Source organism: Lagenorhynchus albirostris, chromosome 10 (genome assembly GCF_949774975.1).
Source record: "Lagenorhynchus albirostris chromosome 10, mLagAlb1.1, whole genome shotgun sequence".
NCBI lineage: Eukaryota > Metazoa > Chordata > Mammalia > Artiodactyla > Delphinidae > Lagenorhynchus > Lagenorhynchus albirostris.
Window position 1 is genome coordinate 101219420 of NC_083104.1, and position 141532 is coordinate 101360951.

Here is a 141532-nt window from a genome sequence, read left to right on the forward strand (position 1 = left end):
GCGCGTCTGCCGGGCACTTTGGTTCGTGATGGTGTTTGTCTCGGTGTCCACTGGGCTGCTCTTTCAACCTAACTTCGGAGTGAGGAAGACAGAAGGGAGCCCAGTTAATCAGATGTGCTGGGGTATGTCGGCCCCAGTGTTGTTTAAGGAAGCTCCCAAGCCCTGGGAAAGTGAGGGCGTTGCTCACCGTCTGTTCCAGTGTCCTTGCGTATTACCCAGCAGGTCCCAGCGGGGCTGGGAGCAAAGGAAGACAAGGCAGCTGTTGGAAAGAAAGAAGGAGGTCTGTGCGTCCTGACACGGAAGGATGCTGAGCTTGAAAAGTAGCTTGCAGGAGAACGCATGGACTGCGATTCCTCATTTGTTTGTTGTTTGCACCCCACTTCGCGCATGAGGGTCCTGGCCTGGCCGCTGGCTGTGGTGGCCTGAGGCCCGCGTGCAGGGCTGAGGGGCACCGAGCCAGGCAGCAGCGCGACCTCTGACGGACTTGTCTCTGGCAGCTTGCCGGGGCTCTCGTTGTCGCCGTCCCGGGGAAGTGCCGCTTTCACTCTGACATGACGCTCGGGCCCTGGGCTCTGCCCGCTTCCAAGAAGGGCTTGGTGACCGAGTTGCTGGTGCTGACCTGCCACTGAGTGGCTTTCGCCTGCAGAGCTTCCCCACCCACGCCGGGGGACTGCAGGCCACTGGCCAGCAGACTCTCTGGTGTGCCCTCGTGGCCAGCGAGTGTGAGTGTGGAGGGGGACGGCCAGCACCCGTCTCCTGCTTCACCTCGAGCAGTGCCCGGCAGCTGCAGAGAGCAGGTGCGGAGGGGGACGGAGGACACAGCCCCGGCCCTCGCTGACAGTGTGGCGTTTAGAGCGACACTGTGGGCTGCGGGGACGCTTCCTCCCCCACCTGGTCTCACAGCCTCTGCTCCACCTTCTGGAAGGGCTGGGCCCAAAGTGCACCTGGCGGGGAAATATCAACCCTGGGTTCTGTTTGGTTTTGGGGGTCGTATTCACTCACTGGGGGAAAAAATCTTACCGTAATTTTAGAATAATAATGATGAAGCCCTTAGATCAGCAGTCCTGCTCGCTCAGGGGAGCGAGTCAGCAGCAAGAGAGACGTGACTGCACCGTCACCCCGTGTCCCTCCTGAGAAACTCAAGAGTGGCCCAGGCCGTGTGTGTCCTGGAAAGCTGGCCCTGCGGTTCGGGGCCTCGTCCTTGTTGGGCCCGCTGCCTCACGTGCGTGTCTGTTCCTGCAGAGGGGACCCCTGCCAGCCGCCCTGCCTTCAGGCTCCTTTGCGGCCACAGTCCTCTGAGACCCGTTAAAATGGTCTGATTTCCTTTACTCTCGTGGCCTGGAAAACGAAAGAAGCCATCACATTATAGCTTGCTTTTTTCTTGTAACTGAACATCAGCCGTGCAGAAAAGCAACAGAATGGCCCAGAAATCTGACAACAGTTGATAAGAGGGCAACCATGTAATTCATCATCCAGACTGGGCCCCTTGAGGCGAAAGAGACCCCGTTAGCCATCAGGCTGGGACCCTGTGTGTGAACCGGACGTGTGGCCACGCCAGTGAGAGTGCACACACCGGCACCTGGGTTCTCTCTTGTCCCAACAAGCAAGGGCGAAACACAGTAGCTATTAAACGGAACATGGGATTTAGGGAAGAGATACGAATTTGTTCATCACTCTGCCAGGAGCATCACAGAGGAAATAAGAGGTCAGCTGCTCGCCACCGCCCTCCACAATAGGCATAGCCAGTATCTGAACTTCAAGGCCCACAGAGCAGAGTGGAAGGGGGTTGGGGGGAGCACAGAAACTCTTCCCTGGGTTCTTTGAACGGACCTCCTTTCTAGTTGTCGGCTGAATTTTCACACATCTAGTTTGAGTGCTTCAGGTGTTCTCCCATTGCACAAGACCATAGCAAAATTACAAGTAGCAAAGTTATGTTACTATATGTGAGCATTTTTAGAGGAAGACCATGCAACCTATATTCTTAAGTTTTGGTTTCATAATATCTCTTGTTGCTAAACAGAAAAGACTGGGAAAAATTACATATAAGTTTCAGTAATCTCTTTCATTTTGCTCTTTAAAAATTATTAGGAAGCATGAAGTATGATAAAAATGGTTTATTTGAAAAATGTTTGTTAGGGCAAGTGACTTGACTAAGGCTGTGACAGTGACTCTCCGCACTGGGATCTCACTGGAGAGAATTACTGTGTGAATTGCAGGCAGCGTGGAAAGCTGTCTGACGTTGTTATGAAACAGAGGGGGGTATAGGGGCCACAGACGGACGACCTGCTCACCTTCACGGCACGGGCAGGCAGACGGCAGAACCTGCAGGCTGACAAAGATTCATTATCTTGGTGGCTTAAAGGTTGCGGGGGGAGGCTTCCAGAGCCCTGATCAAGTGTAGCTACCCTAGGAAGGTGTAATACCATTAAAACACGCCTCACAATCTGGGTGTGTCAGGAGGCACTCAAAGGCACAGGACAGATACAGTGCATCTTCGTGAAGAGCCTGAGCTACTGGACAACGTTGGAAACATTTTTATATTAAAATGAGCATAAACACAGCGTAGAGCAGAATACACCAGTTACGTGAAAATCACCAGGAGACTTTCCAAGGAATGCTTCAGTTGCTGCAGCCGCTTCAGTAAGCCCCAAACCCCCATGAGTACGATTTTGTGAACAAAATGCTACTTCTGGATGACAGGGTCTGTTTTCTAACTCTCTCCTGTTCTGTTCATTTCTCTCTTTTAACTGAATCCCCAAAATGCTTTAATGTCTTCCTTTTCAAAATGTTCTTTTTTATTCTTGACTTCATATTCAGTCAAATAAACATTTCATTTTCTCAAGTAATTCAAAAAAAAAATCCTGTTGGGATTTTTATTATCATTGTGTTAAATGTAATTTGGCAAAAGATTGACATTTTTGTATGACTCAGTCTCTCCATGAACATAGTGTGTCATTTTATTCAAACTTATTTTGTATTTCTAAGGTGTGTAGTAAACCACACACATTTCTTATTAAGGTTGTATCCAGGCGTGTTGGGTTTTATATTTCTAAGGTGTGCAGTCTTCTCTCTAAAAGCCACACACATTTCCTATTAAGGTTGTATCCAGGCGTGTTGGGTTTTTTTGTGGGATGGTTGCTGCTGCCTTTTCTCATTATATTTTCAGTGTGATCCACTGCGAAATGAAAGGGCATGTCCATTTGAGCAATTACAGGCCTTCCAAGTACAGAAATTAAACACCAAAGGTGGAGTTTGCCTATAAAAGCCTTTAAATCGATGGTGATAGTGTTATATTGTCCTCGTAAGTTTGTCGTGAGAGCAAAAGAATCAAATACTTTTTTTTTTTTTTGGCTGTATCGGGTCTTCGTTGCTGCACACGGGCTTTCTCTAGTTGCGGCAAGCGGGGGCTACTCTTCTTTGCGGTGCGCGGGCTTCTCACTGCGGTGGCTTCTATTGTTGCGGAGCACAGGCTCCAGGCGCGCGGGCTTCACTAGTTGTGGCACACGGGCCCTAGAGCACAGGCTCAGTAATCATGGCTTAGTTGCTCCGTGGCGTGTGGGATCTTCCCAGACCAGGGCTCGAACCCGTGTCCCCTGCATTGGCAGGCGGACTCTTAACCACTGGACCACCAGGGAAGCCCCCCGCATGCTGTTCTTATTTAATCCTCCCAACAGCATGAAGGCATCTGATAGATTTGGGCCTAGGAAGTGTCTGGGGCAGTCGATACCTTTTCTTCAAGTCCACTTGTGTGATTCTCACAACAGCCCCGTGACATAGGCAGTGAGCATCAGACGCCCGGGCAGCTCCCCACTGCCCACACTGAGCCCCGCCGCTCCGAGTCTAAGCCAGGTTGAGATGTGTTGCACGGGAGACGCTCCTGGCTGCAGAGGAGAAAGCAGTGAGGACCTGAGACCCTGGACTACGTTTCATTCCCTGGATCGTGCTCCTCCCTCCCCGGCAGGTTATTGGTCTGATGAGTCCCAGAGCTCATACGTGTTTCAGGGCCATCCAGTCATCCCATCTACTTGCGGTTGAGTCATCTGTCTGTTTTTCTAATGAAGTCTAATGCCATCTCCCAAAGTTTATAGAGCAGAAGTGTGATTGGCTCTAATGACCCATTTGTGCGTGGTGGTAGTCTGGCGTGGGGTGGGAGTCAGCTCGTGGTCCTGGAGGGGCTGTAGATTGCAGCTGTGATCGCACTTGCTCGCCTCCTGACCACTTCCCCTCACCCGCTGCTGGAGCGACTTGCTCCGTCATTAGCACTGCAGGCTGCCCCCCCCCAATGTGAGCTGACACAGTTTACAGCCCAAATAAGTGACAGAACTGCTACACCAACGTTTATTGCCTCATCTCGACAGCCCTTGTGGAGATGACTTTAATACTTACTCCCTGTGTGAACTGAGTCTTTCCCTTACCCCTCCTGTTACTGCTCTGGGTTAATCCCTGTAGCCCTGGATTACAGCTTTAAACCCCTGCTGAGCCACGTTTAAATCGTGTGGTTTTGTTAATGGTGAGTGGGCATTCTCGTTACAGTAAACGGCCCGCCGCTATTTTTATTGACGTGCCTGTATCAATTCTGTATTTCCACTAGTAGCTCTTCCACCAAAGCACGTCATAATCACCTACTGACCAGATTTTAGAGCGAGTGGACACGTAGAGCCTTATAACCAGGGGTACCAGACCCCGGTGTCGTTAGTTACCACGTCCTTACTGAGCAGGCCGGCGGGCCTGGCGCTGCCCTGGACTCTGCTGGGAAGGCAGCCGAGCCAAGCGGAGCGCGAGCCCCTGCTTCCTCCCACTCCGCCAGTCTCCATGCCGAGGAGCCGACACAGGCACACAAGTCGTGATGGGACAAGGCCGCGTGAGTGCCCCCCGGGTGGCGCAGACATTGCAATAAGTGTTCCCAGGAGAGAGAGAGAGCCCCTTCTGCAGAGGGGACCCAGGGGAGCTTCAGCGGTCGACTCAAAGGGTGGGTGGGCTTCTGCGCGGTGGGTGTGGGTCCACATGAGCCTGAGGGACAGAGAGATTGGGACCAAGGTCTCCTGGCGCCAGTGAGAAGCTCACGATCACGAGAGGGTGCCGGCCACGCGAGGAGTGTGCATAGCAGACCAGGGGGCCTGCACAGATAGAAACATGTTCATCTTCGTGCTCTCTTAAAACCATTAAGATCTGTTTTCATTCAGTTTTTTCCCCCAAAGGCCATAAAAGTGTTGTTTCTGAGTGGAATTTTTAAAATCTAATTCATACTTCAGTCAAAGTGGACTCTACATTTGAAGGTTTGTTTTGACCTAAACGTTTCCTAAAACTTGAGCTCTTTGGATCGCCCCAACGCAGCTTTCTCTGGAGCTTTTCGTGGAGCTGACTGGGACCAGGTCACCTCATACGGCTGTGTTTCTTGCGAGTGCACCTACCCGCCAAAGGTTCCACCCTTTAGATTGCCGACCATGAGAAACAAATGCTGCGTTGACTGTGCCGGTGGGGCCTCTGTTAGGGGGGCCGCACAGGAGAGCCATCGAGACAGCGGCCGTGGGCGCTCATGGTGTCCACAGTGAGTTGGGTGGGAAGACACGTGTTTGTTCTGGGACGCGATCAACACACTGCCGAACCTTCAAACAGTCCACCAAAGGGAGTGTCAGTTGTCGAGCAGATGCACACTTTTGGGAAGTTGTTTTGCAAGATCCATCAGGAACCATAAAAATATTCGTACCTGTTTGCCCACTAATTCCACTTCTAGAAACCTTTTATAAGAAAAGAAAATCGGAGATGCTGTGAAAGGTTTATACATGAGAATGGTAATCCCAGGACTAAGCAGGAACTCTGCAAGTGCTCATCACATGAGAATGATCACATAAATTACCGTTTATCTTTACAATGCACTTTATCAGTTACTGAAGATACCCTTTCAAAGACTATTTAATGACATAAGGATATAAAGTTTTGAAAAGCAAGTTATGATTACAAATTTAAATATTCTGTTTATATATACACACATACAGTTTAAATGTATAAGTGAATTCAAAGACCAGACAGAAAAAATGCTAAAATATTAATAGCCACATACTCTAAAGCAAATATTGCGGGACAAAAGAAGACCTTTATAAGTCCCAGTGTGGTTTTCTTTAAACTTCAGAAATTCACAGACTGTCTGTTAATGGTGCCTTCCCAGGTGACAGGGACATTGTTTCCACTTATCCTAGGGCACAGCACACCTTCTTGTCTGCAGTGACCTTTTTATCAATAGTCATATAGTCTACACTTAAAATTCACAATATACATTCACATCAGTTACGGTTTGGTTTAGTTGTATATAACAAGAAACCCAAATAACAGTAGCTTTAAAAATGTGGCAGTTTATTTTTCTCTCATGTAAAAGAAAAGTTGGCATTAAGCCGGTAAGTTGGCTGGTGTGATGGCTCCATGGCCATCAAGAACCCAGGCACCTCCCTCCTGCCTCTCATCTTCCGTGTGTGGCCCCATATCCCACTTACCTCATAGTGCTAGACGGCTGCTGATGTTCCAGCCATCAGGTTACAGTTGCCTCCCTCCTTGTCTGTCTCCCTCCTGGACTCTGAGCTTCCTGAGGGCAGGGATGGGTCTCCAGCCTCACCCAAGCACAGTCCCAGTACGGGAGGTGCCTGCCATTCATCTGTGGCCCAGCCGGGGCTGGGCTGCCCTTCACACCTCCTCCAGGGCTTGCCAGGGCTTTCATTCAACAAATGCCCATACATCATCTCTGCTGCAGAGCCCTCTGCTCTCCGCTTCCTTTTCTCATTCCTTTGTCAGTGGTCACAGGACTGCAGGACCCAGGGCCACAGCATGCCTGGGTGACCTGCCCTGCCTTTGAGGGGCTCCCAGGCAGACCTGAATGAGCACATGACCTCACACAGGCCCTGGGCACAGACCACCCAGGTGGTCCAGGCAGGCTGCAAGGTGGGGACAGCAGGCTTCACAGCCTCCCTCACGGCTGCTGCCGGCTGTAAGACACATTAGGAGGCAGAGAGCCGGCCCCTCAGGAGGTGACAGGAAGCCCGTTACACCTTCCACCGCTGCAGCACAGGCATCCTCGCCTCTGTGTCCACAGTGACGTCCCCTGGCAGGTTCCCCAGCTGCCCCCAGGGCTCTTGTACCACATAGGTGCCAACTGTGTTGAGGGTCCAAAGGCTGTTGGATCAGCAAAGGACGTGAAGATCAGCTGGGAGCAGCCCTGTAGCCCTCATCCCACAGGTGAGGATGCTGAGACCAGAGGGAGGAGGTGGACAGCGTGACAGGTGAGTGGCAGAGCAGGGGTACAGCTGTGCTTCCTCTGCCCCAGCGTGGACAGAGCTCACTAGTGCCTTACGGTGAAAGTCCATCCTTGCGGAAGAAACAGTCCTAAAGGCCAGAAATCCCGTTGGGTGAGGAGCTGCTGTGCACAGGTCTGGCTGGGTCTCACCTGGCTCAGGACAGCCCGCGGTCGGGACCATCCCATGGGCGAGCAGGAACAAGTGGGAATCTCCCACTGTTCCCACAGTGCGGGAAGTGGGGTGGGACAGTGCCGGGAATTAGCAGAAGCGAAGCTGGTGACTGCACTCCGCCCCACAGTGCCGTTTCCAGAACGACGTCCTGTGACGGTGCACATCTGCACCTAAATGTAGAAACGCACTTCTGAGTTTCACGGCTAACGGAGCCCATGGTTCTTGATCTGTGTCTTCTCTTTGCCTCCAGGTACACATTGGCCAAATGTATTCGACTGACAAGCTCATCATTGAGAATCAAGAGAAGCCCAGGACCTAGGGAGCCGGGACCAGCCACCAGCAGCAGCCGTGGACCACTTTCAGCATCCATCCTGCTTGGCAAGGGCACTCCCAGCAGACCACAAGTGGCCTCCCACATCAGCTTTAAACAGCTTCTCACTCTGCCTGATGAACTGAGCAAGGTTCCCGTTCTCCTGCAGCCTTAGCGACAAGGGGCGGCTGTCTCTCCTCGGTTCAAGCGTTAGAGTGAAGAGCTGGAGCTCCTCAGGAGAATGCCGTGTATTACTGCGTCTCCTCCAGCCCAGCCCTCCTGGTAGCTCCTCAGCACTTGTATACAGCATTCCCAGAGTTTGTTTCTTGGTCCTTGACAATAAAAAGAAGGTCCCTAGGCCTCTGTACCGGACACGCCCATCACGATTAATGCCCTTCTGTTTCCTGCTGGTTGGCCGGTCAGTGGGGAGACCAACAGGGAGGGTCCAGCCTGAGCTGATTCCCCCCTTTGCAAAGGCAAGTCCAAGCACAAGTAGAGATTTGGGGGCAGCGTGGAGTAGGGCAGAGCTGAAACGGTAAAGGGTGCGCCCTGCAATTCAGACCTGGGCCCAGTGCAACAGCAGAGGTGGTCTGTGTGTGGATGCACACCTGGGGACAGGTACGTACAACCTGCTGTCAGACTGTGGTCTCGGGATTGGCGACGTCAGCCCCACCGGGGAGCTTGCTGGAAGCGCAGAATCTCAAGCCCCACCCCCAAACCTTTTGAATCAGAATCTTCAGTCTGACACACCCCAGGAGACTCCAGTGTACACCGAGGTTTGAGACATGCATCCCAAAGCTCACTTACTGAGTCAGAATCACCTGGAGAGACAGAGAGTTTTTTTGTTTTGTTTTGTTTTGCGGTACGCGGGCCTCTCACTGTTGTGGCCTCTCCCGTTGCGGAGCACAGGCTCCGGACGCGCAGGTTCAGCAGCCATGGCTCACGGGCCCAGCCGCTCCGCGGCATGTGGGATATTCCCGGACCGGGGCACGAACCCGTGTCCCCTGCATCGGCAGGCGGACTCTCAACCACTGCGCCACCACGGAAGCCCCAGAGAGTTTTTAAAAAGGAATTTCTCAGTGCTTCATACTCTGACTCGATAAGTGAGAGGTGAGGCACAATGATTTATAAATACATTTTAAAGCTCTCCTGGTCTTTCTAATGTTGAGCCAGTTCGGGAAACTGCCCTTTGAGGATGTTACAGGTGAAAACAGTAGTATGCATTTATCCTTGGAAACACATCAGTTAAAAACAGGGAAATAAGGTAGTAAATAACTTACTTGACTTCTGGGAATTTTGTGAGGGACCTGGACACTGGGAGATTTCTTGGCTTACCTCCATAAACAGTACTGAGTGAATTCATTACTCACGTGTTTGGGTTTGGAACGGGCTCATATAAATCGTTACAGGTCCTAAAATAGCTTTGACTATCACTGACCTGCCACTGAACTGCTCCCTGCGTCTTAATTCTCACAGTCATGTGAGCCAAGCGCGAGTGGCCTGGGTCCATGTCCTCCCTCCCGTGTTAAAGACTGTGAGTGCCCACCTTATCTATGGATCGTAGATATTGTTGTGATGGTGCCTTCCAAATAGGTTAAACGTGTAGTCATTCTGTTTGGCAATATAACGTGTGATTTCAGGATGCTTTGACCCGTGGTTAAAGTCTTGTGTGCCTGTGAGACCAACCCTTGGTTGGTCCCAGATCTATTACCCCTATAAACCCAGATCCTTGCACATCGTAGGGCCGAGGTGTGAGAATGAAGGGAGACAGTGAAGGGAATGGGAGTGTGCGCCCCCCTCAGCTGGCTGTCGCGGGGCAGCATCTCAGCCGGGGGTGTGGCTCTGGGGCGCGTCCCCTTCTGCACCAGGCAGGCGTGTGGTCACTCAGAAACAACTACATCCGACCACTGGGCCAGCCAGCGGAAGCCCCTCTGATTTACACCTAATTAAAGCAGCTGCTACTTGGAAACCTAAGTCCAGAGTTGAACCCCTCCCCAGAAATTCTGCTGGAATTGCCAGCAGGATAGCAGCTCCACGGGAGATTCCCCCCAGGTTTTACTCACAGAGAAAGTGGAGCAAGCAAACGGAACTCTGTCCTGCAGGCCTTCAACAGCGGGTGGCTCTTATGTTAATTAAAGCGCACGGATGGGTCTGAACATGCCCCAAGCCTTAATAAACAGAGCTAACTTTTGCAGCTCAGATAAAATTAACTATGCATTCGGAATTTGGAAAGGCATGAAGGAGAATTCTGTGACAAAAGCCACAAACGGGGGCTTCCCCGGTGGCGCAGCGGTTGAGAGTCCGCCTGCCGATGCAGGGGACACGGGTTCGTGCCCCGGGCCGGGAAGATCCCACATGCCGCAGAGCGGCTGGGCCCGTGAGCCATGGCCGCTGAGCCTGCGTGTCCGGAGCCTGTGCTCCGCAACGGGAGAGGCCACAACAGTGAGAGGCCCGCGTACCGCAAAAAGAAAAAAAAAAAAGCCACAAACGGATCCCTCAACTTGGCGGTGCAGGTACAGCAGGCAGCACCTTGCACTGGGTGTCCCCCGGTTCAGAGGACCCAAGGGGATGTCCCTGTGGGGAGGGCCGCTTGTGTAAAGCACTCCATTTGCTCGACGAGGCCCCACCTGAGGCCTTGGGGTGAGGACGCTCCCTCCGTCCCGGCCGCCTCCAGCCTCCGGAATGTGAGGCTGTCCTAGAGGCGGGATCCCAGCTGAGGATGCTTTCCAGCGTCAGCGCTGAGAAAATAAGAAATACCACAGTGTAAGCCAACTTGTCCTGAGACAGGAACCAAGCGTGCTGGTTTCTAGACCTTCAGAGGTAACACGTGCTTGGTCTGGCTGTAACGCTTCGATGCTGGGAGACCAAGCACGTGGCTTTCGTTCTCCAGGTGGAGCTGGCGGAGCTCGCTTTACCTCTGCCTGCTGCCACCAAGCAGCTGTCACCTCCGTCCCTCCATCCCCAGCCTCACCCAACATCTCAAGTCCCTGGGCACAGCAAACGTGCCACCCAACATCCAGGAGCAAAGGCGACAGGCTGGAAGGAGCCACAAAGATGACAAACCTCGGACCAGCAGACACTGGAGCTCAGCGAGCTCAACCCCCGAGCCCACAGGTATGAAAACTGAGACCCTGAGCAGCGTCTCCAGTCGGTCATGCGCAGGCCCAGCCCCCTCCCACCCCCCGTCGCTCATCTCATCTGTTCAGTGTTGGCTGGGAGCCAGGAGCCGGGGACATACCAGCGACCAAGCCCCGGCCCTGCCTTCAGAGCCCGCAGCCTCGCAAGAGGGTTACGTGAGAAAACGGTGGGTCTGCCGAGTGCAACAGATGGGGAAACAGGTGCTGCAGGAGGGGACAGTGAGGGTCAGGGGAGGCCTCCCCAGGAAGGGGGCTTTCAGATGAAATGAGAGGCGGGTGGGCTGGGCAGAGGGCAGGGAGAGGAGCTCTCCAGGCAGGAGCGGCAGCACATGCGAAGCCCTGAATCAGGAAAAACAGTGCAACCCAAGGAACTAAAGGAAGCCCAGGATGGCTGGTGGCGAGGCTGGGTTGGGAGGCGGGGACCCGAGGACTGCAAGAAGCTAGTGGGGTTTTTAAGCAGGATCTTGTCTGTATTTTTAAAAGGTCACATTGCTATAGCGGGAATAGGATGCAGGGCAACCAGCTTTTGGTGGGAGAAATGGGGGGTCAGACTGAACACTTGTAATCCAGGCAAGAGATGGTGGTGACTTCACCGAGGCTGGTGATGTTGGAAACAGTCAGCATCACCCTGAGAAGAACTTGCCTCGGCCAGGGCTCTCCTCCCGGCGGGCAGGAGACACGTGGGGCAGAGACGCCCTGCAGAGCCCCCCAGGCCAGTCTAGCTTAGGTGAGCTGGCTTTAGCCACCCCTTAGCTCTGTGGTCAATAATCAACTACTGTCTAAGGCACTGAGCTTTGGGGTGGTTTGTTATGAAGCAGTGACAAACTAATACAGAGAACTAGTAGAAAACCTTAATTTATTACTTACTCAGGGCCACAGAGCAAACTTTGAAGAGTAGGCAGGCAACCTCAGCCCAAACTGTGGGTCTCCTGTGCAGGGCCGTTTCCACGAGTATCTTCAGGGCACAGGCGTCACGTGTCTTACAGACAGAAGGGCTTGCTAACTACTGGACCCCACTGGGGGGCACATTAGGAACAAAACAGGACGAAAAAAAGAAAGAAAAGAAAATAGAGTCAACAGGACTACCGACTGGGTGGGTGTGAGGTGTACGGGGCGTAAGGGGCACCTGGAGCGCCAGGTTTGGGGCCACGGTGGCTGAGCAGACGTAGGCCACCACCTGAGACAGAACAGGAGGGGACACTGTCTGCGCTTTCTCCCCCTGCTAGGTCCAATCAACTTCAAGTTCAAACAGAAAGTCTAGCGCCTACAAATGTGTCTTTTACCTCCAAATGTTGAAAATATCATTTCTGTAGATTCGTTTTATTTTTTTTTAAAAATCCACTGGAATAAAGCAGCTTGAAAGACCCTTATAGAGAGACTTCCCCTTAGCTCTCTGAAGAACAGATATTCTCCTTCTGTAGGTTAAAGCCTATAGATGTATATCATCATTGGGAACAGGACGAGTAGGGGAAATTTTTCCATATTTAGCAAAAGGTGACACGAGATTAAAAAAACAAAGGGCTGAGGAAAGTTGGTCGACATATTCTGAGAATGTACTTCCAAGAATGAAACTAAAAGGCACAGTAAAACCTCAGCAGGTACATACAGAAAGTGCGCAAGTACATTTTAGAACAGAAGGGGCTGCTTTCTTATGAGGCACTTCCTGCAAACTGTTGCCCACTTTCTAGATGAAAGGATTGCTCAGGTATTGAGGCCGGGCTACACTTGTAGCAACAGCTGAAGAAATGACAAGCACTCAGAAGGCAGAAGGAGAAAGCGTTTCCTACACTGAGGATCATGTCCTCTGAGCCTGGGACGGTGTCTTCTGAACCCACCACGGTATGGACACAAAGTGCCTTGATAAATATGGTCAGAACCCAGATGACCAAATCTTGATTGCAGACAACCACGGGGACGGTTTGGAGAACATTTTAAAAGTTCTGCCTTTTAAATTGTGCAGTGGCCTCATGACGGTGGTCATCGCGTGACTCAGAAGCCACGGGAAGCAGCCACGCCATCTGGGTCATGGGCACGGACACAGCTAGTGAGGTCGGCAGACAAAGGCGGAACGCTGTGCCGATGCTCATTCTTACAAACAAAGGGAACAGCCCACAAGGACTCGTGCTCCGTGCGTCCCAGGAGCTTGTCTCATGTTTGCTTTGTTACAAGAAAGCTGGAACTTGGTGGAGAAAGCGTGCTTTTCCTCTGAGCATTTGCCCAGGATCTCTATGGACAAAGGTTCACCTCACCCCGAGAACAAATAGGATTTTCCCTTTCCAGTCTGTCTGCAGCCCTTATTAGTCCTTCAGGGACCCTTTCACGAAAACGGCTTCTTGTGCTGAAATCTGTTTGGGGGGTAAGATAGATGCTCTTGCTTTTGCTCAAGGGCAAAGCTTTAAGTCCAAAGACCCTCAAGAGAGAACCCAGAGGAGAACTCTGAGATGAATCTGTCTGTGTCTCTACCTGGAGGGACCACTGCACCGTAAGAGCGACAGCAAAGAAAGTCGGTGCCTTATTGTCTCGAAATTAGACCATGAGCAAGCGTTGACACCAGTGGAGCTGGAATTGAGCTTGTTCTCAGACTCCACATCCCTGTGCTGACCCAAGGGCCGTGTCAGTCATTGGACATGCTGGATGCCCCTTCCAGAGGAGCTGGACTTCCAGGGGTCTAGTCTCGGCAGGAAAACAAATGACTTGCATCCTTTTCCTACTAAAGTGATGAGCTTTCAAAGGAAGTTCAGTGGTACAAAATAGAAACGCTTCCCTCTCATCAGCCAGAAAGTTACGGAGGGTATCACCTAAATGTCAACTAAACATTGTTAAAATATTTCAGTAGAACTTCCCATCAGTTACTGAGTGAATTCATGTGGCTTCATCTGTCTGGAATACAGAGACAGTTCAATAACAGTATAACTGGTTCTTAGTTCTTAAAGGAGTATTTCATTTAGGTGCATATGTGTGGTATACGAGGCACATATAGGCTATATGATGAAGGACTCCAGTATTAACGCTAAGAGTCTTACCAAGATTTGCCAGATAGACTCTTCCACTCACACTTCAAACAGGTAACATATTTAGGATTATTAATTTGCCAAATTTTAACATGTATTTTCACTTTAAAAACACAGCCTTGAGGGCTTCCCTGGTGGCGCAGTGGTTGAGAGTCCGCCTGCCGATGCAGGGGACGCGGGTTCGTGCCCCGGTCCGGGAAGATCCCACGTGCTGCGGAGCGGCTGGGCCCGTGAGCCATGGCCGCTGAGCCTGCGCGTCCGGAGCCTGTGCTCCGCAACGGGAGAGGCCACAACAGTGAGAGGCCCGCGTGCCGCAAAAAAAAAAAAAAAAAAACCCCACAGCCTTACACTTCCTCATGGGACTCTACAAACAAGCTGATTCAAAGAGGTGAAACAATATATCCGTAACTCAGACTGCAAAAATAAATAATTCTTTAAAAAAAAAATTTGGAAGACAGGAATATGGTGTGATGGGAGGAATGCAGGTGGTGGGAGGAAAAAAAAAAAAGCCACTGGGCGGGACAGCCCGAGACCTGGGGATGCTGTTGCGTTCGTGTTCGAGGGGGTCAGCACTGGCCAGACCCCTAATGACCTTTCTAGCTCTAAAAGCTTGCAATTAATCAAAACGAAAGAAACCATCCTCGAGACCATCTGAAAGCTAGGGGTTTGGTTTGGTTTGGTTTTTGTTTTTCCTTTGGCCACACCGCCGGACTTGCGGGATCTTAGTTCCCTGACCAGGGATCGAACCCGGGCCCCGGCAGTGAACGCGCTGAGTCCCCACCACTGGACCGCCAGGGAAGTCCCTGAGTGCTAGTTTTTGGCACAATTCAGCAAGAAATCTTCAGGATCCATCCCCAGCTTCATGTGGAACTTTGGTGCTGCCTGGGGTTGGCCAGGACATTCAGCCCAGCCCATGGTCCATAAGAATATGAATTTGGGATTAACTGGACAGTGAAGCCAGCTGGCCCTCTGCAAAGGCACAGGGAACTCATGGATGGGCTGGGGGGCCGGGGGGAGGGGAGCCCTTGGCCCCTCGGAATCCTCACCAGCCACCAGGCCCGTGTCTGACCCAACAAGTGTGTTTCCAGCTTCTTCTGAACTAAAAACTTTTTCTCCCTGGCTTCTGCTGGCTTCTGCGATTCCTAAAGCAGAATTTGGACCCAGCTGAAAAAGAAAGGGACATCTGGCTCCTGCTCACCCAGCAACAACTGTTCCCTCACATGTCTTCCCAACAGGCACAGGCTTAAAAAGAAAGCTCTGAATGCACTCAAGGCAGAGCAAGCAGTTTGGGGTGGAGGCACATGTGGGCCAGGGGTCCCTGCCCCCGAGAATCTGACTTCATTGTTGGGGGGCCCAACACGTGGAGAACAACCAGAAAACGACCGAGTGCTGGCCAGGCCGCAAGAGCAAGAGAGCAGCATATGGGCCAGACAGAACTCACAGAGATCCTGGGGCTGGAATAAGCCTCGGGGGAGAGTGGAGAGTCGGTGCCAGTGGGTGGAGAGTGGGCAGTTAGCGGGCAGGGGGACTTCCCTGGCGGTCCAGTGGTTAGGGCTCTGTGCTTTCACTGCAGGGCCCAGGTTCAATCACTGGCCAGGGAACCGAGATCCCACAAGCCGCATGGCGTGGCCAAAAAAAGGAAAGAAAAAGGGAGGCAGCACGCCAGTGAGTGTTCACTGGGACGGGGCAAATCCTGGTTCCTCATGGGCTTCCTATGGAGAAAGTAGGGACAGGGCCTCAAGGTCGCCCGAGCTACAGACACCCCAGAAAGTCGTCCCTTCCTTCATCCTCCAGCTCTGCCTCTTCCTCATGGCATCTCTAAACTTCTGTTTCCTCATCTATGAAATGGAGCTGGTCACATCCTGGACGTACAGGGTTGCTGTCAGGATTGTAAACACATAAGGCACGTAAAGTTCTCCTCCTGTGTTTGCTACCGAGTAAGCCAGCAGTAACTGGTAGCCGCTTTATCGTTCATTTAGAAACTGTGTCAGACGCCCTAGGGGATGTAGAGATGGACCAGATGTGGAGCCTTCCCTTAATTACAGTACATTTAGCACCGTAGTGAAGATGTGTGTAAATGGCTAAGGGGATAAGTTACCTGGGAGAGTCAGAGATCAGGTAGTGCTGGAAGCGGGGAGGGGGTGAGATACAAAAGGAGAAATTGCTTCCTTCTGAGCCACAGGTTCTGGGCTGAGCAGTCTGAGCCTTACTCAGTGGGAGAGGGAGCATTTAAGCAGGGAATGGTGTCTGCAGCAGATTCACTGGACGGCAATGCAGAGAACGCCCGTGAGTGAAGAGCTGGCCAGGAAACTGATGCCATAACGTAGATCTGAGGGGGCTGCAGCCTGGCTGAGGACAGTGGTGGTGTGGACGGGATACAGGGGAAAGAGTGAATCCAAGTGACAGGCTTGAGGAGAGACTGGAGACACAGAAGAAAGAAGGGAGTGAAGGAACTCCACTGCTTCAATCCTGAGGCGCCGGCAGGGTGGCTGCCCCTCACTGAGATGCTGAGATTCAGGGCAGCGTTGCAGCCCCTTAAGGCAAACGCACGTCCACACGCACACACTGCACGGCTGTACGTCGACATTTCACATCATCGTGTGTGTGTTTTATTTGCAGTGGGGACACGGGTATCCGCTGTCTAACGAGAGCCCTGCCTGCCCCCTCACAGCAGGAATCGGGGGCTCCCGGCAACCATTCTGCATCGTGATCCTTCCCCGACTTCCAGCCACAGCTCATGGAACAGGGATGGACCCCTGACCCACAGTGGACCAAATTTTTTCCCTTAGAAACTCAGCACTGGGAGTGAGAGTTCTGTTTCTACCTGAGCTGTGTGCTGGGACTCAAGTGACAGACTCGGGAGGGACAGAGCAGACTTCGATCTCTCCTGGAGACAGAGGCAAGGAGAAATCCAGTCTGCAGGGAGAGAAGACGGCAGCACACAGAGCAGAGACAGTGAGGCAGAGACCCTCCAGGTTCCAGGAGCGTCGCATGGGCCTCCAGGCCCGGAGAGGCCCAGCTAGCTGCCTTTTGGTTGGTTGGTTGGTTGGTTGGTTTATTTTTTGCTGCGTTAGGTCTTCGTTGCTGTGCACGGGCTTTCTCTAGTTGCAGCGAGCGGGGGCTACTCTTCGTTGTGGTGCGCGGGCTTCTCATTGCGGTGGCTTCTCTTGTTGCGGAGCACAGGCTCTAGGCACGCGGGCTCAGTAGTCATGGTTCGCGGGCTCAGTAGTTGTGGCGCGCGGGCCTAGTTGCTCCGCGGCCTTCCTTCCAGGAAGATTCCTTCCGGATCTTCCCGGACCAGGGCTCGAACCTGTGTCCCCTGCATTAGCAGGTGGATTCTCAACCACCAGGGAAGCCCCCCAGCCGCCTTTAGATGCCACAGGAGAGCCCGGGATCCAGCACACCAATGCCCCACTTGCTCAAGATGGCTTGACGTTTCTGTAACTTGCAGTTGGGAACACTGACTAATGCTGTGTTTTATTGAAATATGGGGCCTGCAAGAAGTTAGTTCACATTTTTTAGTAGGTAATTTCCCCAGTAAAAAGGGAACTTGGTCCCAGTGTCAGTCCCCCAGAAGAAGCAGGGAACAGGAACTCTGATGACAGGACCGAGGTAGGAGGCAGAGGGAGGTTGCCCTCTTGTCCAGATACGAAGTCTAGCTGTGTAGGGCCGCACCACTGAGAGGCCCAAGGAGGAAAGGAGGAGCAAGGGCACCCTCCTCCCTCTGCTGTGGCCGAGCTGCGGAGACGCAGTCTCTTCTGTGTCTGTGTCAGTTGCAGCAACAGTGGGTCTGGGTCAGACAGTCTCCTGGGTTCAAATCCAAACTCAGCCCCTCTTTCTATTTTCTTTATTGAATTTTTGTTTTATATTGGAGTATAGTTAATGTACAGTGTTGTGTTAGTTTCAGGTGTGCAGCAAAGTGATTCAGTTATGCATATATATATATCAATTCTTTTCCAGATTCTTTTCCCATATAGGTTATTACAGAGTATTGAGTAGAGTTCCCTGTAGTACACAGTAGGTCCTTGTTGATTATCTATTTTATATACAGTAGTGTGTACATGTCAATCCCAAACTCCTAATTTATCCCTCCCCCCCGCCCCCCGCCTTTCCCCTTTGGTAACCTTTGGTTTGTTTTCTGTGAGTCTGTTTCTATTTTGTAAATAAGTTCATTTGTATCATTTTTTTAGAGTCCACATGTAAGTGACGTCATACATTTGTCTTTCTCTGACTTAGTACGGTCATCTCTAGGTCCATCCATGTTGCTGCAAACGGCACCATTTCATTCTTTTTTATGGCTGAGGAATAGTCCGTCGTCTGGATGTAGAAGCCCAGCCTCTTACTCGCTGGGCACATTATCCACCCCTCCGAGCGCAGCTTCTCCAGCTGTAACATAGGAGTGATGCCCATCTCCTAGAGTTGTGTTGGAGTCTCTGAGGTTCCCTGTAAGTGGCACCCAGCCTCCCAACCCAAGTCTGGCACCATCTAAGAAACAAGGAAAACAAGGTCAGTAGAGACAGAATGTCGTCTTTCTTACTGGTGTGGGCCACAGGGAACAATACTGCCGAGTGTGAGAGTCAGCATGGGTTAAATAAATCCATTTTCCCAAGGAGACCCTCCCAGCAGGAGAGTACACACGCCCTGGCTGTGGCCTCCCACCCTCAGACGGATGGGTGACGGATGAGCTCACACACGCAACCAGGATCCGTCGAGCAGGTCACTGTGGGCAGCAGTGAGGGGCGGGCGGGAGGAATCCCTCAGCGTCCATCCCTGACTGATGGCTGTTAGGACTGGGTGAAATCTTCCCAGCCAACAGCACCACATCCTGGGGGGATCTAACCAAATCTCAATCAGCCATTCCCCCGCAGCAAGAGGGAGACGTAACTGCGGAGCTAGGACACGGCGGGTTTGCCCACTACTGCACTAACGGGCTCTGGGTGTGTGGACCTGGGTCTCCCTCCTCTGTGCCGTCCACGCCGTCTCAGACGCTGCGTGAAGATCTCCAGGTGCCGGTCAGGGCTGTAGCACATGTTTCCTGCTTTTGACTGTTACAGACAACACTGCTGTAAACCTCCTGCATGTGTCTCTTGTGCCCACGTGTACACGCTGATGCCCGAGTGTGGAGTTTCTGATCAGGGGGTTATGTGTATGGTCAGCTTCAGTAGACGCCGCCAAACAGGTTTTCACCGTGACAGTCTCACTCCCTGGATGTCTGGACATATTTGCTCGTGAAACGGGTTTGATGTAAAGGGTGGATGGACAGACCAGGCTGTAGGCTGAGAAGAAGCTCCCTGCGGTAGAAGGCAGCAGCCTTTGTCCAAAGACCACCCACACCCTCCACCACGAGGAAGACCCACCTGAGGGAAGCAGGCAGGGCCACGTGGCCTCCCAGCCCCCCCAACAGAGGTTCTCACAGCACCCACCCCGGGGATGCTGAGTGCCAGTTATGGGGGGAAATGGCATTTCCTTAACGTGTGTGGAGCTAGCTCGCTGGGGCTCGGAGAGGAAAGGAAGGTGGAAGTGTGAGCATAGCTGCAGCTTGGGAGTTGTCCACACAAAGCCCCAACCATCCCGGATGTGAGCTTCATGGCGGCCATGCCCCGCATGTCTTAATCCCCACATACCCCAGGGCCCCGGCTGTGCCTGCCACGTGGGCAGTGCCCCGTCGACACTTGCAGAGACGGTGAATGGATTCTGACAAGCTGACTCAGGGCATGCTGGCCACTGCCGGGGGCACAAAAAGAATTAGACACAGTTCCCACACACACACCCCCCGTGGAATTCATAGCCTCTTTATAAGAACAGAATGTTGAAAACTGTTTGGAGGACAGGGTGACGGGAGAATCAGCCCCCACAGAGACTGAAAAGGAGCAGCTTGAGGGGAAGGGGGCGAGGCAGGAGTGGGCGGCCACAGAACCAAAACAGGCCCCAGAGAATTGGGTGTTCAACGTCAGACAGCAGGCGACGAACGGGGGCCCCAGACGCAGCTGCTTACCACAGGGCAGGTGATCTCTGGAGACGCTGTCGCAAGGAAGTGCAAAGATGGAAGTCAGATGAACATACGTACATTGTGCGCATACATGTGTAATATACATGTAATACACATCCCGTCCTGCGAGCAGCAGAAACAAATGGCCGCCTGCCCAGGTACCAAGAACAGTCTGTCAGGTTCGCACAGTGGGAGCCCCTACAATTTGTTCCCCAAGTTAGAAGATTCATTCACTCTTCCTCTGTTCAGATGAAGTCAGACGGTTTTCATCCTCAGAACGGAGCCAGTAGAAACCAGCCGGCAGAGGCCAGAGAGAAAGAGGAAGATGCTGAGAACAAGGTGTGTGCTTGGCAGTCCACAAATAACTTCCCTTCACGTTCACAGCTATGTGGTAAGGCAAGAATTACTGCCCCCATTTGGCAGACGTGAAAACTCCTGCTTCCTAGGGAAGGGACGTATCTGAGAGCACACGGCCAGCCGGGGCCGAGCTGTGTCCGCTGCCAGCCTGGCTCACCTGGAGCAGGTGCATCTGTCCCACGTCAGGCCACCTCCCCGGTGGCTAAGCGCGCTTCCCCACTAGCACAGCGCCTCACGACGCTGTACACGCTTCGCAATGGCAGGTTTTCTTTTTTAAAAAAAAGTTTAATTGGACGTTGTTGTTGTTAACTTTTTATTTGAAATGGTTTGAAGCTCACAGGAATTTGCAGAAAAAGCAGAGAATTCCCCTATATACTTCACATAGCTTTCCACAGTGATAGTGTCTTCTGTAACCTTAGTACATTATCAAAACCAGGAAATCAAAGCTGGGACAATGTTATCAGCTCAGGGTTCTCCAGCCTCAGCACTGAGATTTCAGGACCCCTTTGCTGGGGGCCGTCCTGTGCCTTGTAGGGTGCTGGCAGCATCGCCAGCCTCTGCCCACTAGGTGCCGGTGGCCACCTCGACCCCCCGCCCCCATCCCAGTGTGACCACCAGATACGTCCGCAGACTCAATGACAGCTTTCAAAGTCCCAAATTGCTTTACATTCTTTATTCAAATCAGGACTTTGGGTTCAGCATTTTTTTAGGTGCAACACATACAGAAATATCACCATACAGCAGAGCAGCAAACAAAATTTCCCAAAAAATCCTTAGAATTGAAAAGACATTTTCAAACCACAAAAATATAATCATCCTTTTAAAAACCAAGGAGAAACACAAGGGCTGTGTTTGGACTACAGTAGTTCTCAGTTTAAATAAACAGTATCAAAAATCACAGAAATCTGTTACTCACCCCAGACATTCCACAGGGCACATTTCTCAGGCAGATCTCAAAAGAGGGTAATGAGGTTATTTTCTCTCACATTGTTAGAAGGAACTGTACAAAATTCCACATAATCGCATTAAAATATCCTGTCTGGAAGAGTGCCCACTCTTGCCACTGCTGCACGGCTGATAAAGGACCACTTGGGCCCCCGGTTCCGGCTCGCGAGGGCAGGCTCTGTGCCCCCAACAGCCATGGTCATCTTGGACCCTGAGATCCGCCCCTACCCGACACAGGGCTGGGAGCCTCTGTCGAGTCAGAGCTGTCACAGGCAGTCCGCTGAGAGAGCTCGGGGATCCCAGACACACCTGGGTGAGCTACATTGCACTTTCAGACCCTGGAGGAGTGACGTGGGTGTTTGGTGATATTGCAATGGCCGTGGACCTCAACCACGCCGGGCTCTGGGCTCACCCGCAGAAGTCAGACCATCGCTCACAAAGGGAGGGCCTTCACAGGAGCTGGAACTTGCTGCCAGACGATGCCCAGCCTCTGCTGTCACATGCAGGTAACACGTCACAGGTGTCTGCCAGGGCCCCTCATGCCTGTACCCACAGAGGATGGTGCCGTGCCGATGGCTTCAGAAACCCTTGGCTCTAACAAATTCATCTGGTGAGGTCTCCTGAACCACCTGGATGTGGCAGAGTCGAAAGCAAAGGCCCAAGATGCTATGCCTTGGCCTTCACGGCAGCCCAGGTCAGGGCCTCGGGGCAGGGGAGGCTGCCGCGGGCAGGCCCAGGCCCAAAGCAGCGCTTCCTCCCCTGCACCTTCTCCTGGCTCCCTTCTGGTGGGCCGTGCAGGGCAGGGCCGCCCCCAGCTTCAGAACTCAACACCTTACAGCCGTTTTGAAGGTGTTTCCTTGGCCAGAAAATCTACTCTTTCAGGGCAGTCACACCAATAGAGAAATTCATTTTAATGACTATCTGGTCAACAGCAAAGTCCAAAATCACTCAGGATCTGGTAACAAAAGCAACCTCTAGTTCAGATTTGGGGGTCAGGGGGCGGGGAGGTTGGGAGCTAAGCAGGGGACTCACAGATTTTTCTAAATGTGGACTATTTTTTTTCTAAAAGAACATATTGTGTATTTCATTGTTAAGGACTTGCCTGCAATTTAGTATCCATTTATATCTGTACTTATGCACACTATCGATTTTTAGATATCCCAGGGACCTTCAAACCGAATTCGATTTATATTTCCAATCCTAATACAACAAACAGACTCACTAATTCCAGGGTCGGCGCTTCACTGTGACATGGGCAACACACAGGCTTAGGGGTTTTCTGGCCGAAAAATATAATTTTATAAACAACATGCCTTAAGTCTGTGCGTAAAAACACAACTTCTTAACCAGACTGAAAAGGACATACAAATGGAATCCTCTAGGCCATTTAAAGTGGTTCTGAATATAAACACACATTTCCTCTTATATAATGTAAAAATTAGGCAAAGCCTAACTCCCTCCGAGAAAGAGTAACCTCTTCCGCCTACTTAGGGTATACAAGGTCCTGCTTCAGCTGCCCCAGAACCTCCGAGAAAGAGTAACCTCTTCCGCCTACTTGGGGTATACAAGGTCCTGCTTCAGCTGCCCCAGAACAGCCTCCTGATAACGGGTTCTTCACCCAAAGCTGTCCAGAGAGGCGCTGGACCCACAAACACTAGAGAGCCCTGCCAGGGGCCCCTATAAAGACCATGAGTTTCCCATAACCATAAACTTTTTGTCTTTTGGAGTGGATGCTTCCTTGACATAACACATGTAGCTATTTGTAGAAAGACCTTCTGTGGGATGTGCTCATGAATTTTTCGACTTGGAGATTAAATGTTCCAAGCTTAGTTCACAAAACCCACCTGCTTTCAATCTTTATTCAGTTCAGATTTTCAGAATGAGTTTCCCGTTCTGGGATACTTCAGGGTGCTGTCGGTTCTCCTGGGGCAGTGACTCGAGCCAACGAGTTTCAGAGAACCTGAGCTGTGCCAACAATATGAACGGGATGAGTAGTTACACTGCTCTAATGTTTTTACGTGTCTGTAAGTGTCTCTAAAATGCCTTTGCTTTACCAGAGGTGTTTGTGTATCTGAAGATTTTCCGGGTTGAAGTGGCTCTGAACTCATGACCTAAATAGACTTCTGCTTTCCTATTAGATCCACGGGGCGCATCTCACTAGCGCGTCTTAAAAGCAAGCCCTTGATCTTCGCCATCTCAAAAACTCTCCATTCAGCCCAAATGTCACTCACTTCTTTCCTTGCCAAAATGTGTCTGCTCACAGAGGGCAAAGCCAAAGAACTAAACTCTACAAGATGCAAATACAACGTGTCCCAAAAAGATTTAAAGGAGTTTAGGTCCTAATGAACCGAAAGTTACAGTGTTAGCTCTCTAGCAACCAGCTCTTGGAGGGTTAACGGACCATTTTGGGCTGCATCCTGACAGCCTCCCCGATCAGAGGGAGTCCAGAGGGGAGCAAGGAAACAGCAGGTCACCTAGTGGAAAGTGTCCATCACTAGTCCCGAGGAGAAGCCAGGGTCAGCCTCTTCCGGGGGTTTCCAGGCACTGGCCCGCTTATCGACAATAAGGCCAGGATGGCCCTGTAGGAGGACAGGTGGGGTCACGGGGCTGGGCCCAGGTTGTCAGTTTCTGCCCTGCTCCCAGCCCCTTGCCGCTGTGACCATACAAAACACAACCCCCATCCTGAAGACCGTCCAGGCCTGGCATCACGGGGACTGACCGGGCAAAGCTGGACAGCAAACAGCTCACCGTTTGCCAGGGCTGCCTGTTAAGTTACCACATGCCACGGTGCCCTCTTTTAACCTATAAACCCGTGTCCATTGCATGAGCTGAAAAGGCACGTCTGTCAGTCCCATGATGTCACACGAAGGCAAAGCCTGACATTTCCTCCTGAAGGCTGTTCCTTGCACTCCTGACACAGTACACATGACACAGACCACAATTCCCCAAGTGCTCCAAGCCACATGCTCCTAAGAAACAAGAAAATGAGTCGGGGAATGAGAAAACTTAGCACACTAAAATGTGCAAAACCCGTTGGACCAGAAAGCAGAAATATGGACAGCTCGTAAAATGATATAGCAAGAGTCCAACACAAACCTCCAAAAACGAAATGAGCAGGTTCTCCGTGGCTCAAAACCCACAGCATCACCGGGAAGCCTCCCCGACTCAGGGCAGAAGGAGGGCCCGGGAGGTGAGGGCGCGGCCAGGTGGAAAATGCACTGCGCACCCGTCAGAAGGTTCCCGTCCCTACGGCCCAGGCTCTGGATGACAAATGCCCACTCTCTGGTGCCTCAGGAGAGCTGCCTGAGCTGTGGCCCTGCTGCCTGGACAGAGACACTTGGTGGCCCCAGAGCTCGACCAGCTCCCAGGCTCCACTGCCCACACCCTGGAGCGGGGTCCCGTCCTCCCCAGTTAGGTCTTGGAAGCGACTGGTCACCTTGCTTCATAAACCTGGGGCTTATCAGGGGACATTTGTTCCGTACAGAAGGCCACATTTCCAGCCACTGCTTCTGACACGTGTTTGGTTTTTTTGTTTGTTTTTTTATTTGTCCACACCACGCAGCTTGCAGGATCTTAGTTCCCACACCAGGGATTGAACCCGCGCCCTCAGCAGTGAAAGTGCAGAGTCCTAACCACTGGACCGCAGGGGATTCTCTTCTGACACTGTTTAGATTGGGACACATACTTCATTCAACATCCCCTGACCCAGTGATCCATGGACCCCCTTGCTTATAGAGAAGAAACTGGAGTCTGTCTGGTGGAGGTCAGGACCATTAGCTGAGCTAAGCAGAACTTAGTTTTTGATCACTAGAGCCGGGTGAGATGTTGAAGCCATTACATTTTCAAGTAGGATGACTCTCACTTATCAAGTTGATAAATAATACCACAAAAAAGCCAAGCTGCATTGTGGGAATTTTGCTTTGGAGATAAGTGTGTGTGTGTTCATTCCATTCAGGAAATACAGTCGTAAATACTTCCTCAGTATTGCCTCTTCCTTTGAAACTTTTCAAAAACAAACAAAAAGACCTAATTTAACGTCCCTACATTTCTTCACAAAGTGAAGTCTACAATAAAAAGTTGGTACTTCATAAAATGAAACTGACACTTAGGAGACTGCCGATTCTAGGACTTTGAAAGGCTATAACCACATGCAGAAAGACTGGGCTGTTGGAAATATTTTACAAATTTCTGAACCTTAGAAGAGCTTTGCTCCAAGATTTATGGGAGAGCAAAACTAGATTTCCTTTCCTAACAGCCACGTTTGAAGTTCTTACATTATTAAATAAGTACTCTTAAAATTGTTTGAATTCCAAAATATACTTTTGAAAATCAGTAATGGTTTTTATAAGAATAAAATTTTTGCTGTAAATACCTCTTAAAAATCCATTTCTTATGTATTTTATTCTAGATTTAATGGGTTACCATTTTAAAAGATACCAGACAAGAGGCTCTCTATTTAGATCATTATACTGTGTTCCTAATTTAATTTTAAATAATCTAAAACAATTCAAAAGAGTGCATTACTACCATATAAACTAGCATTTCAAACTGTGTTATAGGCCATATACACTATCAGTACTTTTCAACTAAAATGTATTCCTAAGTACATAAGAAAAATACAAAATGTATTTAGGTGTTTTTATTATGCAACAATGTGCTTTTAAAAAGGAAGTGGTATACCAGACCCCATACCAGACATAGAATGAAAAGGCTTGATTGCGTTTGTATTTAGTAGCAGAAAAATTATGTAATTCTAATAAATGCTTATTGATTTTTATAAGCACATGTGAATTAGGTATTGTTTCATCCACGTGACCATTGTTTAGTCTGCTTTACTCCAAGAGTAAATTGTAATTCATTAACTTGATGGCTTTCCACTAAGAAATTAGTACTTAAATTTTTTTCCCATGATCAGTTACCCCTGGCAAACACTGCTGTAGTCAAAAAGGATGTCTACAAACCGGAGTTCAATCTAAATATTCCTATAGCTTGAGACACATCCCATTTTGAAGCATCGACATACCTGGCAGTTTTCTGTAGCCTGATGTGAATTCGGATGGTGCTATATTTTAGCTACCTTGACTTCTGTTATTTCTTAGAAGTAAGAAGCAGGTAGATGCCCCTCCCCAGTACAGTAATAACTGTACATTTGGTGTCTTAGTGTTTACTGTAACCAACCAAGATTCCTGAGAGTAATGTAACCAGTTTTACCTTTACTCAGAGGAGGTTTACTTCAAGTGACAAATTTTACTAAAAGTTTAACTGATTTATTAAGTATGACTCTCAACATATAGTTTTAAAAAAATACTACTTCTCTAGAGCAGGGGTTGGCAGACTTTCTATGAAGAGCCAGATAGTAAATATTTTAGACTTTGCCATATGGTCTCTGTTGCATCTGCTCAACTCTACTCTTGTAGCAGGAAAGCAATCATGGATAGTATGTGAACGAATGTGCATGGCTGTGTTCCTATAAAACTTTATTTATGGACACTGAAATTTGAATTTCATACAATTCTCATGTGTCACAAAAATAGTATTCTTCTTTTGAATTTTTCCAAATCTTTAAAAAATGTAAAAAACATTCTTAGCTCTCAGGCCCTACAAGCACAGGATTAAGGCTGAATGTGGCCCATGGGCTGATTGTACTAGCCACGTGCTCGAACGTATGAGAACAAAAGACAGACAAGTTACCAAGGCAGGACCAAGGTATGAAGAAATCCAGTCCTCAGGAGGCTCACCAGCCCTGATCTTGGCATTCACAGCCATCAGCAGTGAATGAAGGAGGCCAGCCAGGCTGGTGCCCACCGGATTCGGAGCAGGATTTTCTTGCTGGGCATGCTTCATCATTCAAGCCGCTGCTCCCTGCTGTGGCTCCAGGAGGGACAGAAAGCCACCCTTCCATCCCTCATCTCCCCGGCTTGGAGTCCAGCCACCGAGAGTCCGGCGTCTCTGACTGCTAATGGCCCAAGAGTCTAGCAGCTGCGATGTGCTTTGCCTACACATCGCGGCTGGAGGCCAAAGACCGGCTCTGACGGCTCACCGCCAAGGCCTGCCGCCGGCATTTCAACTCACCAAGCATCTTATTTTGCCCGGGGAAAGAACGACTTCTACAAAACACTTTTAAGAACACTCTAGCCCATTATGGGAAATCTGGGCCTTTCCACATCAGACAGGAGGGATGAAAGAAGGGAAATTTGAAAATATTGTTGTTTGACCACTTTAAAGTGTAGCATCATCCGCTGAAGAAGACGGCCCGACTGCCAAGGTCTCCCAAACTTCCGGGAGCTGAAATATCAAGTAACAGACGTGCACGTGACCTTTACTTTTCAAAAGGACATTTGTACGCAAGCGCACGAGTCAGCAAACATTTCCCAGATCCCAGGTAAGAGAAAAGGACTGCCCGGCCAAGGCCCCACCTGGTTTTCTCGAGAAACAGGCCGCGGGCTCCCGCGGGCCCGCAGTTCACGCCGTCCCTCGGCGCGAGGCGGCGGGATGCTTCGACCGCTCCCTGAGACCCGAGGGGACGTCCACAGTTAAAGACAAATCCCAAGGGTTTGCAGCCTCGCTCAGGAGTCAGGAGTCTTTTTCGTGGAGAAAGCCACTGCTCGGAATCTTGAGGATTTCTTCCCATTCGACGCGCGGCGAGAACTCCAGAGGCCAAAGCGACGGGAAAGAGGCCGGGAAGGTAGGGCGCTTCGCCGGGTAGGGCTCCGTGCTTGCAGGCGGGTTCTGTCTGGGGCGCGAGCTTGCGGGGAGCGGCTTCTTCTCTCCAGAAAGATGACGCTCCGCAAAGCGTCGCGGCTGCCTGGGCTCCGCGCGCCGTCGGCCCCTTCCCGCGTCCCTGCGAGCGCTGCGGTGCCGAGGACTGCGGGCTCAGCGCGCGTCGGCAGGGCGCACGTAGCGCAGCGTGTAGTTGGCCCCCGAGTTGTTGTCCCAGTACTCGCCCTGGGCGCAGCGGTAGCAGACGGCGAAGTGGACGGCGACGTCCGGAGCGTCCGCGTCCTCCCCCTCCTTGAGCTGCAGGCCCGGGGGCAGGCACAGCGCGAAGTGGAAGCGCTCGGCGCTCGGCTCCTCCTCGGCCTCCCCCGGCCCCCAGGACGGCGCCTCTGGCGGCGGAGGCTTCCCTGGCTCGGGCCGCAGCTCAGCCGGCACGTCCAGGAAGGAGCGCCACTCGGTGAAGGTGTAGCGCACGGCCACGACGCGTGGCCCCGGGCAGCCCAGCACCCGGCCGGAGCCGGTCACCTCCGCGCCCCAGGGTGCCGAGCACTGCACGCGCTCCAGGCACACGCGCTGTCGCCGCAGGCGCTCGTCTGCGGCGCTCGGCCCGGGGAGCTCGAAGAGAGGCTGCAGTCGGGGAGGCTGTTCGCGGAGGGGCGCGGCCGCCGCCGCCGCCGCCGCCGCGGCCAGCAGGCCCGGGAGCTGCTCCAGGTTCTCGGCGCGCGCCGGGAGGCTGCGCAGGCGAGAGAGCACGGCGGGCGGCACCTGCGGCTCCTCGGCCACGCTGAAGTGCTTCACGCTGGCTAGGCTCAGCCCCAGCGCGTCCGCGAACTGCACCCGCTTCTGGCACTTGGCGCAGCAGCCCGGGCTGTGCGGCGCGTCCTCGACCCTCTCGCCGCCCTCCGCGCCCGGCCCCGGGGCAGGCGGCCGCTGCCGCTGCAGGAACTTGGCCGCCTGCAGGATCGGGTCGGCGGGCAGAGGGAAGGAGCGCGCGCCGCAGCGGCGGCGGCGACGGCTTTCCAGCAGCTCCTCCTGCTCCCAGGGGGCAGTCTCTTCCTGCGGGGACGGGCCCTCGGCGTCGGAGCTCGGGACCGCCGACGTGCCGCCGCCGTCCCCGCCACCCTCGGTGCAGAGGACTCCCGGGGCGGGCGGCTCCTCGGCAGGCGGGGGGTCTTCAAAAGGCGCAGGTCCCGGCGCCTCCAAACTTAGCAGCTGCGGCCCCGGGGGTTCCATGACGCCGTCTGACCCCGGGACTTGTTCTCTGGAGACTTGATGCCTGGGGTGGTGGAAAGAGCGCGCAGCGCCCGCCCCGGCCCGAGCGGAGAAGGCAGTCCCAGTCGGCAGGCTCCGGGTTTCAGCCGGGGTGCTCAGGCCGGAGCGGGAGGAGGATGCGGGCCGGACCGGGGCCGGACGCTGCCGCTCGGTGATGCGCCTGCCCGCGGCGCGGGAGGGCCCGGCGCCCGGAGGCGCGGCCGCTGGGCCCGGGCGGGCGGGGTCCGAGGGCTCCGCGGAGAGGGGGGACGGCGCGTAAGTCGGGGCTCCCTTTCACCCCCTCCTGCCCAGCGGGCCCGCGCCCGCCCTGCCTCCGGAGCTCCGGGGTGAACTCGCGCTCAGCTTCCGTCGTCCTCCAGTCCGCAAAGTTGGCCCCGCGGGTCCCGACGGGCCTGCCCTCTGGAGGGTCGCAGAGGGTCTCCTCCCGGCGGTCGCATCGGCCCAGGAGGTCCCCGGGGCAGACGCACAACTGCGGAAAATCGCCTGCGGGGACGGTCTCTTCCTTCCTCCCCAAGTTCTGGGCTCTCGGAAGCGGGCCCGGCCCGGCCCGGCGCGGGGGTCACTCCGACCAGTTGTGGGGCGGAGGCGGTGCGGGGACGCGCGGGGCCGGGGCCGGGGGGGAGGGGGGCCGCCGCCAGCCGAGAGCTACCGGAGGCCATTCGCGCGGGGCCCGGGGGCACGTCCCCGCTCCTCCCCTCGTCCCGCCCGCCGCGCTCCGAGCTCGTGCCCGAGCAGAGGGGCCCGCCGCTCGCCGCCGGCCTTCCAGGGACGCGAACCCGGGGGCGGGGGAGGAGACTGCCCGAAGTGTTTTCTCGCTGTTGGTTTTGCTTTGCTTCGTTTCTAGGGCTGACTCCACCTGCCGCTAAGTAGGGGCTTCTCAAACTCTGGCGCGCGTCAGCGTCATCTGGCGGGGGTGTGCGAGCTCACGGCTGGGCCCTACCCTAGGGCTTCGGAGTCAGTAGGCCCGGGATGGGCCCCAAAGTATTTCTAGCAAGAACGCCCCCTTGCTGGGATCTTTAGGGCCCGCCCGTGCCCGGCGTGGAATGCCGTGACGGCATCTCAACTTGGGGACTTACAAGAGGCCCCAGATACACCTGGCTTGTCTGCCTGTTGGAACAACATCAAGATTTGGGGAAGAAGATGGCAACTCCCTGGCGGTCCAGTGGTTAGGACTCCGCGCTCTCCCTGCGGAGGTAAGCCGGGAGGTGTGGGGGGAAAAAAAAGATTTGGGAAAGAAGATCACTGTTTTTACATTAACGTAAACATTGATGTATTATGGAGTGAAGTACAAAATTTGCCAACTATCTTAAGGATGAAATAGGACTTCACAGAGACTGTGAGGTTGTGGTGAGCCTCTTGGGCTCCAACCTCATTGCGGCTGGAGCTGCTCCAGGGCGGGGACAGGAGGGAGCCGAACTTACTTAAGGAGGCCCCCCCTCTCAGGGCCCTCGGGCCGTGGTCGCAGCCCTGTCCCACTCTTGTTTGGTGGGAACGTCGGAGGTCCCACCCTCGGGGCCCTCTCCATATATCTATCGGAGGAGACCAAGGTTAACCAGAAAGCCACACGGGTACAGAGAGAGTCAGCCCCTGCAGCAGATGCTAAGAAGGTGGGATCCGACCTGGTCAGGGAGGCCAGGGAGCCTCTGTGAGGGAGAAGACTGGGGGCAGCAGCAAGGCTGCAGGGGGCACCTTTCAGCCCTACAGAGGCCCTGGGGGAAGGGGAGGGGAATGCGCAAGCGTGGCTGCAGGCGGCACCTCCTTCCAAGATCCTTAAGGCAGCCTCTATTGTAGCCGGCCTGGGGCTGGTACCCACCTTGCTCGCAGGTGTCCCACCCCTCCCCCACGCGGCCGGCCCCCTCCTCCAGAAGAGCTCCTGTCTCATCCGACCCTAGGAGGCGTTCAGGAATGAGCAAGTGACCCAGCCAGTAAGACGGGGGGAGGGCGGGACGTCCAAGGGGAAGCTTCCATCCTTTTGCCAAGAGGGGGCGCTATAGCGCCCACGACAGTCGAGGCCACCTTGCCAACCGTCAGAGTGTTGCGATTCCTGAGCGTGGGAAACACAGGGTCCTTGAGGCGCTCGGGTTTCTCAGTGTGAGCGCTGCTGGCATTGTGAGCAGGACAGTTCTTTGTTGTGACCGCCCGCTGCAAACAGTCTGAGCCCAAACGTCCATGAGCCCTACCCTCAGAACGCCACCAGCAGCCCCAGGAATCGCGACAACGGAGAAATCCGTACCCCTGTTTGCAAACACGCCAGCTTGGGGGGTGGCACGGCCCCTCCGTCACTGAGAACCAAGGAGCTGGGTCTTTGGACCTCCCACCACGTGAGGTTTTAAAAATAAATAAATAAATACAAGCTTCTGGTTCAGTCAGCGTGACTGGGCTTTCTGCTGCTTGCAGACCAGTGTCCGAACAGGAAGGCATCATTATCAGAATCTTGAAAGAAAGAGTAAATGGAGCCTCACAGAGGTCAAGGGATGTGCTCTCAACTCATAGGGGCTAGAGCGGGATCTGGCTCCAGGTGTCACGCCAGAGCTTGGCCGTTTCCTCGCTGTCTGCTTGCCCTCCAGCCACGTGGAACTTTCTTTGAACTTTCCTGTTCTGAGTTTTCTCCTTCCCACCAACTTCCCCCAAAAGAACAAAACTGGTTGCTTTGTTTGGTTGGGGGGAAGAAGAATGAACGAGCAAAAAAACAAAGGATATTTATGTGGACAAAAACTGATATATACAGAACACATCTCTGTGTATGCCTGGCGTTATCTCTGGAAAGATCTTGTCGACAGAGGAATGGCTCTGGGGAGCCGTACCAAGGGACTGGGGGTGAGAGGTGGGAGGGAAACTCGCTTTTCATGGAATTCTTTGTCTCGTGCAGATGTCTTGTGCGCAGCCCCGATGGAGGAATCGTAGCCTGCTGTGACACCACTGTGCACATCTGCTACGTATGCTCCAGACCCCTCACCCGACAGCATGTGGCTCCATCTGCTTTCACATCCTCCTGTCTAGTCCCCTTCAGATGACATTTTCTGCACAGCTCCCCTAGGAACCCCCTGGGCTGATGTGAGCCGAGGCAGCAGGGCCCCAGGCCTGCCTGAGACAGGGCAATTCTACCTGGTTTACACACTGGGCTTCGCCAAGCTTTGGTTTGAGCAAAGCATTCCACGGCAGAACCACAATGTCACCATCACCATCCTCACCATCATATTAAAACCAGCACTCTAGAGGACGCTCTTCCCTTGAAAGCACTGGTGCTCTCCTCGTTACCTGGAGTGTCCTGCCCCCCACCTCCACTTACTGAACTTGCCTGGTCTTTAAGGCAATTTCCAAATGTTTGCCTCCTTTGGGACGCTTTTCGGGAGCAGCCCAGTTAGTAATGATGACTTCCGCTCAGAGGCAGATTTATGATGAAACTACAGAAGCTTGAGTATTCTCGGGCCCCTTCTGATGTGTTCACATAGTCACGCAATGAAATAAAATACATATTTTATGGCAAGATAAGAAAAGTTTAAACATGCATTTTTTTCTCTGCTCATGTGGGCCTCCTCGCTACCCCTTAGAGTGTATTTCGCCCCTGCGGTAACCAGACCTCCTTAGGAGATACCATGCCTCTTAATCTTACAAATCCACTACTTGCTTTGTATATGCAGATCAGGATTGTATAAACTGTAAATAATACATCATTTGACGTATAACCGTTTGTCTCAAAAACTTATAGGACTGTGCTTTGACAGTCCTCAGAGCTTTCTGAAAGACTGTCTCCCCAATTAAAATCGTCAGCTTGGCTTGAATAAAATTTTCCATTTCTTTATTAGATCAACTAACCGTTTTTTTCCTCAACATAGTTTTTTTTCATCGACAATACCATCTTAACAAACAACCATATATATGTAGAGAAGAGACAAGGAAAGGGGGTTTATAGTTTTAGGAGTGGCAAACCCAGGAAGATAAATATATGAGAGAAACTCATGGAGGATAAGGGTTGTCTAGTAAGGTTTGTTGTGTAGATTCGTCTGGTGCTGTCTCTGGGCTGATAAGAGCCTGGAATCAATGAGTCTATGAGTTCTCTTCCTCCTGGTATGAGGGAGGGAGACAGCTTCGCAAATGGAGATTACGTCCAGCTTTTAGCCAGATTCAGGGAGGGCAGAGAGGGGTTTTTTTCTTGATTTTCTCAACGTTATGTCTTGATTTTCTTCAGCTCAAAATAATCCTTATGCCAAAGCGGTGGCCTGTTCTGATGCCCTCCAGTGTTCGGTGTGATGCCTTGTCCTTTAGCATGGGCAGGGCCTAGAGATGCCTTCCTACTCAACAGTGATGGGGTGTCGCTTCTGTGATTAGGTCTCTTGGTGGCACTGAAGAAGCCAGCTGCCGTGTTGTGAGTTGCTCTGGGAAGGCTCGTGGGGAAAGGAACATTTTTTGATGGTTATCATGTGAAATAGAATTGATCAGAGCCCTGGGGACTTCCCTGGCGGTCCAGTGGTTGAGACTTTGACTTCCAATGCAGGGGGTTCAATCCCTGGTCGGGGAGCTAAGATTCCAGACGCCTCGCAGCCATAAAACTAAAACATAGAACAGAAGCAATAGGGGCTTCCCTGGTGGCGCACTGGTTGGGAGTCCGCCTGCCGATGCAGGGGACGCGGGTTCGTGCCCCGGTCCGGGAAGATCCCACATGCCGCGGAGCGGCTGGGCCCGTGAGCCATGGCCGCTGAGCCTGCGCGTCCGGAGCCTGTGCTCCGCAACGGGAGAGGCCACAGCAGTGAGAGGCCCACATACCGCAAAAAAAAAAAAAAAAAAAGCAAAACAGAAGTAATATTGTAACAAATTCAATAAAAACTTTAAAAATGGTCCACATCAAAAAAAAAATCTAAAAAAAATTAAAAAGTTGATCAGAGTCCTGTGTTCGGGGGCACAAACCTATAATACAACTTTTACAGCTGATATATGAAGGAAACTTGAAAGGGATTTTCCAAAATATTCCTACAAAAATATAGGGGGAAAACATGATAGAAGCACTTTAGGCAGTTAAAAAATTATGTTTTCTGGATTTTGTGATGTTTGTGGTATAGGTTAGGTTTTTAATAATTTATACTTCGTTGTTACTTATTTCCTCGTTCTAAATATTCATACTTACCTAATTTTTACTTGTGATTTTGTAATCTTTTTCTTAAAGAAGCTTCCCTTCTCCCCTGTCCACAATTATATGTTCCAGCCTCCATATAAGCGGGATCTGCCCTTTTTTTTTTTTCCTAGTTCTGTTTTTATTTAAAATTTCAGGGACTTCCCTGGCGGTCCAGTGGTTAGAACTCCACACTCTCACTGCCGAGGGCCCGGGGTTCAATCCCTGGGCAGGGAACTAAGATTCCACAAGACACACGGCACAGCCAAGAAAACAAAAATACGATTTAGATGTTTTGTTTCTCGTGGATTTTTTTGCACTAATTTGGATTTTTTAAATATTGAATTAAAATATTATTTATCTTGATTGCTGAGGTTTTGGTGCCCCTTAAATTTTGTGCCCAAAGCAGGTGCCCATCTTGCCTCACCTGAGTCCTGGCCCTGTTTCTTGGAGGTAGGTGAAGCAAAAGCTGAGATACGTTTTCTTCCTCAGCAGCCCATCCTGACTCCTTGGGTTAAGGTTTTAGTTTTGTGTTGGCCACACTGCGTGGCTTGCAGGATCTCAGTTCCCCGAGGAGGGATTGAACCTGGGCCACAGCAGTGATAGCACTGAATCCTAACCATTACCCCACCAGGGAACTCCCAGCTTAAGGTTTAATTTAATGTGGTCCTGAAAAACAAATTTTTTTAAGTATATAGAGCATATGCCTGTACATGCACAGAGTATATTTGAAAAGTTATTTTAATTAATTAATTTATTTATTTTTGGCTGTTGTGTCTTCGTTGCTGCGCGCAGGCTTTCTCAAGTTGCAGCGAGCAGGGGCTACTCTTCGTTGCTCTGCGCGGGCTTCTCATTGCGGTGGCTTCTCTTGTTGCAGAGCACAGGCTCTAGGCGCAGGGGCTTCAGCAGTTGTGGCTTGCGGGCTCTAGAGTGCAGGCTCAGTAATTGTGGCGCACGGGCTCTAGAGCACAGGCTCAGTAGTTGCAGCGCACGGGCTTAGTTGCTGTACGGCATGTGGGATCTTCCCGGACCAGGGCTCGAACCCGTGTCCCCTGCATTGGTAGGTGGATTCTCAACCACTGTGCCACCAGGGAAGCCCTGAAAAGTTATTTTAAAAACAGTAACACAGCGTGCTTTGTGGGAGGGCAAAGGAAATGACAGGGAGGGAGCTTGCTTTGGAGACTTGCCTTAGAACGTGTATTTTTTAATTTTTAAGGGAAAAATTTCTTAAGATAAATTTTTTTTTTCTTATTACAAAAGCAGTACGTATTCACTATGGGGAAATTAGGCAATACAGATAAAGTGGGAAACAGAAAGCATCACCATTCATAATCCCATCACTCAACAAGAATCCTGTTAGTTAATATCTTTTCCTATCTGCCCCGTTCGCTTCTGCAAACCCATAGCATCATTGCCTGCTTCGCTGGGATGCTTCTTACCGCTTACTGCTTTGGCTGGTTCTGACTTGTTTCCAGATTTTATCTCCAATTAGCACATCTTTGCTTGCAGAACAGGGACTGTGTCTAACTGGTCTTTGTTACTTTCCAGAGTGTAGAATGGGAGGCTTGGTCAGACCTAAAGACCCAAGAGACAGAATAGCTGAGTTCAAACCTCAGCACCATCATTTCTGCAAGTTATGTGACCTCTCTGAGCTGCAGTCTCCTCATCTGTAAAATGGGACCAGGTGACTGCCCGTGCAGAGGAAAGAGGAAAAACCCTCGCAGAATGCTTTGCACAGAGCCCGCCGTGCTGATGCACAGTAATTGTTTTCCGTTATTACCTGCTAGCACAACGTCTTCATTCATTAATTCACCATGTATTTATTGCATGCCTGCTCTGTGCCACACACTTCTCGGTGCCGGGGACACAACAGTCAACAAAATGCGAGGCTCTGCCTCCCGTGAGCTCACATTTTATAAATTTATTTATTTTTGGCTGCGTTGGGTCATTGTTGGTGCACGCGGGCTTTTCTCTAGTTGCTGCGAGCTGGAACTACTCTTTGTTGCGGTGCGCGGGCTTCTCATTGGGGTGGCTTCTCTTGTTGTGGAGCATGGTCTCTAGGTGCGCGGGCTTCAGTAGTTGTGGCGCGTGGGCTTGGTAGTTGTGGCTCGTGGGCTCTAGAGCACAGGCTCAGTAGTTGTGGCGCGTGGACTTAGTTGCTCCGTGGCATGTGGGATCTCCCCGGACCAGGGCTCGAACCCATGTCCCCTGCATTGGCAGGCGAATTCTTAACCACTGCACCACCGGGCAAGTCCCATCACATTTTAATGTTGGGATCGGAAACAAATAACACACAAGTACGTGAGATATACATCATCCCTGATAATGATACCTGCTATGCAATATAAATCTTTGCATGTAGTAGTTACTCATTAGACATGTTGGTTGAGTTGATTTCTTTTCCCTACCTACCCTCCCGTCCCACATCTTCTCTCGGTCCCGAGATCCCGTTTCCAATGTGGTTACGTAACATGAGGCCTAAACTCTCGAGACGGACAGTTGCAGACATGGCCCTGGGCGCATGCCTGGAAGGGGCTGCAGCACCCAAGAGCGAAGCCCAGAGGTCACACGACATCCGTACCTGTGACATCGGAGACGCCAGCAGGTGTCTTGACGTGCATTTTCCTCTGGGTGATCACACTGTTGTACTCCTAAGTTTGCACTCCTCGGCGATCAATGGTCGCTGTTCTGTGAAGTCAGGACAGTAAACAGCGGACTGCGCACCGTGCAGGGTGAGAGGTCAGGAGGCGCTGGCTGCACAGTGTGTATGACCCTGTGCGCCTGTCTCCAGGGGTGTCGCCTGGCCTCGTGTTTCTGCTGCAGGAACCGCCACGTGTTTACCTTTCCTCTGCTCCCTCCTGACCCTGGCGTCCAGGAGCCCAGCTTGGACCTCCCACTGTGTCAGGGCCAACAGACAACACCACTGTAGGGCAAACACCTGCTTGTCAATAGCAGAAGACGGAAGGCCCAGGGTCAAAATGTATGAGCCCAAGCCCAAAGCAGATGGGAGTGTGGAGACCTGGGATCCTTTTCAAAGGGAAATCTAAAACCTAGGGTGTATCCTTACACTGTGACAATGTCGGGTTCTTGGATTAAATGTGTGAAAGTTAGATTATTCCTGCCATATGCCCATGACCAAGCATTAACATATTAGTTCACATAAATGTTAAACCTTCATACTATATATTAATATTTAATAATTATGATTCCATTATTATGATGGTTGAAATTCCTCAGCCATCATAATGGACCTTGGGGAATTGGAACAATAATAAAGGAGAGGTAACTGCACTGGAGCCTAAGGTACAGGGGTGAGTCCCCCAAACCACTGAACGAAGACAAGTAGGTGTGTCATCCAGAGTGAGGGAACTTGGAGCTCGACAGCTAGAGCCCCTGGGTCTCCCCCATGGACCTCTTTGGTCCCAAGGTTGGGACAGAGGATGGACAGGGGAGGTGGGGGGGAGACTGGGGAGGCCTTGAGCCCCCGCTTTAGGTTCACGCAGTGCCAGGCTCTCAGTTGCTGCCGGGCTGGGCGGCAGGGTCACTGCGCATCCGGAGCAGGGCGTGTGATGTCAAAATACTTTCGTAGCAATATTAAGACATTACTTGCCTTTTGCACTTTGCAGACATCCGCACTGCGCAAAAGCAGTGCTGGGTAAAACCGTGCCAGCCTCCTTTAAGCGTATCCTAGATAAACCAGTGAAAATTATAAATTTTATTAAATCCCAACACTAGTACCTGACTTTCAATATTCTACGTGACGAAATGGGAAATACGCACAGAGCACTGCTACTACTGACATGTGATGACTGCCCAGAGGAAGAGCACTGGGAAACTGTTGTGAGTTGAACCAGCTGCTTTTTTTCGTGAAACACCATTTTTTCTTAAAAGAATGACGGATAAACCACGGACATTCACATTTGGGCACATAGAAGACATTTTCTCAGAAATCACTGAAGCGAGTCTCTGACTTCAAGGAAAACAACAGAAAGAATGTGTTGCCAATTCTGAAATCTGAACTTTGAAGGAAAAATTGTAATTTGAAATACTTGCATCTACCACGGGATTGACAGCTTCCCAGCACTTGCAGGCTTCTCTGATGAGATCAGCAGTGAAACAAATGTGATTTTTTAAAATTTATTTATTTATTCATTTTTGGCTGTATTGGGTTTTCGTTGCTGCACGCGGGCTTTCTCTAGCTGCGGCGAGCGGGGGCTACTCTTCATTGCGGTGCGCGGGCTTCTCATAGCAGCAGCTTCTCTTGTGGAGCATGGGCTCTAGGCACGCGGGCTTCAGTAGTTGTGGCATGTGGGCTCAGTAGTTGTGGCTCATAGGCTCTAGGGCTCAGGCTCAGTTGTTGTGGCACACGGGCTTAATTGCTCCACGGTGTGTGGGATCTTCCTGGACCAGGGCTCGAACCCGTGTCCCCTGCATTGGCAGACAGATGCTTAATCACTGCGCCACCAGGGAAGCCCACAAATGTGATTTTTGATAGTGGCTGATGAAAGATGGTGATGTTTGGAAGATCTGCATTTCTCAGTAAATCAGTATTTTCCAAACAGCCAATGTATGATGTTACAGAATGGCGTGTGGGCCACTGTATATAAAATAGATGAACAACAAGGATCTACTGTAGAGCACAGGGAACTATATTCAATATCTTGTAATAACCTATACTGGAAAATAATCTGAAAAAGGAGATATATATATATCTGAGTCACCTTGCTGTAACCTTGAAACTAACACAGCATTGTAAATTAACTATACTTCAATTTTTAAAATGGTGGGAAAAAAATTTTTAATTATCGTTATAGGGCATCTCTGTGCTGGAGATCAACGAGAGGAATAAACTTAAGGTCTTCCCAGGGCTTTTCTGAGCCTGCACCCTTCCTAAGGTATGTGCTGGGATTTTCTAGATTTCTCTGTATATGTGGTTTCTTTTGAACGTTTTAGTCCTTTAATGTCTGACTCCCAAAGGGGAAAAAAACCAGAACGTAAAAACAAGCACCAGTTCTTTAAATTCTCTAGAAGTCGTTTCAGCTGGAGGCTGCAGGGTTTGTAGCAAAAACAGTGAAGGCTGCAGCAACGCTGCCCATCTCTGTGTCTGCACCTCTGTGATCAGAGCAGCAATCAGTGACCATAGCACAGATCCCTGTTATTGGAGCACAGGGTCCTTCTTGCCTACCCCAGCTCCTGCAAGCTGCATGCAACCTGTTCTCAGAAATTGTGCTCAGCTGCTTGCCGGGTTGGGGGTGGGGGCTGGAGGATACGGAGTGCTACTGTGATAAGAGCTGAAATTGACCAAACTTAACAACTAGGAGAAGTGGTCAGAGTGTGGTTTTCAACCACCAGTTTTTTCCTTTTTAATTTTATAACTATTTTTTTGTTTAAGAATTTTATATTGAGGTAGCAATGGTTTATAACATTATATAGATGTGTCGAAATTTTTTTGTTTAAAAAAATTGTGATAAAATAAGACACATTAAATTTACCATCCTAACCTTTTTAAAGCGTGCACTTCAGTGGCGTTAAGTACATTCACATTGTTGTGCAACCATCACCACTAGAACTCTTTTCTTCTTCCCAAACTGAAACTCTTCACTCATTAAACAATAATTCCTCATTCCCCCTGCAACCGAGCCGCTAACAACCACCATTCTCCTTTCTGCATCTATGAATTTGATGACTCTATGTACTTCCTGTGAGTGGACTCATACTATGACTGGCTTATTTCACTCAGCATAATATCTTCAAGGTTCATCCCTGCTGTAGCTCATGTCAGAATTTCCTTCCTTGGGCTTCCCTGGTGGCACAGTGGTTAAGAATCCGCCTGCTAATGCAGCGGACACGGGTTGAAACCCTGGTCTGGGAAGATCCCACATGCCGTACAGCAACTAAGCCCGTGTGCCACAACTACTGAACCTGCGCTCTAGGGCCCGCGAGCCACAACTACGGAGCCTGCGTGCTGCAACAACTGAAGCCCGCGCGCCTAGAGCCCGTGTTCTGCATGCAAGAGAAGCCACTGCAATGAGGAGCCCGCGCACAGCAACAAAGAGCAGCCCCCGCTCGCCGCAGCTAGAGAAAAGCCTGCACGCAGCAATGAAGACCCAACGCAGCCAAAAATAAAATAATTTAAAAGAAGAAAAGAATTTCCTTCCTTTTAAAGGCTGAATAATATTCCATCGTGTGTTTATGCCAGAGTTTGTATATCCATTCATCCACTGAAGGACACTAGGGCTGCTTCCACCTTTTGGCTACTGTGAATAACGCTGCTGTGAACATGGGTGTGCAGATCTCTCTCTGAGATCCTGCTTTTGATCCAAGCTACAGAATTCTGAGGTGCTTCATCACATAGCAGTAGACAACCAGCACGTTGAGCTGTGATTAGACCTCACCAGCTGAAATGGTGGGAGGATGATGGTTGCTGAAGCAGAGAAGCGCATTGTCTGTGTCAGAGCATGGGGTCCAGCTTTAGAGACTGGTCGCTGACTGGGTGCCACCAGGTCCTCCACTTAGGCGGTGGAAGCTCTCACTTCCCTGGCTGTTCGATAGAGAGGATGAAGCAGGTTACCGAACAGCAGCAGTTTATAAAAGGATTCATGACTGTCGTCAATAAGGAGGAGAGACTACTCTGTCTGTATTCAGGCTGGACCGGCTGCTAACATGTCCCCTCCACCAGGACGATACTAGAGCCAAGTGTGGAAAATCAGAGGTGATTTGGTCAGGCCAGTGCTGGAGAGTTGAGAACCAAGAATTAAATCAACCTTGGCTTTCTCTCTTCTTTTTGTGTGTGTGTGGGGGGGCGGGGCAAGGGGCTGCGCTGCACGGCTTGCGGGATCTCAGTTCCCAGACCAAGGGTTGAACTTGGGCCACGGCGGTGAAAGCCTGGAATCCTAACCGCTAGGCCACCCGGGAACTCCTTCAACCTTGGATTTCATCACAGGCCTGATGGGATGGACTGTCACTGTCAAAGTTCACCAAGGCTGACAAAGGAAAGGAAGGAACCACGGCCACCTTCCTGGAGCAAGTCCAGTGGAGGTCAGCTCCAGGCACCAGGGTGCACCTGGGGATCCTGCTCTGAGGAGGCGAGCCTCACCCTCTTGACGTTGGTGGTGGGGAATGAGAGGTTCCCCAGCTGTTTTTAAAAATAGTGTATTAGGGCTTCCCTGGTGGCGCAGTGGTTGAGAGTCCGCCTGCCGATGCAGGGGACGCGGGTTCGTGTTCCGGTCCGGGAGGATCCCACATGCCGCGGAGCGGCAGGGCCCGTGAGCCATGGCCGCTGAGCGTGTGCGTCCGGAGCCTGTGCTCCGCAACGGGAGAGGCCACAACAGTGAGAGGCCCGCGTACCGCAAAAATAAAAATAATTTTAAAAATTTTTTAAAATAGTGTATTAATAGAAAATTTGGGTTATACTAAGGCCAACAGATCAGGAGACAATGGCTATTGAAAACATGTTTTATAATCACAGCTCCCGAGAGGAGGGGGCGTGCCATGCCATGGGGGGGGTGGGGCACACGGGGAAGCACCAGGGTTGGTCAGGAGGCAAGCCTCTATTGTGGTTTCCATGACAACAAGCCAGGGACACTTCCCGCCTCCTCAGACCTTCAGGGTTTGGAGCTGCCCCCATGTTGGCTCTGTTTGTAGCCACCTGGGTTGTTTCGTGGCCAAAGGCCCCTGTGAAAGAGATAACAAAATGAGTGAACTTTCCTTCCTCTTGCTGGACACAGTGACCCAGAGGAGGGAGGAATTAACTCCTTAAACCAGCGTCATTGCTCCTGGTTTGCAAAGAGAAATGCTGGGAATCCCCAGGAGTGTCTTCAGCAGGCTGGTTGGGGAGGAGTGTATCCTGATCCACGGGAGGGGGAAGGACGGAGGGGGGCTGAAGGCTGAGGCAGCACCTCTGGGAAGCACGGTAGGACACTTTCCTTCCCAGCAGAGGCCCACAAAGATGAGGCAAGGGAAAAGCACAGTCGTCTGTGTTCACCTCTGGACCTTTCCTCCGGCTCCTGCCACCTCCCACCTCCTGGTTAGATCAGTTCCTGGTCCCTAGGGTCAACTCTGTGCAGAATCCAGGTGCTAAGATAAGAACGTTAGAAACTTACTGAATCCAGAAAGGCTGAGTTGATGGAGTAAACAGACGGGAGAGGAGGTGGGGCGGGCGGACCCTGTGGACTGGCTATCAGGTGGTCGAGCAAAGCAGAGGTAAGGTCTCCGGGGGCTGTGATGAAGGCTGTGGGGTTGAGAGGCAAGAGGGAGATGAAGCATATAACTTCCTGGGACTTCCCGGCAGTCCAGTGGTTAGGACTCCGTGCTCCCACGGCAGGGGGCACGGGTTCCATCCCTGGTCCGGGAACTAAGATCCTGCATGCAGGCACGACCGAGAAAAAGAAGAAGAAATATAATCTTTTATAGATGTCTTCCTGGGTTTTAAGGAAAAAGAATGTTTCCTCTTTAAATTTCTCTCCAGATTTGCACGGCTTTCAGTCCTACTTTTATGTCAGGCTGTTACTTCCTGGAAGGTGACACCATGCCGGGACTGGGCCACGTTGAGGTCCCACGTTTATGTGGGTTACCTTGAGTTGAGATGTGTGTTTTCATCAGCTACATCCAGGGATGATTTTGCTGCTGTCCGATTTTTATAGAAAAGCAGAAAAAGCATCCCTGGCTTGCATGTTTTGGGAGAGAGAGAAGCCTGGGTGTGGGCCCTAAGGCCCACAGATGCTCTGATTTCATCTCCCTTCCCAAGCGCCCTATTCTGATCTCAGCCTCGGAGGTAAAGTGGGTCTGTTTTCTGAGGGAGCGTCTACGCAATGCCAAACAAACTGGAGGAAAAGTAAACAGTTAACAGACAGCGGTTTGGTCTCCGGATTGCAGACCAGTCAGAAGGGGTGGTTCGGCTCACCGTCTATGCTTTATTCCACAGTTTTCCCTCCCCTCAACGGTCTTACCCGAGTGACTGTTTCAGGTTTAAGCAGGGGAACCAGGGCTCTGCAACTTTTCTCAGCCAGAGAGATCTGGGCTTCTTTGTTTTGGAAAGCAGTAATGTCACGCCCGGTGTCACTTACTTCTGGCAAGTGGGACAGCTGATGGATGACTTCAGGACGGGGACCTGAAGCAGGAGAGCGCGAATGGGAAGAAAAACGTGCTGCCAGCGGGCTGCCGCTCTCTGGCGCCTCGGATGGTAAACCTCTGTGGCAAGAGACACCCCCGACCTCCGCCCCCTGCGGCAGTGTAAAGTCAAGAGTAGTGGCTTGCTACTTGTTATTTTTAACTCTGAGGGGACGATTAGGGCCTTGCGAGCTGTCCCCAGAGGCCCCGGTCCGAGCTGCTGACTCAGAAGACACAGACACACTCCCTCCCGGGGGCAGTAACAGGGCTCCTTAATTGGTTTGAAAAATGGCAGCTGGATCCCAACAGCTGCTGCTCTCTGGCTGCGGCGGGGGAGGGAGGAGGACGCCAGCTCCGCTGCAGCCTGCAGAGCCCCGCCTCGGCTTACCCTCACGCACCGCCTTTCCGTTCCTTCTCCGTGTTGTTCATTTCTGGCGCCCCTCCCCCAACGCTCTTTCCGAGCCTGGTCACGTGACCAGGCCTCTCTGCTCATCCTCTGCGCTGACGCTGCTGGAGGCAGCACTTCCTGCCTGTGCTGCCGGGCTGGTAAGTCCTTAGTGAGAGGTTCCTCTTCTGTCCCTCTGGCCCTAGGCAGCCCTCGTCTGCTCGTACCGCGGATGGAAAACTTGCGTCTTATTTTCTCTCGAGCATTTGTCCGTCTGTCCTTAACTGCTCCCTTTGCTGCCTCTGAGTTCCGAAGTGTGCTGACTGTCCGGCAGGGCTCCAGGCGTCCTTCTCGGGAAGCAGGGACACTGGAACACACCGGCCCCCCACGGGTGAGAGCAGGTTCCCCACTCTGGCTGGGAGGAGAGCTGAGTTTTCTTTTGCCTTGGTTTCCTCATCTGTCAATGAAGAGGGTTGGGTTCAATCAATTTGTTCTCAAATTCCTTTTTTCTTTAAGCGGTTTTATTCAAACAAAAACTAGCAGGAAACACATCCTGCAGAGCCCTGTCCACTCAGCTTCACGCCCTCTGTCCCCGGCTGACCCCTCTCCCCTGGGGCTCCGCAGAGCACAGCTCGGAGATCACCAGACGGGACTCTCCCAGCTCTAACAGGCTGGGATCTTGGGGCTGGAGTTTTCAGGCAGGACCCCAGGAGAGGAGAGGGGTCTGCAGTGGGGCAGCCTGGCCCCTCCCATCTAAGTGCTTGGGGACAAGAAAGCCCCGATGACAACTGCTCGTGCTAGTGGCCCTGCAGCCTCTAGCCTCACTTTACCTAAAATCCAGTTGGGGAAACGGATGGGCATTTGCAAGCACCCTGGCCCACCCTGGGCGGTTGAAGAGGTAGGCCACGTAGAGGTTTTTGCACTTTTTTTTCAGTACAGTGGAAAGTTGTTGAAAGGTTTTAAATACAGGCTCAGCAAGATCTGATTTACACACTTAAAAGATTTACATGCTTAAAAAACTCTAGTATTAGGTTGGAAAGTGGATTGCGAGGATAAGCCTGATAGCAGGAAAAACTGCAAACGTATTCGTTTATTCATTAGTCTTACTGAGAGATGACAGGATACCCAGGAGAAGGGAACCTCATGTCTACACAAAAGCCTGCACAGCAATGTTCAAGCAGCACTATTCATAGTAGCCCCAAAGTGGAAACAACCCTAATGGCCACCAGCTGCCCAATGGATAAACAAAATATGGGGTATCCATATGGTAAAAATTAATGAATGGAAACCTCAGTTAAATAGAGTCGGGAGACCATCCGGGGGAGGTCTCACCCCTGCGTGGACAGCAGAGCCCAAGAGGGAAAGAAGAAAGATTCCCCTTCTTTCTGGCCAAGACTCAGCCAATAAGAAGCAGGGGCTCTGTTTACTAAGCCCGCCCACCATCCTCTCCCCTCTATAAAAGCGGCTCCTTCCCTCGCCTCACAGGGGTTTGCACGTGGCCGCCACGGTTGAAACCTCGAGTTGCAATTCTCTGCTGATCCCGAATAAACCCGTCCTTGCTGGGGAATAGCTGGCGGTCTTTTCACTTTAGGTCAACATTTTGGCGACCCATCCGGGAACCAGAGAAGCCCCCTGACAGCTCCTGGGCTGCTGAGCAAAGAGGTGCGGTGCCCACCTTGAGCGCGTGGTCACTGCTTTTCTCACCGACCCTGGATTTTGAAGGTACATCTTTCTCCTGGGTCCAGCTTCTTTGCGTTTGGAAGCTCTCCAGGTTCTATTCACGATGGATGTTAAAGTCTGGTCCTTTCTGGTCCAGGCCTTGTTCTGTGTGCAAGTGCTCATTCGGCACTTCCTCTTCCAACTGGCATAGGCTCGCCTTTTGGGTGGATCCGTGGAACGCGGTCTGTTCTAGGGAGCCAGGCTGAGGAGCCTTTGCCCAGGCTCCTCTGGGACCAGACCGTCCCCTTAGAACTGGCTGGTGTTAGGCCTGTGGGCTGTTTGAGCTGTTTTGGCTGTTTGAAAATTACTCTTGGGAGTTCCCTGGCGGTCTAGTGGTTAGGATTTGGCGCTCTCACTGCCGAGAGCCCGGGTTCAACCCCTGGTCGGGGAACTGAGATCCCACGAGCCACACGGCCAAAAAAAGAAAAGTCACTTACTCCTGCCAAACAAACAAAAAATCACCTCTGAGAAACGGGATCCCAGTTATTCAAATATTTTGAGGGTGCTCCTCTGCGCTACTAACAGCCTCCTGACATCTGTCTGATGTTATGTTTTAAAATCGTGGTCCTTCCTCATTCACTTTTCTAACTAAACGGACTCACCTGACCAAAGGCAATTTAGAATCTCAGCAGCCGTTATGCGGAACTTCTGAAATCCCCGAACTCTCTTTTCTTAAAACTGAATTGGACAAGCACAGTTTTCAAATTTCCAGAACTGACTGGAACACCTACTTCTGTTGGTATTTTGAGGCTTCCAGATGTTGTCAGGAGCCTAAAGTTGCCTCTCTGCAAAATAAGATGCTAAGATTAACCGAGGCCAACAGACAATTAAAGCTAAAGTGGTTCCTGAAGCGCAGGCTCTTCCTCGGCGTCTTTGCCTCAGGCGCGGCCCCCCAGCACTGTCTTCCTTCTGCCCTTCTCTGCCGCCCGCCCCTCCTCTACACCCTCAGCTCCCCCCAGACTAATTCTCTTGCCCAACTTCCCTTTTTCTCTGAAATTCTTTCCACTCCCTTTTCCTCTAAACTGGTCAGAACCTGTCCCTTTAAAATTCAGCCTTTTGAGAATTCAGAGGCTAAACCCTTAATTTCTTTTATTTTCTCGCAATAAAGCAGGATTTTTAATACTCATTTTACTGGTGAAGAAACTTAGGCACAGAGAATATTAAAGGTTTTTTTGCCCATACTCAAATAACAGGAACTCTTCGGAGTTACTGCATGAGTGTGAATGCGTGTACACTAAACCGTAATGAATTACAGAAAGAGTTACCGTGTCTGGGCATTCCCAACAAACGTTATAGGTTGAATTTTTATGGAATGCAGGTGGCGTTTCTGTAGTTGTCTCCCATCTTGAGAGATACTCAATGGGAGTCACTGCCTGGTGCAACAAGTGTTTATGTCTTTGAAACCCTCAATTTCTTATACTCCCTGGACTAAAGCTGAACTGTGAGCCACAGTCAAAGATATTCCTAAAGTAACCAAGGATCCTCACACATTTGCTGAGGGATTTCACACAGTCATTCAAACCTGTCAACCTGGACTCTCCAGCTTATCTCAACTAGTTCATATGCTTGTCAGGGAAGCCAGGCCCAGCATTCAGTTTGCCGCTAATTGGCAGAGTCCTGAAAGATCTCTAGAATTACAACTGGGAGACCTGGCCATTTACTTATATGATCAGACTCAGGCAATCACTCAGTGACTTTATCAGGCCATTCCTAGGACTTTTCCAAAGACTGTTGATTGGAACAAAATTCAGGCTTGCACACAAAAATCTGATGAATCTGTTCATGACTATTACAATCAACTTCAGATTATTTTAAAAGAAAATTCTGGTCTTCTTTAGATGTTGATTCCACCTGGGTAGCTTTTAACTCTGTTTCTTAATGGACTGAAACAGGACCTTTCCCTTCTAGTAAAAAGCACCAGGATGGAGTGGGAAACCCTCCACTGCAGATTTAGTAAATCTGGCCAACCAGCTCTCTCATGCTGGATGCGTCTCCTCAAAGAAAGGCCGCCAGAAGTCTTAATCTTCAACTGAAGCAAACAAAGGCCCCTAAACAAAACCAAAACCCTCCTAGTTTCTGCTGTTATTGCAAAGAGCCAGGACATTGGGAAAGAGATTGTTACAAATTTAAGTGCTTCAGGCGCCTTCAGCCTTCTAAGGTGCCTTTCCAACATCCTCCTGATTCTGAATGACCCAAGGAACTACAGGGGCTCTTCCCAATCTTCCCTCTTAATTGGCTTGGAGAAACAGTTCTCCAGATTGGGGTTGAATCTCTTCCAGTCCTAACTGACACTGGAGCCAGAGTGCTCAACCCCACTACTACAGAACAGCCCCTGCCTCAGAGTGCTGAAACCGTTCCAATAGTGGGGATCTGTGATGCACCTCAAAAGGTTCCTGTCTCTGAACCTATTCCCTTTTGTTTAGGCCCTTTGAGAGACAGACACGCCTTCTGCTTAGTTCCTCTGCCCCCACCCACTTATGAGCCTGAGATTCCTTAGAGAAGTATCACGGCAGAATTTCTTTCTCCAAAAGGGGGAAATAACTCTAGAACTTGACGGCAGTCATCAAAGCAGCCAACCAGGTGAATTAAATGACCCTTTGACATCTTTTATTTGCTCCACCTCTGTTGGTGCTAGAGCTGATTCTGGAAACGCTGATCGTTTGTCCCCTTTGAATCAGCTACCACCCTCCTTGTGGGCAAAATCTCAAACTGATATTGGCAAAATTCACAGCGCACCTCCCATCAAGATTCAAATAGATCCCTCAGAACTTCTTCCTGGAATTACTCAATACTTGTAAGTAAAGAAGCCCTTCAAGTCATACAGCCCATAATGGAAGACTGCAAGGCTCAGTGTCCCCTCTATTAGTCCCTGTAACTTTCCCATTTTACTGGTGAGAAAACCTAAGGGCCGAGGGTGGAGGCTAGTCGAGGCCCTCAGAACAATAAACAACGTTGTTATCCTTCGACACCCTGTGGTCCCTAACCCTCACACTTACTAACGTCCATTCCCACCGGGAGGCATTCTTCACTGTAACTGGCTTATGCAGTGCCTTCTTCAGTATCCCAGCTGAGGAAGCTAGCCAACACTTTTTTGCCTTCACTTGGGAAGAAAAACAACTCACCTGGACAGTAATCCCTCAGGATCTTACTGAGAGCCCTTCTTACTTTTTGCAAATCCTAAAGGTTGATCTGAATGATACAGAGTTCCCCAGAGGTTCTGCTTTGTTGCAGTACGTGGAATGATTTGCTTCTTCACTTTCCTCAAGCCTCCTCACAGGATGACTGCATCCACTTGCTAAAGCTTTTAGCCTTAAAGGGACATAACGTTGACAAGGAAAACTGCAGTTTCAAAACCAGATTCCATATTTGGGGCATCTGATATCAGAACAAGGGCTAAACCAAGGTCCAGATAGACTTCATCATGTCCTAAGTTTCCCAAAACTAAGTGCCAACTGTGAGGTTTTCTTGGGCTAGTTGGTTATTGCTCTAATTGGATTCCAAATTTCTCTTTTATGGCCAAACTTTTGTATGTTTTACTAAAGAATAACAAGCCTGACCTAATTTTATGGGAAGAATAGGACTACATAGGCTCTAAGGCCTTAAAGAGAGTTTGATGAACCCACCTGCCCTTGGGCATCACATTGTATATGAAAAGGAAGGGAATGCCCTTGGGGTGTTTATCCCAAAACACAGAGGCCACCATTGACCCATAGGGCATTATAGCCAGCAACTGCCCTGTAAGGGGGGGGGGATACCCTCTGTTGCCTGAGGGGCATTACTGCCACTACCCTTTTGATTCTAGAGCTCTCAAAGAAAAGGAATAGAATTCAGTGACAGGTTGGATCTCAGGCATGAGAGAGAGAGGAGTCTGGTTCTTAGGCTCCAGAAGTGTTAGCCTGCTCGGACGGGAGTGCCACTGAGCAGGGCGAGTACAGAAGATGAGAAGCAGATTGAGTGGGAGCCGTGGGGTGAGAGGGGGCGTCTGTGCAGGGAGGGCTGCCTTGAGGTGGGACTTCCACGGGGGGTGTGGCCAGTGGACAGAGGCAGCAGTCTGTCCTGAGATGTAGATGTGGGCGCTGTCACGGAAACAGCCCGGCCCGCCATGCTGTCCGGTCCTCCGTGTCCTAGGCACGCAGCTCCCTCCATCCTGAGCACCTTCCCACCTTCTCTGCTCTGATGCCACCTCCATCCTAACCACTCTTCCCCGCCCCTCCCATCCCAGGCAGGGCCCTGTGCTTACATTTACCTATGTTCTGACTACTTGGTACTGATGCTGAGTGGGTTTCAGTCTGTGTCCCCCACTGGGACAGGGTTCCTAGTACATGGCAGGCAGACAGGCATGTGGTTATTGAACTGGAGTAAAACTTTAGCGTTGGTCCATCCTCTTAACTATTTGCGATTGTTTTCCCCACCGACCCCAGTTTTTAAGCCACAAGACCAAAACCTCATGAGGCATTCCAGGTTTGGACCTACGGTGAGGTGGCACGCGGGAAAGGGCCCAGGAGTGAATTTCACTGGTCTGGTCGCCAGTGTTGGTTCTGCCCTGAGCTCACGGCTTCTCTTTAGGTAGATTATTTTATACATCCTCTAGGACCTAGTGGCTCAGCTATAAAATAAAATAACGCCCGTGACCTAGGTATTCTCTGAGACAGTGCATCTGACAGCTTGCTGTGGTGACAGAGGTTCTCCATGTCTGCGCTTCCAGTGTGACACCAATCGCCCCAAGTGCAGCCACCGAGACTGAAATGTGTGTGATTGTGTTGGAAGCTCAGCCCTGAGACCCCTTTCGGCTTGGTGATATCACTTCCTTTGTTGCTCTGTGCGTTCAGTCTAATTTTCAAGTTCTGTACGTATGAAAATAGAAAACTCAAAGATAGGCTGTCTTTTATCAGGTTTTTGTTTGTTCAGCAAAATGTCAACATGTTTATAATATTAACTAATCATAGAGAAAACTTTTTATATAATTAGTTTGAGGAGCTAAGGGACAAACAAAAGGCTGTTCCAGCTGCAGGGCATAGGGAGGTGAGTCAAGGGTCCTGGGAGGAGGGACAGTGCCTTGAACAGACCAGACTTGCCCATGACCCCAGCTCCTGCCAGGTGCCATGCAAACAGCCCCACCTGTGCCTCTGCTTCTGCCTGGGGAAGGGGAGGGGGGTCCAAGCACTGAGGAGCTGCTGCATCTGCCCACCTATTGGGAGGTGTCAGTTTGGGCACAGACTCACTGCTGTCTATGGACCTGTGGCCCCCCCAGCCCAGAAACGCTGTCGTGGGAGCGGTCCTCGCTGGGGGCCATTTGGCAATGTCTGGAGATGCTTTTGGTTGTCACCAGTTGGGGTAGGGAGTGCCACTGGCTTCTAGCGAGTAGAGGCCAGGGGTGCTGCAAACATCATACAATGCACAGGACGGCCCCACAGCAAAGAATGATCCAGATGCCCCGAGTCTCAGTAGTGCTGAGACTGAGGAGCCCTGACTCGTAGCTGTGTGGACTCTAGAAATGCAAAGCTCCGTCACGGCAACTCCTGGATTCCTGAAGCAGGGTGACTTTTGAATAAATGACGTGGCGTATCTTCAGAACAGTTTCATCATTTGGTTCTCCTTATTCTGTAGACAAAAGCCAGCAGTTGTTATAGTTTCCTACTATTTACATCACGTTCAATTTTATATGAGCTAGGCAGAGCCCAAATGACATTAAACAATGAAGTGAAAAAAGATCAGTTGCAAAATTTTTTTATTGTTTTGATCGATCCCAATAATTTTCTATGAAAGAGATTTTCTCTCTTTGTTCATTGATAATTGTGGCTTTTTCTCCCTACTGGTATATATTGATATACGCATAAATTTGTATATACTTTCACATGGGCTATAATTTGTTATTCTAACTTGCCTGTTATTTATAAATGTGGTTAGATAATATTCATCAGACAATAATCAGTATTTAATATTTTTATTCAGGAATTTCATGTGTGTTATAAACCATGAGCAAGATGAGATTCCTGCTTCACGGTGAGGGAAAGCAAAAGCCAGAATGCGGCATAAGTGGTTTCCTGAAAAGCTGCAAGAAGGATCGAGTTCCAGATATTCAGTATTTCTATCCCTTGGGTCTCTGTATACAAAACACCTTAGAATATAATTACTTTTTTGTTTAAACAGCTAAACTTTTCATTTGCTCTGTCTTAAAACTGTGTTTTATTGAGGTATAATTTACATATATTAAAATACACAGTTTGAGTGTTAAAAAACAGAATTAAACAGAATTCAATTCAATTCAACAGAATTATTCCATGATTCATGGAATGGGCATCATCCAGTCCAGCAGATAGAAAGGAGCTCTGAGGAGCTGCACAAAATGAGATTTTAAAGGCAGAAGGGAGCGGGAACAAGGAAATTATACCAGGCCAAAAGTATGGTTGCTAATTGTAAGGTTACTTTTCTTTAGGGGATGGCGGGGGTCTATCAGGCAGATGACCTAAGTGGTGCTGGCCAGGTGATTTCTGATTGGTCGAAATTCCATTTCTGGGAGAGGGGGAAACTGTGATTAAGTCTCTGTTTGGTGATGTGGGGCTTGGCATAAGTAACTCCATTTTGGATCTGTTGTCTGATTTTTAACATGAGTTATGACTTTAAATTTTTTTTTTTTTTTTTTTTGTGGTACACGGGCCTCTCACTGCTGTGGCCTCTACCGCTGCGGAGCACAGGCTCCGGACCCGCAGGCTCAGCGGCCATGGCTCATGGGCCCAGCCGCTCCGCGGCATGTGGGATCTTCCCAGACCGGGGCACGAACCCGTGTCCCCTGCATTGGCAGGCGGACTCTCGACCACTGCGCCACCAGGGAAGCCCTGACTCCAAATTTTTTTAAAACTTTTTAGAGCATGATTTGTTAAATGTACACTGTAAATAGATCTAAGAGGCACAGTTTGGTTGACTATACAGCTCCTTAGTACATGGAGAGGTCAATAGCTCTTCTCATGTCAATAACATCTCACTAATTTTGTCAAATTGGGAAAAAGTACAGTGTGACTTAACAGGAACAATTTTTTTTTTTTTGGCTGTGTTGGGTCTTTGTTGCTGCGTGCGTGCTTTCTCTAGTTGCGGCGAGCGGGGGCTACTCTTCATTGTGGTGCACGGGCCTCTCATTGCGGTGGCTTCTCTTGTTGCAGAGCACGGGCTCTAGGAGCACGGGCTTCAGTAGTTGTGGCACACGGGCTCAGTAGTTGTGGCTCATGAGCTCTAGAGTGCAGGCTCAGTAGTTGTGGCTCGCAGGCTCTAGAGCGCAGGCTCAGTAGTTGTGACGCACGGGCTTAGCTGCTCCACAGCATGTGGGATCTTCCTGGACCAGGGCTCGAACCCATGTCCCCTGCATTGGTAGGCGGATGCTTAACCACTGCGCCACCAAGGAAGCCCAACAGGAACAACTTTGAATTCAGAATATTTGTTAAAGTATTTTATTATTCCTTAGGAATTAGGGTCTCCTGCTACAAAATCACAGTGAGACCTCAAGCAACTCACTTCACTTCTCTGCATCTCGATTTCTTCATCAGGATAGATTAGGGGATTCAACTGCAGGAGCTCGCGGGTCCCTCCCGGCTCAAAAGCGCTGTGCTGCGCGGAGCCCTGACTCAGCACCCTTCCTCCCGGAGCTCTTCCCTCCTGCCTCCCGTTGCCCAGCCTCCCCTGGCTCTTCTGCTTCTGCTGCTCTTTCTCCAGCTCTGTCGGGCGCTCCTCTTAAATGTCGGCTTGGACCTGTGATGCTGGAGCTACCCAGTCTTCATGGCGGTAGCAGCTACCTACCTGCTAACCACTGCCCGCTGCCATCTCTGCTTCAGGGTCATGTCACCGGCCAACCGGGTGTGGCACACAGATGCCCACAGGCACGTCCAGCTACCGTGTCCAGCGGGAGTCCCCCCCCCACCCCAAATGCGGCCCCTTCGCCTACTTTCCTTATTTAAGTGAAAAGCACCTGCGGTCATTTCAACCTCAGAGCAGCTCCGAGCGGTGCTGTTGTCCCATCACACAGAAGCTGTACACGAGAGGTGAAAGCAGTGAAGTGCAGAGAAATTAGGGAGAGATCTAAGGCAACGCGGCAGTGAGCGGTGCATTGGACGTGCGCCCAACGTCTCTGCTCCAAGGCCAGAGCTCTCGCCCCCTGCCCTACGTGCTCTCTTCCCAGCGCAGGAGCCTGGGGGTGGCCCCCAACCCTCAATCCCTCCCTCACCCCCCATGCCCAGCCCCACGCCAGGGCCTGCGGACCAGAATGGCCCTCGGGCAGCTCCTCAGACCTCCCAGCTCATGCTGTGAACAGCTGTCCTTTCTACTGTCTAGCCAGCGCCGTGTGTTTTGTATTTTTGTGCTTTTTGTGGGTGATTTTGCTGTTTAAATGGCCCCCAGGCCTAGGGCTGAAGTCCTGTCCAGTGCCCCTAAGAGCAGGAAGGCTGTGACCTGCCTTATGGGGAAAATGGGTGTGTGAGGTGAGCTTTGTTCAGCGTGAGCGGCAGTGCTGTTGGCTGTGAGGTCAGGCTGGTGAGTCAGCAGCACAGCACACCACAGAGAGGAAGAGGGGCTTCCCGTAATGACGCTCCTCCAGAAAGCACTAAAGGCAGCACATGATGAAGTGACGGAAAAGGTGGAAAGGCGGCTAAACCTGTGGATTCTGAGGTGACAACTGATTAAAAAAATTCATGGTGAGCATCATCGTGAGGAAAGCCGAAGATGTCCACGGCCACGGGGACACGGCTGTGGGCGTCTGTGTGCCACACCCTTCGGAGCTGGGTGGCTGACTCATGTTCCCAGGTGACCTGGCAGGAACGTGACACCTGCGGATGGAAATACCCGCTGAGTGTCATCCAGGCGAAGGAGCAGGCGGTCCACGCCGCCCCAGGCTTGTTGTTTGAAGACCTGGCGCACGAGCCTAGAGAACACAAACCAGGTTTGGTTGACAAAATGTGACCAGAGGCTCCCAGGAGCCAGACTCCACACTTCCCAGGGGCAGCAGTCCAGCCTTCACCCTCCAGGAACCAGACTCCACAGTTCGCAGGAGCAGCAGTCCAGCCTTCACCTTCCAGGAACCAGACTCCACACTTCCCAGGAGCAGCAGGTCCAGCCTTCACCCTCCAGGGTTGGCAGCAAGTTCACGGAACACGACTGCGGTACTGAGAGCCGACCGTGCCTCTCACTGTTCCTGCCACGTGGGCTCCAGGCCCGCTGAACTCTTTGTGGTTGCCTGGTGCCCTCTCCTCTCCACCAGGCCACCTAGACTCACCCTGGAGGCTCAGCTCCAGTCATCCCCAGGGGCTCGCTCTGGATCCCACCCTGGAGATGCTCCTCCCCCGGGCTTGTTAACACACCACGTCCACCTCTGTCTCAGCATCATCTCAGCAGGGTGGTCATGCCCGTGTTTGACTGTCTCCCCCACCAGTGTCTAAGCTGCTGCAGGGCGAAGCCCTTTATATACCTCTGTGTGTGTGTGTGTATGTGTGTGTGTGTGTGTGTGTGAGAGAGAGAGAGAGAGAGAGAGAGAGAGAGAGAGAGAGAGAGAGATGGGCGGCCAAAACCAACAATCAAAGATATTTTTTATGGTGTACTTTTACTTTATTTTTAAAAGTAACACACGCTACCATGCCGTACTTGATTGACTCCATGCTTCTGTGCTCTGGTTCTTAGCACAGAGCCTGGCCCATAGAGAGGATCAGTACATATTCATTGAAAAGAAAAGCATAAAGGTTAACAATATCTATTCATTCTACCTAATTGAAGTTCCCGGGTCATAAATTTTTAATAAACAGATAAAATAGTTTGAAATTAACATATTAAATTAATGGCTTGTTCTCTGAAATATTTAAAATAATTTCTCTGCCCTCTCTTTTCAATTTGAGCTCTGTGTAATAAAATTTTGCTGAGCAAAATAAACTTCAGCTTAATCCAAATGGAATAAGTAGAAGTTTGGAGCAGTCAGTCTGAGTTAGCGAGTTTTTACTGTGCTCAGTATAACTCTGGAATATTGAAGCCAGGGAGGGCTCAACGTACACCTGTGTTAATTAGGCTCTTCCAGGTGAGCTAAGGAAGCTGGAAGGGGAGGAACAGAAACAGCCTCACCAGGCTGTCGGGGCCAGGAAAGAAGGAAGGCTGTCTGTGCACAGCCGGGTCTGGCCTTGGACAGCGCCTCCGGGACTCAGCGACTGGCTGTCTCCCCATGAGCGGGCATCTGCTGCTCCAGGAGCTGCTGTCGTGGGGACTTGGCTCCTGCAGCCTCTGCTTGGTCATGGGCCGTCCTGACCCGTCACTGCTGCCCCTCTGCTCCTTGCCTCCTTCATGCTCCTGCAGACTGGCAAGTGCTGAGGGTCCCTATAGGTCTCACATTCAGGTCCCCACAAAGAAGGGATGCGATTGCTTCATATAGTTTCTCTCCTTCCTGCCGGGCAGACACCTCGCCCCAGTCCACCTCCTAAGACGGAGGTCATCCTATAAGTTAGCTGCCCGTGGGCCCAGCACCTCCCCTGTGAGCCAGAGTGGTGGGAAGGCACGGCTGCTTCCTCAGAAGGCCTGTGGGCATGCGACGCTCCTCTCTGAGGCCACAGAGGCAGCGCTGACACCTGGAAGGTTAGGTGATCGTTCCAAGGAGCGTCCTTTCAAAGCCCCTGCGGTCCAGGTCTCTGGAGCACATCACCTCCCCAGTTTTGAGAAGACTTGCCTACTTGGCTTGTTTATTTTGAGCTGCTCTAAATGTTTGGGTGAAGCCTTCAGGGATTAACAGACAGATCCCATATATGCAACCTCTAACTGCACCGCCAGTGGGTCCTTTATCAGAATTACTTATGGATGAACATTAAGGACGTCTGATATCACTGAACACTGGATAAGAGGGTCTGCAACATTCTGCTTATTTTCATTTGTTTTCCTTAATCTAATAAATGAGTTGCTGCTTTAAAAATATATATGTGAGGGACTTCCCTGGTGGCACAGTGGTTAAGAATCCGCCTGCCAGTGCAGGGGACACAGGTTTGAGCCCTGGTCCAGGAAGATCCCACATGCCGCGGAGCAACTAAGCCCGTGCACCACAACTACTGAGCCCACATGCCTGCAGCCCACGCTCTGCAACAAGAGAAGCCACCGCGATGAGAAGCCCGCGCACCACAACGAAGAGTAGCCCCCGCTCGCTGCAACTAGAGACAGCCCGCGCGCAGCAATGAAGACCCAACGCAGCCAAAAATAAATTAATTAAATAAATTAATTTTAAAAACAGAGAGAGAGCTTATAAACCTCGGCCTGTGCCCAGACATTGCACTCATTGGTATCACTTTGTTTAAAGTGGGCAGATTCACACCTCTGAGCCGTCGCCGACTCTGCTTCTGTATGTGACCCAGTTTGTTTACTCTGCTTCCTCATCCCGTCTCCCCCATCCGTGGCCCCTGACGCTTCTCTGTGTAATTAGTAGATACAGCCCCTCCCCACTCCCACCCCAACTGCTCCCAGTGTAGACGGGTCGTGATCCCCACAGTGAGGGTGGGCACCCGGGCTATTGGGCCACAGGGCAGCTCCATGGGGAGAAGAGGCGTCTGACTCCCTGTCCCCCCGGAAGTGAACCAGCAGACAAAGTCTCCAGGAGGCCACTCCTGTGTCCAGCTCAACCTTGGACCCTGATGGGCTCACAGGCCGAGTGCAGTGTGTGGGCAGCTTCACGCCTGCTCTGGTAGACGGTTGTGGCGGTCTCAGGAAACACACTTATTATGAAGAAATTAAAATATTTGTCACACTTGTACGTTTGTGAGACTGGAAGCCATATTTTACTCTTATATTGCGGTAATCTACCCTCGTATTTAAAATAATGACAATGTCAACCACTATTAAAGTCTGGTAGGTGTTTCTGCAGCTCACTGAGACAGAAAACACTGGGAGACTTGAAGCCCCATCCAGTAGTTATCTCAGGTCAGCCAGGTGGAGTGAGGGTCACAGGATTTTGGTGAATCTGTGACTCTTGATAAGGAAACATCAAAACCTTTACATATGGATTTCTGGATTTCCTTGTTATAATTTTGGGCATAGAAATTACGTGACTTGGTTATGAAAATAAAGGTCACCTAAAAGATCCAGAATATATACATCTCCATTTGTTTAGATTATCATCTAAAATAAGACATTTAAAAGTACTTTTGAGGAACCTGGGCTCATTGAGAACATGTCCACAGGCCTCCGGGAGTTTGAGAATCCTGCTATCATTGTTTCAGTGAAAATAATCAAGAGCTCCATCTCTCCTTCCCAGGGTTTGGAGATTCCCGTAAAATGCCAGACTGACCCACCAACCTTGATTGGATGGTTAGCCTAACAAATCTATTGTAATGACCAGTTATAAACGTTATCTGAAAGGATTTTCTTCTTGTAGGACATGTTTAACACTTAGAAGATTATACAAAATACTGTCCCTGCTTTCTGATAGCTTGTAACCCTGCTGTCATCACCTACTAAATGTCAAAATTATAATAGTAAAAGTCAGAAACAGAGGAAAGGACCATTGTGAAAATAAAATTCAGTTAAAAATTTATACGAAATAAATGAAAATCCCAGCAATGTTTTAAAAACAGAAGTTGACAGTCTGATTCTAAAATCTCTATGAGCTGCCAAGGGCCAGAAAAAGCCAAGACATTGTTAAAGAAGAACAACTAAATAAGAGAAACTACTCCATAGATGCAAAATGCAATACAAAACTACAGCAATTAGGGCAGTAATAATGAAACAAGAATAAAAAATAGACCTGTAGAAAAGACCAGAGCCCCCAAACCAACCCACACATGTGCCTATATGATATATGACAAAGGAAGTACTGTAGATTAGTGATAAAAATACATTAAAACAAAATAAAGGTGCTGGGTCATTTGGATAGCCACATGTAAAAAGGCAAGTCTTGAAATCGATCTTATATCATCCACAAAAATTAATTCCAGAAAATGTAACTGTTTGTTGGGGGTTTTTTTGGCCACAACATGCAGCTTGTGGGATCTTAGTTCCCCAACCAGGGATCGAACCTGCGCCCCCTGCATTGGAAGTATGGCATCTTAACCACTGGACTGCCAGGGAAGTCCCTGGAAAGAATGTAGCTTTAAATTTGAATGTTAGAAAATAAACTTTCTTAAGATCAATTTTTTTTATGATCTAGAGGTAGGGAAAGAATTCTTAAACAGATCACACACACAAAAAAAACAACCCAGCAGCTATATGGGAAGAGACTGATAATTTGTTTCTTTTGTTTTGTTTTTTTAATATTTATTTATTTTGGCTGCACCGGGTCCTCGTTGCGGCATGCGGGATCTTCGTTGCAGCGTGCGGATTCTTAATTGTGGCATGCATGCAGGATCTAGTTCCCCAACCAGGGATGGAACCCGGGCCCCCTGCATTGGGAGCATGGAGTCTTACCCACTAGACCACCAGGGAAGTCCCCTAGACTGATAATTTGGATCACGCTCAAATTAAAAATTTGTTTATTAAAAGATATCATTAAGAGAGTGAAGAGGCAATCACCAAGTGGGAGTAGATAGAGGCAACACAAAACTGACAAAGGGCTCATGTCCACAATATGTAATGAACTCCTATAAATCAATAAGTAGAAGGCACAATTTAATAGAAAAATGGGTAGAAGACCTGACCATGTAATTTACAAAAGAAGCTATCCAAATGGTCTTCAACTTCCTTTAAAATCATGTAAGTCAAACTAAAATCACAGTGAGATTTTATACACACCCTCTAGAACAGCTGAGAGTAGAAAGACTGGCAGCAGCAAGTGTTAGAGAGCAGTGGGGTCTCAGTGACAGCTGGGGGAGTCTACTGTGTTTGGCACTGTGTGGTAGACCTGAAAATCAGCATATCCTAGGACCAGGTATTTCACTCCTGGTGTAACAGAACTGCAGGCCCATGTGCCTCAAAAGACATATGTAAGGATGCAGCAGCCTTTGTCATAGAAAAAAAAAAAAAAAACTTGGGAAAAAACTAAATGAGACTCCTGGTTTCCAGCCTGACCTGTCCCTCTTGTCCTCACAACAAGAAAAAAGTGGAACAAACTGAAAATCAATAGCTTTTCTTGGATTCCTCAGAGAACTGAAGTCCAGGGCAAACTGCTACCTCCAAAACTGGGGACAGGGGACTACCAGGAATCGTAGCTCAGCACAGAAGCTAGCACCAGAGCCAGTACTGGAAAAGGAAAATGTTAATTGGCAAGTTGCTGGAGGCTCAGTGCGCACAAGCTTGAAGATTAAAAATTAAGAGAGGCCAGCCTTACGTAAGGCGCCCCACACTTTTGTGAGCCCACCTCCAGGAGCCCCACTGGCTGTTCAGGCTGAGCGTTAGAGAAAAACTCTCTCCTGCTTTCCATGTTTCCACAGGGGAGGGGAGGGGTAGCCCTTTAGAAATAAGCCCAGAGCATTCTGTTCTTCTTTTTTAATTTTTATTGGCGTATAGTTGATTTACAATGTTGCATTAGTTTCTGGTCTACCGCCAAGTGTATCAGTTATACATATACATATATCCACTCTTTTTTAATTAATTTATTTATTTATTCATTTTCTTGGCCGTGCCGTGTGGCATGCGGGATCTTAGTTCCCCGACCAGGGATCGAACCTGTGCCCCCTGCAGTGGAAGCGAGGAGTTTTAACCACTGGACCACCAGGCAAGTCCCTATCCACTCTTTATTAGATTATTTTCCCATATAAATCATTACAGAATATTGAGAAGAGTTCCCTGTGCTATACAGTAGGTCCTTATTAGTTATCTTTTATTTTATTTTTAAAATTTATTTATTTATTTATTTATTTTTGGCTGCGTTGGGTCTTCATTGCTGCGCACGGGCTTTCTCTATTTGTGGCGAGCAGGGGCTACTCTTCGTTGCAGTGTGCGGGCTTCTCATTGCGGTGGCTTCTCTTGTTGCGGAGCACAGGCTCTAGGTGCGTGGGCTTCGGTAGTTATGGCATGTGGGCTTAGCAGTTGTGGCTCGCAGGCTCTAGAGTGCAGGCTTAGTAGTTGTGGCTCACGGGCTTCAGTAATTGTGGTTCGCGGGCTCTAGAGCACAGGCTCAGTAGTTGTGGCAGACAGGCTTAGTTGCTCCACAGCATGTGGGATTTTCCCATACCAGGGCTCGAACCTGTGTCCCCTGCATTGGCAGGCGGATTCTTAACTGCTGCGCTACCGGGGAAGCCCCTAGTTATCTATTTTATATACAGTGGTGTGCATGTGTCAATCCCAGTCTCCCAATTTATCCCTCCCCCACCCCCACTTCCCCCCCAGTAGCCGTAAGTTTGTTTTCTACATCTGTGACTCGTGTTTTGTAAATAAGTTCACTTGTACCTTTTTTTTTTTTAATATAAGCCATATCATAAGCCCTTCCTCAAGGAAACTTTCACAGAGCCCAACCACCTTGGGAATTACCAGAGCCTCAGAGTCCTGGGGGACAGGAAATGCCCAACTGCAGCCTCCTCTACCCTCCTGTGTCCCCCGAGTGGGGACAGGGGAGTGGAGTGGTCGGCTGAGAAGCACTCTGGCAGGTCACAGCCCTAGGCACAGGCTCACTGCATGGTGAGGTCTGATAGACACCTCACCACCACATCCAAGGGCTCCTATAGAATCACAGGAGATTACAGTAGAAAGAACTGCAAACCACATTTAAGAAAAAGACTCTAGGAAACCCCAGAGATGATGGGGAGACAAAAACAAGGACACAGGAAATTTCAGCCCCTAACACCTACAACTACAGCAAAGAGCAAACACAGCTTAACTTCTAGCCGTACAAACAGAGCTTCTCCCTAAAAGCGTATTTACTTTTACCCAGGACATCATGTCTACCTTTCAACAAAAAGTTGCAAAGTGTACTATACGGCAAAAAGCGCAGCTTGAAGAGACAGAGCAAGCATCAGAACCAGACTCAGATATGGTGGAAATTTTGGCATTACTGGACCAGGAATTAAAATAACTATGATTAATAAGCTAAGGGTTCTAATGGAGGTAGTGGACACTTGTGAGAACAGGTGGGTAATGTAAGCAGAGAGATGGAAACTCTAAGAAAGAATCAAAAGAAAATGCTAGAAATCAAGAACAATGTAACAGAAATGAAGAATGCCTTTGATGGGTTCATTATCACCTAGACATGGCAGAGGAAAGAATCAGTGAGTCTGAAGATAGATCAACAGAAAAGTCCCAAACTGAAAATCAAAGAGAAAAAAATGTCACCGAGTCCAAGCTTGCACTGCTTACCGCACGAAAGGCCAATTGATCGAGAGACGAGGTGTTGGGACCACGAATAGTGGCTTTGTTTGGAAAGCCAGCAGACGGGGAATTTCTTCTTTCTTGCAGGCATTCACAGGTGGACCTGGTCAGGATGTTTCCTGTGAGCTAAACAGTCAGGCATGGGAGGCCAGGTTCCAGGAAATGGGCCATTCTGTATACTTTAAGTTATAGGCAACATCCCTTTACTAATTAACTTGTAGCAAAAGCAATAGAACCACAAAGGATAAAGTAAAAGAAGCAGGTCTAATATGGAGTCAGATTTGTTCTTCCCTATTACAAAAAGCAGGAAAGACACAGAACAGAATATCCATGAACTGTGGGAGAATTACAAAAGGTGTAACATACACATGATGGGAATACCAGAAGGAGAAGAGAGAAAGGAACAGAGGAAATATTTGAAGTAATAAAGGCTGAGAATTTCTCCAAATTAGTGATAAACACCAAACCACAGATTCAGGAAACTAAGAGAACACTGTGCAGGTAAATACCAAAAGATCTACACTAAGACATATTCTAACCGCAGAAAAATCAAGGACAAAGAAAATCTTGAAGAAAACAGGAAATAAAGACCTTACCTCTAGTGGGACAAGGTAAAATTCCATCTGTCTCACGAATCATGCAAGCAAAATAGAAAAAACTCACCAACTTAGAATTCTGTATCCAGTGAAATTGTCCTTCAAAAGTAAAGGGGAGGGGCTTTCCTGGTGACGCAGTGGTTGAGAGTCTGCCTGCCGATGCAGGGGACACGGGTTTGTGCCCCGGTCCGGGAAGATCCCACATGCCGTGGAGCGGCTGGGCCCGTGAGCCATGGCCGCTGAGCCTGCGCGTCCGGAGCCTGTGCTCCGCAACGGGAGAGGCCACAGCAGTGAGAGGACCGCATACCACAAATAACAAAAAAAAAGTAAAGGGGAAATAGACATTCTCGGACACACAACATTGAGGGAGACACCCGCCGACTACTGGAGGACCCGGCAGACTGAGTCAGTGCTGTGCCCGTCCTACACGTGGAATCGGTCCAGGACGCACTGATGGGCTTGAGCGTGACGAACTGACGGCCACCTGTCCGCTCCTGGGCTACAGGACACCCCAGCTGGAGGGCTGCACCGTCCCCATGAAGCCCCGCCCTCAGCCGACCCACTCACAGCTGCAGTCCTTCCCTGGCCTGTGAGCTTGTGCCCTAAACCTCGGGCTCCACAGCCTCCCGGGCTCAGGGCTGTGGCCTCTGGTTGGTGACACTGTGTCTCTCGAGTGGCCAGTTCGGTCGTGGGAGAGATGAGACAAGCAGCCACGGTGGGCAGCACTTTTCAGAGTTCCTTGTGAATTAACTTGTCTGCAGTCCCCTGAGTCCTTCTCTGCACAAGCAGGGCAGGGCCCCAAGCACAAATTCTACCTGAAAACCTGAAAGAAAAATGGAGCTGTCCAGAGTGCTGGAATCGCTGAGCGTGACGGAGCCCTGTTCAGCTCAGGGGACAGTGCCCTGCAGGCCTGGGGTGCACTAGCGCCCCAGGAGTCACAGCATTAGGAGGAGCCTGATCCAGATCTAACAGGAGGGCGGTGGCTCAGGGCAGCCTCCCTGCTCCTCTCCGCTCCTTACGAGCTGGAGGGCAGACACGGAGTGATGCCTTCGGCCTGAGCTGTCTGTTTAAAAGTCACTTGTTAAAGTGGAAGAGCGCCTTTCCCCTGGCCAGTCCTTTCCTATTTTGTACAAGTTAATTTATCCAAGTCGTTAATATTTTGACTCCTGAGGGAATATTAGGAGCTGGGTACTAAATACGGATGATAAATATTTGTTAGACAAATGTATTTATTGGGCAGCTACTGTGTGCTTGGATGGTGCTAGAGCTAGAAAGCTGATAAGATACAGTGCTTGTCCTCCAGGAGCAGTAATTAGTGGGAGATTCAGTCACACGTATTTGTTACGTGCCGGCACCCAGCAAGTAATAAAGAAGCGTCTCTTTACTTTTAGTTGGTGAATGGTGCAGATGAGTGTAGAGGCTGGGCCCTGAACCCGGCCTGGGGGTTTGGGAGGTTGTGGGGAGTGGAGGGAAGGGGAGGCTTCCTAAAGGAAGTGAGGATTGAGTGCGTGGGTGGGTGGAAGTGAGCTGGCTGAGGAAGGACGGGATAGCAGGGACCTTCGGAGACCCGGCCCTGACAGAGCAGAATGTACATGTCAGGAGTGCCTTTAGCAGTGAGCTGTGTGCGTGGTGAAAACAGTATTCTGTTCATCTGGAAAGGTAGGGTGGACGAGGTAAGTTCTGGGCTGCTGGGGTCCAGCAGAGGCACACAGCAGGTCCACGTGCCTTCCTGGGTTGCCCGGAACATAGACATTAACTGAGAAGATTTCAGATGCATGAACTCAGTGCTTTCCATAGATGTTCTGTAGGACACAAGGTGCTTGGATATTAATAAGTGCTACGTGATAAATAGGTCCCAGCGTCAGACTGGTTCAGAAGATGCAAATACCCACTGTGAATCTCTAGAGAGGGTAAAGCCTTCAATTTTCCAGATGGTCTGGGGAGATTCTCACCTGAGCATCTTGAGAAGCAAGTGCTCAGAGTACACGCTGGGGATGGCCATGTCGGCACCCAAGTGGCAGGGATGCTGTGTGGCAGGTCTCGTAGTTCTGATTCTCCCTGAAGATGCACTGCTCCCCAAAATCTGCACAGCTAGAGGCAGGCTGGAGGGAGGTAGCTGCAAAGCACTAATGATGAGAAGACCCACAAATGGAGAGTGAAAGAAGGTGACCGGTTGACAACTTCAGTGTTACCCACAGCTCCTCTGTTGTGTGCTGGGTGTTGAAAGCCCTTCAGCTCTCAAAGTACCAGCTCTCCCTGATGGCTGGAAAGCATCTGCCCTTTCTTCTCGCGTTTCTTTGCATTCTTCTGACCTCTTAAGGCAGTGCAGAGACTGGCATGGCTATTAAAGTCAACAACTATTTTTATAGGTGGAACGTTGGTTGGGAGAAAGGACTTCTTGATTGGAATAGGAAACACTGACTGGCAAGTAATTGTACATCTTTTGGTCCCTCAACACTTGAGAAATTTGTGCTTTCTAAGAATGGTGGTTTTCAGAGGAAAACTAGCTAAATTTTTTAGTGAAAGCTACTTAAGGGTCATTTCTCATCCATATTATAAATGTCAGGGTTATCAGCAAGTGTAGGTCTTTTCTGGAGGATCTGACCCACGCTTGGGCTTCAAAGGGAGGAAAAGGAACAGAGTTCTTCTGATTTCATAGAGCATCTGTTCTTGGGTCACCTGTACAAAATCATCGTTGCCCCAACTACTCTTCTGACGTCAGTATTAATTTCAATGTCATGTGATTTGCAGTTTTCGTGATGCTCATGTCTTTTTAAGATCCTGTATGAAAAAAGGTTCTTACAGATCACACAGGATTGTGCATCAGTCTCCATGTGTTCTTGCTGAGTTTGTAGACGTCGCCTTTAAGGGACGTCTCTCAGGATGGGGAGGACTTGGACTTGAGCAGAAGGGAGGTAACCCTGTGAGCAAATGGAGGTGGGAGTGTGGGGTGGGTTTGGGGTGGAGTTCTTGTGTTTATTTATCGTTCCCTCTTATCACAATTGATCCCAGCCTCGGTGCCTTGAAGGAGCCAAGGTTAGGACAGTGCAGGGGTGGTGGGTGACAGCATTCAGAAAGGGAAATGTATAGAGAGCAAATTTTGTACTAACATTTGTTGTATCTACTTCATCTCCATTAGGTAGATGTCTTCTGCGTTTCGTGTATACTCCAGAATCATTCTTCATCCATATGGAAGTCTGTCGTGTAAATTGCTTAAATTTTGAAAGTTATCCTATCTCTAAAATCAAATCTGGTTGGTTGTTGCAACCTCCAGCCACCACCTTTCTTCTCCCGCCTAAGTCTTTTTCACACACTCATCCTTAGGAAGTTCTATATCATTTTCCTAAAATCATTAAGAAAATATAATTAAATACTTGCTCAGCTGCTTAAAGATGTGCATTATTGCACCAAAAAATAGAGCTACTCAAAATTTACGATGTGAAGGGAAGTAAAATCTTGCATTATTTTCGATTAACTCTTAGTGTTGAAACCTTGTGTCTCCCATGTGTGAGGTGAAAAATCTGAGAAACTCACTAGTTTTAAAAGTGTCATTTGGGAATTCCCTGGCAGTCCCGTGGTTGGGACTCAGTGCTTGCACTGCCGTGGGCCCAGGTTGGATCCCTGGTCGGGGAACTTAGATCCCACAAGCCACATGGCATGGCCAAAAAAAAAAAAAAAAATGTCATTTAAGGGGAAGGAAATGAAGGCCTGTGTTGATCTGGGCGTGTGATGATTCACACCTCTCTTTCTGGCTTGCAGTTTGAGGGCTGGGGAGTGATGTTTTTATTCTGGGCAGGTCTCTCTGAGAATAAGCACAGTATGTTAGCAAGGCAAGAAAGTCTCAGAATCCCGCTTTCTTCTCCCTTTCTCCAGATGAGCTAATGACTTATCATTCGTGCATTCCTCCTTCACATTTTCCCTCTCTTTGCAAATGCTGTCACAAAGTTCTTCTAACCCCCGCTTCGATAAAGTCAGACTGTTGGCATCCACTCCTGAGATGCCAGCTCACATCTCCCTGCCCAGGGCTCAGCCACCACAGCCAATCCCCTGAGCCCCGTGTGCTTGGCCTCTGTCCTCTCAGACCGTCCCCAGGCACAGGGGACAGATCTCAGGCGGGGTGGACCTGAGCTTTGTCCAGAGTCAGACTGCTTGGTGAGGCCACCAGAGAGTTCTGGAAGGTTCCTTGATTGAAGATTTTGTGGTGGGTTTTGTTTTTTTTAATTAATTTATTTGTTTTTATTTTTGGCTATGTTGGGTCTTCGTTTCTGTGCGCAGGCTTTCTCTAGTTGCAGCGAGCGGGGGCTATTCTTTGCGGTGCACGGGCTTCTCATTGTCGTGGCTTCTAGTATTGCAGAGCACGGGCTCTAGGTGCACGGGTTTCAGTAGTTGTGGCACACGGGCTCAGTAGTTGTGGCATGAGGGCTCAGTAGTTGTGGCTTGCGGGCCCTAGAGCGCAGGCTCAGTAGTTGTGGCACACGGGTTTAGTTACTCTGCAGCATGTGGGATCTTCCCGGACCAGGGCTCGAACCCGTGTCTCCTGCATTGGCAGGCAGATTCTTAACCACTGCGCCACCAGGGAAGCCCCTCGTGGTGGGTTTTTCAGCATGCCCTCTAGGCTGAGGTGCTACCCTTTGTGGGCATGGACTTTCTCCTTGAATATGGTCAGCACGGTGCCCAGCACGTAACACTGCTCATGAAACAGCATTTCCCTCTTTTTCCTGCAAGGGAGTTCCAGAAAAAGAACCACAAGGAAATTTCAGAAGAGAGATCACAATGTACAATTGAGGTAGATCAGGAATGTTTTGTGGTTGAGGGTGATTTGAACCAAGAATCGAAGCATAGGCACCTTCGTTCACCAGATTCTATAGTCTCCCTGGTATAGTTCAGGTACTGCTACAGGATAAGAATGTAATAGTGACGAAACAAACACAAGAGTTTGCAGTCTGGTGAGTCAGACAAATGTTCACCAAATAATTGCGTAAATAAATATAAATTTAATTGGAAAGTGACCTAAATGTCCAGTGAATATGGGGAAGTAAAGTATAACATGTTTTTATATTTTTTTCTTGAAATACAGTTGATTTACAATATTGTATTAGTTTCAGGTGTAGAGCAGAGTGATTTTTTTTGCAGATTATATTCCATTATAGGTTATTACAAGATATTGGGTATAGTTCCCTGTGCTCTACAGTAAATCCTTGTTGTTTATTTTATGCATAGTAGTGTGTAACTGTTAATCCCGTGCTCCTAATTTGCCCCTCCCTTCTCCTTCTCCCCTTTGGTAACCATAAGTTTGTTTCCTATGATATGACATGTTCTTTTGATTTAATATTATATAGCCACTGAAATTGTTTCAAAGAATTCTGAAGTGATTGCAGTAACACTGGTTATTTAAAAAGGGGTGTATAAAAGCATAGAGTGTAATCTCTATTTTACAAAAACAAATGCATGATTGCCTCTGCACGGGAAAGTTGGTTATAGCACATTTTTCTTGTTTCTAGAGGTAGGCTTGTAATGATATAAACTTCCTTCTTAGAACTGCTTTTGCTGCATCCCATACATTTTGGGTCATTGTATTTCCATTTTTATTTGTCTCCAGGTGTTTCTTGATTTCTTCAGTGACCCACTCATTGTTTAGTAGCATGTTCAGACGCCACACGTTTGTGTTTTTGCAGTTCAAACACACTCTAACCACCCTACATTTCACTCCCCAGGGGAGTCCCAGTTGGCCCCTGCCTCTCGGGGAGGCTCTCCAAGATCGGTAAGTGGGTCTGACCCAGGCTCCTTTCCGATTACTGCCTCTGCACTGAGACTTGGAGTGTGTGAGATTTTGCACATGCCCTTTAAGAGGGGAGTCTCTGTTTGCTACAGCCCTTTGGCTCTCCTGAACATAAGCCCCACTGGTTATCAAAATCAGATGTTCTGGGGGCTCATCTTCCCCAAGCAGGAACCCCAGGCTTGGACCCCTTTCTCCTTGGGGAGAACCTCTGCAGTTCTGAAAATCTTCCCATTCAATTCTGAAAATCTTCCCATTCTCCCTTGTGGGAGAACCTCTGCAATTCTGAAAACTGGGGCATGTGTCTGACTATATTGCATCTCCTCCTATCCATCTCACCATGGTTCTTTCTTTATGTCTTTAGTCGTGGGAAATCTTTTCTACTGGTCTTCAGCTCATTCTCATAGATAGTTGCTCTGTAAGTAGTTGTAATTTTGATGTGTCTGTGGGAGGAGGTGAGTTCAAGGTCTTCCTACTCAGCCACCTGGGCCACCCTCTCTGGTGGGTGTCTCAAAATCTGGGGGTTTTTTTCCCCTCCATCAAAGGGGACAGGAATTGTTGACGTACTGCTTTCTGGAGTACTTAAAGCAAATATGTTTCCAGTTTGAATATTACGGCTAATGAAATTACCAGAGCGATGCGTTCTTAATTTTGCTCCTTGATGCTAAGTGCACGTGACAGGTCTGCTGAGTGTTGCCCCTCTGCCGTCCAGCGGCAGGCGGGGACTCACGGGGACTCGCGCGACCCCAGCTGCTCTGCCTGCCCCCCTGGGAAGGGGCTGCGTTCAGCTGTGTCCTCCCTCCAAGCTTCAGGAGCCCAAGACTCACTCTGTTGCTGAAAAATAGGAACCACAAGCGTTTCTGGTGGTTTACTGTGGGGTGCAGTGATCTTCCTACAGCTTAAGGAACAGGTTCTAAAAAACAAGTATCAGGTAGAACAATTTTGCACACATTTTCAGGTTAACCATGAAAAAAAAAAAGTCCACTTGTTGAAGAAAATGCCACGATTTATGCTTTGTGATAAAAATTGTTTAATGATTATTAATTGTCAAGCACCATGACCAAATATTTCCGATATACGCAATGTATGTGATGGACAAATTAGTAACGGAACAATCAGTACTCTAATACAAAAATATCAAGAAGGGGCAGTTTTAAAAAAGAAATTTAAAACTCTAATTAAAATATGAAAAGATTTTAAACATCACTAATAAGAAATAAATATAAAAGCATACATATTAAAGGATCAGATTGGCAGAGATCAAAAACCACAATACTCAGCATCAGGAAGGAACTGGAAATGTGACTTCTTGCTATCAGTGGGAATACCCATAGATACATTTCTGTAAGGCTGCTTTCCAAAATATTATGACAACTTAGAAGATGCACATGCTTTTTTGACATGACGGTTACCTTCGTCCAGGATTGCTAAGTACGGCACTATTTATTTCACATGACCATGAGTGGGGAGCTTACTGGGCCTGGTCCCTCTGAGCTGTAACTCACTGGATTCAGGGCTTACACTTAGCCCCAGGGGAAGCCCAAGTTGCTGTGCTGGTGACCGAAAGGACATTTATTCTGGACAGAACGATCACAGATTTTAGAGCATGGGCCCTGACATGTTGTCAGAAGGAACACTTTTCACTTCCTTCCATCATCAGATCACTGACATCTGCGCAGGGCCGTCCTGGCAACTCTGCAGATGAAGGCTCACCCACGTGGCTCCCTCTCCAGGGCTCAAAGGGCTGCTTTGAAATCTTCCTGCAGACCCTTACCTAGGGCAAATCCCGTTTCTCCACCCTGTCTGGACTAGAGATCGGCTGGGCCTGAGGCTGTGAGGAAACAGCAGGTTCCTCCTTTTCTCACTTCTTTACCACCTTTGTTAAAGCTTTGAGTTCCAGGGACAGGAGCCTTGTCACCCCACTCCGTTTTGGAACCTGGGCCACATGGACACCCCGAGTGTGTCCCGCCCCACCAAGAACGCTGTTTGCTCTGCTGATGTGAATGTCTCTATACACAAGTGCCCTCAGATGCTCAGAGTAGCGAGTGTGGTTATTGTGGTGTGGACTGTGTTGTCACGAGGCAGAATTTGGGCCTGGAGACCTACTTACATACACTTGGCACTGATTTACATACCAGCCCCTGACAAGTCCCTCCAAATACTTGTCTACGAATTCAGCTATATGGTGCAGCCAGCCACTGTTGTAGCCAGATCTGCTATTACGGGCTTCACACACATGAAGTACTGAGTAGATCTGTCAAAACGTAATCGTGATAATAATAGATTAGGGCTTCCCTGGTGGCGCTGTGGTTAAGAATCCGCCTCAGGGGACACGGGTTCGAGCCCTGGTCCGGGAAGACCCCACATGGCGCGGAGCAACTAAACCCGTGCGCCACAGCTACTGAGCCTGCGCTCTAGAGCCCGCGAGCCACAACTACCGAGCCCGAGTGCCACAACTACTGAAGCCCACGTGCCTAGAGCCTGTGCTCTGCAACAAGAGAAGCCACCACAATGAGAAGCCCGCAGACCACAATGAAGACCCAACACAGCCAAAAATAAATAAATAACTTTAAATAAAATAATAAATCAGCTCAGGCAGCTCACAAATACGGCTGCCAGTAGCTGCTCCTTAGCCCTGGTTCCTTGTGCTGGAGCGACATCTCAGTCAACATTCTCTAGGGAAACTGCCTTTCTAACCCACCGCAGAAAAACAAAGAAGGAAAAGAAACTACCATTTCTTTACTGCCTTTCATCTGGTAGGCACTGTCCTAGTGCTGCAGTTATTTCCCATTTCTTTCTATTACTTAATGTGAAATCTGCATAGTTTGTGTAGTTGGTTGGAGAAGAGAACACACAGGAAAGATCACGGGGATTGTGAAGCCTGCCTGTAGGGCTTGCAGTGCACAGTCTGCACCACTGCAGTGCAGCTCTTCACTGACCTGAAACCACAGATACTACTGAACCCTATATATACGTTATGATTTTTTTCCTATACTACACAACTATGATAAAGTTTAATGTATAAGTTAGGCATGGTAAGAGATTAACAGCAATAACCAATAATAAAATAGAACAATTATAACAGTATACTGTAAAAATGTTATGTGGATGTGGTCTCTCTCTCAATATATATTATCGTACTGTACTCACCCTTCTTCTTGTGTCTGGGTGACGAGATGAAGTGAGGTGAATGGCGTAGGCATTGTGACATAGCATTACGCTACTACTGACCTTCTGACCATATGTCAGAAGGAGGATCGTCTGCTTCCAGTGATCCTGGATTCTCAGCCGTGACGATGTGGGTGGTTGGGTGCCGGGAGCAGACGATGTCCATGGCGGGGGAACCCAGGCGGAACAGAGCCAGACAGGAGAGATTTCATCACGTTACCCAGAATGGTGCCCAGTTTAAAACATGAATTTTTTATTCCTGGAATTTTTCACCTAATATTTTTGGACCGTGGTTGGCCATGGGTAACTGAAACTGCTGAAAGCGAAACCACAGCTAAGCGGGGGGCGGGGGGGGAACTACTGTACCATTTTCCAATAAAAAGAGTCAGGGTTTCTTGGAGAAAAGGCTAATTCTGGCACTGAGGTGGAAGATACAAGATGAGCCTGGAGCATCTTAATAATGCCAGAAACTAAGAAACTGCTTTTTTTAAAAAAGTATGGAAATGTCAAAAAAAAGCTGACCTGGAAGAGCTCCCAATGGCTCAAACTGGAACAATGTGAGCCAGCATTGGATTATTATCCAGAGGGTGCAGTCGTCACCGGATACGCCAACAATAATGACCATAGGCGAGATTTGGTCCTGAATGCAAACATTCCGAGGGAAACTTAAAGGAGACACAGTATATTGGCCTCAGATATTTCCTCCAAATATTTATTAGTAACTTTTTATCTTATTTTCTTTAAAAGACCTATGAGTGTTCAAAGCAAAAATTATAACATTGTATCGTGGGGTTTATAACGTGCAGATGTGAGATGTATGTCAACAGTAGCACAAAGGATACAGAGAGGTTTTTATAATGTCCACGTCTGAAAATAGTACACTCTTAGTTCTAAGTGGATTGTAATATGTGAAAGATGCATATTGTAACCCCTGGAACGACCACTAAAACAATGCAAAGAGGTGTCGCTTAAATGCTAGTAAAGGAATTAAATGGAATACAAAAAGTGTTTGTACAAGCATGCTCATAGACCCTTGGGCCAGAGTAGCCCAAACCAGCAAGTAACCCAAATATCCATACATAGAAAAATGTATCAACAAACTGTGATATGTTTACACAGGAGAATACAACTCAGAACTTAAAGGAGCAAACTACAGGGGCACACACTGCGGATGAATCTATAAACACACTGCTGAGTGAGACAAGCTGGCCGTGACGCATTATTGTAGGATGACAGGCAAAATGAACCCGTGGTGATTGTAGGATGACAGGCAAAATGAACCCGTGGTGAAAAAAAATCACAAGAGCGTTTGCTTGTGCGGGGAGAAAAAAATTGCCTGGGAAGGAACTTGAGGGAATTTTCTGGAGGTGATGAAAATATTCTGTTCTTGAAAGGGGTGACGTATACATTGGGTGCATTTATTTCTCACAGTTAATGTCTGTGCCTTTCAATGTATGGACCTCTTACCTCATGAAAAAGAAAAACAATTGAAAAAAAAGTGAAGGGTGGGTAGTAGCTTGAGGTATTGATGAAAGAGAAATAGCAGATAATTAGGAGTCACTGAAGCTGGGTGACAGGTCTCTTATAGCATTTTGCTATTCTGTAAATGCTTAAAATTTTCTGTAACAAACTGCTTTTATCAAAAACGGAAATTGGTCTACGGTGTTAGCCGGTGAGGTGTTGGTTTCTTCGTGGAGGAGGGAGGGAGAAGTGATGGCGGGGTGTGTCGGGGAGGCCGGAGCGAAGCTGATGTTGCTTTTGGCCACACAAGCGTGTCCACTCTGTAATGACCCATCGAGGTGCCCGTGAATGCTTCCTGCATACGTCTCTGTATGCATGTTACATGCCAATAAAATTTAAATGCTGCATATTTACACAAAAATCCTAACTCAGTGTCTCAGAATAACAGCAGGGTTTTGTCTTGTTTTGAAGCGGCACACGTTCACTGATGGTCTCATCAGACGGATTTTAATATTCCAAAGTATTCACGTCCTAACCCTCAGGTGACCCCTTAGAGTCTTCCAGTTTTTGCCTCCATTTGGTAGGTGGCGTGATTTTTATTTTTTATGATGCGATACTTTTTCCAGAGCAGCTCATCAGGACCACGACTCTTAGCACAGCACCCCGTGCACAGTGGGCACTCAGAACCTGCAGAACTGGGTTGAATCAGGAATAAAACTAGTAGAAGGGATGCCGAGGGTGGTAAGTAGGCTGTGCAGGTGAGGCTGGAAGACCACGACCCAGCAGCGAACGCTTTTACTTGATGAACCATTTGGAACAAGTTCACCCAAAGATGTGGGTTTAAAGCGATGGTCTTCAGCCTTGACCAGGCCCCGTAATCACCTGGAGAGCCATAAAAAATACCGATGCCCGGGCCTCACTCTAGGGATTCTGATTTAATTGGTCTGTTGCACTCGGGTTTAAGGAATTTTAAAAGCCCCCCAGGTGATGGTCCTGTGCAGCCAGGGGTGAGAACCACTGACTCGGGGCTGTCGAGGCATTAGCTGCAAGTGATTTCCGTGTGTGCTCCGGGGTCTCCGAAAACAGCTTTGCCCTGTTAAAAGCAAAGGACTACTTCTTACTCAGCAGCAGGAGGAAATGTCTTCTTAGCAGATCTATTTCTGTGTCACTTGCTGTCAGAGTCAGAGGTGGTTTTAGACACGGTAGTTTGATTTAGTCTGTGTTGAAAATCATAAGTAGCCTACAAGTACCAAAAAAAGATGAGAAGAATTTGCCAACACGTGGAGTGCATTATGTATTTTTCAAATTTCTCCTGTGATTAGTAATGAAAACGGTATTGCTGGGGCCTGATTTCCTCAACTCAGCCCTTGGCCATTTCCCCAAGTTATTCCAAGTCTTTCCAAGACACTTCACCACTCTCTCAAGGGGATTATTCCCAAAGGTGAGGAGTACTAGACACTGAAATCTCTGCACAGTCTGTTCCTACTGCAGAAGTGTCCACCTCCAGAACCTCGAATCACTAGGAAGGCTGCATCAGCAGTGGGTCCAGTGGCAGTGGGTGGGCTCTGAAGACAGGTGGACTTGATTCCCAGTCTCAGCCCAGCCACTCAGTAGCTGTGAGGCTTTGGACAAGTTACTGGGCTTGGAACAGCTATAGAAACCTCGTTTTCAAGAAAAGGCATCCTTACACCGAGTGCACAAACGGCAGTGATTCTTCGTCCCTCCCTGTATCCAAGCCCTTTGAAATGTGACTTTACAGCTGCTCCCACTGAGAGGTAGAATCTGTCCCTCCAAACCTTGCATCAGGGCTGGCCAGTAGAATGCAGTGGGCATGCCAGTGGGCCAGCTTGGGACCTCGGCCTAAAAGGTCTTAGATGCTTCTGCTTTTTCTTTCAGAACCCTGCCGTCTCCATGACAACAAGCCCATGTTAGCCTGCTGGAGGATGAGATACTTCAGGGAGTAGAACCAAGGTGCCCAGTCAACAGCCAGCTCCTCACCAGAAGCAGAGCCCCCTAATCAACCTGCAGCTGACCACACATGCATGAAGGAGCCCAGCTGAGACCAGAAGAATTGTCTCGCTGAGCCCAGCCTGAGCTAGGTGAGTATTGGGGCGGCTTGTTATGCAGCAGTAGCTAACTAATACATACGCCCACTGCAGACAGGATGCCAGGATTCAATGATATGTTCGTCACAACTGACTTGGCAAACAGTAGGCACCCAACAGGCACTGGTTTCCCTTTTCCCTTGTTTAATGTTGGATCTCTTGAGTTATACAGAAATTGTTGTCATCAGGTATGCTTGTGATTGGTTCTTAAATGCACTCAGTGCCCCATCTGACAGGAGGAAAGAGGCAACCAGAGTCTGACCACTAGGGTCCAAGGCCAGATTGCAAAATAAGAAGTTTGTCTTTAATCTGTTCCCTCCAAATCTAAACTCTGGAGGTCAAGGTTGTGGACAGATTTGAAGACATTGGGCTCCACCCTCTGGGGGCCCCAACTCCTTCCTTTGCTGTCTGATCTCTGGAAAGGGGGAATGGGCCCACACCAAGCAGCAGCTGGGACGCAGTGGTTGAGCTTTGGAAGCTTTCTGCTTGCACCCCTCTGCTCCCTCCCTGGACTTGACACCGTCTCTCCCCACCCTGGGTCTGAGGAGAGATGTTGGTAGTGCTTTCAGCTCTAGAAACCAGAAAAGCTGACACTATGGTATGAACAAGCAAGGGCAGATGAGGCCGCAGAGGTTGGCAGGAGCCAGGTTAACTAAACTTTTATTCAACTGCAACGAGAAGCCAGTGACAGGGTTTAAGTGGGGGCAGGGTTTGCATATATCATGTTGTTGACATTTTCCAGAGATCAGTCTGGATGCTGAGTGGAGGATGGACTGTAGGAGGACGAGATGGCTGGGAGGCTGTGACTGGCAGTGGACCAGAAAGAGAGGAAGGTTACCGGCAGTGGTTGTAGGGTGGAGACAGTGGGGAGGGGCTGCAGAGCCATTTCAGTGAAGCATTGTGGAGAAAAGCTGGAATGAAACGGGTTCAGTAGAGAATGTGAGGAGAAGCAGCCCTAATGGAGCAGAGAAACAGCGGCAACGCAGAGCGACCTGTGGTCAAAGGAGGTCTGCTTGTTTAATGCACAACACGAAGGCATGTTTGTCCGCTGACAGAAACCACCCAGTGGGGAGGGAGGGGGGGAGGAATGTGATCGGCAAGGGACATTACACACGCAGAACTCTGGGGAGGGAGGCAGAAAGGACTCCTCAGCCCCAAACTGACTTGAAGTTGCAGCTTTCATCTTTGAAATAAATAGGATTTTGGCCTTCTATTTCATAACACAGGACACCCCGCAGATCATATCCTCGTCACTCTTCCCTGTAAGAACACCTCTGAGTTCTCAACACCCAAAATGCACAGCAGCTACTTATCTCGCCATACATTTTCCAGCTGAAGTTCATACGTATAGAATTTACACCAAGCCTTCAAAACTTAATACAGTATTTTGGGATTCCCTGGTGGCGCAGTGGTTGAGAGTCTGCCTGCTGATGCAGGGGACACGGGTTTGTGCCCCGGTCCGGGAAGATCCCACATGCCGCGGAGCGGCTGGGCCCGTGAGCCATGGCCGCTGAACCTGCGCGTCCGGAGCCTGTGCTCCGCAACGGGAGAGGCCACAACAGTGAGAGGCCCGCGTACCGCAAAAAAAAAAAACAAAAAAAAAAACAAAAAAAGAAGCAATGCTTTAAGTATTCTACATTCTAATACAATATTTATAAGGTATATCTAGGTGCCATATTGTGATTTAGGAAATCGGTAGTTTTTCCATTAACTTACTAGGTCTTATCATTTTTCTTATTTAAAATAATGGAAACAGGTTTTCCTTAGAGTATTCACAGAGATAATATGACATCTAAGGTACAGGATACTGACATTAATGGCAGAGGACTTTCCAGTCTGTCTTAGTTTTAGATTTGTAAATACCTTCCAAATTACTTAAGTTCTGTTCTTCCAAATCTTATAGTAAAACTGATGCTCCATAAGGTTGTACTACAAATATTCTGCTGTTTTGTGTCCTCTCTGCATAGAATTGGGGCTGTGCATACTCCAGTTTGAGAAGCATGTAGTATACGGCACTTGGAGTTGATCAGAAAGCTTACATGGAAAAACGCATTATCACTATAACCTCCAATAGCAAGAAATTAAAATCGGTTCCAAAAGGATATTTTTAAAAGCATCTTGAAAGTGGTTCTGAAGGAGTCTTAAGGAGCCCTGTTAAAGGTATTATGTGTTACCTTTAGACACAAACTTCCTTAACAATTTGGGAAGGAGCAACCTGGGGCCTAGAGGAAGGATTCTGGCAAGAGAACTAATTTCAGGTAGGGTACCTTGCAGGTAACCATCACCGAGCTTCTGCTTAAGCCCCCAGAAGCCTAGGCCCGCTCCCAGCACTAACCCCGCCCCTACCCGGGACCGCCTCAACACGTGCGGCGTGCCTGCACTGCGCATGCCCGCGGGGAAGGGGCGGGGCGAGCCGAACCCTAGCAGGACCTGCGTGGGGAAGATCATGGCCATGCTGTGTCGGCTGCGAGAGGTGCCCCGGCACTTGCTGGTCTGCGAAAAGTCCAACTTCGGCCACGAGAAGTCGCGCCACCGGCACCTCGTGGAGACGCACTATCACAACTACAGGGTGAGTCCACATCCCGGGCCCGCGGACCGCACACCATCCCGCCGGCGGTGGAGGCTTGGGGAAAGCCGCGCTCTGCTCCCCCGCCCTCGGCGCGCGGAGGGGGCGGGGCCCTCGCCGGGCATGCTGGGAACTGTAGTCTCTAGCCGCTCCGGGCCTGTGGTTTGCCCCGCCTCAGGACTACAAGTCCCAAGATGCACCCGCGCGGGGCGGTGTTCCGCCTTCGGAGGGAGAAGCAGGTTGGCGTGCGCCTGACAGAGTTCGCCGCGCCTCTGGCCACTTACTCCTGCCCCGCCCCGCTGCGGGTGGGGTGCGTCCCGGGCAGGGGCGAGGCCGGGACCAGGCCCTGGCGGGTGTACCCCGCAGCCCGGGGCGGACCCGCCCCTTCCCCATCCCGGCTTACTTCCCCCGCCGCGCGCCGGAGGGTCTTTGCAGAGCCTCGTGCGGAGTCCGGGAAGCTGCTTGCCCTTCTGAACCGCTTATGGGCGCTAGTTTGATACCTGAGAAATCTCCCCCTTTGCCTGCTGCCTTCTGCGTTGTCCAGCCAGAGTGCACCATTTCGGCAGCTTTTGCAGAAATTCGCCGAGGCTTCCCTGCTCGCATGCGCAACTTCAGAGCGATTTTCGCTGTTGCTCCGTGAAAATGTCACCCTCTCGGGCGCCTTTTTCGCGAATGTGGTGGTTGAAGCATCGGTGAGGTTAATTATCAGTTTATCCAGGATCTGCTGAGAGTAGAAGAGAACATTCCTAACTCCCAGGTAGTGTATGCTGGGCGGGCTTCACCAACCCATTTAAGTGGAGAGGGCTTCAGAATAAACCTTACAATGAAAATGCTTTAAGCCTTTTCCACTTTAAATAGACCAGCCTAATCTCAACTCAGGCCTGACTGGCTAGTTTCTCAGATACAACTGGTGACCCTGGTCCTTCAGGGACAAACTGGTGTCCCAGCTTCGGGAGAGTGATTTTTCAAGGTGTGGAGCACCTGGGCGACGTTTGAAACCTGTCAGGTTGATTATCTCTGCTTTGGATGGAAAGCTCATCACAGACAGCAGTCGGGGATGTGTACCTTATCTCTCCCGTCCCATCTGTAGAATTTTTCTATCTGTAAAGTGTAAACATCCAGCAGACTTCTGCTTCCATGTAACCTCTTAATAATTGGTGTCCCTAAATTCCTTATGCCCTAAGGAACAGTTCCTTTGATTCCAGCCTGGTACTAGGATACACAGATCTAGGGATATTCAATTGTACTATATTTCCCTAAAAATTAATTAATGTAGTGATAGGAACGGGACATAAAATATATTGCTCATTTGTAAAAGATGAAACACAAGCAAGGGCTTCCCTGGTGGCACAGTGGTTAAGAATCCACCTGCCAGTGCAGGGGACACAGGTTCAAGCCCTGGTCCGGGAAGATCCCACGTGCCGCGGAGCAGCTAAGCCCGTGCGCCACAGCTACTGAGCCTGCGCTCTAGAGCCCGCGAGCCACAACTACTGAGCCCGTGTGCTACAACTACTGAAGCCTGCACGCCTAGAGCCCGTGCTCTGCAACAAGAGAAGTCACCGCATGAGAAGCCACACACGGCAACAAAGAGTAGCCCCCGCTCACCGCAACTAGAGAAAGCACGCGTGCAGCAAGGAAGACCCAACGCAGCCAAAAATAAATAAAATTAATTTAAAAAAATTATTAAAAAAAACCCCACAAGCAAGAGCTTCCCATTAAAATTGTTTTGCTCAGGCTTCCTTGGTGGCGCAGTGGTTGAGAGTCCGCCTGCCGATGCAGGGGACACGGGTTCGTGCCCCAGTCCGGGAGGATCCCACATGCCGCAGAGCGGCTGGGCCCGTGAGCCATGGCCGCTGAGCCTGCGCGTCCGAAGCCTGTGCTCCGCAGCGGGAGAGGCCACAACAGTGAGAGGCCCGCGTACCGGGGGGGGGGGGGGGGAATTGTTTTGCTCATTCACCTTTCCTGTACTGTAAGCTCGAATACAGAAATGGAAAACTTGAGTTGTCAAATTTCTCTTTTCCTGAGATTAGTAAGTTTTTTTTGTTTTGTTATTTTTTAAATTTTTATTGGAGCATAGTTGCTTTACAATATCGTGTTTGTTTCTACTGTACAGCAAAGTGAGTCAGCTATACGTATACATATAGCCCCTCTTTTTTGGATTTCCTTCCCATTTAGGTCACCACAGAGCAGAGCAGAGTTCCCTATGCTGTGCAGTAGGTTCTCATTAGTCATCTATTTTATACATAGTATCAATAGTGTATATATGTCGATCCCCATCTCCCACTCTGAGATTGGTAAGTTAATTTCAGAGTTTTTTTGAAAGCTGTGGAGGAATGGTTAGCAGCCTTCATGATGTATCATCCCTAAAAACCTGGGTGTTGATCTACATGAAAATAAGACTTGTTTAAACTTATAATGGAGTATAATCTGCAAAAATACTGAATCACTATGCTGTACACGTGAAACTAATGTCATATTGTAAGTCAGCAATGCTTCAATGAATAAGACTTGTTTATATTGCACATTACAATAGGTTTCCTTTCTGATTCCTGAATGTGGGATACTATCAAAAGAGCTGAAGGACCTGGTCATGGACTCTGGACCCTATTACTTTGTGAAGGATTTACCTCTTCATGAGTTAATCGCACACGAATTCATCAATACTTTTGTCAAGAAAGGTAAGGAAAGCCATGTAGTGTCTATGAACGCGGTGAGGTGAGGCAGTCCAGGGAGATCGCATAGCAATACCAGGGTCCTTCTCTTGTTCTGAATAGGACTGCTGGAGATCGCCTGTGTGGTCAGGTGTGTGCATCCCTCCCTCCGTCCCGCAGTAGCTCAGCCGACTCTGTGTGCCCTCATTAGGTGCTGGTTTCTGATTGCGCTGGTCCACAGGTGTTGTGTGGGAGTGTGTCGTATGAGGGTTAATGGAAAGGAAAATCTTCGACCGCTGTGTTCAGATGCGCTGCCATTGGGTGTGTGGCTGCAGAGACAGACCGCTGTTCTCCCCGCCGCCCCCATGACAGCTGTCTGGAGAGGGCGGTCTCCTGGTGCAGCCACAGCTGCTGGCCCCGGAGTCAGGTGCTGAGTGGGGTTCAGCATCTTCCGCTTAGACGTTGTGGCTCTCAGCCTCGCCTGCGCACCTCGTTCCCATCCGTGTCAGCTGGCTGGATTGGCTTGTTCCAGTTATATCCTAGGAGCCACTTGTTTGAAACTATTTCAGCGTGTCTTTAGGGATCCACCCTCACTGTATACATCACTGCACAAGGGCCACTGACATCTTGTCTTTGGTCACACGGACATGATTCCTTTCTTCGGTTCTGAAGCTTGATGCTGGGGGATTCCCTGGCGGTCCAGTGGTTAGGATTCCTCGCTTTCACTGCTGAGGACCCGGGTTCGATCCCTGCTCGGGCAGCTAGGATCCCACAAGCTGTGTGGTGTGGTCAAAAAAAAAAAAAAAGAAGTCTGAGCTATTTTGATAACAGTGTGGACCCTGGCCATGGCAGGGACTTTTACATAGCTGACCCGACTTAACCCTGGCAACAACACTATGAAATAGGCCTGCAGCGCCCATTTTACAGGTGAGAAAAATGAGGCTCAGAGAGATTGAGTCGCTTTCTTGACTTCACACAAGTTTGTGGCACATGTTGAGTCTTCATCTGGAACTCTGCCTTTCAGGTGTGTACGCTCACCCGCTTTTCCACTTTGTGCCCCTCTGCCAGCATCCCCGGAGGTGTGTGCTCCATCCTGAGTGCATTTTCTGCTCGTTGGTAGCCAGCTTGCACAGCTAGGCCCTAGGCAGGGGCGTCAACTAGCTGTGCTCGGCCTTGCGTGTCCTCCAGCTTGGCTGAGTGAGCTGGAGCAGTGACCCGGAAGGTTTGTTATCCTGTGAAAATAATCCACTAACTTCTTGCAGGTGTGATTTTTTTCTTGTCTTAATTTCTCCTCTGGGTTTTCTCTTACAGGTGCGTGCTATGCACTAACGTACAACACAAATATTGACGAGGATAATACTGTGGCCCTGCTACCAAACGGTAACCACACTCATTTTTTCTTCTTTCTTAATTATGGAGGAAACACGAACGGTAAAAAAGAAAGAGTCAAGTCATTCAGATGTGTGTAAAGTGAAAGTCCCCCCTTTCATTCCCGTCCCTCCAAACTCACTGCCATTCTCAGCAGGCATTCTTTTTTTTTTTAAAGAATCAATTTTATTTATTTATTTATTTTTGGCTGCATTGGGTCTTCGTTGCTGCGTGCCGGTTTTCTCTAGTTGCGGCGAGCGGGGGCTACTCTTCATTGCAATGCGCGGGCTTCTCATTGCTGTGGCTTCTCTTGTGGAGCACAGGCTCTAGGCATGCGGGCTTCAGTAGTTGTGGCTTGCGGGCTCAGTAGTTGTGGTGAACGGGCTCTAGAGCGCAGGCTCAGTAGGTGTGGCGCATGGGCTTTGTTGCTCTGCAGCACGTGGGGTCTTCCTGGACCAGGGCTCGAACCCGTGTCCCCTGCATTGGCAGGCAGATTCTTAACCCCTGCGCCACCAGGGAAGCCCCTCAGCAGGCACTCTTGTTAGCAGGTAGGTGTTCATTCTTCTAGACATTTTCTATGAATTTATAAACACATACAGGTTCTTTTTTTAAAATATATATATATTATGTCATAGTCCATTGTTTCTCAGTTTGCTTTTTTCCCAGGCTGTATATCCTAGACATCTTTCCCTATTAGTACATACAGTTTTTGGGGGGTTTGTGTTGTTTTTTTATTTTATTTATTTTTGGCTGTGTTGGGTCCTGGTTGCTGCGCACAGGCTTTCTCTAGTTGCGGCGAGCCGGGGGCTACTCTTTGTTGCGGTGCGCGGGCTTCTCATTGCAGTGGCTTCTCTTGTTGTGGAGCATGGACTCTAGGCACGCGGGCTTCAGTAGTTGTGGCTCGCGGGCTCTAGAGCGCAGGCTCAGTAGTTGTGGTGCACGCAGGCCCAGTTGCTCCGCAGCATGTGGGATCTTCTTGAACCAGGGCTCAAGCTGTGTCCCCTGCTTTGGCAAGCGGATTCTTAACCACTGCACCACCAGGGAAGCCTAGTACATACAGTTTTAATTTACTCTTTTTAATGTCTTGAAAATATTCCAAAGAAGAAGTATACCATAATTTGTTTACTCTTTCTTTAATAAAAACTTCGATAGTTTCTAGTTTCACTCTAATAAATGATGTCTTTGTACATATAATGTATTATAAATAAGATACATGTATGAATAAATAAGACCCTTGTGTGCACTGGTATTTAACTGCCCAATTTGTCTTGCTTTCTCTTAGTCAGCGAACACATGATATTTTTAACATCTCTTATGGGAATTATTTGATTTATAGGGAAATTAATTTTATCACTGGATAAAGACACTTATGAAGAAACTGGACTTCAAGGTCGTCCATCTCAGTATTCTGGCAGGAAGACCATGAAGTTTAGTAAGTATCACGCTCACTCCGTCACTTTCTAACAAGGTAGTAGTCTTCCTGTAACAATTTGAATTTAAATGTTTGAATTGCCTCTGTTCTCTTTGTTCAGAAGAAGTGTGGCTTTTTCTTGTCTTTAAAACTCCTTACTCCGGGGACTCTCGGGTGGGCATCAGATAGGATGAGATAGATACTGCTGTGCATCTGTTTGTCTTCAGCTGTCGGCTGCATCTTGAAAAGATCACAGACTTGGACATGTTCCATTAGATACATATGTTTTGGGTCACAAATTCAAAGTGATGAACCCACTTGTTCTTTTTTTTTAAATTGAAGTATAGTTGATTTACAGTGTGTTAATTACTGCCGTACAGCAAAATGATTCAGTTATACATATATGTACATTCTTTTCCATATTCTTTTCCATTATGGTTTATCACAGGGTATTGAATATAGTTCTTTGTGCTATACAGTAGGACCTTGTTGTTTAACCAGCCTATATATACCAGTTTGCATCTGTTCCAACTTGCTCTTAGTAAAGAATTTCCTTTAATTTTCCCAAGTTTTATGATGACTAGTAAAAATTCACCCATGAATGAAGAGATGTAGTTCTGTTGATGGTCTGGCTTGAACATCAGTAGTTATGGCTGCCACCTCCACAGCTAGGTTAGAGTTGATCTCTGCCCTTGGTCTTTGACTACGAAAAATGTGAATTTAAAACACCTGTTGTGGGACTTCCCTGGTGGTCCAGTGGTTAAGAATCTGCCTGCCAGTGCAGGGGACACAGGCTTGAGCCCTGGTCCGGGAAGATCCCACATGCCGCAGAGCAACTAAGCCCGTGTGCCATGACTACTGAGCCTGCACTCTGGAGCCCGTGAGCCACAACTACTGAGCCCATGTGCCTAGAGCCCATGCTCTGCAGCAAGAGAAGCCACCGCAGTGAGAAGCCCATGCACCACAACGAAGAGTAGCCCCCACTCACTGCAACTAGAGAAAGCCCACGTGCAGCAACAAAGACCCAACGCAGCCAAAAATAAATAAATTTTAAAAATAAATAAAAAATAAAACACCTGTTGTAATTATCTGTCAATGCCAGAAATGTCCATCAGAGGCAGAGTTTTGGTTTGGGAACCCAAAGGGAGGGCAAGAAATACAAAATAACTTTTTTTATCCGTAAAACTTCTAAAACTCCTGATGTTTTTAATCTAGCATGTTTTGCACAGTGCAAGCTGTGTGTATATGAATGAACTGTTTATTCCTCTCCATTTTTTAAGTTGTTTCCATTGATTTGATGGATTTATCCTCTAAACTGGACTCTAAGAAGTATAAAAGAATATCTTGGGCTTTCAAAGAAAAGAAACCATTGAAATTTGATTTTCTTTTGGCGTGGCATCAAACAGGTATGAAAAATAAAATGTGTAACGATGGAGTGGTTTTGAAATCTAACGGTTAATTAAAGGGGAGTAGTGAGGAGAGAATGGTGATTCACCCCAGTGGTCAGGGATGTTGTGCACGTAGATGGATACAGGTGTCCCCCGCTTTTCGAAAGTTCACTTTATGCTCCTTTACTTTTTACAAAAGCAAAAAGTGAAAATAGCGTTCAGCGTGTGTTTTGCAGTGAGCTGCTATAGAGGCAGTGTGCACCCCAGCAGCGAGAGTGGCACCCCCAGCTCCCTCCCCCAGAACTGCACTCAGCATCTTAGCCTCTAGCCGGCAGAGCTTTGAACTGTGTCTTTGAGCGTTTATTTCATGCATCTGTTAGCAAGATGTGTCTTAAGGTAATTGCTTCTTCGCTTTATGCCATTTCGACTTAATGAAAGGTTTTGTAGGAACACTACTCTGGGGTGGGGGGAAACCTGTAAACGTTGTTAAGGAAACTGCTTTGACCCCTCTGGCATCCCTGAGAGCCGTAGTCCGGGATCATCTTGGCATGCAGCCGTCTGTCTCCACCTCCTTGGGTTGTGTGTCGATCAGGAGCTCCTGAGGGTGGGGTCTCGGGCAACTAACCTTTGTCCATTTCTCCCTTTCCCTCCTCCAGCTTCCCTCCAACAGCCTTGGCTGGAGTGTTTTAAAATAACACCAGTTACACTGCTAGACACAAACTGCTTATTCGTTATTGCAGGGTAGTAATCAGGCATATCATTAAATGTCAGATTACATTTGTTGTACCTGTTAATTGATTAGAATAATACATTTAGTTCAGAGCTTCATGTTCACCAAACATTTTAATCGGCTCACAACTACCATGTACCTCGCCCCTTTTAGAAGTGTATCTTTGGCCCAAAACAAGATTAAATGAATCAAATCATCACAATTACAATGGTGTAGTTCTCTCTTGGAGAAGAGGGAAGCCCCTAGGCCCATTTTGGAAACAGGTCCATCTGCTCCTCCTGGAAAGTTCGTGGTCACTGGGTGCTACAGGGTTGCCTGGGTGAGGCCTAGGTCTGTAACACTTGGGTGCTTCTTCTGTGTGTGGTGCAGACGCAGAGGGCAGAGGGGCTGACATCTCAGTTGTAGGAAGTCTTTACTGGGGGCCTCCTGTGCAGTGGGTTCTGGAGACCACTGTGTTCCTAAGACTCCGAAGTATTTTAAGGGCTTGTCAAGGCCTGTGAAGCACCTGAGATTTCACCCGCTTAGCAAGCTCAGAAGTTAGCCAGCACGTTCTCGTGCGCTCTGGCAGGAGACACGAGACCCCTGGGTCAGAGTCAGAAAACCTAATGATTCCCAGCAGTAGCAGTGGGCAGAGCACAGCGTTTGCTCCAGTTCACCAAGTCCTGGTTCCTGCAGGGTGATGCATGGTGGGCAGGGGATGCTGGTGCAAGCAGGGGGTTGCATTACAGGAGGGGAGCCTGGAGCCTCAGGAATTCAGATCTTTTATATTGGGCGGTGAGCCTGCTGACCTTTGCCCTGGAGGGAGGCAGGAGGTGGAGGGAGACATTATTTCTAATACACTGGGCAGTAAGCAGGCCTGCCCTCTGCTCCAAGAGGGCCACTATTTCCGTCTTCCAGGGAAAATCCTTCAGGATACACTGGATGTTACTGGGGTTTAAAGACAAGCTGGACTGAGATTCTGTCTTCAGCTCCTCTTCTGTTTCCTTCTTCGAGAGTGTGCAAATATGTTGCTTTCTCTGTAGAGTTCACTAATTTTATCTAAACATAAGTAATGCTTTGATTAAGTCAAAAGCTTCTTAGTAGAGCAGATGTTGAGACTAGTATGGCTTGAATCTGAAAGCCTTATGATTTTCTAGGAAAAGTGTGACAGAAGATGAACGTTGACAGAACTTTGGCACAAGGAGGCGAAGGCAACTTAAATGATTTTAATTTGAGTAAAGCTTTGTACAACCTCCTCTGGCCTTACTTCATCCTGCCTGCTTCCTGAAACCCTCCAGTGGGAATGGGGTGGACTCAGGGATTCACTGAACTTGTTTACACTATTCAAGTGGCCTTATTTGGTGTGTTTGAAGGTGCAGAAGGATCAACGATGATGTCATACTTTTCCAATTACCGGATTCAGGAGCGGCAGCCAAAAATAGCGCTGAGCACGGTGACAGATCTGCCGTGCCCCGTGCTGCGGAGCGGCGAGCTCAGGGGCGAGCCGGAGGCGGCCTGCAGCGCCCAGGAGCTCTTCGAGTGGCTGGGCGCCGTCTTCAGTAACGCCGAGCTGTGCGTATGAGGGCTGCCGGGTCCTGGAGGGCTTGGGCTGGCTTCTCGTTTTCAGCAGGGGTTTAGTACTTTGAAAGTGATCGTGTAGTGGATATAGATGCGTTTTCTTTCCCTTTTTTGGTTACAGAAATAATGAGCCTGATAATTTCATATCAACCTACTGCTGTCCCCAGCCAAGCACAGTGGTGGCGAGAGCGAGCTTGTGTACAATCACTGGTTTCATCCTTCCAGAGAAGATACGTCTTCTGTTGGAACAGCTGTGGTGAGAAAAAAGAACAGCCTTTTTTGCCATTTATGCCTTGCTTGTCTCCGCTAATGATCCAGGTTCCAGGGTCCTCTCACAGCGTGTCCCCCTTTTCCCTTGCTTGGGCTCACGTGCAGTAACATTATCATCTCACATGATGTAATCATCCCTGGTGATATTGCCAGGTCCTTGTCCTTTGAAAAGAGCGGAGCTTTACTGTGCTTCTTGGGAACAAACTGCTCATTGTTCTTGTTCCGCTCCCCCAGACCATTTCGGTGCAGTTGAAGTTACAGTATCACTTAAGTAAACGGCAGTACTCTATGGAACACATTATGATCTGTCTTAAATACTGGATTTCTGCAAAATGCTTCACTTTGAAATGGGTGGGAAAAGGAGCTGACCACCTCTGAATCCAAATCATATCCAAAATCTGCCCTGGCTGTAACATCCGTGAATCACTGGGCACCGGTAACATGCCACGGGTTGTATACAGTAGTACTGGATTTTCATTGTGGGAGGTGTTCTGTAAATAAAATGTTAGGAAGCTCAAGTCCCGTATTGAAAATGAGCACCACGCCTTCTGAGTCTTCGCTTGAAAAATGTCTAAGATTTAAGTGTTGAGGGTTTTCCTTTTTATATCCAACATCCTCTTTCACATTTATTAGCTTCGTACTTTTATTTTCCTCAGTAAGAAGGTTGAAGTTTTAAAAATTGGATGGATTTTAAAAAAGAAATTCGATAAATTATTCTGCAGTGTTTCAGTTTACAGAGCCTCCGAAAACAGCACTGTTCAAGGGAGGGAAACGATTCTTACACACTTGGTGGGGAATTTTTTGGTCTTTAAATCTTATATGCTCTTCCACGATAAGGGTAGGAACCGCTGAAGTTTGTTGTGTGCGCTGCATGTTGGTGAACTTTTACTGAATTCACAGTATAGCATCAGGAATTTAATTTCTGTCCTCTAATTTTTATAAATGAAAGCTAAGGTCAAAGCTTCATGGGAGCATCAGAAATACCGCTTATCCTGAATAAGTAAAAAAAAAATAAATGGGACCGTTCCTAACTCTTCCTGTTTGTTAAGAAGTGTCTGTCTTTTTCAGTCGCTACTTTGACGAACCAAAGTTGGCCCCGTGGGTGACGTTGTCGGTTCAAGGCTTTGCAGACAGCCCTGTTTCCTGGAGAGAAAACGAACACGGTTTTCGAAAAGGAGGAGAACATTTATACAACTTTGTGGTTTTTAGTAATCGGGACTACTGGCTTCAGTTGGCTGTTGGGGCAAATGATGACTGTCCACCATGACAAGCACAGAGTTTAAAGTCGTGTTTGTTTATGTTTATGCTCGTTTTCCGTATTTCTCGGCAGTATAAGGACTGTGTGTTCACTCAGACTTGGGTGATGAGGACATTTCTCAGATCGGCGTCTGTTAGCATCTGCCCTGGACTCGGGCCCATCCTGTGACAGGCTTGCCGTCAGGTGGAAGCTCATAGCTGATTTCTCCCTGTCACTATGAGCCCAGGGCGTGGGCTACTGCGTCGTAACTTGGGCCACGATGGCCAGGGACTGGGGGTTATGGGACTACTGGGTAAGATGTGTGCTGTGATTGTGAGTTTCTCACATCATAATAACAAGAAATCCTTAACATCATACTTACCAGAGCCACTTCCTGCATTAGTGCTGTTCATCTATTACCTCATTTAATTCTCACATCAGTCCTGTGAGGGAACAGAGTGTACATAAGCTACTGAAGTCACCTGCTTGTGGATTCAAGACTTGATCTCAGATCAGCTGGTTCCTGAGTGTGTGCTGAGTGTGTGCTCACTCTCCTGCTTCTGGGTCAGGAGAGATATTTGGATTCTGTATATTCATAAAGAACAAGTTGAATTTTGCAGTAACCTATAAGGGAAAAGAATCTGAAAAACATATATATGTGTGTGTGTGTATATATGTAAAACCGAATCACTGGGGCTTCCCCGGTGGCACAAGTGGTTGAGAATCCACCTGCCAATGCAGAGGACACGGGTTCGATCCCTGGTCTGGGAAGATCCCACATGACACGGAGCAACTAAGCCCGTGTGCCACAACTATTGAGCCTGTGCTCTAGAGCCCGTGAGCCACAACTACTGAGCTCGTGTGCCACAACTACTGAAGCCCACACGCCTAGAGCCTGTGCTCCACAATGAGAGAAGCCACTGCAATGAGAGACCCGCGCACTGCCACAAAGAGTAGCCCCTGCTCGCCGCAACTAGAGAAAGCCTGCGCACAGCAACGAAGACCCAACACAGTCAAAAATAAATAAATAAATAAAATAAATTTAAAAAAAAACCGAATCACTGTGCTGTACACCTGAAACTGACATGACATCATAAATCAACTATACTTTAAAAAAAAAAAGTGACTTACCTGGCGGTATAGTGGTTAGAACTCGTGCTTCCACCGCAGGGGGGAGTGGGTTTGATCCCTGGTTGGGGAACTAAGATCCCACATGCCACACAGCGTGGCCAAAAAATAAAAGTAAAAAAAAAGTTGAAAGAATTATTTTTCTCCCAGCAATATGGCTGATAAGGACCAACTGAAAACTACTTAAATTTCTGGAATACCTATCAAGAACCATTTTTTAAAATGTTTCAATGAGCTGCAGAATAAGAATTCTCAAAAGCTAAATAATTTATTTGGTCACATGGAATTAAATTAGAAATCAGTAACAGAAAGCTCCTTGAAAATCCCCAACTATTTGGAAACAAAATAACTCACAAGTCAAAGAACAAATCTAAAGAGAAATTAGAAAGTAATTTGAAATGACTTTAAAAAAACTAGAATTTGTGGGTTCTTGCTAAAGCAGTACTTAGAGGGAAACTTGCAGCATTAAATGCTGCAAGGAAAGGAAGAAAGGAAAACAGGTCTCAAATCAGTGACCTCAGTTTCCACTTTAAGAAACAGTAAAAGAAGAGCAAATGAAATCCAAAGTCAGCAGAAGAAAAGGAATAATAAAGATCAAAGTGGTAACCAATGAAATAAAATAGAGAAAAATTAATCCAAAAGCTTGTTCTTTGGGAGAATCAGTAAAATTGATAAATCTCCAGCCAGATTGGTGAGGGGAAAAAAAAGAGACCAATTACCAATATAAGGAATGGGAGAGGTAACGTGACTGAAGATCCCACAGATGTTAAAATAATAGGAACACCTTTATACCAATAAATTCAAGAACGTAGGTGAAATTGATAAATTCCTTGAAAGACACAAATTACCAGAGCTCACTCAAGAAGAAACAGGTAAAACCTTCCTATAACCCCAATGGGATGGCTTCAGTCGTGAGTTTTACCGAACATTTGAAGAAATAATACCAATTCTACACAAATACTGCCACTCATTCTATGGGGTCAGCATTACCCTGGTAGCAAAATTACCGAGGCATCCTGGCTGGGCAAACACATTGCAAGGAAAGAAAACGCTACAAAACAAACATTCCTCATGAACATAGGTGCAAAAACTAAGCAAAAGTTTTAGTAAATTGAAACCTACGATATAATAAAAAGGTAATATGGCCATGGGATTTATCCTGGGATTGCAGGGTTGATTTAACATTCACATAATCATTTCAATCAATACTAGAAACGTATTTAACAAAATCCACCATCTAGTCCTGTTAAAAACTCTGGCAAACTGGGAATAAAGGGGACTTCCCCAATCCGATTAAAAGACATCTGCAAAAGCCCTACAGCTAACATCAGACTTAATTGTGAAGGGCTGAATACTTTTCCCCTAACATCAGGAAGAAATCAGGGATATCTCTGTTCATCCTTGTACTGGAGATTCTAGACTGCAGTCAGGCAAGAAACAGAACATCCAGATTGGAAAGAAAAAAATAAGATTGTCCTTTTTTCACAGATGACATGATCATCTATGTAGAAAATTCAGCGGAATCTATAAACAAGATATTAGAACTAATAAGTGAGTTTATCAAGGTTGCAGGATACAAAGCAGTGTACAAAAAATTATATTTCTATATGAACAATTAGAAAGTGAAATTAAAAATCATTTACAATAGCATAAAAATACTAGGTAGTTAGGAATAAATGACAAAAAATGTGAAAGATACACTGAAAACTGTTAAATATTGCTATGATCAATTAAAGAAGACCTAAATAACTTGGGGTATGTACTTTCTTCATGGGTCAGAAGACTCAGTATTGTTAAGATGTCATTTCAGGACTTCCCTGGTGGTGCAGGGGTTAAGAATCTGCCTGCCAATGCAGGGGACACGGGTTCGAGCCCTGGTCCAGGAAGATCCCACATGCCGCAGAGCAACTAAGCCCATGCACCGCAACTACTGAGCCTGCACTCTAGAGCCTGTGTGCCGCAGCTGCTGAGCCTGTGCCCTAGAGCCCGCGAGCCACAACTGAGCCTGTGCTCTAGAGCTCACGAGCCACAACTAATGAGGCTGTGTGCCACAACTACTGAAGCCCACGCACCTAGAGCCCATGCTCTGCAACAAGAGTAGCCATCGCGATGAGAAGCCCGCACACCACAAAGAAGAGTAGCCCTCGCTCGCCACAACTAGAGAAAGCCTGCGCGCAGGAACAAAGACCCAACACAGCCAAAAATAAAAGTAAAATAAAATAAATAAATTCATAAAAAAAGAAAAAAAGATGTCATTCCAAAATACAGATTCAATGTAGATTCAATATAGTCCCAGCAGGCTACTTTCTGTGTGTGTACATAAGTTGACAAGCTGATTCTAAAATTTTTGTAGAACTGCAAAGGACCTAGAGTAGCCTCCAGGGCTGTCTTGGAACTTGACAACACAGCACCAAAAGCCTCCAGCCGCCCCATTCTTTGTCCCTCAGCATGATGTAAACCCAGCCCAAGTAGGAAGTCAGGAGGTGTTTTTCAGTGTGTCCCCCTTGTGATCTGTAAGGGCGCCTGCCAACTGCGAAGAAGTTTCATAATAAGGGACTTAATTGAGGAGGTGCCATTGACGTTGGAAATAAGATTTATTGCTGTTAATCCTTTGGAGTAATCCGGGGTTGACTAGTTTTTTTCAAACTATATATTCCGGTTAATACCATGTTCAACTATTTTCCATATAAAATTAAAAAATAAAAATCTGGTATACAAGAGGGGTTGTAGAAGACTGAGTTGAGGAATTTATGTGAATAGGAAAACAGACTTGTAGATCTTTAGGGAACAAGTGTCAAGAGGTTTCTGGAAAAAAAGAAAGACCTACAAATTACCAAGGCAGTTTTCTTAAGTTTGAAGCAGGGGAAACGGTAACACAGCAACTGACCAAAAAAGCTATGCCAGAACCCTCCCTTTTAAGGAGCTAAGATTGTGCTCAAATTCTTTGTGTGTAATTTACTGGGACTTGGGGACCAGAAAGACCACTGCAAGCATATTCTTCAGAATCCAGATTAGGGGAAAAGTTCTATTCCTTGGGTGCAAAGTTACTGCTATATTCATCTTAATAAATCAAACTAAATTACTTGGCAGGAAGCCAAGTGTGACCCACACATTTCTAAAGAAATGACCAGAGATCGAAGATGATTATTTTCATCTCTTATAATTGAAGAAATATTTGTCTTGTTTTCCTGTTGCCCAAGGTTAGAGTTCTTTTCCTCCTTCTGGTATGTTGTCTCGAAACCCATGTGCCATTTTCACCACAAAGCTCCCTGGATTCTCCAGAGACAGAACTAATAGGAGATATATATATATACACACACACACACACAGTATTTATATCAATCTTAAATATATGAATACATAGTCATATATAGTATTTATTATATAATATAAATATTTGCATATTGATTATATATAATGAAGATAATTATGTTGTATATTATATATAATATATTGTGCATATACATATTAATATATATTGTAAATACAGCTCTTCCTTGACTTATGATACTGTTACATCCTGATAAACCCATTACAATTTGAAATTATTTTAAGTCGAAGAGGCATTTAACACACCTGACCTGCCAAGCATCATAGCTTAGCCTAGCCTACCTTAAACATGCTCAGGACACTGACATTAGCCTACAGTCAGGCAGAATTATCTAACACAAAGCCTGTTGTATAATACAGTGTTGAATATCTCATGTGATTTATTAAATTCTGTACTGAAAGTGAAACAGAGTGTATGGGTAGAGGATGGTTGTCCGTGTATCAGTTGTTCATCCTGGTGGTGGCGTGGCTGCCTGGGAGCAGCCCAGCATCGCGAGAGAACATCTTACCGTGTGCACATCGCTAGCCCTGGAAAAGATCAAGGTTTCTACTGAATGTGTATCACTTTCACACCATCGTAAAGTTGAAAAATGCTAAGTGGAACCCCGGGGGCACCATCTGCATTTATCATGATGAATTGGCTCATGCAGTGGTGGAGGAGAAGAAGTCCTGCTACAGCTGCCCTCTGTGAGCCGTAGACCCAGGAGAACCGCTGGTGTCGTTCCGTCCAAGTCGGAAGCCCTGGGGACCAGGAGAGCCAATGGTGTGAGTCCCATCCAAGGGCAGAAGACACATGTCCTAGGTCAGCAGTCAGGCAGAGAGAGTACAATTGTTCCTTTCTCGGCCTTTTTGTTCTGTTCAGGCCCTCAAGGAGCAGAGGAGGCCCACCCACACTGAGGAGGTTAATCTGCTTTGCTGGATCTGCTGATTCAAATGCTAATCTCATCCAGAAACCCCTTCCCAGACACCCCCAGAAATCACGTTTGGCCATAATATCTGGACACCCCATGATGCAGTCAAGTTGGCACGTCACACTCCATCGTGAGTTACTTTGGTCTGTTGTCATGTTTGTGGAGCCCCTGGTTTCCACTCAGTGGTTACTGGTGCTGAACAGGGAAGAACAAATCTGACTCCATATTGGGTCTGTTTCTTTACCCTTTGTATTCTGTTGCTTTTGCTACAAGTTAATCACCAAAGGGGTTGCTGCCTGTAAGCTTAGATTATGCATCATGGCCCATCTCTGGGAACCCTGCCTCCCAGGTCATGAGCATTAAGCTAACGTACCTTTGTTTAGCTCACAGGAAACATCTTGACCAGGCCCACCTGTGAAGGACTGCAGGGAGGAAGAAATGAACACCCCCCCCTCTGGAGGCTGATGGGAGCCAGGAAATGCTTGGCTTTGCTCCGTCCCCCTTTTAGTATAAAAGAAGCCTGTGTTCTAACTCAGGGAAGATGGGTCTTTGGGGCACACGGCCACCACCTTCTCAGTCTGCTGACTTTCCAGATGAAGTCTCTCTTTCTCACCTCAGCAGCTCATCTCTCCGTATCTTGGACGCGGCGACAATGGGGGGCTGTGAGAGCAGAACAGATTGATGACAGATTTCTCCTTTTGAGGAAGAGACACTTCAGGAGGACAACGGTCTCTGCCTGGACCAGCTCTTGGCTCAAGCTGACATGGTAACTATGACAGCTGATGGAGTTGGATGAGCACCCTGAAGATAGCTGGGACCTTCCGGGGAGGAAAGCCTGCAGGGGACCTCCTGGGCTTGGGGCTACTCTCCTTCACCCCCTCACCTGCTGGGCCCCAGCTGACCAGTTTGTGAAGCCACTGCCTGGCAGGACACCAGCTGTCTTTGAAAAGATCTTGCTATGAGCCATTTTCCTCCAGTGATGAAAGGTAAACTTTTCTCAGGAGAATGCACTGCTTTATAGAAATAACCATTTTCATAAATATAGCCCACGCCCCATCTGTGAACAGCGGCTGGTGCATTACTGCAATGGATTGACTCTCCTTAGTTTAGGACGGGGAAGACTTGTGGGGAAAAGTGGTTGGACTTGGGGTGGGACTGGATTTCCTTCTTTCTCTTTAACTATCTGTATCAGCCGGCTGAGTGCGAGAAGCTGTCGAACTCCGTCACCATCACCTGAGCCCCGTTAGCAGGTACGGCCTCAGTGAGAAGGTATAAATGGTCAGAAATTCGGGGTCTGGAAATCGGAGCTATCAGTCTTAGCATCTGTGAGCTCTTTCTGAGAAAACAACAGGCACAGAGAAAGGTACTATTCCTGGAGACTTTCTTTGTTTCCCTCAACTAATGAGGAAAGTTGGAGCCCTTTCCTTTTACTGATGAAGCGCTCACATCTGGGTCTTATTTCGGATCACAATTGCCAGCCTCCAGGTATCACGTTCTGTGAATCTTAGTGAGTCTCTCGGCTTTTAGGCCAAACTGCCTGACGGTCTTCCGGGTGAGGGACCCAGATAAGACTGGGACGCTTGAGAAAGTAGGGCAATCTTTCGGCTTCACAAGCAGCCAGAATTTGTCATGTTTCTTTTAGCCTCTAACGGGCCTCAGTGTCTTTGTTCCTGAGGGAAAGTTGTGGGCATATAACGCCTACTCGTCTCTGTGTCTCAGCTGGTAAACTTTGCCCCTGTTTCATTTTGAATCCATTCTGAAGTTCTCAGAATAAAAGTACCAGCCGGTATATTTGATTTCATAATAATAGCCGACATTCACTAAACACTAATTGTGTGTTCAGGCAGACTAAGAATTCTGTATGCGTTCCATCAGCAAATGCCCGCTAAAGGCTTTTTTAAAAATTGAAGTATAGTGGATTTACAATGTTGTGTTAGTTTCAGGTGTACAGCAGTGATTCAGTTATACATATATATCTATTTTTCAGATTCTTTCCCCTTGTCGGTTATTACAAAAAATTGAATATAGTTCCCTGTGCTGTACCGTAGGTCCTTGCTGGTTACCTATTTTATATACAGTAGTGTGTATATGTTAATCCCAAACTCCTAAGTTATCCCTCCGCCCTTTCCCCTTTGGTAACCATAGTTTGTTTTCTATGTCTGGCCCACTAAAGACTCTTACAGCAGGTGTTACTCACATTCTGCTGATAAGGCTAGAGAACTCTTCCCTAGGCCAGGTAGCTACGTAAGCAGGGAAATCAAAGTTGCGAATTACGTTTGTGTAGCTGGAGATTTTAAACAAACTCCCTTATTCATGTTTGAGATTTGGGAGGACACAAAGGAACTGCTTCAGTTATCCATCGTGAGGTCGCAAATCTCCCCCAAACCTAGTGGCTTATAACAACAGTAATTTATTATTTCTCATGACACTGCCAGTTGACCAGGAGGTCTTGTCTCCCCTGATGTTGAGTTGGCTGGAAGGTCCAACATGGGCTCACTCCCGTGGCCGGCTGTCGGTCCTGGAGGCCAACTGGCGCTGTTAGCTGGACACCTCAGTTCTCTCCTACATGAACCTCTCATGTGGCTGCTTGGGTTTCCTCACAGCAAGGTGACTGGGCTTTAAGAAGGAACGTTCCAAGAAGACAAGCCCCATTGTGAAAGTGCTTAGGAAAACTTCACTTGCTAACGGCCCATGGGCCAAAGTTGGTCTCGTGGCCAAGCCCTGGGTCGATGTGGGAAGCTTTACAAGGACATGAATCCTGAGAGCTGGGGTTCACTGGGGTGGGGGTCATCAGTAACAGCTGGACTACAGGCATGATGGGATATTATTATTATTATTATTTTGCCTGAAAAGCATCCTTCTTTCCCCTTCAGGCTAATAGCAAAGCTCACCAATTAGCATTTCATGTTGCATTTACAGCCCTTCGCATATAAGTTCTGAAATTTTGAGCAGTGATGTTTAGGCTGTTAAACTGATCAGTAGTTGGCTAATTCAGTTATTAATTTAGTGAGAGTCTAGTGAGAGTTAACTTATTAACACACTTGATAGCTTGTGTAATAATCACAGAACCCTAGCAAGAGGTGTTATTGTCTTTGCTTTACAGGTGAGGAGGTGCAGTCACCTGGCCCAGGTCGCACACCTGGTTCTCAGCAGATCTGGTCAGAGTGTCTGCTGGGCCCCAGAGCCGCGCTCCTTGTCGTGTCCCCCCCCGCCCCCCCCCCCACCCGTGCTGAACACACACTGGGGAGCTGAGGAATCAACAGCACAGGCCGCCTGAAGGCTGCGGGGAGGAGTAAAGATCTTTTAAAAGTGAATCGCAGTTAAGTTGAGGAGGAAGCTCGTGGCAGCAAATGTCTGTAGCCTTTGGCTAATTGCTTGCTGATGTGTTAGACTCGTGGGCCTGGTCCTAACCCTTCTGCATCTCTAACTGTTTTTAAAAACAACATATAAAAGGGGACTTCCCTGGCAGTCCAGTGGTTAAGACTCTGCGCTTCCACTGCAGGGGGCGAGGGTGCGGTCCCTGGTCGGGGAACTAAGATCCCACATACCATGTAGTGCGGCCAAAAAAATTTGAAAAAAGAACAACTACATATAAAATATACGCAGCATAGGGCTTCCCTGGTGGCGCAGTTGTTGAGAGTCCGCCTGCCGATGCTGGGGACACGGGTTCGTGCCCCGGTCCGGGAAGATCCCACATGCCGCGGAGCGGCTGGGCCCGTGAGCCATGGCCGCTGAGCCTGCGCGTCTGGAGCCTGTGCTCTGCAACGGGAGAGGCCACAACAGTGAGAGGCCCGCGTACAGCAAAAAATATATATATATATACGCAGCATAAAATGTACCAGCTTAACCAGTGATAGGCATCCAGCTCAGGGCATTACGTACACGGGCACTGTTGTGTGACCACCACCACTGATCCGCGAACTCTTTCATCATCCCAGATGGAAACGCCTGGCCCTCCAAGACTTCTGAGCAGAAGAGTTATTGGTGGCTTTTGAAACTTTATTTGGGAGGGAAGTGCTGGGTAAGTGCCCTTCATCTGGGTGTCCTGGGCTGGTCAGGAATGGGCACCTCAGAATCCCATCAGGTTGCCTCTGGAAGTCTTCCTAAAGTTCAGAGGTGCCCCGTGGGGTTCAAGGTCAGTGAAAAGGAAGCCACGGTCGGGGGTGTCAAGAGGTCGCTGGAGGGAGGTGGTCGTTATGGGCCGAATGGCGTCTCCCAAAATTCACACGTTGAAGTCCTAACTCACCAACTCCACTACCACCACCTGCACCTCAGAAGGTGCATGTGCTTGGAGATTAGGCCTTTAAAGAGGTGATTAAGGTAAAATGATGTCACGTGGGTGGGACCTAAAGCCAGTGTAACTAGCATCCTCGTTAAAAAGGGAAATTAGGACTGACATACACGGAGGGAGGACCCTGTGAGGACACAGGAGACGGCCGTCTACAAGCCCAGGAGAGAGGCCTCGGAGAAACCAGCCCTGTGATACCTTGATCTTGGACGTCTGGGCTCCAGCACTGTGAGCACGTAAATTCTGTGGATTAAGCCACTCCGTCTGGTGGTGCTTTGTTTTGGTCCACGCAGACTAACGTAGTGGGGAAGGACCCGGAGGCTTGGGGGCCGGCAAAGCTGTGGACCTCAGTCCTAAGAGGGGCCGAGGGGGAGGCACCTGCTGGTCACTTGGTGAGCAGTGGTGTCAGGGAAAGCGGTGGAGGTCATTCTTAAACGCTCCTACTGCGTGGTTCACTTGCTCTCGGTCAAAAGACCAGGATGTGATTCCAAAACCTGGATGCAGACCCGGCGGGCCATGGATTTCTGAGAGAGGCGAACTCTGAACTGTGGTCCCCCGACAAGGGCAGAAAGATGGAGCAGTGACTGTCAGCCCCGAGTCTACCAGCTGGGCTGCAGCCCCTCGGATTTTTAAAAAATAATTTAAAATTGTGGCAAAAAAACACAGCATAAAATCTACCTTCTTAACCATTTTTAAGTGTACACTTCAGTTACGTTAGCTACGTTCACATTGCTGGGCAGCACATCTCCAGGAAGTCGTCATCTTGCAAAACGGAAACTCTGTACCCACTGAACAACAGCTGTCCTTCCCCTCCCACAGCCCCTCAGGTTTTAAAGGGCGAACCCGCTGAGCGTGGAATTCTGCCAGCCGGGAGAGGCTTGGTTTTGGGGCTGCTGAGTGTCCTGGACTTTTCTTCTGTACGTCATGCGGGTCCACGTGTGACATCTAAGGACCGAGTTCTGACCAGTGCCTGGAGTGAGGGAGATTAAAATCACAGTGGTTTACCTGCAGGCGTCGCTCACTTGGTTCCCAGCAACCCCCACGCGTAGAGACAGGAATGGGGTCCCGGTTCAGCAAGTCTGTGCATCGACTGAGCTTCTCTTTACCTGTCATCCGAGGCCGCAGGCCCCAGGCCCTCGCCCTCACCGGGACCGGAGGCACATCGCGCTGCCTTCCTGACTCCCAGGAACCTGCCTCGGCGTCAGTGAGACAGAACCTGGCAGCGGCCGAGCGCGGGGCTTGGTCCTTAGCTCACGGTGCAATCACGCACGCCCGTGTGATGGCGTAAAAAAAAACAAAACGGGGGTCACTTCCCTGGCAATAAATGAAGCAGAGACCCAGTGGCCGCAAGGTCTCCGCTTCCCACTCCCGAGGGAAGCACAATGGGCAGGAGGATGGGGGAGAAAGGAGCGTGTTGGGGATCAGAGCCCCTCGAAGGGTCGTCTGGCCAGGCCCGTCGTGGGAGGGGTCTCCAGTCCTCAGCGGGGCAATAGGGGAGCAGCCGGGATGGCGGGAGCGAGGGGACCACTGGGCCCTTCTTGGACACCATCCCAGAAGGTGAGAGTCCCACCTGCTCTTTCAGGGCTGGGCTTTGGCCATCGGGCTCCTGGGATTCGTGGGAGGGAAGTGGACGAATCCACACCTGCCCGGGGATGCACTTCCATCGGCCACTTGTCCGTGGTGTTGGCAGCAACTGGCCGGAACAGACACTCGCGGTGCAGGCCCAGATGCCAGGACGGGTTGTGGGGAAAGCAGCTTCACGTTTCTCTACCCTCTGTAGGTAAAGCAGAGGGCGGGAGGGGAGCCACTTGAAACACCTGAAATATCTGAGGTAGGTTTATGGGTAAAAGTTTCTTTCACAAGGTGCAGTTTTTCAAGAGGAAGCAGTTTCTATTCTCACCACGATGGAGACTTCCCAGCACTTGGGGAAGGTCGTGGTCACCTCCTTGCTGTCCTTTAGCCTAGGAAACTGACAAAGGGGCAGAAGGGGATTGATTTGTCGGCCGCCTCCGTCCCTAGAGACAGCAAGTTGCCACTTGGCCTGAACCCAAGGCCCGTGTGACCAACGGCGTAGACCCAAGCGAAGCCGGCAGGACAAGAATTGTTCCTGTGCGAGCTCGCTTTCAGCCGCGGGGTCGGGGGCTGCACCCCCGCTTCTCTGGGGCCTTTCAAAGCAGCTACCTTCCTGCCTCAGGCACTTTCGGGAGGAAAGAAATGCATATTTAAAGGAGGCTGAATTTCATGTAAAAACAAGGCACAGGCCCAGCTGTGAGGGCCCAGCCGGAGAGGGAAAACATCCATTTAAATATTTGGTTTGCATCCAAAATCCACTCCGTCGGAGACCTGGCACTCACCACAGTCTGCTGACCTGCCTGAGAAATAACGCAGACATTTCTGGAGTGCCTGAGAGGAAGCCTCGACTCCTCGGGACCCCAGAGCCAGAAGCACCCGTCCGGCCCAGGATCCGGTCAGCCAAGTTCAGCCGAAGCCAGAGCTACCCCAGCCGGCGCTTTCGCTGCTCTGTGGCCGGAGCTTCCTCCGTCACAGCCAAGTAGGGCCCTGAGGCTTCAGGGGGTGGGGCAGAGCTTCCCCATTGTTTTCTGATGCTCCCTTTGGATCCCCGAGCAGCAGATTTCTGAGTTTTCCTGCCCAAACCCAAGACCACCCGTGAAGAATCAGCCGCAGTGTGCAAAGCCATTCCATTTTCCAAGTGCTGTTTTCATTCAGAGTTTTCTGGAATTCCAGCGGCTGCTGCCAGTAGGTTCGTGCCTTTTGTCCTCAGGCTTGAAGGGCGCTGGGACCTCTGAGGTGAGGATATGGGGGAGAAGGGCCTGACTATATCAGAGATCAGGGCAGCACCCCAAAGTGGAGCCTCCCAGACACTCAGCTGCCCCCCAGGGGCCAAGGTACCATTTGTGAAAAAGCAAAGCACGAGAAATGCAAATAATACAAACCTCCTCCCTCCTCCCGTGCCTGGCAATAACAGATGCCCAGTAAATGGCAGCTGAATTGAATTTTTTGTTGGAAAGAACGGCTTCACTGACTGCAAACTCCTTCACCCTCCCTGCAGGGTTCAGGAAGGCCAGGTTACTCGCGCCTCCTAGACAGAGCGCTACCAAGTCCCTGCCACGTGCATTTTAAGAAACATTTTGCTAATCAAGAGTGCTGGAGACATTTTGTCCCCGATATTCAAATATGCGTGTCAAGGAGGAAAACAAACTCTATAGAAGTCTTTTTAAACTATTTGTTTATTTTCACTGTGGTAAAATACACAACATAAAACTTTCCATCTTAACCAATTTCAGGTGCACAGTTCAGTGGCATTAGGTACGTTCACACTGCTGTGCACACGTCACCACCATCCACGTGCAGAACTTTTTTCTTCTGGCAAAACTGGAATTCTGTCCCCGTTAAAGCACACACGCCCTCCTCCCCCAGCCCCCCGCCACCACCCTTCTTCTTTCTTCTCAATGAATCTAATGGCTCTGGCAATATCATATACGCGGAAAGAAAACTTTTTTTTTAATTTAGAAAAGATCTTGAGGCTAAGGAGAGGATAATCTTTTCAGGCACAAAATCAAAATTTCTGTTAAATCACAGTGACGGAGTCCTGTGGTGCGCCTCCCAGGCGCCAGCCTTTCTCTTGGTCACATGAGAGGCGGGAGTGAGGGTGACCATGGTCTGTGTTTCTGGGGCCTCTGGGCCCTTGTCTCGCAGCCTGAGTCTCTCCGCTGGAGTGCTCTCACCCAGTCCACCTGCTCCACACACGGTGACCCTGTGGCCCTGACCTTTCGCTCCCTCCCTCCCTCCCTCCCTCCCTCCCTCCCTCCGGCCGCATACTGCAAAAACAAAACAAAACAAAACAAATCCCATCCGTGTTTCCCTGTCACAGGATGGAACTCTAGCTCATTAACTTGGTGCCAAGGCCCTCCAAGACCTCACTGCAGGTCCCTTCGCCTCAGCTCCAAGCTCCACACTCCAGCCCCTCCTGGGGCCCTGGGGGCTGCCCGCTCCCCCTGCACTGTCTCACAGTCCTGGGACTCTCTTGTCTGTCCCAACTGCTCTTCTGCTTTTCTGTCATATCCTTTTTTTTTTCTTTTTGCGGTACGCAGCCCTCTCACTGTTGCGGCCTCTCCCGTTGCGGAGCACAGGCTCCGGACGCGCAGGCTCAGCGGCCATGGCTCACGGGCCCAGCCGCTCCGCGGCATGTGGGATCCTCCCGGACCGGGGCACGAACCCGTGTCCCCTGCATCGGCAGGCGGACTCTCAACCACTGCGCCACCGGGGAAGCCCCCAGACTGGGTCTTGATGCCTCCATCGCATCCTGGGCGCTCTGGTTACAGTCATGCAGCAGAGCCGTGTACTGAGCAGTTCCTCAGTGCTGGGTGCCTGGCTGACTGACTGGTCTCATTTCATCCTTACAACCCTGGGAGGCGGGTACTGTCTTTGCCCCCAGGTCACAGATGAGGAACTGGAGGGCTATTTGAAGCATTGTCCAGAGCGTTGGTATCATCACCTTGTATTCTAATCTGTTGCTGTAGCTTCCTGCCTTGAGAATAGGAGCCGTATCTAATTTATTTTCGGATCCCCAAGGCTTAGCATTGACCCTGATGAGAAGTAGTTGCTACGTAGAACAGAGCAGAATAGAACAGGACATCTCACCAGGCCAGCTGGCCCAGCAAAAGCAGGTGTCTCAGCCTCCAGGCCTGCATTCTGCCCTTGTCCTGCCCAGGGCTGGCCTTAGGGGTAAACTCAGAACTGGGGTCCGTATGGGGTCAGTTCTGGCTCTACTAAAGGAACCCTCCCACGATACAAAGCCTCTTTCCTATCATCTCTAGCAAGCTTTACAGCTGTCTCTTTAACTGGATGAACGCCTTCATTCCATGAGTAAAAGTAAAGATTTAAAAGAAAATATAACCATTTCCCCCCTTTCTCTGCTTGGTATTTCCCAATTTTACCCACTGTTGAATTTGTTGATTTGGAGCCTGACCCTTCCCTTTACCCGTGTATTCCAGAATCCATAGTGCTCTGGGTTTGTTTTAAAGCCACGAAGAAAGCGTATATCTTTGAAAGGTGTGTGTATAAACACTACCTGGGAACCAGTGTACTGAAAGCATTTTATTATTTTATATGGTGCCTGAAGAGGCAGTGAGGCTAATTACGAGGGTTTGTTTTACATACAGTGCTTCTTAATCAGTGAGAAGCACTATAGGAGCAGGAGGTTTTTACATTAAACTTAAAAAAAGTGGAAGTGTAATGTACATACAGAAAAGCCCCAGATAGAGTACAGCCTGATGTCTTGTACGAAGTGAGCATATCTGGATCACCGGCCCCCAGGTCAGGAGATGGAGTATTACCACAGCCCCTCCCCCCAGGCACCCACCTCCGAGCGCTCAGGTAATCGCTCTGCTGACTTCTAACACCGTAGGTTCGTTTTTGCCTGGTTTGAATGTCCTGTAAATGGAATCCTGCAGTATATGCATTCCTCTGACTCTGGCTTCTTTTGCTCAACATTATGCTGGTGAGAGTCATCAGCTATGCACAGCTGTTGTTAATCCGTTTCCATTACTGTAAGAATCCCTTTCATAGGTATATTATGATGTATGCATCCACCATTCTGTCGATGGACATTTGAGGCTACTGGAAAGAGCGCTGCTGTAGATGTCCTAGTACACGTCATTGGTGGCAGTCCGTACACACTCCTGTTGGGGCTGTGCCCAGGAGTGGGTTTCTGGGTAGGAGGGTGTGCCCGGCCTCACTGGATGCTGCCAAAGAGTTTTCCAAAGTGGTGGTGCTATTTTACATTCCCACCAGCAGTGGATGAGTGTTTCGGTTACTCCAGATTTTCCCCAACACTTGGCATGAACGGTCTTTTTCATTTTAGCCATTCTGGTAGGTGTGCATTGATTTCTGGCTGTGGTTTAAATTTGTCTGATGACTTGTGAGGTTGGGCATTTTTTGTATGTTTCTTGGCCATTTGCATTTCTTTCTTTTTTGGTGAATTCCCTGCTCTTCTCTTTCTTTAATTAACTTGACTATGTTACTTTACTGTGGTAACAGATACATAACATCAAGTTTGTCACTGCTAAGTGTACAGTTCAGTGGTATTAGTATATTCATATTACACTGTAACCATCACCACCATCCATTTCCAGCTGTTTGTCTCTTATGCCCTTTTTTCAATTGGGTTATCAGCCTTTTTCTTATTAATTTGTAGGAATCCTTTACATATCCTGGATACCAGTCCTTTGTCTGTTTTATATATATTATGAATATGCTTCTTCCTCTGAATCACCTTTTCACTCTCTTACGGATGAAAAGAATTCCTAATTTTACAATTGGAAAGCTTCTGCACAGCAAAAGAATGATCAACCAGTGAAAAGGCAACCTATGGAATGGGGGAAAATATCTGCAAAACACACATCTGATAAGGGACTAATATCCAAAATATATAAGGAGGACTTCCCTGGTGGCACAGTGGTTAAGAATCTGCCTGCCAATGCAGGGGACATGGGTTCGAGCCCTGGTCCAGGAAGATCCCACATGCTGGGGAGCAACTAAGCCCGTGCGCCACAACTACTGAACCTGCGCTCTAGACCCCACGAGCCACAACTACTGAGCCTGCGTGCCACAACTACTGAAGCCCGTGCGCCTAGAGCCTGTGCTCCGCAACAAGAGAAGCCACTGCAAAGAGAAGCCCACACACCGCAACACAGTATCCCCCGCTCACCACAACCAGAGAAAGCCTGCAAATAGCAATGAAGACCCAACACAGCCAAAAATAAATTAATTAAAAAATATATATATAAGGAGCTCATACAACTCAACAGCAGAAGAACAAATAATTCATTTAAAAAATGGGCAGAGAATCTGAATAGACATTTTTTTTCAAAGAAAACATACAGATTCCAACAGGTACAGGGGAAAGGGTGCTCAACATCATTGTCAGGAAATGCAAATTAAAACCACAATGAACTATCACCTCACACCTGTTAGAATGGCTATTATCAAAAGACAAGAGATAACAAGTGCTGGAGAGGGTGTGGAGAAAAGGGAACCTTCCTGCACTGCTGGTGGGAATGTAAATTGGTGTAGCCAATATGGAGAACAGTATGGAGGTTCCTCAAAAAATTTAAATAGAACTACCATATCATCTAGCAATTCTACTTCTCAGTATTTATCTTGAGGAAATAAAAACACTAACTGAAAAAGATATCTGCACCCCCATGTTCATTGCAGCATTATTTACAATAGCCAAGACATGGAAACAACCTAAGTGTCCATCAGTGAATTAATGTGTAAAGAAGATTGTCATAAACAAACAAACATACAATGGAATATCATTCAGTCATAAAAAAGAAGGAAACCCTGCCATTTGTAACAACATGGATGGACCCTGTGGGCATGCTAAGTGAAATATGACAGAGAAAGACAAATACTGCATGATCTCTCTTATACGTGGAATCTAAAAAAAAACAAAACAGCAAAGCCAAGTTCATAGCTACAAGGAACAGATTGGTGGTTGCTAGAGGTGAGAGAGGTGGGTAGTGTGTGGGGAGGAGAAAGGTGTAAAGAGATTCAAAAGGTGCATGTTTCCAGTATAAAATAAATAACTCCTGGGGATGTAATGTGTAGCAGGGTGACTATAGTTAACAATACTGTATTGCATATATGAAAGTTGCTAAGAGACTAGATCTTTAAAATTCTCATCACAAGAAAAAAAATGTAACTGTGGTGACGGATGTTAACGTGGTGATCATTTCATAACATATGCATATATCAAATCATTACGCTGTGTACCATAAGCTTATACAATGTTATATCTCAATCATATCTCAATCAAACTGGGGGAAAAAAGAAATTTTTATTGATCTTTTCCTTTAGGGTTAGTCTTTTTTGTGTCCTGTTGAAGAAATCCTTACCAGTCTCCTAAGGAGTTTTTAAAATCTGCACATGCCTATTAAGCCCTACTTTGTTTCTTTCTTTTCTTTTCTAAGTGAAAGCAGGTTTATTGAGAGAGATACCCATTCCATAGGCAGAATGTTGTCCGTCTAAGAAGGTGACAGCCGTCAAACCCTACTTTTCTGATGCTTTTTTTTTTTCCCCCTTGGGTTTCCCAGTGTGGACCAGGAAACCTGCTTGACATCTTCTAAAAGAGCTGTAACGCTCTGATGCTTATTTGTGTCAGAAGCGAACTAGGCCTTTCACAGGTGTAATTTCTTATTTTGCGGGAAAACACTATGTTCCTCATCATTAGCCCAAACCCGGGCACGAACCATATGCTGGACCATTTCCACGGCCACCACACGTCCGGACAGCCTTCCTGCATTGGAGGGGATGGGCCTGGGTACAGCAGGGAGAGAGCCAGGCGGTACCCGTTCCCGGCCCCACCTGCATCCTGCAAGCGTGGGGCGCCGGTGGGAACAGGCGTGATGTCCTCGGGACAGAGCCAAGCCAGAGGCATCCTTGTGCAAACAGATTGAGGGTGGAGAAGAATCTGTTTACGCTGACCTGGAGCTCCGGGGGCCGCGTGGACTGGGAAAGGGGTGAAACCGCGGGTGACGAGTCAAACCCATTTCACCTGCCGCCGTTGCTAATCAAGGTCGCTTGAAGACCTGCGTGTTCTCCACGCAGCACGTAGCCTAAAAAAAAAGATGTTGGCCTGAGTTGTTTTCCAGAATCTTGGAGTCACCTGTATCTAGTTTGAGCTCAGCTGGTTAAGGCTGGATGGGACCACCGGCCCTCCAGGTGGGCATGCGCGAGTGTCCGCTCGATGACCTCTTGAACGTGCAGAGGCCGGTAGCTTAGTTACGCCTGCGCAGAACCTCGGTTCCGCAGGTTTTTCCAATCACCTTTCCCCACGCTCCCCGCCCTCTACCGCCCGGGCTTCTTCATTCCGCATCCCATAAATACCCCAGCCGCTAGCCTTTCGGGAGGCGCGTTTGAGGCTTGTCCTGCCGCGTCCTCGCTCGGCTGCTGTGTGAGCGAATCCTCGCTTTGCTGCGGGCCTCGGCGCCTCAGCGTCTTGCCTTGCTGCGCCTCGGGCCAGACGGACTTGGTGCGGTAACGGGGGCAGATGGAGGAAAAGGTCCAGCAAGCAGAGGGGCAGAGCGGACGGGATTGAAGCTCCGGGGGAGAAGGGAATGGACGTCCTGTTAGCAGCTAAGTGATGCAGGAGCGAGAGGCAGGTTGCAGCGGCGGCTCCCGGCGTCCTCTTGTTGCGGTTGGTTGTTTGGGTGCCAGACCCGGCCGGGAGCCCCACGCGGCCGGGAGCCCCACGCGGCCGGGAGCCCCACGCGGCCGGGAGCCCCACGCGGCCGGGAGCCTGCGGGCAAAGGAGGGGAGGGTTGCCGCCACGTGGGCAGAGGCTGGTCGGGCTGGCCTGCAGGTAGGGCTGGTCTGGGGGAGACTCCCGGGAGGTGGCCCCGCACCAGCCTTTCACCTGCATCTGTTTCTTGTTTCTGTCGCTCTCTGGGAATTGAGAATTTTAAACACGCCATGCAAGGCCCAACCTACAAAGAGAAAGTACGTATTTGCCCGCTGGGCTCGGAACTGGTATGAGACGTGGTTGCAAATCTTATTTGTGATAAAAAGCGCGTCGGTGGCTTCTGGGGGAGAGGTAGGGTGAGGAGGGGCAGGAGGGTGGGTTACAAGGAGGCTCGAGGAAACTTTGCGGTGATGGAGACGGTCACACTTGATTAAGGTGGTGATGTCCCCGGCGTACATGCTAAGGGAAATATGTCAGAGAAAGACGAATACTGTATGATCTCACTTATTTGTGGAATTTAAAAGAAAAACCTAAAGCTGGTGTGAAAACGTATCAAGTCGTACACTTAACGTGCCGTTTATTGCGTGTCAATTACCCCTTGAAGCTGTTAAACCTCCTAACACAGGTGTGGGTAGTTTGCATTGAAGTGGTTCAGTTACACTTCAGTCACTCGGGTACACGCTTTTCTCCCCAAACCTGCTCCCTTCCAGGAGCTGTAGGTTCTTCCAAGTGTCCTGGTCACGAGAGACCAACACCTAGAGGCTGATTCAGGGGCTTCAGTGTGATTGCCGACACCGCTTTTATGTGTTAGGATTCCAGGAAGGTCCAAGCCAAGGCGAGGCCTTGCCGGACGTACATGGTAGGAAAGACACAATCCCGCGTCTCCCGCGCACCTCCAGCTACTACGCACGCAGTCGCCGGAGCCTGTGGCTTGAATTTTAAAATCTGCAGGGCCCACGACCAGCATTTCCGTCCTCCTCACAGGTAATGGGATGGTCTTTCCTCCTTCCTGGGAAAATTGGAAATTGAGAGATGGGGGATGGGAGTGAAAACCCTATGGAACGAAGCACACCTGAGTCCCTGGGCAGCTGAGGGCTGGTGCTGCTGTGATAACCACACACTTTGATTGAGTAAGAATTACAGGTCATTTCTCCTCTCCAAACTGTGTTTCTATGATAGTTTCTCACTCCAGGATGCTGTAAACTCCAGAGTAATAAAGCTTTCTAGTAACAAAGGAAGTAAGTGGTAACTGTCGCAACTAACAGACTGCTCCTAACAGCAAAGTGTAAATCAACGGACTTTTTTTCATTTTACCCAAATTGTGTGGGTCTAGGAGAGTGCTTGGGAGGGTCCCTGATGGGCTGACCTGCTGCCGTGGGGGGTTTGCCCCCAGTCTATTTGAGCTGTGCTCTCCATCTTTCTGTTGATTAACAGTTGCTACCGGGCAGCCGGCCCATGCCTTTGGCAAAGGATCAGAGGCAGGCAGAGGGGTCCCCATGTCAGGATCAGAGCCTCATCAGCGCAGCCCTCAACCATCTGAGCTTCACCCCCAGAGCAAAAGGAGGGAGAATGCTGAGCCCCCAAGCAAGACGCTAGGAAGGTCCCCCCATCCCCAAACACCCAGCGGTGGACTCCAGGTGACCAAGGGCCTGAGGTGTGAACTGTCTGCTTCACAGTGAAATCTGAAAAGGTTACGTGGTATGCCGGTGGCTCATGCCCCAATATGAGGACGTCTAGCCCAGCAAACTGGAGGCCGTTCTAAGGAAGGACCCACTGGAGCCGTGAGTAGGAACGAGGCTGGTACTCGTATTTCTGAGGGCATGGTTTCCAAATATTCAGGCAGGTGCCCTTTGGGAATCTGGGTGATGTTTCTCAAGATGGGGACAAAAGGGGCATTCCACCAGCAGGTGTATTTTATAAGAACAGGTTATATAAAAACACTCCTGTAAAATTGAAACCACTTAACGCTAATTTGAGAAAGTTTCTCAGTGGCACCTACTAGAGATAACAAGTGATAGCAAAACCAAAAGTTTGTATGTTCTGTGCTTTTGTTTTGGGTTTTTTTGGCTGCACTGCGTGGCATGTGGGATCTTAGTTCCCTGCCCAGGGATTGAACCACAGCCCTTGGTAGTGAAAGTGCGGAGTCCTAGCCCCTGGAGCGCCGGGGAATTCCTTGTGCATTTGTAACCATCCCTCACCCCCCAAATCGCCTTGGTTCTTGGTTTGGGTAATGGGAGTGAGATGCCAGGCTGGAGTCAGGAGGGAGGGTGCATATTCCAAATGAGCTTGGTTCCTGAGTTTAAGACGGTGAGTAGCAGAAGTTTATGTAACAAAAGATCTGAAAACTGACTGGCTCATGAGCTCTTGAGAGCAAGGACACCTGTAACGGCGTATGTGTAACACATGTACAAACGCTTTTAAATTCAAGAGGCAACGTCACGTTCACATCTGTTTCCGGGTAACATCAAGTCTAGTTCTCAGCTGCTTGTTTGCAGAGGGCGTGAAAGTGCAGGTGCTCCCGGCTCCTTCCCCAGCTACATACACCTGGCCCCTGGGGTGTGCGGAGCCCAGGGGACAGTGTGGGGCAGAGGACCCTGGGGTGTCTGGAGCCCAGGGGACAGTGTGGGGCAGAGCTGTGCTCCTGGGTGTGATTTGGTTGCTGTCAAATACCTGCTCCTAACCCTTACGAGGGGGTGACCTTAGGGAAATCACGTAACCCCCCCAAGTCTTTTCTCACCTGAAAAATGGAATAGGTTGATACTAATATAATTAGTAAACAGTCATTATATGAATATAATTAGAGGTGCCTGAATGATTCCTACTATAAGTAGTAAACACTCACTATGTGAATATACACTATATCACTGTCACTGATAACATATTGAGTTGCACCAATGTCCGTTGTACGGGCATAAAACCATCTATGTATCCAGTCCCTTATAAAGTGATGTGTGGTTCTTTGGTTTTTGTTTTTTTTGCTTTCTTGTTTGTTTTTGGGGTTTTTTGGCCATGCAGCATGGCTTGCGGGATCTTAATTCCCCGACCAGGGATCAAACCTGTGCCCCGTGCAGTGGAAGCACCGAGTCCTAACTACTGGACCGCCTGGGAATTCCCCAAAGTGATGTTAAAATGCAGAGAATAAACAGAGGGTCTCTCTCCTCACTGGCTCCAGTGGTAAAGGACCCTCAGTTCCCTGGGTCGTGGGTGGCTCTTCAGGGCCACCACAGCTCGGCAGCAGGCTTCCCCTGAGTGAGCAGGGAGAGGCGGAAAGAGCAAGTCCCGGTATCTCACAGTCTGATCTCAGGAGCGACAACCTGTCACTTCTGCCGTTTTCCACTTGTCTTAAAAAGTCGTTGGGTCCAGTTGCCACAGAAGAGGAGGGTGCGAGTCCCCAGAGGCGCGATCAGTAGGAGGAAATTTAGAAGTTTCCGTATTCACACTTGGAAACTCGAAAAAGTAAAACACAAAACCAGTTACATGACTGAATATCCCACCTCCGTTGAAGACGCAAGAAGGTCAGATACTATCCGTTGCCGAGACATGCCAGCATCTCCCTTGACGGTTTTGCACTTGTCTGTCTTCTGGAGTAGCAACGTCAGCTTTTGCTTTCTATGTTGAGGATAGATGAGTAGGTACACGCTTGGAATTGTTTTGTCTTTTAGTAGAACTCGGCTGTCATTCCGAAGTAAAGCTTTTTTTCTAACATGCTTTTTTAACATATTTTGGTGTTAATGCGGCTACACCAGTTGTTTTGGGGTTTTTTGGTTAGTATTTACACAGTATATATTTTCCACTTTTCCTTCAACTCTTCAGTTGTAGATGTTTGTAAGGAGCATATACGTATATCTAGACTTCTTCACACAAGCATTCAGTCTCCCTTCACTTAACATATTAATACTTTGAGCTAAAAGCCACACCAACTATGTTTATTATTTGTCCATTTTTGTTATTTTGGACCAATTAAATATTTTCCCACTTTTTCCCTATGTTGAGAGGATGTGTACATTTTAAAAAGGAGAGGGCTTCCCTGGTGGCGCCGTGGTTGAGAGTCCGCCTGCCGCTGCAGGGGACACGGGTTCGTGCCCCGGTCCGGGAGGATCCCACATGCCGTGGAGCGGCTGGGCCCGTGAGCCGTGGCCGCTGAGCCTGCGCGTCCGGAGCCTGTGTTCCGCAACGGGAGAGGCCACAGCAATGAGAGGCCTGCGTACTGCAAAAAATAAATAAAAATAAAATAAAAAATGGAGAATCCGAATACCATAAAATTAACTATTTTGAAGTGTAATATTCAATGGTTTTTAGTACATTCATAAGGTTGTGCAAAAATCACTAATTTCAGAACGTTTTCACTCCCCAGTTAAAACCCTGTGCTTGCCAGCAGTCACCCCTCTTGCTCTCGCCCCCCTCGGTCCCTGGCAACTACCAATCTCCTGTCTGTTTCTATGGACTTGTCTGCTTGGGCATCTCATCTAAGTGGAGTCATGCAACACGTGGCCTCTTGTGTCTGCTGTTTCCACTTAGCATGATGCTTTTGAGGCTCAGCCACTTTGTGGCGGGTATCAATACTTCATTCCTTTTTATTGCCAACTAGCTTTCCATTACTTGGCTATACCGTACTCTGTTTATCCATCTGTTAATGGACATCTCAGTTGTTTCTACTTTTTGACTGTAATGAATAATGGTGCTAAGAACATTTGTGTACAAGTATTTGAGTATTTGTTTTTAGTTTTCTTGGTTATATAACTGGGAATGGAATTGCAGAATTACATAGTAACTCTGTGTTTAACTTTTTTTGTGGAACTATCAAGCTATTTTTCCACAGTGGCTGCACCATTTTATATTCCTGCGAGCAGTATAGGTTTCCAGTTTTTCCACATTTTCATCAATGTTGGGTATTTTCCATTTTTTCCATTATAGCCATCCTAGTATATTGAAGTGGTATGTGATTATGGTTTTTTTAAAAAATGTTTATTTATTTGGCTGTGCTGGGTCTTTAGTTGCAGCATGCAGGATCTTTAGTTGTGACATGCAGGATCTAGTTTCCTGACCACGGATCGAACTTGGGCCCCCTGCGTTGGGAGCATGGAGTCTTAACTGCTGGACCACCAGGGAAGTCCCTCATTAAGGTTTTGATTCGCATTTCCCTAATGATTAATGATATATTAAATATCTTTTCATGTGCTTACTGGCCATTTGTATATCCTTGGAGAAATGTCTATTCAGATCCTTTGCCCATTTTTAAATTGTTGTCTCTTTACTGTTGAATTGTAAGAGTTCTTCATATAATCTGGACACTAGACCCTCATAACATTTATAATTTGCAAAAACTTTCTCTAGTCTGTGAGTTGCCTTTTCACTTTCTTGGTAGTGTTATTTGAAGTACAAAGTTAAAAAAAATTTTTGACGAAGCCCAACTTATTTTTTTCTTTGGTTTTGCTTTTAGTGTCGTACCTAAAAAATTATTGCCTAATCCAAGATCATGAGAAGTTATACCTATGTTTTCTGAAAGTTTATATTTGTAGGTCTTAGATTTAGTTTTGTTTTTAATCCATTTTGAGTTTTGTTTATGGTGAGTCCAATTAATGCTTTTGCATGTAGATATCCAGTTGTCCCAGAATCATTTATGAAAAAGACTATTCTATCCCTATTGAGTGATCTTGGCATCCTTGTTGAAAATCAATTGATTATAGATGTAAGGGTTTACTTCTGGACTCTGTTTTATTCCATTGATCCATATGTCTTTCCTTATGCTAGTACCACACTGTCTTGATTGCTGTAGCCCTGCAGTAAGTTTTGAAATTGGGAAGTGTGAGACCTCCAACTTTGTCTTCACTTTCAAGATTGAATTGGCTATCCTGGATCCCTTGCATTTTCATATGAATTTTAGGACTAGTGCATCCATTTCTGCAAATAAGGCAGTTGGAATTTTGATAGTGGTTTCACTGAATCTGTAGACAAATTTAGTTTTGCCAGTTTAACAATGTTAAGTTTCCCACTCCATATGAATGTCTGTTTATTTAGGTCACCTTTAATTCTTTCAGCAGTGTGTTGTAGGTTCCAGTGCACAGGTCTTGCACTTCTTTGGTTAATTTATTCCTAATAAATTTATTATTTTTGATTCTTTTGTAGATGGAATTGTTTTCTTAATTTCATTTTCAGATTGTTTATTGCTAGTGTATACAATAGCTAGCGATACAATTGATTTTTGTATATTGATCTTGTATCCTGCAACCTTATCTACTCTCTTGGCAACTTACAGATGTACAACATAGTATTAACTGTAAGTTGTTGCTGTATATCACATCCCCGTGACTCATTTGTTTTATAACTGAAATTCATACCTCTTGATCCCCTTCATCCATTTCACCCACCCCTCCCACCCCTCCCACCCCCCCCCACCCCCATCTCTGGCAACCACTCATCTGTTTTCTGTATCTATGAGCTTGGTGGGTTTGTTTTATTTTGAATTTCACATGTAAGTGAGATCATACAGTGTTCGTCTTTCTCTGACTCATCTCACTTAGCATAATGCTCTCAAGGTTTATCCATATTGTCACAAATGGCAAGATCTCATTGTTTTTTCTGGCTGAGTAATATTCCATTTTTCTTGTGTAATTGTCCTGGCTAGAACCTTCAATAAAATGTTGGGTAGAAGTGGCAAGAGCAAACATCTTTCTCTTGTTCCTGATTTTCGGGTGAAAGTTTTCACACTGTTAAGTATGATGTTAGCTATGGGTTGTTCATAGATGCCCTTTATCAAGTTAAGGATATCCCTTCTATCCCTGTTATTTTTTTTTAATTTTATTTTTTGGCTGCGTTGGGTCTTCGTTGCTGCGTGCGGGCTTTCTCTAGTTGCAGCGAGCAGGGGGGCTACTCTTAGTTGTGGTGCACGGGCTTCTCATTGTGGTGGCTTCTCTTGTTTTGGAGCACAGGCTCTAGTGAGTGGGCTTCAGTAGTTGTGGTACGTGGGCTCAGTAGTTGTGGCTCGCGGGCTCTAGACGCAGCAGGCTCGGTAGTTGTGGCGCACAGGCTTAGCTGCTCCACGGCATGTGGGATCTTCCCAGACCAGGGCTCGAACCCATGTCCCCTGCATTGGTAAGGAGGATTCTTAACCACTGAGCCACCAGGGAAGTCCCTATCCCTGTTTGTTGAGTGTTCTTTATTATGATGACTGTCAGATTTTTCAAGTGCTTTTTTGCATTTGAGATGATCATGTAGTTCTATCCTTCATTTTATCAATATTGTATACCGATTTGTGTGTGTGTGTGTTGAACTGAGCTTGCATTCATGAAATAAATCACACTTGGTCACGGTGTGTGATTTTTATATGGTGCCAGATAATTTTGTAGAGAATTTTTGCTCTTAATGTTGATTTGTAGTTTCCTTCTCTTGTGATGTCTTTGTGTGATTTTGGTATTAGGGTAATATTGGCCTCATAGAATAAGTTAAAAAGTGTTCTATTTCTTGGAAGCATTTACAAAGGAACTGATTCCTCCTTTTTCTTTAATTTTATTTTTTATATAGCAGGTTCTTATTACTTAATCTATTTCATACATACTAGACAACACATGTCAATCCCAATCTCCCAATTCATCCCACCATCACCACCCCGCACCCCACTTTCCCTCCTTGCCGTCAATACATTTGTTCTCTACATCTGTGTCTCTATTTCTGCCCTGCAAACCGGTTCATCTGTACCATTTTTCTAGATTCCACATATACATTAATGTATGATATTTGTTTTTCTCTTTCTGACTTACTTCACTCTGTATGACAGTCTTTAGGTCTGTCTATGTCTCAATAAATGACTCAATTTCATTCCTTTTCATGGCTGAGTAACATTCCATTGTATATATGTACCACATCTTCTTTATCCATTCATCTGTTGAGGGGTATTTAGGCTGCTTCCATGACCTGGCTATTGTAAATAGTGCTGCAACGAACATTGGGGTGCATGTGTCTTTTTGAATTGTGGTTTTCTCTGGGTATACGCCCAGTAGTGGGATTGCTGGGTCATATGGTAATTCTATTTTTAGTTTAGTTTTTTTTTTTTTTCTTCCGGTACGTGGGCCTCTCACTGCTGTGGCCTCTCCCATTGCGGAGCACAGGCTCCGGACGCGCAGGCTCAGCGGCCATGGCCCACGGGCCCAGCCGCTTGTGGCACGTGGGATCTTCCCGGACTGGGGCATGAACCCGTGTCCCCTGCATCGGCAGGCGGACTCTCAACCACTGTGCCACCATGGAAACCCTATTTTTAGTTTTTTAAGGAACCTCCATACTGTTCTCCATGGTGGCTGTATCAATTTACATTCCCACCAACAGTGCAAGAGGGGTTCCCTTTCCTCCACACCCTCTCCAGCATTTGTTGTTGGTAGATTTATCTGATGATGCCTATTCTAACTGGTGTGAGGTGATACCTCATTGTAGTTTTGATTTGCATTTCTCTAATAATTAGTGATGTTGAGTAGGTTTTCATGTGCCTCTTGGCCATCTGTATGTCTTCTTTGGAGAAATGTCTGTTTAGGTCTTCTGCCCATTTTTGCATTGGGTTGTTTGTTTCTTTAATATTGAGCTGCATGAGCTTCCTTGTATATTTTGGAGATTAATCCTTTGTCCGTTGATTTGTTTGCAAATATTTTCTCCTATTCTGAGGGTTGTCTTTTCGTCTTGTTTGTGTTTTCCTTTGCTGTGCAAAAACTTTGAAGTTTCATTAGGTCCCATTTGTTTATTTTTGTTTTTATTTCCATTACTCTAGGAGGTGGATCAAAAAAGATCTTGCTGTGATTTATGTCACAGTGTTCTTCCTATGTTTTCCTCTAAGAGTTTTATAGTGTCCAGTCTTACATTTAGGTCTCGAATCCATTTTGAGTTTATTTTTGTGTATGGTGTTAGGGAGTATTCTAATTTCATTCTTTTACATGTAGCTGTCCAATTTTCCCATCCCAGCACCACTTATTGAAGAGACTGTCTTTTCTCCATTGTATATCTTTGCTTCCTTTGTCATAGATTAGTTGACCATAGGTGCATGGGTTTATCTCTGGGCTTTCTATCTTGCTCCATTGATCTATGTTTCTGTTTTTGTGCCAGTACCATACTGTCTTGATTACTGTAGCTTTGTAGTATAGTCTGAAGTCAGGGAGTCTGATTCCTCCAGCTCTGTTTTTGTCCCTCAAGACTGCTTTGGCTCTTTGGGTTCTTTTGTGTCTCCATACAAATTTTAAGATGATTTGTTCTAGTCCCGTAAAAAATGCTATTGGTAATTTGATAGGAATTGCATTGAATCTGTAGATTGCTTTGGGTAGTATAGTCATTTTCACAATATTGATTCTTCCAATCCAAGAACATGGTATATCACTCCATCTGTTGGTATCATCTTTAATTTCTTTCATCAGTGTCTTATAGTTTTCTGCATACAGGTCTTTTGTTTCCCTAGGTAGGTTTATTCCTAGGTATTTTATTCTTTTTGTTGCAATGGTAAATGGGAGTGTTTCCATAATTTCTCTATCAGATTTTTCGTCATTAGTGTATAGGAATACAAGAGATTTCTGTGCCTTAATTTTGTATCCTGCTACTTTACCAAATTCATTGATTAGCTCTAGTGGTTTTCTGGTAGCATCTTTAGGATTCTCTATGTGTAGTATCATGTCACCTGCAGACAGTGACAATTTTACTTCTTCTTTTCCAATTTGTATTCCTTTTACTTTTTTTTCTCTGATTGCCATGGCTAGGACTTCCAAAACTATGTTGAATAACAGTGGTGAGAGTGGACATCCTTGTCTTGTTCCTGATCTTAGAGGAAATGCATTCAGTTTTTCACCATTGAGAATGATGTTTGCTGTGGGTTTGTCATATATGGCCTTTATTATGTTGAGGTAGGTTCCCTCTATGCCCACTTTCTGGAGAGTTTTTTTTGTCATAAATGGGTGTTGAATTTTGTCAAAAGCTTTTTCTGCATCTGTTGAGATGATCATATGGTTTTTATTCTTCAGTTTGTTAATATGGTGTATCACATTGATTTGTGTATGTTGAAGAATCCTTGCATCCCTGGGATAATCCCACTTGATCGTGGTGTATGATCCTTTTAATGTGTTGTTGGATTTTGTTTGCTAGTATTTTGTTGAGGATTTTTGCATTTATATTCATCAGTGATATTGGTCTGTAATTTTCTTTTTTTGTACTATCTTTTTCTAGCTTTGGTATCAGGGTGATGGTGGCCTTTTAGAATGAATTTGGGAGTGTTCTTTTGCAATTTTTGGGAAGAGTTTGAGAAGGCTGGGTGTTAGCTCTTCTCTAAATGTTTGATAGAATTCACCTGTGAAGCCATCTGGTGCTGGACTTCTGTTTGTTGGAAGATTTTTAATCACAGTTTCAATTTCATTACTTGGGATTGGTCTGTTCATATTTTGTTTCTTCCTGGTTCAGTCTGGGAAGGTTATACCTTTTAAGAATTTGTCCATTTCTTCTAGGTTGTCCATTTTATTGGCATAGAGATGCTTGTAGTAGTCTCTTAGGATGCAATTCTACAAATACAAATTCTACAAATACAAATTCTACAAATACAAATTCTGTGGTATCTGTTGTAACTTCTCCTTTTTCATTTCTAATTTTATTGATTTGAGTCCTCTCCCTCTTTTTCTTGATGAGTCTGGCTAATGGTTTATCAATTTTGTTTATCTTCTCAAAGAACCAGCTTTTAGTTTTATTGATCTTTGCTATTGTTTTCTTTGTTTCTCTTTTATTTCTGCTCTGATCTTTAGGATTTCTTTGCTTCTGCTAACCTTGGGTTTTGTTTGTTCTTCTTTCTCTAGTTCCTTTAGGTGTAAGGTTAGATTGTTTACTTGAGATTTTTCTTGTTTCTTGAGGTAGGCTTGTATAGCTATAAACTTCCTTCTTAGAATTGCTTTTGCTGCATCCCATAGGTTTTGGATTGTCATGTTTTCATTGTCATTTGTCTCTAGGTATTCTTTGATTTCCTCTTTGATTTCGTCAGTGATCTCTTGGTTATTTAGTAACATGTTGTTTAGCCTCCATGTGTTTGTGGTTTTTACATTTTTTTCCCCTGTAATTCATTTCTAATCTCATAGCATTGTGGTCGGAAAAGATGCTTGATGTGATTTCAATTTTCTTAAATTTACTGAGGCTTGATTTGTCACCCAAGATGTGATATATCCTGGAGAATGTTCTGTGCGCACTTGAGAAGAAAGTGTAATCTGCTGTTTTTGGATGGAATGTCCTATCAATATCAATTAAATCTCTGGTCTATTGTGTCATTTAAAGCTTCTGTTTCCTTATTTATTTTCATTTTGGATGATCTGTCCATCGGTATGAGGTGTTAAAGTCCCCCACTATTATTGTGTTACTGTCGATTTCCTCTTTTATAGCTGTTAGCAGTTGCTTTATGTATTGAGGTGCTCCTATGTTGGGTGCATATATATTTATAATTATATCTTCCTCTTGGATTGATCCCTTGATCATTATGTAGTGTCCTTCCTTGTCTCTTGTAACATTCTTTATTTGAAAGTCTATTTTATCTGATATGAGTATAGCTACTCCAGCTTTCTTTTGATTTCCATTTGCATGGAATATCTTTTTCCATCCCCTCACTTTCAGTCTGTATGTGTCCCTAGGTCTGAAGTGGGTCTCTTGTAGTCAGCATATATATGGGTCTTGTTTCTATATCCATTCAGCAAGCCTGTGTCTTTTGGTTGGAGCATTTAATGCATTCACGTTTAAGGTAATTATTGATATGTATGTTCTTATGGCCATTTTCTTAATTGTCTTGGGTTTGTTTTTGTAGGTCCTGTCCTTCTCTTGTGTTTCCCACTTAGAGAAGTTCCTTTAAATTTGTTGTAGAGCCGGTTTGGTGGTGCTGAATTTGGTGGTGCTGAATTCTCTTAGCTTTTGCTTGTCTGTGAAGCTTTTGATTTCTCCATCAAATCTAAATGAGATCCTTGCTGGGTAGAGTAATCTTGGTTGTAGGCTCTTCCCTTTCATCACTTTAAGTATTATCATGCCACTCCCTTCTGGCTTGTAGAGTTTCTGCTGAGAAATCAGCTGTTTAACCTTATGGAGTTCCCTGGTATGTTGTCATTTTTCCCTTGCTGCTTTCAATAATTTTTCTTTGTCTTTAATTTTTGCCAGTTTGATTACTATGTGTCTCGGCGTATTTCTCCTTGGGTTTATCCTATATGGGACTCTCTGTGCTTCTTGGACCTGGGTGGCTATTTCCTTTCCCATGTTAGGGAAGTTTTCGACTATAATCTCTTCATATTTTCTCGGGTCCTTTCTCTCTCTCTTCTCCTTCTGGGACCCCTATAATGCGAATGTTGTTGAATTTAATGTTGTTCCAGAAGTCTCTTAGTCTGTCTTCATTTCTTTTCATTCTTTTTACTTTAGTCTGTTCTGCAGCAGTGAATTCCACCATTCTGTCTTCAGGTCACTTATCTGTTCTTCTGCCTCAGTTATTCTGCTATTGATTCCTTCTAGTGTAGTTTCCATTTCAGTTATTGTATTGTTCATGTCTGTCTGTTCTTCAATTCTTCCAGGTCTTTGTTAAACATTTCTTGCAACTTCTTGATCTTTGCCTCCATTCTTTTTCCGAGGTCCTGGCTCATCTTCACTATCATTATTCTGAGTTCTTTTTCTGGAAGGTTGCCTAGCTCCACTTCATTAGATTTTCTGGGGTTTTATCTTGTTCCTTCATCTGGTACATAGGTCTCTGCCTTTTCATTTTGTCTGTCTTTCTGTGAATGTGGTACTGATTCCTCCTTAAGTGTTTGATAGAATTCATGAGTGCAGCCATTTGGTCCAGGGCTTTTCTTTGTGGGAAGTTTTTGATTACCGACTCAGTCTCTTTACTTGTTATAGGTGTATTCAAGTTGTCTATCGCTTGAGTCAGTTTCAGTAGTTTCTTTCTAGGAATTAGCCCGTCTCATGTCACTTACCTAGTTTGTTGGCATACAATTGCTCATAGTGTTGCCTTATGTTCTTTTTATTTCTGTAAGTTAGGTAGTACTGTTCTCTCTCCTGCTATTAGTAATTTGAGTATTTTTTCCTTAGTCTAATTTTTTCTAGGAACTAACATTTGGTTTCCTTGATGTTTCTCTACTATTTATATATTCTCCATTTTACTTATTTCTGCTGTAATCTTTTTTTCATTTCCTTCTGCTTCCTATGGATTTAGTATGCTCTTTTTTCTAGTTTCTTAAGGTGTAATGTTATTGACTTAATATCTGTTTACTTTTCTTTTTAACAGGTGTTTTGTTATATAATTTATTGAATGTTTTTCACTTTCATTTATCTCTGAATATTTTCTAATTTCTCTTGTAAAAGTTTATTCTTTGTTTAGGAATTTAATCTTTTAATGTCCTCATATATTTTACTTTCCTAAATTTGTTATTGATATCTAATTTCATTCCATTGTGGTTGAAGGACATAGTTTGTATGACTTCAATCCTTTTAAGTTCAGTTTTAGAATATGACATAAAATTTAGGGAAATAGGAATTAATGTTAAAACTCATTAGACCTTAGCCTTTGTTTAGTACAGGCATTTGTTAAAAAGAAAAAGTCACCTAAGGACATAATATGGCTCTAAGATCATAAAGTCAACTTTTAGAAAACGTTAGTCTTTCAATCACAGCAAAAAGTAACTTTTAAACCAATGTTCAAATCATCCACTGCCATTTTTACCAAGCAGATATTTGTCTGCATCTTCAGAGACACCATCATAATGTTCCCTGGAGGACAGGGAGTTTTCTGGAATGTTGTCAGCCCTTCCTCTGTTGCCAAGCAGTGAAGCTGTTTATTTTTTTTATAGAGGGGTGATTTTAAAAAAAATTTTTTTTTTTTTTTTTTGGCTGTGTTGGGTCTTTGTTTCTGTGTGTGGTCTTCCTCTGATTGTGACTAGTGGGGGCTACTCTTTGTCACGGTGCGTGGGCTTCTCATTGCAGTGGCTTCTTTTTTTTTTTTTTTTTTTTTTTTTTTACATGGGCCTCTCACTGTTGTGGCCTCTCCCGTTGCGGAGCACAGCCTCCGGATGCGCAGTCTCAGCAGCCATGGCTCACGGGCCCAGCCGCTTCGCGGCATGTGGGATCTTCCCGGCCCGGGGCACGAACCCGTGTCCCCTGCATCGGCAGGCGGACTCTCAACCACTGCGCCACCAGGGAAGCCCTTTTTTTTTTTTAAACATCTTTATTGGGGTATAATTGCTTTACAATGGTGTGTTAGTTTCTGCTTTATAACAAAGTGAATCAGTCATACATAAACATATGTTCCCATATGTCTTCCCTCTTGCGTCTCCCTCCCTCCCACCCTCCCTATCCCACCCCTCCAGGCTGTCACAAAGCACCGAGCCAATATCCCTGTGCCATGCGGCTGCTTCCCACTAGCTATCTACCTTACTACGTTTGTTAGTGTGTATATGCCCATGACTCTCTCTCGCCCTGTCACAGCTCACCCTTCCCCCTCCCCATAACCTCAAGTCCGTTCTCTAGGAGGTCTGCGTCTTTATTCCTGCCTTACCCCTAGGTACTTCATGACATTTTTTTCTTAAATTCCATATATATGTGTTAGCATATGGTATTTGTCTTTTTGTTTCTGACTTACTTCACTCTGTATATGACAGACTCTAGGTCTATCCACCTCATTACAAATAGCTCAATTTCGTTTCTTTTTATGGCTGAGTAATATTCCATTGTATATATGTGCCACATCTTCTTTATCCATTCATCCGATGATGGGCACTTAGGTTGTTTCCATCTCCGGGCTATTGTAAATAGAGCTGCAATGAACATTTTGGTACATGACTCTTTGAATTTTGGTTTTCTCAGGGTATATGCCCAGTAGTGGGATTGCTGGGTCATATGGTAGTTCTATTTGTGGTTTTTTAAGGAACCTCCATACTGTTCTCCATAGTGGCTGAACCAATTCACATTCCCACCAGCAGTGCAAGAGGGTTCCCTTTTCTCCACACCCTCTCCAGCATTTATTGTTTCTAGATTTTTTTATGATGGCCATTCTGACTGGTGTGAGATGATATCTCATTGTACTTTTGATTTGCATTTCTCTAATGATTAATGATGATGAGCATTCTTTCATGTGTTTGTTGGCAGTCTGTACATCTTCTTTGGAGAAATGTCTATTTAGGTCTTCTGCCCATTTTTGGATTGGGTTGTTTGTTTTTTTGTTATTGAGCTGCATGAGCTGCTTGTAAATTTTGGGGATTAGTCCCTTGTCGGTTGCTTCATTTGCAAATATTTTCTCCCATTCTGAGGGTTGTCTTTTGGTCTTGTTTATGGTTTCCTTTGCTGTGCAAAAGCTTTGAAGTTTCATTAGGTCCCATTTGTTTATTTTTGTTTTTATTTCCATTACTCTAGGAGGTGGGTCAGAAAGGATCTTGCTGTGATTTATGTCATAGAGTGTTCTGCCTATGTTTTCCTCTAAGAGTTTGATAGTTTCTGGCCTTACATTTAGGTCTTTAATCCATTTTGAGCTCATTTTTGTGTATGGTGTTAGGGAGTGATCTAATCTCATACTTTTACATGTACCTGTCCAGTTTTCCCAGCAGCAGTGGCTTCTCTTGTGGAGCACGGGCTCTAGGCACGTGGGCTCAGTAGTTGTGGCTCATGGGCTCTAGAGCGCAGGCTCAGTAGTCGTGGCGCATGGGCTTAGCTGCTTCATTGCATGTGGGATCTTGCCGGACCAGGGCTCGAACCCGTGTCCCCTGCATTGGCAGGTGGATTCTTAACCACGGTGCCACCAGGGAAGCCCTGAGGGGTGATATTTTATTTTCATTTTTTAAATTGAGGTATAGTTGATTTACAGTATTATATAAGTTTCATGTATACGACATAGTTATTCACAAATTTTAAACCTTTAAATAGCTTCACTTATAGTTATTATAAAATATTGGCTATATTCCCTGCACTGTACAATATATCCTTGTAGTTTATTTTATACATAGTTTGTGCCTCTTAATCCCCTACCCCTATCTTGCCCCTCTCCCCACTGGTAACCACTAGTTCTCTACATGTGTGAGTTTGTTTCTTTTGTTATATTAGCTGTTTTATTTTTTAGATTCCACATATAAGTGACATCCTGTAGCATTTGTCTCTGTCTTACTTCACTCGGCATAATGACCTCCGCGTTGTTGCAAATGGCGGAACCCCTCTCCTCACGGCTGCGCAGTACTCCGTTATGCGTTGCTGCCACACCTTCTCCACCCGCTCATCTGCGGAGGGACACTTAGGTTGCTTTCACACCTTGGCTATTATAAACAATACTGCTGTGAACATGGCAGTGCATGTGTCTTTTCCAGTTAGTGCTTTCATTTTCTTTGGATCTGTACCCAGGAGTGGAATTGCTAGATCATATGGTGGTTCTATTTTTAGTTATTTGAGGCCCCTCCATACTTTCTTCTGTGGTGGCTGTACCAATTTACATTCCCACCAGCAGTGTACCAGGCTTCCCTCTTCTCCACATCTTCACCAACATTTGTTATTAGCCTTTTTTTATTTTTGGTTGTGCCACGCGGCATATGAGATCTTAGTTCCCCGACCAAGGATTGTGCCCTCTGCAGTGGAAGTGTGGAGTCTTAACCACTGGACTGCCAGGGAAATCCCTTAATGGTCTTTTTGATGATAGCCATTCTGACAGGTGTGAGATAGCTCATTATGGTTTTGATTTGCATTTTTCTGATTAACAATATTGAGCATCTTATGTGCCTGTTGGTCATCTGTATGTCTTTGGAAAAATGTCTACTCAGGTCTTCTGCATATGTTTTAAGTTCATATATATATATATATATATATAGTGTGTGTGTGCGGTACGCGGGCCTCTCACTGTTGTGGCCTCTCCCATTGCGGAGCCCAGGCTCTGGACGAGCAGGCTCAGCAGCGATGGCTCACGGTCCTAGCCACTCCGTGGCATGTAGGATCTTCCCGGACCGGGGCATGAACCTGTGTCCCCTGCATCGGCAGGCGGACTCTCAACCACTGCGCCACCAGGGAAGCCCTAAGTTGTTTATATTTTTGATGTTGAGTTGTATGAACTTTTTATGTATTTTGGACATTAACCCTTTATCGATCATATCATTTACAAATAATTTCTCTCATTCCTTTAGGTTGTCTTTTCATTTTGTCAATGGTTTCCTTTGCTCTGCAAAAGCTTTTAAGTTTATTTAGGTTCCATTTGTTTACTTTTGCTTTTGTTTCCTTTGCCTTAGGAGACAGATCCAAAAAATATATTGCTATGATTTATGTCAGAGAGTGTTCTGCCTGTGTTTTCTTCTAAGAGCTTTATGGTTTGTGATCTTACATTTAGGTCTTCAATCCATTTTGAGTTTATTTTTGTATATGGTGTTAGGAAATGTACTAATTTCTTTTACGTGTAGCTGTCCAGTTTTCCCTGCACCAGTTATCAAAGAGACTGTCTTTTCTCCACTGTATATTGTCTCCTTTGATTACTACAGCACTGTATAGTCTTAAGTCTATACAATTCTTCCAATTCTGTTCTTTCTCAAGATCGTTTTGGCTATTCAGGGTCTCTTGTGTTTCTATACAAATTTTAAAATTATTTGTTCTAGTTCTGTGAAAAATACCATTGGTATTTTGATAGGGATAGCGTTGAATATGTAGATTGCCTTGGGTAATATGGTCATTATAACAATATTAATGCTTTAAATCCATGAATATGATGTATCTTTCCATACGTTTGTGTCATCTCCAGTTTTTTCATCAGTGTCTTATAGTTTTCTGAGTACAGGTGTTTAGCTTCCTTAGGTAGGTTTATTACTAGGTATTTTTTTCTTTCCTGATGCAATTGTACATGGAATTGTTTCCTTAATTTCTCTTCCTGAGTGTGTATAGAAATTCAACAGATTTCTGTATATTAATTTTGTATTACAAATTTACTGAATTCATTGATGAGTGCTAGTAGTTTTCTGGTGGTGTTCTTAGGATTTTCTGTGTATAGTATCATGTCATCTGCAAACAATGATAATTTAACTCCTTCCTTTCCAATTTGGATTCCTTTTACTTTTTTTTTCTTGTGTGAGTGCTGTGGCTAGGACTTCCAATACTGTGTTGAATAAAAGTGGCAAGAGTGGGCATCCTTGTCTTGTTCCTGATCTTAGAGAAAGTGCTTTCAACATTTTACCACTGAATATAATGTTAGCTGTGGGCTTATCATATATGGCCTTTATTATGTTGAGGTATGTTCCCTCTATACCCACTTCTGGAGAGTTTTTATCATAAATGGATGTTGAATTGTATCAAGTGCTTTTTCTGCATCTATTGAGATGATCATATGGTTTTTATTCTTTAGCTTAATGTGGTGCATAACATTGATTAATTTGTGGATATCGAAAAATTCTCACATCCCTGGGTTAAATCCCACTTGATCATGGTATGATCCTTTTTCGTGTGTGTGTGTGTGTGTGTGTGTGTGTGGTACGCGGGCCTCTCACTGCTGTGGCTTCTCCCGTTGCGGAGCACAGGCTCTGGACGCGCAGGCCCAGCGGCCATGGCTCATGGGCCCAGCGGCTCCACGGCATGTGGGATCTTCCCAGACTGGGGCACGAACCCGCGTCCCCTGCATCGGCAGGCGGACTCTCAACCACTGTGCCACCAGGGAAGCCTGGTATGATCCTTTTAATGTAGTTGCATTTGGTTTGCTAATATTTTGTTTAGGATTTTTGCATGTATGTTAATCAGTGATATTGGCATGTAATTTTTTTTTGTGGTATCTTTGTCTGGTTTTGGTATCAAGGTGATGCTGGACTCACAGAATGAGTTCAAAAGTGTTCCTTCCTCTGCAGTTGTTTTGGAATAGTGTGAGGAGGATGGGTGTTAAGTGTTTTTCAATGTGTGGAAGAATTCACCTGTGAGGCCATTTGGTCCTGGACTTTTGTTTGGGAGGCTTTTTAAAAGTTACTGATTCAGTTTCATTACTGGTAATTGGTCTCTTCATATTTTCTATTTCTTCCTGGTTCAGTCTTGGGAGGTTGTACATTTCTAGGAATTTGTCAATTTCCTCAAGGTTGTCCATTTTATTGGGATATAACTATATAGTATAGTATATACTATAGTTTGTAGTAGTCTCTTATCCTTTGTATTGAAGGGCAGTAGGGCTGCCCTTTACGGTGTAGGTTTACGGTTTCTGTTGTAACTTCTTTTTCATATCTGATCTTCTTGATTTGGGCCTTGTCTTTTTTTTCTTAATGAGTCTGCCTAAACGTTTATTTATGAATTTTCTTTTCAGAGAACTAGCTCTTAGTTTCACTGATCTTTTCTATTGTTTTTTTCTGTACTTCATTTATTTTTGCTCTGATCTTTATGATTTCTTTCCTTCTGCTAACTTTGGGTTTTCTTTGTTCTTTTTCTAGTTCCTTTAGGTGTAAGGTTCGGTTGTTTGAGATTTCTCTTGTTTCCTGATGTAAGGTTGTATTACTATGAACTTCCCTCATAGAGCTGTGACCCATAGATTTTTGGATCGTTTTTATTATTTTCATTTGCTAGTGGGCAGAACCGGGGCCCAGCTGGTCCCAGGACAGGTGCTGGTCTGCTGGTTGAGGGGCTTTGGATGTCCTGTGGCTGGGTCTGCCTGCCGGTGGGTGGTCCTGAGGCTTGCTGGTGCGCGGGGCTGGGGATTCTGGGGCTGGTACCCACTGATGGGTAGAGATGGGCCGAGATGGGCCTTGGGGTCTCTGGCCGCAGGGCCCTGGGTGTCCGTGGTGTAGTGCATGTGTGCTGGTGTGTGGGGCTGGGTCCTGGGCCCTCTGGAGGGGCAGGGCCATGTCCAGGGCTGGCTGTGGGCTCAGGGGGGTCTTAAGGCAGCTTGTGTGTGCACCCAGTTAGTCGTGTGGCTGACACACCTCAGACCTGGTGCCTACAGGCTGGTGGGGGGGAGGGGCTGGGTCCTGAGGCCAGTAAGCTGGAGGGAGATCCAAAGTGTCGCTTGCCGTCACCAGGGTCCTCGTGAGGTTTCGTGTGGTCCGTTAAAAGAGTGAAGTCTATTTCCCGCCCCCCGGGACTCCTGAGAGCCCTGCTGCCCTTCAAAGCCAAATGTCCTGGGGGCTTGTGTTCCTGCCACAGACTCGCAGAGTGAGGAGTCTGATGTGGGGCTCAGACCCTGTATCCTTTGGGAGAATCTCTGCAATTGTAGTGATTCTCACGTCTGTGGGTTGCCCACCTGGGTGATGGGACTCGGCTACGTTGCGACTCTGCGCTTCCTACCCATGTCGCTCGTTCTTTTATCTTTAGTTGTAGAAGATATTTTCTGCTAGATTCTGGGCTTTTTCATTGACGGTGGTTCTGCAACTAGTTTTGATTTTAGGCCTGCCTGTGAGAGGTGAGCTGAGGGTCTCTCTACTCCACTGTCCTGGCTGACCTCCTTGAGGATGTTTACTTCTATGTGTTAGCATAGAGATCGCTTGGTGGACTGGTCCAGCTCCTCCAGATGCAGAAGAGTTTGTAGACCATCAGAATTCTAGGGTGGTAGGTCCAGCCTCTGCTTGAAAAAGCCCTAGATCCCGAGCTGCCAGGCAGCCTCAATCAACCCCCCCCGCCTCCACCCACCACTTCCATGCACAGGACTGTGGGCTCACAGGGTGCAGAATGGACTGGATTCTCCAGGCCACCCTCTGCCCATCCGCACTCCAGGCGTAGAAAAGCCAAGCTACTTGTCCTGGGCCAAATACCCTAGATGTTTGAGTCTCAGCCCTGAGGTGCTGATTTAAATGGTTTTGTGGGCATCCAGAGTTTTCCAGGCTCTCCAGATGATTCTAATATGCAGCAAAGTCCAGCAACTGCCGCTTTGTACTCCCCATGGCCAGTTTCTATCTCAGTTTGGTTTTGGTGAGTCAGGGTGCTGGGGGAGGAGCGGTGGCATCTGGGGAGCATTAGCTGCTCCTGGGCCCAGACACTCACAGGCTCTGTGATGATGAGCAGGCCCTTGGCCCCTCTGAGCCTGTTTCCTCACGTATAAAGCTGAACAAGTGGGCTTCCCTGGTGGTGCAGTGGTTGAGAGTCCGCCTGCCAATGCAGGGGACACGGGTTCGAGCCCTGGTCCGGGAAGATCGCACAGGCTGCGGAGCAACTAGGCCCGTGTGCCACAACTACTGAGCCCATGTGTCACAACTACTGAAACCCATGTGCTTAGAGCCTATGCTCTGCAACAAGGGAAGCCACTGCAATGAGAGGCCCACGTGCTGCAATGAAGACCCAATGCAGCCCAAAATAAAATGAATTTAAAAAAAAAGCTGAACAGGTACACGCAATGTCGCAGAGTCACGATGTCACTCAAGTTCTGGGCTTTGCTCCAGGGCCTAAAGGCACTTGGAGGCCTGGAGTCTCTCCCTTACCGTGGAGGGCAGGGCCCCCCTGGCACGTTCTAGAGGTCACCAGAGCATCTAGGACAGTAAGGGGCAGGGCTGGGGAAAGCCGGTTACAGAAGGGACAGAAAGGTCAGTGACACAGGCCACCAGAGGGGCTGAAGCAGATGAGGGCAGTGACAGACCCAGCCGACAAGAGCCCTGTGCCACGCATTGTCCCTCTCTTGTGATGTGTCACTACTTGGTAGAGCCAGTTCTCTAACACACAGTTTCCTTCTTTTGCATCCATTTGTTCGTATTAGTGTAAGCCCAGTGAAGGACGAGGAGGTTGGAGCCCCTGAGGTGGCCAGGAGGCGAGCCCCTGGCCCTGGCCCTCTGGGCTCCTGCCGGGCCCAGAGGCTTTCCCCTTCTTCCGCTCTCTGGCCAAGAGGGGCAGTGGGGTGGTCCTAGTCAGCTGCCTTCCACCTGCTTCTGGTTACATTGTGGGCGTGGGTTTCCCTTAAACTGTCAAATGTGATATGCCCGTGTGTATATTTCACACAAAATGTAAACGTCTCTTGAGGAACTTCAGAAGTGAAGAATTATCAGAGAAACATTTCGAATGTGTTAAGAAATATTAGTTTTATTTAACCAGTTTTCACAGCTGAATATTTATTCTATAAAAACTTTACAGATTGTACAGTTTATATATAGTTCAAACTACTGAACGAAAAAAGTAGGTCCCACAGATGCAAAAATACTGCACCAGCCAATCCATGGTAAAGGCAGATTTACACGCTGTACAGCTCTCCACGAGGCCGGGAGGTGGTCGGTTCTAAGTATAAACTTCAAAACTGTACAAAAATAAGGTTTTGATTTTATTTCATTCTTCATACATTCAATATGATTGCAAGCTCAGAAGCCTACCGAGTGATAGGCGTCTGGAATCAGGAATCAGTCCTCACTCCTGGCGGGAATGCGGACGTCTATTTACACAGGGCACTCTTGGACAGCATCCTGTACTTGGTATATTGTGTAGACATGAAAGCAGAGACCAAGAACATGAAACGTCGATATAAGGTAGTTCTTTCTCTTGAAGAGGAGTTTCTGCATTTAATGGTGTGCTAGAGGAGTTTTAACTTATTAAATAAAATATATTCTAAGTGAACCTAAAAATTACACTTTATAAACATAAAAATACTTTATTTTTGGTGTAATACATCAATCATATCTGCAAACAGAAAACCAAAACTGTATATAAAGGAGTTCTCACCCAGTAACAAGAAGCGCTTACACAGTTATTTTTTCAAATGGGTCAGAAAAATTAATTATAAACCCCTATAACTTAGAGATCATACTTAGCTATTCAGTGATTCGCTAACACTGCAACATAAGCTTTCCCCTAGAGAGAGAGTGGTTTCTTTCTGTTAACTGGGTAAGAATCGGACATATTTAAGAAAGAGGGCAGAATTAACTGATTTCTCAGCGTGAATCCTAGGCGTGTTTTAGTCTGGGGGTATTATTCAGCAGTGGGTGTTTAATCAGAAATACTTATTCTTTTAGGATAAGTCTTCCTTTTGATTGAGAATTTTCCGTCTCTGAGGTTTTGTACCTTCCTGGAGACAAGGGCATGCCTCAGATCTTTCCGCATTTCTATTTGGGGTGGGGTGGGGGTGAGGTGGGCTAACACCTCTTTAGATTCTGTTTTCTAGAAGGAAAAAACAAGGAAAACAAACAATATTCCAGACTTTTCTGACACCCAAACCAGGAAAACACACTTCTTTTTTATACAGTACTAGCCAAAGATAACAAAAAGTAGAGCCTCAAAGAGCAGCCCAGAGCTCACAATTTATACTTTTATACTTGTGTGTGTATTAAGTATAAAATAATGACGTTTGGACAAAGGAGCTTTGTAGTTATTTATTTTAAAGTTACAGTACTTAAAAACTCCTTGGTAATAAATAGCTTGGCTGTTTCAAGTCCTGCTCCCAAGCGTGAGCTCCACGTGAACCTGTTTCAGGCTGTGAGGGTGGGTCCGCGCCCCGGGGAGCCCCAGCCGGCCTGCGCGATGCGACTCCAGGGTCGTCTGGGGCAGCCCGGCCGTCAGAACTCGTCGATCTTCCTCTGCAGGTACTTGAGCATGGAGTCCATGCCCTGGGCCGAGCCCCAGATCTTCTTCAGCACCTCGCACTCCCGCTCGTTGGCCTGCTCCAGCTCCAGCTTCATGTTGCAGCGCACCAGGGCCTTGGATTCCTCGAGCACCTGTGCCAGACAATGAGCTGTGATTAGCGGAGACTGTGGCTGCAAGCGCTGGCTCCTCGCTGCCCCCAAGCTTACGGAGGCAGTTAGCAAACCCGACGAGCCACCTGGTAAGAAGGTGACCAGACATCTCACGATACGTGTCAGGCCTGATACAGGTATAATGTGTATCTCATTCACTGTGGATACTGGACACATTTTTCACTTCAAAGGGCTGTTAAGCTAATTCACAACAGAGCTGTGCTGCTTTCCACGCCCTGGTCCTGCCCCAGCAGTGTGACCAGGCTTGGGCCTGAGCTATGGCTGTGGGGCCCCTGCCCCCAGTGTGGACCCTGTCCACGCCTGTGATACTCATTGAGAATGCCCGCCCCGGGAGCTTTCTAACCGGAATTTAATTTCGGTAACGAGTTGTGGGAGGCCTGGGACAGCCTAGATGGGAGTTGTGTCCGTTAGTATGAAATAACATTTCACCCAATGCAATTTTGTTAGAAGATTGTTACCCAGCACACTTATTAAACAAAAACCAAAGTCCACTGAGGGAGAAATAAGTGCGGTTGTGCGAAAGGGCTTTGGAAACAGTAAAGAACTTTAGAAACGTTGCTTTTTGCAGACTTGCACGGGACACTGAAGTGACTGACTCTCAGCTTGAACTGCACTCCTTGGCTCCCGCATATCTGCAGAGGGAGGGCAAGGTCAGCAGAGGCCCGAGCCCGGCCTCTGGTGTCGTCGCACGTGGAGGCAGCTGTGGGTGCCCCCTGTGCGCGCCCTGCAGGGTAAAGGTCGCGGTGAGAGCACTGACACGCGGAAGAGAAGGAACTGGACGTACGACCGGGTTACAGGAGGCGAGCTCCTTAATGCGGACCATGACTTCCTGGGTGAAGGTTCCGGGCCAGAACACCTGGGAGACCAGGCCTTTGCCACACGCCTCCTGCGCCGTCAGCTTCCGTCCGCTGAGCAGCATTTCGTTCGCCTGGAAGGAAGGAAGAGCAGAGGGCGCATGAGACGCGGGAGGGCGCGGCAGGGAGGACACAGCCCTGAAAGTTCAGACTGTGCGCGAGTAACACACAGGATATGCCATCAACGGGGGACGCAACTACCAGCCGGAGAGTTTTCAAGATGTAAAAGGCTTATTTTGTGACGTAGAACAGAACCAAGGACTCTAAATTAAAGAAGGCCTCTCTGCTATAGATCTGAAGTTACTGGCATGTCCCTCCCCGCCGGCCGCCGCCCAGTGCCAGCCATCCCCACGTGTGGACTCATTCAGCACACGCACCGGTTTCCCAGGCAACAGGCGTAAGCAAGGCTAAGGGCAATTGGTGGTTTTAGGGATTTGCACCAGGCACGGAACTGCTACCCAACGTTTTCTATGTCAGAGAGGCCAACGGTCAGAGCAAGGTTCTAAGGGCAGGGATGTTTCTGCTGCAGGGTAACTTGGCAGCCACGGTTAACATCCACACGGTAAAAATAAACTGCGGGACCTGGATGACCACTTAGTCTGCTTAAGAGGGTCTGACCACAGTTACTTCATGGAAGAAGTTCACAGCTGCAGATGTTAAAATCAATTTCATACACACTTTTTTTTAAAACTTGGTCCTGGACTTAGGTCACTTTTCAGGTCTCAACACAAGTATGGGTTTTATCTCATTCAAACGACAGGCTCAAATGCTGCAATAAGGAGAAAGGAGAGAATCTATCTGACAAAGAAACCTCACCCTATTCTGATGTGACAATTCCTCTCCGTAGTTTATCCTGAAGACTCCTGAAGACTTGACCACGAGCTTCTAGGCTCCGGCAAAACATACTTTTTTCCAAAAGAGGTAAAACCCTTGTTCTGAAAGGCCCTGCTAGTACTGAGACGTCTCAGCTGACAGACCTGTGCACCTCCTGGAAACCACCGGGCGGCTGGAAAGCAGATGCCTGCGGGTCTACTGGCCTTTCAGCGTAGGGCGGGGAGCCAGGTCCCGTCTCCTAGCTCGTGTTTCTGTGCACTCCACTGCATCGTGCAGACAAGACCACAAGCCAGTCAGCGTGGAGCACGTTCTCAAGACCGACTTGAACACCAGGGTCTGAGCTCGGATGGTAGACGCAGACACTGCTGGCCCTGGGCCGTCTGGAGTGGGAGTGATGGGGTGGGCGTCCTTCAGCCCCTTGCCGTCACTTCCTTGAACATCGTTTTCTGCCACGTGGAGGTTGCTTACTGCTCCCCCTACCCCGTCTCTCCTTCCCTCTTCTGGACGCTGAGGCCTGGGGGCAGTGACAGCCAGTCGTGAGCTGTCCTTGCTGCCTGGCTTCCTTCACGAGAACCGGCTCGCCCCTACCTGCTGTTACGGGAGAGCCAGCCCCTACTCGACCTTCCTACTCCAGGTAGGGGGATGCACAGGGCAACGCGGGGCAGGTCTGCACAGACCCCAGAAAGCGCAGTGCCTGGCTGTACGCGGCTCCCCCGGGCAGGCCTGGTATTGGGGGGGGGCGGCAGGGGGCGTCCACCACGCGAACCGAGTGGCCAGTGCAGCCGCTGTCCCTCTGCAGCTCCAGCCGGACACCAGGGCCAAGCTGGCAGGTCCTGAGGAGCCCAGCCGCCAGCCACGCCGCTCCTCACTCCGGCCTGGGACTGTGCCCCGCCTGCAGGGCCCCGGGGTCCCCGGCCCAGAGACCCTCCCCGTGCCGGCCTGGGGAGCAGCGGGTGGACGCGCACCCTGGGAGGACGGGCGCCAGCCTCTGCATCCCTGCGGGCTGGGAAACAAGGGGCGGAGGCCAGCACGGCCACGGCAACCCTCCCTCCTGCTGATCCCAAGGGGTGCCGTCTCTCCTCCTCACAGCTCCAGGCGCGGCGGACAAGGGTCCCACTGGCCTTCAAGCCACGACTGCTGCCTGGGCAGGGCAGGGGGCCCCCAGAGCCATGTGGTCCTCCCGCCTGACTGCAGCCATCCATGGACCAGGGCAGCGGCTCGGGCCTGGGCGCGCACAGGGCCCAGCGTCCCTAGCAGGATGGCCGCTGAGGGCAGCTGGCGGGGGGCTACAGCAGGAAGGGAGACGAGGGGGAGCGGCCCTGAGACCAGATGCGGCCACGGGCGCTGCGGCTTGTCCCACGTCACTCCTCTTTTACGTTTCTTTAAACCCTTTAAACGTTCTGTTTGGGAGTGAGTAGACTTACAGAGAGATGATAAAAGCAGCACAGAGAGCTTCTGGGCCCTGTCCCCCAGCTGTCCCTCACAGTAACACCTTACAGAACACCTCGCAATGACCAAAACCAGAAAATCACCATCAACATGATGCTCTTACGACTGAGGCACGAACTGTCTGCCAATCTTGCCAGGTTTCCCAGCGACGTCCTTTCTCTGACCCAGGCCCCCTGCCCTGAGCCGTCAGGCCCCCTCCAGGCCACGATGGTTCCTCAGCCTTTCGGCGAGTCGTCCGACCGGGTGCCCTAGAGGGCGCTGTACAGCGTTTGCGGGCGGTGCCTGCCGCCAGGGCTGCTCCAGTGTTACCCGGGTGCCCAGGACGCCTACTTCTCTCAACTGCACTTACTCTTTTTCCACCATCAATAACGAGCGCATGCAAACATCCTTTTCCTCGTGAGCTGGGGGCCCCGGCCTGAGGCAGCACCCTCTGTCTCGTTGTCCTCTGTGTCTCCCCCAGGAACGGGGGGGGGGAGTCCTGCACCCAGGCGCGCGGCCCCTCACACGGGCAGGAGGAGGTGGTGCCCACAGGACAAGGGCGACGGCTGGACACGGCTGTGCCGCCCAGATCTGGCTGCCCGGCCGCTGGAGACGGTCAGCACAGACGCCAGGAGCCCTGGGGACCCTCTGCTGCCGGGTGACACCACAGCCCGAGCTGAGATGACGGACACGGCAGCCAGCCACTCCAGCCCACGGCGGGGTGCGTGTTCCAGGCCACAGGTGCCCCAGGGCTCCCTGCGGGGGCGGGGGTGAAGCTCCGCAGGGCCTGCCATACAGCTCGGCTCCTGCCGCCGCGTGCCGGCCTCCCCTTCAGCGTCTGTACCTGCAGCCCCAGGCCAGGACCCCAGCCCGTACCCGCTTACGGCTCAAGGAGTGAGGAACGTCAACGTGAACTCTCTGCAACCCACAAGCTGCAACGCAAACCCAGACTCTCGTTACGGGTGGATTTAACAGGTAAGACGAAAGCCCCCCAGTCCTGGGGGGAAAGGCCCAGCTTTGCTCCTTCGTGCTTTCCCCTAAAAGGGCAGCTTTCAGGAACCTGTTGATTGCAAACTCTGGTTCGTTTAGGTCACAAACTGGGTGTTTACTACTCATGGGTATCGGTGTTAATCACACAGAGACAGATTCCTCATGGCGGGAGGGCCTCTCCCCTAAACAGTCTATGAACCAAACCATGAAAACCTTCCACGAGCTCCTGAACTAAGGGTGTGATTTCATGATTCAAGAACAAGAACTGAATTATAAGTGCATTTGATGCAAAGTCCCCCCAGAATGACACCTTGTCTGTATTTAGAAAAACACTAACCAAACTAGACTTCTGCAGAAAGTTTTCTAAGATGGTTTTTTAAAAAGAGGTACTCACAGATGCTCCTCCCATAATCCTGGGAAACATCACGGTGGAACAGCCATCTGGACTCTGTCCGAAGGTAGTGTAGGGTGTTTGGAACCAAGCCTTCTCATTGGCCCAAACCACGTCACAGAGAGGCAGGATGGATGCTCCTAGCCCAATGGCTGGGCCGTTTACGGCTACAATAATAGGCTTCTTAAACTGAATGAAAGTATTCACGAAGTTTCTAAAATGGAAAATAAATGGGGGAGTTACTCAAAACACTGCATGTTTGAGCAACAGAAAAATCTACTTCTACGGAATTCAATACACCAAGATGTGAACTCTGGGGGCATCACCGTGACTTGGAATTCGCTGATGGCCGCCTCCCCACTGCCAGGGGCCCTGGCTTTATGTACCGTGTGCTGCAAAGGCTTAATGGTGCCTTGGACACCAGACCAGGGTGGCTGTCGCCACAGGACCTGTGTGAATTCTGCGGGAACAACACAGCGGAAGGTGCTCTCGGCTTGGGCTCCAGGGCCAACCTGTCTTCCCCTGATGGCAGGGAGGAGCCCAGGAACCACGATGGGCTTCGGAGGACCAGTCCAGCAGCTCTCCCGGAGGAGGCCTGGCGTCACTGCAGTAGCCTGTGCTGGGCAGGGACATGGGGCCTGGGGTCAGGAACCCCAGGGTTCCAGTCCCCAGGTCCGGACTTGGTCTGTGATTTCAGACGGCTTACCGATTAACTCGAAACACAGAAATTTCCTGAGTTTATATAGAACTAGATGGAATGAGCTGGGGGACGTAGGGACAAGAAGCTCACAGGCTCGTGTGAGATGTGAGACCTGACAAGAGCATCACACCGCTGGGACCTGCTGGAGGGTCAGGCTGGGAAGGCGGGCTGCTCTGCTCTTCGGTTCAGGGCCAGATGGTGCATCTCCCTCCCCTGCACTGTGAAGCTAACTATGATCAGAGGTCGCGTCGTGTCAAGACTTAATAACATGGTGAAGAAAAGGACAAACCCACCGAAAATGAATACAAGATAATGCCTTTAAGGCCAGCTATGTTCTAGATCAGAAGTCCAGAACTCCAAATTCTCAACCTGACGCCCCCCCCAGCTTTGGGGCCAAAAATACCAGTCTGGGTCCTGTTCCCTACAATTCAGCAATTTAAAAATAAGGCAAATCTGTGCAGATGGTCTCTATCATCTAGTCTCCCCTCCTCCCCAAATACTGACAGGAAGGGTCGTGTCTTCTTTGGATGGGGGGGGAAGGGAGGTTTGGAGGGAGGGAGTGTGTAGGGTGGGTGTGTGTGCGCGTGTGTGGGGAGGGGACCCTAGAGTTTGGCAGCCGGCAAGCCTCACTCTGGGAACTCTTCTCAAAAGCCCCTGCAGTCAGCACAGACCTCAGCCTGCCCCAGGGTCCCCAAAGGTTGGGGGGATTGAGAATTAGGTCACTCGAATGAGCTGCAGAGACTTTTAAATGAGAGCCTGGGGCACTGTGAGGAAGATCACACTGGGTTTTAAGGACGCAAAGAGCCAGACAACCTTTACAATAGGTCCTTGAACTAATCCTAGACCAGTACGAGAAGCTACTTCAGTTCTGCCACTGTTTGAGGATTCTGGGTCAACGAGTCGTGACGGAAATGCATTTTCTATCCTCAGTTACCAACGACCCTTGAGAAGGTAACTGCTGTCTCCCTGGTTTAAAGCAGACGTTTTCCCCGAGTAGCCCCACATTCATCTGCTCACGTGAACAGGGGCAAAGTGGAAGCTCTTTCAGTGCTGACATCTGGGAACCATGGATGGGATAGTAGCTTAACATGAAAGAGGTGATCAAAACAGTGTAATAAAGGGATTCTATAGAGAAACGGTACAAGGAATGAATCCTTCTCATATGTCAGTATGAAAGAAAAAAAATCTGCTTCTAAAATACATATTGCAAAATCAGGCTGGAGAGATTAGAACTGAATTTTTTCCCCCCTAAGATTATTTTTGCTTGGATTAATCATCTAAACCCGGGGCTCTTTCTGGGAGGAGTATGAATTAACCGACTCCCTCTGGAGTGAAGGCCATCGCCCCTTCTCGGAGGACTCCACCGCGCCATCTGACGAGCTCTGAGACGCCAGAGCGAGCACGGGCCACAGAGAAAGCCCTCTCGTGTGAAAATAAAAAAAAAAGAAAACCCCCCGAAAACCCCAAACAGAAGTTCACAGAACTGCTCTTCTGTTTCGCAGGAACTTCCCCGAGCCAAGAAGGCTTAGCCACACAGCAGCCAGAGGTGGGAGGCGCCTTCGGGCCCCGGGATGGCTCTCGCGGGCTGGCAGCCAGGGACCGTCTGTCTACTGCTTTGCAGGGGCGTAAAGCAAGTGTATTTTAGAACAATGCATGAATGTTCAAATGTGCTCAATGCAACATACTGAATTTAAACTTCGCTTTCCTCTGGATTGCCTATGAATTGAGTGAAAGGCTGTGCTGGGAACAGCAGGGAAGGAAAGAGATCATATTTGCCACAAAAAGACTCTTAAAACCGAAATTCTCTCCATTCTTTTGAAGTACATTTACTACCCCACAGACCTCACCAAGTTAGAAAATCACCTAAGAACAACAGTCCAGGAATTGTTTTGGGGAAACCAAGAACTGACCTGTTAAGGGCCAATTCACTGCCATTTCTCAACTGATCTCCCCCTTCACGAGAGTGCCTGGAACGGGAGTGAATGCGGAAGAGGTCAGGTTCCAGGGGACGTTTCCTCTCTGGCTTTGCTCCCTTCCCAAATCTCTGCTCCTCTTGCCTCCTTTTGGGGAGAGGAGGCTCCTGGTCCTTCAGACACAAAGCAGCAGCTACTGGTCCCCACAGACTGCAAAAGCCTAACGTTATAAATTGATCCCTAATAACTGTTTTTATCACTAATGTGCTGAGTATTTTTATTACAATTAATCTGCAAACTGGTTACTGCCATCCCAGCAACGGAATTAGCCCCTACAGATACTTAAGAAGCTAACAGTTTAGACCTGACCTTCCCCCTTCCCACCTTTCTTTCGGAAACTCGCTGCGATTGATGTTCTTTGCCCAAAGTTTTAAGGAATCTGAGACGAGACACCACAGAAACAAAAGATACACGTAGTAACAGCTTTATGTGTATAAGCCAGCCTTACACACATAAACATGAATTTCAATGCAAATGAGCAGAAGTAAAGGTTAAGTCAATCTGGTGGAACTATTTTTGGATCCTGCCTGAGTGCATTCAGAAAAATTCACATTGACAAAAACATATTTAAAGAAGAACTGATTTCCTAAAGCAAGATTCGGCTTTCCCCTAGGATACCAATTCGGCCTTTTGTGGGGAGTGAGGAGAGCCTGGAGTTTCTGAAATGGAGCGGGTGGCTGAAGAAAATTAGCATTTAAAATTACCTAGAAGTTCAACACCTGAGATCGCTCTTGATCTATCCTTCCTCTACTTTGTCTAATCCCAACAATACAAGCCTTTGCGCCCGTCAAGGGCAACCCCACCCTGGAGAAGCGGCCCAGAACGTTCATTGGGGGAACTCAGGGAACCGTCTACAGGGGGAGTGAGCCAGCACGGAGGCGACAAACCCTGGCTTCTCACTCAACAGAGCCCCCAGATCACAGTCAGGTGGAAAGTCAGTGTGATCTTAGGGAGAATACACAAAGTCACCACCTGAGGCATGAGCATCTGTATTTTAAAAATGAACATTAAGTTCCTATAATTCATCCTGAAAGGGTGGGATGGGTCAAATAATTAGGAATATCTACAAGTTATCCTAAAGTTACTGACGACTTGTCAAGGAATTACGTGCATTGATCAAGCAGTTTACTTTGAATAACAAGATGGTCCCGTCTAGTACACTGCAAGTTTGAAATTATTTAGGAAGCCAGAAGCAATGCTTAATAAAATCAGATTATAAAATTTCAAACTAGTTTTGGAGAAACAACTACCCTACGATAGCCTAAAAAATAGTAATGTTCGAAAAGATTAACAAACAGATAATGCCTTGTATCCATGCACACCTGTATATAGTGTGAGAAAACATTAATTTTGAGAATTATTAAAAATATTCTGAAAGGCCAAGGCAATGCCCTATAGTCCCAAGGTGTGGGGTTCCAGGGCTCCTCTGACCGGCTGTTTGGGGCTGCGCCCATCAGAACCATCTGGGGAGATCTTTTGGAGAGAGATGCCCCGCCTACTCCAGGCCAAGACAGGAAAAAGGCTTCCACCATCCTGCTGTGTAGCTGGAACTCAGGATGAGCTTGTGTGTACTGCTTGTACTGAAAAAACCTTCTTGTGTGATGTTACAGAACTAGTGTGTCATAAAGTCCAGCCGATTTAGTTTAGAGTCAAGCAAACGGTAAGTTATCGCATGAAAAAGACAGTGTCTCTATTCCAGGGCTGGCGGCAGAGCACACGGAGCGTGGACGGCCGAAGCCCCCGCCACGTGCTACCCTGTGCTCTGCCCCTGGAGCGCCCCCCCATTGAGCGTGTGCTGGGCTCCAGCCAACCTTGACATGTGTCATCTGCTCAAGGCAAGTGGCCCACAGCAGAGACAGGAGGTCCGATCAACTCTGCTACCAGCGAGTCTCAGGGGAGGAGACGCACGCCCTGCTCACAGGCCCGTCCAGACCCGCCCCGCGGGGCCTGGGTCACGCCGGCGTTCACGGCGGACCAGGTGTGCATACCTGATGGCCTCGGCCATCTTCGTGCTCTCTCTCTTCCGGTCGTCCGTCAGGCGCCGGATGAAGTAGATGAAGTCAAGGCCGCAGCAGAAGACGCTGCCCACGGCGCTGAAGAGCACCAGCTTGCTGTCGTCGGCGGCGGCCGTGCTCAGGGCGCTCTGCACTTCCTTCATCACCTGAAAGGCACCGGGAGTCACGGGCGCGAAGGGAACGCTAAGAGCATCTCATTACTGGACCATCTCGATCCACGCAAAGTGCATTTACAGCCTGATACTGTTGCCTGTACCTACCAAGTAACTCGCAAGTTTCTTATTTTCTGAAACCAGGGATTAGGAATAATGGGGACAGAGTCTCATCGCATAACAAATTACGAACGGAGGATAACTAGAGAGATGTGTGAATCTGAGTTACTCAACGGTCCCGGTCCCGTCCTTGCGGCTCTCGGTGGGTGAGTTACGTATTATAGCCCCTTGGCATTTCTACAGTGTGGACAGCAGGTGGCGCATGCAACCAGTCCAAACAAACTACTAGTCTGGTTTCATTTGACACCAGCCTCCGGCCTTGGGACAGAAACCCCAGTTTAGTGCGTACGGGTAACGAGTACAAGCACATCAGCATGGAGGCATTTTAGAAGGGCACAAACTACTTAAAATGGTCTCTCTGAAGGACTTACAAATAACCAACGGTCTAACGAGGTACCGGGGACCAGCCGCCCCGAGCTGGCCTGTCCCGTGATCCTGGCCAGACACACTAGCTTTCTGTGGTTTGGTTTTCTCGTCCAGAAAAGGCGTGACCTAGCTGTTCACAAGCAGGAAACAACCAACTACCAGAACTTACAATTTTAGGCATGATAGAGTGCAGGTTCAAACACTTCCGATTTTAGATACTTCACAGAACTAAGTTTTCGAGCCTTTGCGAGCACCAGTGTCCCTCGATCCTGGGAAGCTACCTTTACCGGGTACGATCAGTAACAAATGCACTGGCATCACTGCAGCTGTAAGTTCCACTACGCGGAGTGCTGGGACCGACTGGGAAGGATGGTGAGATATTCAGAAGGCTGGACCTGGGGCTCTTTAATCTTGTCTGAACAGAGAGCTCTGGGACCTGACGAAAGCTACAGGATGGCGTGTGCACACGCTTTACATGTGACTTCAGGGAGGCCCTCCGTCCCCCCCCCCGATGGATGAAGAGCTCCTGGCCGGGAGGTGGAAGCACAGGGGCACCACCGCCACCTCCCTGTTCACAGCCAGAGCCCCGAGCAGGAAGCTGGGTCCTCGCCGGACCACACTGTCCCCACGTATAACGGGGAGCAGGCCTGCCGTGCTGCGCTGGCTTCCACCGTTGGGTGAAACAGCCCGGGGTGGGGATGGGGGATGTGAAAGGGCGCAGGAGAGCAGGGACCGGGCCCCGCAGGCCCAGAGAGACAGGAGGCCCCGAGCAGCCCGAGGGACGGTGCTCACCTCTGGGTTGAGAGAGTTGTTCTCGGATGACTTCGTGGACAGCAGGATGTGGGTGAAGCCGTCCTGCTTCCGGACGACGATATCCCTGTACCTGTAGGCGCTTTCCGTCTGCCTCACGCTGAAACGCAGCCGCTTGTCGAAGGGCTGGTCTCGTCTGTCATCAATGAATTTCCTCTTCCCGGCCGTCACGCCCGTGACTGACGTCTGCAGGTTCGTCGTCCCGTTGGCCGTCAGCGCATCCATGAATGGAGAGGAACCTGCCAGGGGTCCGAAAGCACAGCAGTCGGTGAGGTCTTGCCATCAACTCGCCTTTGAATTAGGGAAAAATGCTTGCGACAGACCCAGGATCGACTGT

The 141532-nt window shown here is 48.3% G+C and overlaps 4 protein-coding genes, 2 long non-coding RNA genes and 1 other non-coding gene across 9 annotated transcripts in view; 3 read left to right on the forward strand and 4 right to left on the reverse strand.

The window, feature by feature from the left end:
* The window catches only part of LYRM4 (LYR motif containing 4), a 119862-nt gene extending 111726 nt beyond the window's left edge, over window positions 1–8136 (forward strand). Inside the window, exon 3 of the mRNA XM_060164289.1 lies at window positions 7705–8136. Coding sequence (XP_060020272.1) covers window positions 7705–7773 — 69 coding nt within the window. The 3' untranslated portion in view covers window positions 7774–8136. The remainder of the gene's footprint in view (window positions 1–7704) is intronic.
* Window positions 8137–22782: 14646 nt separating this feature from the next.
* On the reverse strand, window positions 22783–29273 carry PPP1R3G (protein phosphatase 1 regulatory subunit 3G). Its single transcript, XM_060164291.1, has 2 exons — window positions 26895–29273; window positions 22783–24172 (listed from the first exon to the last, which is right to left on the reverse strand). The coding sequence occupies exon 1, from the start codon at window positions 29151–29153 to the stop codon at window positions 28077–28079; it is 1077 nt and encodes a 358-aa protein (XP_060020274.1). The 5' UTR covers window positions 29154–29273; the 3' UTR covers window positions 22783–24172; window positions 26895–28076.
* A 636-nt stretch (window positions 29274–29909) lies between these two features.
* On the forward strand, window positions 29910–41468 carry LOC132527751 (uncharacterized). Of its 2 annotated transcripts, none has more exons than XR_009543070.1 (3): window positions 29910–30385; window positions 39114–39194; window positions 39940–41468. It is a non-coding gene; the product is annotated as an uncharacterized LOC132527751 (long non-coding RNA). The 2 variants fall into 2 exon arrangements; XR_009543069.1 differs by lacking the exon at window positions 29910–30385 and adding an exon at window positions 35983–36058.
* A 272-nt stretch (window positions 41469–41740) lies between these two features.
* On the reverse strand, window positions 41741–43785 carry LOC132527750 (uncharacterized). Its single transcript, XR_009543068.1, has 3 exons — window positions 43365–43785; window positions 42402–42529; window positions 41741–41973 (listed from the first exon to the last, which is right to left on the reverse strand). It is a non-coding gene; the product is annotated as an uncharacterized LOC132527750 (long non-coding RNA).
* A 16-nt stretch (window positions 43786–43801) lies between these two features.
* Window positions 43802–88408, forward strand: RPP40 (ribonuclease P/MRP subunit p40). Of its 2 annotated transcripts, XM_060163762.1 has the most exons (11): window positions 43802–43953; window positions 45384–45514; window positions 74645–74847; window positions 77034–77422; window positions 79953–80097; window positions 81382–81450; window positions 82775–82870; window positions 84130–84255; window positions 86320–86518; window positions 86646–86780; window positions 87863–88408. In XM_060163762.1, the coding sequence occupies exons 4-11, from the start codon at window positions 77240–77242 to the stop codon at window positions 88059–88061; spliced, it is 1152 nt and encodes a 383-aa protein (XP_060019745.1). In that variant the 5' UTR covers window positions 43802–43953; window positions 45384–45514; window positions 74645–74847; window positions 77034–77239; the 3' UTR covers window positions 88062–88408. The 2 variants fall into 2 exon arrangements, with proteins under 2 accessions (XP_060019745.1, XP_060019743.1); XM_060163760.1 differs by lacking the exons at window positions 43802–43953; window positions 45384–45514; window positions 74645–74847 and having other exon boundaries at window positions 76850–77422.
* A 17387-nt stretch (window positions 88409–105795) lies between these two features.
* On the reverse strand, window positions 105796–105857 carry LOC132528286 (U7 small nuclear RNA). The gene has a single exon (XR_009543169.1). It is a non-coding gene; the product is annotated as a U7 small nuclear RNA (small nuclear RNA).
* Window positions 105858–128884: 23027 nt separating this feature from the next.
* The window catches only part of CDYL (chromodomain Y like), a 153302-nt gene continuing 140654 nt past the window's right edge, over window positions 128885–141532 (reverse strand). Inside the window, exons 3-7 of the mRNA XM_060163759.1 lie at window positions 141178–141434; window positions 139721–139893; window positions 135063–135273; window positions 131347–131490; window positions 128885–130523 (exon numbers count right to left, since the gene is read on the reverse strand). Coding sequence (XP_060019742.1) covers window positions 130365–130523; window positions 131347–131490; window positions 135063–135273; window positions 139721–139893; window positions 141178–141434 — 944 coding nt within the window. The 3' untranslated portion in view covers window positions 128885–130364. The remainder of the gene's footprint in view (window positions 130524–131346; window positions 131491–135062; window positions 135274–139720; window positions 139894–141177; window positions 141435–141532) is intronic.

Coding starts and splice junctions, on each gene's coding strand:
- RPP40 (XM_060163762.1), top strand. CDS start 77,240: ATGCCCGCGGGGAAGGGGCGGGGCGAGCCGAACCCTAGCAGGACCTGC. Junction 77,423..79,952: donor CGCACTATCACAACTACAGG/GTGAGTCCACAT, acceptor ACATTACAATAG/GTTTCCTTTCTGATTCCTGA. Junction 80,098..81,381: donor CAATACTTTTGTCAAGAAAG/GTAAGGAAAGCC, acceptor TTTCTCTTACAG/GTGCGTGCTATGCACTAACG.
- PPP1R3G (XM_060164291.1), bottom strand. CDS start 29,153: ATGGAACCCCCGGGGCCGCAGCTGCTAAGTTTGGAGGCGCCGGGACCT.